The 121,896-nt window shown below is 34.5% G+C and overlaps 12 protein-coding genes, 1 long non-coding RNA gene and 1 pseudogene across 24 annotated transcripts in view; 10 read left to right on the top strand and 4 right to left on the bottom strand.

Annotated features, from left to right (window-relative positions):
• The first annotated feature begins 6,832 nt into the window (after positions 1 to 6,832).
• Positions 6,833 to 11,153, top strand: LOC133690709 (beta-1,3-galactosyltransferase 7-like). 4 transcript variants are annotated; one of them, XM_062110973.1, is made up of 11 exons: positions 6,833 to 7,198; positions 7,321 to 7,429; positions 7,545 to 7,600; positions 7,696 to 7,886; positions 7,988 to 8,051; positions 8,960 to 9,032; positions 9,120 to 9,240; positions 9,334 to 9,421; positions 9,534 to 9,659; positions 10,009 to 10,118; positions 10,382 to 11,153. In XM_062110973.1, the coding sequence occupies exons 1-11, from the start codon at positions 7,101 to 7,103 to the stop codon at positions 10,528 to 10,530; spliced, it is 1,185 nt and encodes a 394-aa protein (XP_061966957.1). In that variant the 5' UTR covers positions 6,833 to 7,100; the 3' UTR covers positions 10,531 to 11,153. The 4 variants fall into 4 exon arrangements, with proteins under 4 accessions (XP_061966957.1, XP_061966959.1, XP_061966958.1 ...); XM_062110975.1 differs by having other exon boundaries at positions 6,834 to 7,198; positions 7,705 to 7,886; XM_062110974.1 differs by having other exon boundaries at positions 6,834 to 7,198; positions 7,542 to 7,600; positions 7,705 to 7,886.
• Positions 11,154 to 13,398: 2,245 nt separating this feature from the next.
• Positions 13,399 to 14,768, top strand: LOC133690530 (vacuolar protein sorting-associated protein 9A-like; annotated as a pseudogene).
• A 4,773-nt stretch (positions 14,769 to 19,541) lies between these two features.
• On the top strand, positions 19,542 to 20,649 carry LOC133691576 (uncharacterized). Its single transcript, XM_062112144.1, has one exon. The coding sequence runs from the start codon at positions 19,847 to 19,849 to the stop codon at positions 20,444 to 20,446; it is 600 nt and encodes a 199-aa protein (XP_061968128.1). The 5' UTR covers positions 19,542 to 19,846; the 3' UTR covers positions 20,447 to 20,649.
• Positions 20,650 to 21,638: 989 nt separating this feature from the next.
• On the bottom strand, positions 21,639 to 27,537 carry LOC133692720 (histone acetyltransferase of the MYST family 2-like). Its single transcript, XM_062113843.1, has 9 exons — positions 27,189 to 27,537; positions 26,128 to 26,216; positions 25,899 to 25,958; positions 25,260 to 25,469; positions 24,699 to 24,767; positions 24,258 to 24,419; positions 23,822 to 23,915; positions 23,155 to 23,297; positions 21,639 to 22,089 (listed from the first exon to the last, which is right to left on the bottom strand). Exons 1-9 carry the CDS (start codon positions 27,493 to 27,495, stop codon positions 21,886 to 21,888), a joined length of 1,338 nt encoding a protein of 445 aa, XP_061969827.1. The 5' UTR covers positions 27,496 to 27,537; the 3' UTR covers positions 21,639 to 21,885.
• A 2,565-nt stretch (positions 27,538 to 30,102) lies between these two features.
• Positions 30,103 to 45,902, bottom strand: LOC133692480 (uncharacterized). 2 transcript variants are annotated; one of them, XM_062113463.1, is made up of 19 exons: positions 44,116 to 45,902; positions 41,321 to 41,406; positions 40,749 to 41,141; positions 40,519 to 40,602; positions 40,029 to 40,415; positions 37,490 to 37,541; positions 35,855 to 35,978; positions 35,601 to 35,707; positions 35,234 to 35,482; positions 34,803 to 35,050; positions 34,449 to 34,670; positions 34,146 to 34,361; positions 33,993 to 34,046; positions 33,733 to 33,798; positions 33,488 to 33,628; positions 33,355 to 33,408; positions 32,588 to 32,647; positions 31,007 to 31,405; positions 30,103 to 30,906 (listed from the first exon to the last, which is right to left on the bottom strand). In XM_062113463.1, the coding sequence occupies exons 1-19, from the start codon at positions 45,506 to 45,508 to the stop codon at positions 30,739 to 30,741; spliced, it is 4,503 nt and encodes a 1,500-aa protein (XP_061969447.1). In that variant the 5' UTR covers positions 45,509 to 45,902; the 3' UTR covers positions 30,103 to 30,738. The 2 variants fall into 2 exon arrangements, with proteins under 2 accessions (XP_061969447.1, XP_061969448.1); XM_062113464.1 differs by having other exon boundaries at positions 34,449 to 34,628.
• Positions 45,903 to 52,358: 6,456 nt separating this feature from the next.
• On the top strand, positions 52,359 to 54,837 carry LOC133691082 (uncharacterized). Its single transcript, XM_062111415.1, has 4 exons — positions 52,359 to 52,701; positions 52,813 to 52,900; positions 53,908 to 54,060; positions 54,568 to 54,837. The coding sequence occupies exons 1-4, from the start codon at positions 52,569 to 52,571 to the stop codon at positions 54,599 to 54,601; spliced, it is 408 nt and encodes a 135-aa protein (XP_061967399.1). The 5' UTR covers positions 52,359 to 52,568; the 3' UTR covers positions 54,602 to 54,837.
• A 3,407-nt stretch (positions 54,838 to 58,244) lies between these two features.
• LOC133691083 (glucan endo-1,3-beta-glucosidase-like) lies at positions 58,245 to 59,619 on the top strand. The gene has a single exon (XM_062111417.1). The coding sequence runs from the start codon at positions 58,657 to 58,659 to the stop codon at positions 59,617 to 59,619; it is 963 nt and encodes a 320-aa protein (XP_061967401.1). The 5' UTR covers positions 58,245 to 58,656.
• A 4,089-nt stretch (positions 59,620 to 63,708) lies between these two features.
• On the bottom strand, positions 63,709 to 69,242 carry LOC133692073 (uncharacterized). Its single transcript, XM_062112755.1, has 5 exons — positions 68,114 to 69,242; positions 67,216 to 67,964; positions 67,030 to 67,119; positions 64,724 to 65,422; positions 63,709 to 64,360 (listed from the first exon to the last, which is right to left on the bottom strand). Exons 1-5 carry the CDS (start codon positions 68,220 to 68,222, stop codon positions 64,232 to 64,234), a joined length of 1,776 nt encoding a protein of 591 aa, XP_061968739.1. The 5' UTR covers positions 68,223 to 69,242; the 3' UTR covers positions 63,709 to 64,231.
• Positions 69,243 to 69,679: 437 nt separating this feature from the next.
• On the top strand, positions 69,680 to 74,200 carry LOC133691478 (uncharacterized). Of its 5 annotated transcripts, none has more exons than XR_009841690.1 (6): positions 69,680 to 69,833; positions 70,019 to 70,173; positions 70,277 to 70,363; positions 70,488 to 70,535; positions 70,628 to 73,348; positions 73,752 to 74,049. It is a non-coding gene; the product is annotated as an uncharacterized LOC133691478 (long non-coding RNA). The 5 variants fall into 5 exon arrangements; XR_009841692.1 differs by having other exon boundaries at positions 69,683 to 69,751; positions 73,752 to 74,050; XR_009841693.1 differs by lacking the exon at positions 69,680 to 69,833 and having other exon boundaries at positions 69,840 to 70,182; positions 73,752 to 74,200.
• Positions 74,201 to 76,219: 2,019 nt separating this feature from the next.
• LOC133692313 (mitogen-activated protein kinase kinase kinase 1-like) lies at positions 76,220 to 82,529 on the top strand. 2 transcript variants are annotated; one of them, XM_062113167.1, is made up of 10 exons: positions 76,220 to 76,340; positions 76,454 to 77,434; positions 77,726 to 77,810; positions 77,970 to 78,032; positions 78,407 to 78,564; positions 79,743 to 79,815; positions 79,921 to 79,980; positions 80,951 to 81,061; positions 81,276 to 81,518; positions 82,056 to 82,529. In XM_062113167.1, the coding sequence occupies exons 2-9, from the start codon at positions 76,470 to 76,472 to the stop codon at positions 81,483 to 81,485; spliced, it is 1,725 nt and encodes a 574-aa protein (XP_061969151.1). In that variant the 5' UTR covers positions 76,220 to 76,340; positions 76,454 to 76,469; the 3' UTR covers positions 81,486 to 81,518; positions 82,056 to 82,529. The 2 variants fall into 2 exon arrangements, with proteins under 2 accessions (XP_061969151.1, XP_061969150.1); XM_062113166.1 differs by having other exon boundaries at positions 76,225 to 77,434.
• A 2,204-nt stretch (positions 82,530 to 84,733) lies between these two features.
• Positions 84,734 to 88,541, top strand: LOC133692281 (uncharacterized). Of its 3 annotated transcripts, none has more exons than XM_062113117.1 (3): positions 84,734 to 84,944; positions 85,921 to 85,987; positions 87,122 to 88,541. In XM_062113117.1, exon 3 carries the CDS (start codon positions 87,135 to 87,137, stop codon positions 88,116 to 88,118), a length of 984 nt encoding a protein of 327 aa, XP_061969101.1. In that variant the 5' UTR covers positions 84,734 to 84,944; positions 85,921 to 85,987; positions 87,122 to 87,134; the 3' UTR covers positions 88,119 to 88,541. The 3 variants fall into 3 exon arrangements, with proteins under 3 accessions (XP_061969101.1, XP_061969100.1, XP_061969099.1); XM_062113116.1 differs by having other exon boundaries at positions 85,921 to 86,086; XM_062113115.1 differs by lacking the exon at positions 85,921 to 85,987 and having other exon boundaries at positions 84,735 to 84,944.
• Positions 88,542 to 93,303: 4,762 nt separating this feature from the next.
• LOC133692617 (nitrate reductase [NADH]-like) lies at positions 93,304 to 97,689 on the bottom strand. Its single transcript, XM_062113692.1, has 4 exons — positions 96,547 to 97,689; positions 96,264 to 96,404; positions 95,496 to 95,728; positions 93,304 to 94,843 (listed from the first exon to the last, which is right to left on the bottom strand). The coding sequence occupies exons 1-4, from the start codon at positions 97,556 to 97,558 to the stop codon at positions 93,503 to 93,505; spliced, it is 2,727 nt and encodes a 908-aa protein (XP_061969676.1). The 5' UTR covers positions 97,559 to 97,689; the 3' UTR covers positions 93,304 to 93,502.
• A 21,025-nt stretch (positions 97,690 to 118,714) lies between these two features.
• LOC133691320 (probable calcium-binding protein CML29) lies at positions 118,715 to 119,419 on the top strand. The gene has a single exon (XM_062111777.1). The coding sequence runs from the start codon at positions 118,759 to 118,761 to the stop codon at positions 119,254 to 119,256; it is 498 nt and encodes a 165-aa protein (XP_061967761.1). The 5' UTR covers positions 118,715 to 118,758; the 3' UTR covers positions 119,257 to 119,419.
• A 1,284-nt stretch (positions 119,420 to 120,703) lies between these two features.
• Positions 120,704 to 121,896, top strand: part of LOC133692463 (small ribosomal subunit protein uS13m) — a 4,284-nt gene continuing 3,091 nt past the window's right edge. Inside the window, exon 1 of the mRNA XM_062113428.1 lies at positions 120,704 to 120,864. Coding sequence (XP_061969412.1) covers positions 120,796 to 120,864 — 69 coding nt within the window. The 5' untranslated portion in view covers positions 120,704 to 120,795. The remainder of the gene's footprint in view (positions 120,865 to 121,896) is intronic.

Below are 121,896 nucleotides of genomic sequence, written 5' to 3'. Positions count from 1 at the left end.
ATGATTTAGAGAGTGTTAGAGATAATGATATAAATTATTTTTTATAGTACTTTTCATTTAAAATATATTTAAATAATATAGATTTTTAAATTTATTTTTATCACTAACATTCCAACATGATTCAAAAATATAAAAAAATATTTTTTAAAAATATTTAAAAATTAACAAAACAACAATTCAATCGCTATGCCAAATATATCTTTAGATATTTTTATTGGAGAGAAAGAAAGTCATTGAATTATGACAATAAAAGAAAATGTCACTGGTTGTCATTGATTCCAGGCATAAAAGATATTGATTTTGGTATCAATTCATTCCTTTCGTCAAGAGAAATTTGATGGTGGTTTTAAAAAACTTCAATATTACCTTAAATACAAATAGAAGCCAAGAAAGGAAATTCTTATCCGGTTTGATTTTGTGTTCTTAAGTTGTTTTCTTGAGTTTTTTAGTTTGATAAATTGATTATTTTTTAATGTTATAAGGGTGTTATTCATGTGATTTTAGATTAAAAAAATTAGATTATTGACCCAAAAAAATCAACCCATGATTTTTCATCCACTAATTGTAGCTGAAATCGAGGCAACAACAAATGAAACGTCTATTTTTTTTTTTAAAAGGACGACAAGTCATTTACCCTTTACAGGAAAAAAAAGGGGGGGTCTAAACGCACGGGCATGGACTTGAGGTTTTGTTTTTAAGGCTTAAGCATCCTTGGCCGCCCAGGCCAGACTTGCGTGCCTGACCTCCTATTATTATTGTTGTTGTTGTTGTTATTTGTCCTTTTCTTCTTCTTCTTTCAATTACATTCTTTAGCTTTTTTTAAAAAAAAATCCATCTTGATTTTTGTTATCATATAATTAGCTATTTTTAATTTTTTTTTATTAAACCCAATGAAGTCCATGATTCAAATTGTGAATTAGACATATTAAGCCACGAAACCAGAGTTAATCCAATATATTTTAGTCTTTTTTATATTTAATTTTTTTCTTTCAATTTCATATATATATATATATATATATATATATATATTTAAAAAATCTCTATTTCTGCTATCACATATTTAGATAAAAAATAATTTTAAAAAATAAAATAATTTAACTAAATGGATCTCTAATCTAGGTCACGAGTTTGACGAATTAAACTAAGAAATGAGGTTCGTTTCAATATAATGTAGCCTCAATATTTTTTTTTAATTAGTCTTCATTGTATGTTTTGTTTTGGTTTTCGAAAGATTAAATGGTTATGATTTATTTTTTATAAAGTTATTATGATCTCAGGATACATGTTATGAGTTTAATAAATTAACCAAAGTTGATTAGAATTAATTCAACAAGTGTGTCAATTTTATGTTTTTTTGAATCCTTGTTTTTGGATCTTTCTTGGTCACCTAGGAAATTTTTTTCCATTAAAAAAATCATCTCCAGTATAACATAAATTAGTATTTTAGTTTAAGCCCATTTGTTTTTGTGTTTTAAAAATATTTTAATTTTTTTTTGTTTTTTTTTATTGCTTTAAATTAATTTTTTTAGATTGTTTTATTGATATTAAAATAATTTTTTTAAAATAAAAAAATATTATTTGAATATATTTAAAAAAAAACTTTAAAAAGCCACTGCACACTAACATTATAATGCTTACTATTCATCTGCAATCCATTCGGTCGGCCATGTCTAGTCATTATCCACCAATATCGAAATGAAATTGAAAAGACTCCTAAAGTAAAAAGATTATACATTCTTCTGTTCGACTCATCTCCAATTTTCCATCCAGCCGGCCACCATGTTCAATCACCGGCTAATCCTTATAAATTTTTAATAATTATTTTTGAAGGTATTTTTTATTTAAAAATATATTAATTTTTATTTTTTAAAATTAATTTTTTATACTAACATATCAAAACAATTTAAAAATATTAAAAAATTAATTTAAACTAAAAAAATTAAAATTTTAAAAAATTGCTACCAGCCCCAAAAACAAACTGAAAGGGCTATTTCGTTCATCTCCTGTATCTCCTTCTCTTATTCAAGGCAAAAATTGAAATTGAAATGTCCATCAAAACTATATTGGATTTGATTTGAATTGTTAATTCAAATAAAAACTTATATAGATCGATGTTACAACCACCAATCCCGTATAAAATAAATAAATTATTTAAAATTAAGAATAAACCATCCACTATACGATTTTAAGTTTTATGAATACAATTTAAATTCAACCAAGTCTGAAGACCCTGTTTCTTGCTATCGCTTCCATAAACCATCCCAAAGCAACTCCTTTGCTACCGCTTTTCTTCTTGCCCGATATTCCTCTTGCTATCGAGCTTCCTTAACCTAACTGGTTTTATTGATGGCAGCATTCCACCTCCCCCGCCAGAAATTCCGAATCACTCTACATCCATTCCTGAACCAAATCCTCCATGTGCAACTTGGCTTTACACTTGGACTCGATAACTTTTGAGGTACGTAGTACTTTCGAGAAAGCTTTTGATCTTGCATCAGAATATAGGCAGTTGCAGCTTCATGTCCGGCTTCAGGAGTTAACCACTGACGACAAATCTCTTTCTCAGTTTCTCCAGCTAGTCAAATGCTTGGCTGATGAACTTTCTGCCCCTGGAAATCCTCTTTAACCCTCTGGATTCAATGCTATTATTTATAAAAGTCTTGAATCATATTATCATAGCATCATTGCAGGTGCAGCCTTATTTGTTCGATGATAGCAAGCAAATTTATATGATCTACATGGTCAGCTTCTGGCGAATGAGGTGTTTCTGAATCATGTCAGGAGCAAATCTCCTACAGCCAATGTGGGCGTATAAACCATCTAGTACCCACTTTAGCAAACTGGTGGTCTTTTTTCTTCAGCTTCCCCTCAGATCATACGGAAAATCCTCCGGAGGAAATTTCATGTCAGGAGGGAGGTTAAATCCTCTTCGAAATGGGTAGGCTTAACAATTAAGAAGAAGGGGTCCTGCCAGGTATGTGGCTGGAATCACCATACCACTGATTGCCGTCGTAAACATTATAAACCTGCTCTATCTGCGTGATTCAGAAGCTGCAATCTTGTCTATGTGGGCATTTTGTCATCCTCAGCAATTCTCGAGCCCTGAGATTTCTCAGCATCGAGTTCTTTTGTCCACTTGATGCTGTATCCCCTTTGCAAATGTACTAAGCTGTCAGTATCCAACAGTTGATTGGTATTTCCAAACTAGCACATGCTTGAATGATTCAGATAACACTTGAAAGTTCAAGTGGGCTTTAGAAAACCAGTCGTTTCTCTTCAAGCACTTACTGCTATGATGTGTATAGCCTCTGGGCCCTAAGCCCAAATCCAGTATACCAGGAAGCCTGCTATTAATGAATAACGAAAGATATAAAAAAGGGAACCACCGGCTGTTTGAGAGAGGAGACTGTAGTTGTTTTTTAAAATATTTTTTTTGTTATTGTGAATTAATTAGATTAATTAGGAGGGAAAAAAAACTTTATGCAGATTAATCAGGAGTAGGAGAAAACTATGGAAGGAATAGAGGATTAGTGATGGATAGAGCAGAAGGTTGATTAGAAATACTTCATTCATTCATTCATTGTTTGTTATAATTTCTTAGTTGTTTTTCTCTCGGTGCATTCTGCTGCTTACAGAGCAGCAGTACAAGGGATTTCCTACAAAATAGGAATTCCTGACATCCATTAACCAAGCCACGCGTTGCCTCTAAAACAAAGAAAGACAAAGTACAAACATAACATAAAACGCTGCGTTGGACATAAACATTAGTAAATGAAACGCTGCGTTGAAACTATTTGAACGTGCAACGGTCATCTCTTCCTCTCAATACAGAGCATTGACCACCACTTCTGGATTCTGAGCAGAAGCAAGCAAAGAGTAAGGAATCCTCAACCCTCAATTTTCGGCCAATATAATGGTGGTCAGATATTAGACTAAAAAAATCAACATGTTACATGCTTTTTAAAAAATATATAAGAGATGAAGGACATATCATTCACCATTTTTTTTAAAATATAAGCCCCAAGCATGAGTTGGAAGGTCTATGGGCTTAACTTTTTGTTTTTAAAGATCAGGATGCGCTGGCAACCTTCCCATGAATCACTTGATTATTTTTTTTATTGAATTTTTTTTAAGTTTTTTTATATTAAATTATTTTTTATTTTTTTGGATCTTCCTAGAAGAACCCATCAAGATGCTTCTAAAAACACTAAAGACAACTATTTTTGGAGGCTGGAAGACACTGCACACATCGCTTACATCAGGTGGGTCTTATCACGCCCTTGCATGTGCCCTTTACACTTCATATTCTTACTACCTACTTCATTTAATTTGACACATTCATTTATACTCAATCTTTAATTGAGTCACATATTCGATCTGATCTATATCCAAGTATTTTTCTTTTAACCCGGCATCTAATTATCTTACGACCCTTTAATTTATATTTGCATTACATTCAACTCAGATCTAGTAAAGGCCTGTTTAGGGGGGTAGAGGAAAGAGAAAGAAATAGATAGTTCATTGACCGAGTTAGTATGTTATGATCGTGCCCATAAAACTGGTCGTGAGTTTGGTGTTTAACTTGTGTTGAATGAAGTGATACAATATGTATTTGTCTAAATATCAAAACAAGAAAAAATGTCATTTTAAAAAACTTAAAAGAAGTTAAAAGCCTTTAAATAAATTAAAAGAAATACAAGGATGCTAGTCATTTTCTAGGGTTTAGTGAGAAAAAAGGTCAAGGATACCTCCAAACTTAAAATTCCATTGCTTTATTTTAAAAAAGAAGTCTATCAATGTTTCTAAGATTCCTTATTTCCCAGGATTGAAATTTACGGTCCTTGTGGACTTTTATGTCCAGCCATATGTTCATATATCAAAAGGAAAACAAGTCAAGCAAGAAATTTGAAATAAAATAAAATAAAATAACAAAGCATCAAAATTTGGATTGACCAAGCAATATTGATTTACCTTATTTTTAGGCTATAGCAAAATATCTTCAGAAAAAAAAAAAAACTACATCAAAAGAATTGGAGATAAAAATCAATGAAGTTTGGTGTCACCTAACACCGTTTATGCCTCACCCAAATAGTGTGGAGAAGGTTTAAACACGTTTGTTAATAAAAATATAAAAAAATGTTTGTGTGAATTGGTGCTGTGACTTCTTAGGCACCGTTTGGGAACGCGGCTGCGACCGCGTTCTCAAAAAATTTGAAAATTTTTTGTTTTTTTTTTTGCTAAAATTTAATATGGTTTGTACGTTTTGGATCGTTTTGATGTGCTAATGTCAAAAATGATTTTTAAAAAATGAAAAAACATCGTTGGCATGTATTTTGGCACGAAAAGTTATTTAAAAAGCACCCGTAACCACACTGCCAAACACGCTATTAGCACTCCAAAACATAGTGAGGCGTGTGTTAATTATTGAAAATTCTTCTAGTACCAGCCTACCAGGCGGAGATCCAAATACATGTTTTCAGGTCAAAAAAACGAAAGAAAAAAAAGGACGTGCCCTTGTTTGGACGAGGACCACGTGGTTTGGGCCTGCCCAAGTGAAGAATTTTCTTTGAGAATTTGTGTACCATAAAAAATAATAAGAACATGTAACTCGTTTTTTATAATCAGAAAATAATTGATGAAAGACATATTTGCATGGATTTTATATTTTATCTATGAAAATAAATAAAGTGGATGATTAAAATACACAAACATAAAAACTGAGATGAAAATTAGTCTTAACATCAACGTATGCATATAATAAAAATTAAGGATGTGTTTGTTTTCTGAAAAGTGGTTTCTAGAAAACTACTTTCCAATCTTTCTTGTGTTTAATTGCCATTAAAATTGATCAAAGGAAAACACTTTCTAGTCAAAGAAAAATTTGACTTGATTTTTATGAAAGTGTTTTTCTATTATTTTGGATGGAAAACACTTTCTAAAAATTGTAAAAAATTTAGAAATATCATATTATTTGTAGATTATATCAAATTTGGTCCTCAAATTTTTTATTGCTATATATATTTTGTTATGAATATTTATTTTTCAATTTCATCCCTTATAATTTAATTTTTATACTAACTTTGGTCCTCATTTTTATAATTATTATTTGCTTTTCTCTTATTATTTTTTATTGAAATTTTTTATGTATCAAATTTGGTCCTCATTCTTTTAATTGTTACTTATTTTATTTGAAATAATTTATGAAATAGTAATTATTATTATTTTCATTTCTTCATCTTTTAATTATTTTATTTTTTAGATTTGATCTCTATTATTTTGATTATTATTTATTTTATTTGAGATAATTTATGAAATTATATTTTTTTAAAATTTCATTCTCATTCAACTTTTTAATTTGTAAGATTTGTTCCTTATTATTTTAATAAATTTTAAAAAAATAAAATATTAATAAGTTATTTTCTAGCTTATTTTCCATGACATAACTAAACACTAGAAAATATTTTTCAACTTATTTTTCATTACACTATCAAATATCGAAAAATAATTTACTTTTTTAAAATTTATTTTTTTTTTAAAAAATTATCTTCCAGAAAAAAAAAGACCTAAGCTGAAAATTGAGTTTCAAACGTATACACAATTTGGCTACATGAACAAAAATGTAATATTTTCCCACTTTATATCAAATTATAATTAAATCAAAAATTTCAAATTCGATCATCGCTGTCAAAAAAAAAAACAAAAATAGTGTTCAAGGGGCACTTTCATTATACTGCCGCGTGTCGGGCCAACCCGTTTAACATTTGCAACCCATGGGCACTAGGGGTGGTGCATGCATATACAGCAACCACCATAAATCGTGGCGTGACTGACTGGGCGAGGAAGAGGTGTCGTCGACGTGAGATCCACGCCCTGACATGCACGACAAAAGGTCGCATATTTGAGGCCTAACGTTTGACAGTCAAGGCGCGTAATTTCATCGAACCATGTAAAAAGAAAAAGGAAAAAGAAAAATCAAACACACTCATAGTTCTCCGCGTACTTCATTATATACGATAGTATACACAATACAATAGAAGAACAAAAGGAAGACATTAGAAATTTATCTTCTCTTCTGCGAATTATTCAATTATCTCACGGCAATGAAGGGCCGAGTCACTACCAAAGCCTCTGCCCCTGCGAAATGGATTCCATTTCTCTGTGTATTTTGCTTCGCTCTTGGAATTCTCTTCTCTAACAGGTCCACCCCCTCTCTTCACGCATCTTTTTCTTCCCTTCCATGTTCGACCTTTTATTTTTGTTTTAGTTTTTACTTACCGTCAAATCTTGTTCACGAACTGCATCGTGCGTGCGTGTGTGCAGATTATGGGATTCCTCAGCTGAACCCAACGGTCAACAGCTCCTATCCCAGCGTCGACATGAACAAGAATTGCAAGTCATCAATGGCGATTCCGATTCCACAACTAACAAGGTTTTATTTTATTATTCTCTTTTATCACAAACCATCAAAATTAGTTTGCCCATCCTTTTGATTTGACTCTTGCCTTTCTTTTTGGTTCTAAAGTCATCGTTTTTCTTTTTAGAAGCTCTCGCAGAATAAAGATGTAATGGACGAAGTTTTGAAAACCCATGAAGTAATTCAGTGAGTGTTTCTTGCACTGACCCTAATTTATCTTTTCTATTTTCATTTTCTCCATCTTTGTTAACATTGGTTTCACCTTTGTGGACTTTTTGGAGGCCCACCAGATCATTAGATAAGTCAATTGCAGTGCTTCAAACGCAATTAGCATCTAAGAGTTCTCAAGAGATGAGTTTGAAAAGCTCTGCTCCCGTACTAAGGCAGAAAGTGTTCATGGTTATTGGGATTAACACTGCTTTTAGTAGTAGAAAGAGACGTGATTCTGTCAGAGAGACTTGGATGCCTCAAGGTTTTAGTTGTCTTCTGTGCATTTCTTGTTTGTTTCTGAAAAACCGGGTGTTTTACATTGATGGTTTTAGTCATTTTTCAATTGTTTTGTTTATTGATTAGGGGAGAAGCTTGTCCAATTGGAGCGCGAGAAGGGTATTATTGTCCGGTTCATGATTGGCCATAGGTGAATTGATTTGTCTTTGCCCCTTTTAATCATTTATTGTGCAAGTCTGAGAAGTTTCTTTATTACCTTGACACCATCTGTAGGAAACATTTTTATTTGCAGTGGTTTAGAAGACTTGATCTTGTAAGCACGTCAAACTCATTGGATTAAGATGGTTCCTGTGGAATCGTCTAATTGTTTGCTAGATATATTTAATGAATGTATCACTGTCTTTTCCAAGAGGCAAATGTGAATGTATCATCACTTTTTTGCTGCATCTTTATATAGCATATATGGTGGCTATTCGTTGCAGCTAGACTTGATGATGATGCTCAGTCATCATTCTATCCACGATCTTTTCATGTGGAAAGAAGTGGGGGATACATAACAATAAAATACACAGACTATGTGTCCTTACTCTTTTAACTGCATAATTTCTCTGAAATCAAGGCTTCATGTGGTCCTTGCAAGTAATTAATCAGTCTTTGAGATGTTTGATCTTATATGCATGCTGTCAGGTGGTATTTTTTTCTTAAGAGATTTGTCCTCGTGGAATGTTAGTTATTTACTAATACACACTTCCCTAGATGAATAATCAAGAAAATTGGTCAGTGTTTGAGAGCTTGGTTTGAGTTAAAGGTTAGACTCTGAAGATGAGGGAAGTAGGGATTGTCCTTTGCTACTTTCCTCTCTTCCTCCTCATTGCTTTCTGTTCCTGTCTCTGAGGTTTCTGTAGTGTTGTTGAATGGCAATATCCAGTGATATAACTTGCAAAATTGCAAGTAGTTGATCTGAAAGATCATCTTTAGAACACCCTGACTATAAGTTGACTTGATATGAGGCTGTATCTTACTATGGATATCTGCAAAAAATTCTCCATTGAATTGAATTGAAATTGACCTTAATGGTATTTGTATTTATTGTTTCAGTGCAACATCCAACAGCATTTTAGACAGAGCCATTGATTCAGAAGATGCTCAACATAAGGATTTCCTTAGGCTGGTAAGAAAACTATGATGCTTTTTCTGTATCTTGAAAGATAGGATATACTATGCCAGGAGTCCGATCTAATTATATTAAAATTTGTAGGAGCATGTTGAAGGATACCATGAATTGTCTGCAAAAACAAAAATTTTCTTTTCCACAGCAGTTGCAAAGTGGGATGCAGAATTTTATGTCAAGGTGGATGATGATGTTCATGTTAATCTGGGTATGCACTGGTTCTTAGCATCTTCGAAAACATAAGCTCCTTGAAATATTCCCCGTTACCAAAGATGATCTCACACACTTCTTTCTTCTGTAGGTATGCTAGCTTCTACACTTGCTCGCCATCGATCAAAGCCCAGGGTATACATTGGATGTATGAAATCTGGACCTGTTCTCTCCCAAAAGTAATTCTTCTAGACCCTTAGTTCTATACTGATGAGAATATTAATGTTCTTTATCTTTTTGTCTCTATGAATTGGTGTTAAATATATCTTAAAATTCCTTTCTATTCTATAGGAATGTCAAGTATCATGAACCAGAGTATTGGAAATTTGGAGAGGAAGGGAACAAATACTTCCGTCATGCAACTGGGCAGATATATGCTATCTCAAAAGAACTTGCCACTTATATCTCCCTTAACCAGTAAGGGTAGCAATTTCCAATAGGAATTTGGTTGGCGTGATTCGCCTTATGGCCTGCCATGTATAGATTGTTGAGCTCTATTTTTGTTAATACTTGACCTGGCATCAAATTGTTCGAAAATCAATTTCAGGTTCTGATAAAAAAAATTATGTTCAATTCCAAATGGTAGTTACAAAAATCTAATCTCTTGTGTAATTGTGGAACATATTATAGGTCTATTTAGTACAAAAGCATGAAAGATCATTGGATCAAGTAGCATCACAATTTTGATGTTTTGCATCTCACTTGTTGTTCTTTTTTTTTTATTTTTTCAAGACAGTTTATGTTCTGGTTCTTTTTGTTACTGCAGGCCCATATTGCATAAGTATGCCAATGAAGATGTGTCTCTTGGTGCATGGTTTATCGGTCTTGAGGTTGAGCACATTGATGACCACAGCATGTGCTGTGGGACACCACCAGGTATTGCTCTCAAATTATCGGTGCAAACAGCTTTTTTAGCTTTAAATCGAATTGTAGCTAGGAACATAAAAAAAATGTTAAAAGGAGAACGGATTGTGGTTCATGCTTAAGATTGTTACAAGTCTGAATATTGGGTTTTAATCTAATCTTGCAAATGACATGTCTGGAACAACTATGCATTTATATGGTTCTACCCTTCTCCTTCTTCATTCCGCACATGATACTCTTTATTTTTAACTGGTGTTTATACTCTGCCACTTCAGACTGTGCGTGGAAGGCACAAGCAGGTGATGTGTGCGTTGCATCCTTTGACTGGAGCTGCAGTGGAATCTGCAAATCAGTGGAGAGGATCAAATTCGTTCATGAAAAATGTGGTGAAGGAGACGGAACTGTATGGAGTGCTCTCTTTTAAATTAGATGGGATTGTATTTGGTGGCAATCAGATTATGAAGTTATTCAATTGTGATTAGTACGTAGGCGGGATGCAGAGGGGAGATAAGGCAGTCCACACAGATATGGTACATGTCTCCAAATTTTGAACATATTGCTTCTTCAACTTCTGAATGATGCCTGTTTGAAGAATGCTGGAGCAAGACCTTTGGAATGGCTATTTATGTAGAAACTTTTGATCGGAACCTGCATTGAAATATGGGTTTTAGAAGATAGTGATCCACAGATCTTCCAGCTTTTTTCTTGGCGTGGGAGGGTGCACGGTGTATGTACTCCCCAACGCTATACTTTCAGATACGGACTTAGGAGTTGAGTCACTTAGTTGGGGAAAACAGGAAAACAGATAGTTAAATGTAATTTATGATATAGATACACACACTAGCTGGCGTGCTGCATTCCAGCAGAAGTTTTCTTTAGTAGCATTAGCTTCTTTGAACAGGCAACACTTTTTTTATTTGGAAAAATGGGGGCAAAAAGAAAAGGATGGCATTGCTTCTGCTTCTGAATTCTGATGCAACTCTTATCATCATCAATGTAAATTTTAACATTCAAGTTTTTAATGATTGATTTCGATTCTCCGGTTTTGATGGCTTTGTATTTCCAGGTTTCGGCAAATTCCGAGCTTGGCTTTGACCAGAATGGCAAGTCAGCTACATTTTGTTTGCTCACCTTACTTGAGATCACTTTTATAAAACAAAAATTGAAATAAATTATAAAATATAATTTTTAATTAATTTAATAAAAAATTTAAAAAATAATTTTTTTAAAAAACTAAATACAGTTATTTATGTTAATCTGTTAAATTTATTATTTAAGTTATTAGATCAGAATAATCTCATAAAAAAATAAATTATGAAGCTTAATACAAATAAATAAAATGTTGAAGAATTAAATTATAAAAAACTCAAGTCAATCAGGTTAATCCACTAAACTTATAACCTGGATCATAAAACTAAATAATTTTATATAAAGTAAATTAAAATAAAATATTAAGCTCAATACTAGGCAAATTAAATATTAAAAAATAAAAATAAAAATATTATTAAAATAAATTATTAAGCTCAATACCGACAAACTAAATATTAAAAAATAAAATTAAAATTTTTTAAAATAGAAAATACTATTAAAATAAATTCATAGTAAAACACCTTTATCTGTTAATTTAAATGTTAAATAAATTAAATTTGCTAATAATATAGTAACGTTTTTGTTTACGAATTATGACGTTTGTTCCTGCACCTCTCTCTCTCTCTCGACGAAGTCTCGAAGTCAATGAACTAAAGTCTCTCTCAGTGGACTTTTCTTGTTCATCCTAAATTGAAATCTCTTCCTTCCCTTCTCCTCTCTCTCTCTCTCTCTCTCTCTCTCTCTCTCTCTGTAAATTGAATACACATAGAATAGGATAGGATAGAATAGAAAAAAAATCAACCTATACCCTGTTTGTTTGCTGGAAAATATTTTTTTTAAAAAAATAAATTTTGAAAAAAATAAATTTTAAGAAAGTAAATTCCGAAAAAATATTTTCTGATATTTGATAGTGTATTGAAAAATAAGTTGGAAAACACTTTTCAGTATTTGGTTATGGTATGGAAAAGGAGCTGGAAAATAACTTATTAATGTTTTATTTTTTTCAAGTTTATTAAAATAATGAGGAACAAATCTTACAAATTAAAAAGTTGAATAAGAATGAAATTAAAAAAAAATATAATTTCATAAATTATCTCAGATAAAATAAATAATAATCAAAATAATAGAGATCAAATAAAAAATAAAAAATTGAAAGATGAAGAAATTAAAATAATAATAATTAATATTTTATAAATTATTTCAAATAAAATAAGTAACAATTAAAAGAATGGGGACCAAATTTGATAGATAAAAAATTTCAATAAAAAAATGATAAGGAAAAAGCAAATAACAATTATAAAAATAAGGACCAAAGTTAATATAAAAATTAAATTTTAAGAGATGAAATTAAAAAATAAATATTCAAAACAATATATATATAGCAATCAAAAGTTTGAGGATCAAATTTGATATAATCAGCAAATAATGATATTTCTTAATTTTTCACAACTTTCAGAAAGTGTTTTCCGCTCAAATTTTCCAGGAAAACACTTTCTTGAAATAAAGCCAAATTTTCATTTGACTGGAAAGTGTTTTTCGTTGATCAACTTTTCTAATGGCAAATAAACACATGAAAGTTTGAAAAGTGATTTTCCGGAAACCACTTTCCAGAAAACAAATACAGCAAAAAAGAAAAACACTTTTCTAGAAACCAAGTCAAATTTTTCTTTAACTGAAAAGTATTTTTTTCACTGAAAAGTATTTTTTATTGACCATTTTTTTTAATAATAAATAAATATAAAAAATTTTAAAAATAATTTTTTAAAAATTACAAACACGAGAAAACTGAATATGTGCCATCTGGACATGACAGAGGCAAACGGAATTGAGCCCCCAATAGAAAATTCAAAATTCGAGGATCCAGAAAAGCATTCTACATAAACCGTATCTAAATATTAAGATGTATAATTATTACCACCAAAATTCAATTCAATTCTTGTCAAAAGGGAATTGCTTTCTATGCTTACTGAGAAAGAACCCAGTCGTTCCTAGTGGTCTAATTATCCTCTCTACAGTGCTTTTAAATAACTTCCAGAGTTATGTGGCAAAATTGCATTTCTTTTTCAAGTATAAAAAAAAGCTGGGTAAAGTAATTGCATCTCATTTCGCGGAAAGAAAAACATCGACAAATCCGTTCTTGAATTTTTTTTCTTGAAATTTCTGTTATTAGCAGCACTCTGTTATCTAGCTTATTAGCTATTAAAAAAAATTACTGCACTCAAATTTGTTGTACATTCAGCGGAACAGGCATCAATCCCAATTAGTTGGGGAAGCAGCCTATTTTCTTACAGAAGTGCTCTCTGCAGAATCTTTCATCTCAAACATTGATGCAAAATCCATTTCAATGGAGGACTCTGAATTTTAAAGAAACATGGAACTTGCTCGAGACCTTGCTGGCCTTTCAGCTGATTTGAATGGTCTGTCTAATCAAAATGCAGGAAACAATTCCAAAGCAGAACTTATGGAATCCAAACATCGAGCTTTGAGCTCTAAGAAGGAAAGGGACTCTTCAGTCAGAGACCCAGATCTTCTGAAGCGACATCTACAAGTAACGATGTGCAACATGCCAAAGATGAGTCGCCAATGGAAAAAATCTCGTCACTCTCAGATATAGAGAATAAAGGAGCAACTTTGCTTTTGAAGGAGGATCTGGCAAGTCAAGTATTTCGAGAATACCCATACTTGTTTTTTCCCACGTTGTCGATTTAACAATCAATGATGTAGAAGACCTGCTAAATAATTACAAACAACTCGTCTTCAAGTATGTTTGTCTTTCAAAAGGCCTGGGTGGTGCTAACCCATCTCCTCCTTTGTCTAGTTCTCAAACTCAAGTTCACGGGGATGCTGAAACTCTGAACTACCACCAAGATACCTTATCAGTAGCCTCAAATAACGAGCCACATAAACTTTCCGGTATGACAGGTGATTCAAATACGGTTTCCCTCGTTGATGAGTAGAATGTTGAATTGAAGCCCAATAACCATGAAGATATCAAACCAGGAGAGCCAGATGACGAGTCACAGAAACCCACTGATCTGACAGATGGTTCTAATATGCTTTCTCTTGTTTGTGAAGAGAATGCTGTACTAAAGCCCGAGCAGAACGAGGCAATGGTGACTCAACATGAGGAAAAGGATGAGAATTCTCAATGATAGCTACCAAGACAGCCTCAAGATGAGGAAAAAGGATGAGAATTGTCAACGATAGCCCATTGCGGCATGTCTGCTGTGGGAGTAAAATGACTCGGTACAACAATACCCATCAAAGCCACATGCTTTCCCTTCCTTTGTCTGAATGGATAACCATCTCAATGTGATGTTGCAATGAGTAAGTTATAACAGTCAGTCAGTGTATATTGAGAGCTATCAGCAAAGAAGTGGAATTGATCTTTCCTTTAATCTTTTTCACTTTAATCAAATAGCATTTCCCTGGAGATATGGAGTTTATAGCAGCTCTGCTCAGAGCCTGAACCCTGAACAACGTTTGAAATTTGTTATATACTTGTAGCAGAACAATTTGATTAGCCATGATAAGATTGCATTTGAAAATTGGATGATTATCCTCTTGGCTTCATTGCCTGTCTGTTTAGCTCAATCAAAGGGCATGTCTTTGTAGCTCAATTTCGCACTTTCTTTTAATCATGGCATGGTCGAAGAGCAAAATTACTTGTATTCAAACCACAAAGCAACCATAGTAAGAAGCAGAGGGAGAGTCCATGGTATTGATACGCACAAGAGAGCTTGTCTACTCCATATATTAATGCCCCTGGTTCGTAACGTGTATTTTAACTCTTCGTAGCCAACGGGTCAAGAGTCAATAGCCGATTGCTATTTTGTTTTTCAATGAGCCGGAATTAAAGATACAGTAGAATGCCATAATTTGTTACATCGCTATTTTGGATAGGGCATTGGCTCGTCTTCTTCCTCTTAATGCTTTTCGATGAACTATGCTCTTAACTTCAATAATGTCAAGAGGCAGTCGCCTCCATCTGTGGAAATAACATACAGGTAGTAGTATTGCATGTGGGACAAGCTGCAAAAACCAGAAAACCAAGTGTATTCAATTTTATGGTGTCTTGGATATAATCTTCTCTGGATCTGGCCATCTGGGTCTGCTTTGTTTTGCCTGTACATGTCAGGCTTCTTCATAGCAAGGCAGGTTAATCAGCTGATTCTTTCTTGTGCTTTGCACCTACCATATATTTTTCTAGTAGATATAGGAGGTAGGAAGGGATGGAGGGGACAGTCCTTTAATTATTTTTGAACCTTCAATAATTTAAGGCACACGTAGATCAGGACATGGAGGGTCAAAAAGGCATGTGCTTGTTGTCTTCTAGGGCAATCTCTGTCTTACGCACAGAGCTTCTGAGCACTTCTCCAGTTCAGTCCGCACAAGTCCTGCCATGCATTTTCAAATTTTTTTTGGCAGGGTTAGGTATCTTTCTCCCACTTTACATGGCACGGCAAGCAAACAGGTGTGCCTCTGCCAGTTCAAACTAGAGGTAGAGCTACAAGATAGATGCCAAACAAAAAATGGCATAATGCAATACAATAGTGGAAAATATTTTCAATAAAACAGCAGGTTAGGGCTTATAAGAGATGTGGAAATTCAGGTTGATGGAAATGGAGCAGATATTCGGTGGAAATCAAGGTTGATTCTGCAGGTGAAACAAATAAAATGATGAACAGAGCGTCCTCCTTCGGCTTTTGGATTATAATCCATTTTAATAAAATTAAGATATAATAATAATAATAATAATAATAATAATAATAATAATACTCTCACAGCACCAGCTAACCAACATGTCACGTGAGGATAATAAAAAGTAGAGTACCAAATGCACCTTTCACGTGCCTCACATATGCTTACATAGATGACCTGTCGGCTGAGTTGTGTTCATCTACCTTCTTGGACGGTTTATGTACACGTGATCTGCATGTGATCGGTCCCCTCATTTTGGTTTTAGTCACCAAACAAGATAATTTTCCCGGACTACATTGCTAAATTTTTTTTTGAAGAAAAATATATAGGTGCTCGAAAACATACTTGATAATGTTATTAAATTTAACCCATAAATTAATTTTAAAACCTTCCAACCTAACTCGACTTTTTACCTAGCCTAACATTTAAATTAAACTATTTAAAAATTATTTTGATATGACTCAAATAACTTGATGGGTCCAAAAACACTTGAACGACCAATAAAAATATGGTTTGACTTTACAAAAAAAATAAATCTAAAATGACATCTTATATATTGAGAAGACGAAACATTGAACCAATTCAGGTTTCACGGTTTAACCTACTAAATTCACGACTCGGGTCATGGATTTTAATGAGTTTAATAACTATTTTTTACTTTATTATATGATAATAAAATAAACACTTGAAAAAATGGACATCAACATTGGACACATTGTCCTCTTCTGGGTCTTTTTTATTAAATGAGTGACAACTCAAAATTTGATAAATTCAGGTGGCTGGAAAATCAAGGAAAAGCCTAAAAATTCATTTTTCAAGTCATATTTATCTAAAAACACCATAAAAATCTCCATAGACCACATACCAACCTTAAAACACTCTAAAACTACTCAAAAAGTAAAATCAATCGAATACAAAAAATATAACTCGATTCCAGTCTACGTTTTCGAGTATATTTAGAGAAAAACCACCATTATTGAACCTTTCTCGTCGAATGAAACTTGTTAACATAAAAAATAATGAGTTTCATCTCAGAAAATTAATCATTCGCCAACTTTACCTCTCATTCGTTGTTATCAAATAACTTTTTTATTCAAGCCCAGAGATTGAAATGTTAAGAAAAATAAATTTTTGAATCAAAATTACAATTGTAAAAATTAAAGGGACTGTAAATTAAGAAAAAAGAAACTAGGTGGACTAAAGAAAATCTTTTCAATCGAATTTGAGATTGACCATGAAATTTCTCCTTGTTTTACACTTTGGTTTTCTATTGTTAATTTTTTTCTTTAATAATTTTTTTATAAATTAATCATGAAATTAGGCATAAAAGATTGAGATTAGAAAACAAATAAATTAGAGGATGAAAATTAAAAGTGAATATTATGAATTACCACAATGATTTACCAAACCCTTTTAATGTATTTTGTAATACTTTCACCGCTTAAGGAGACTCGTAATCCTATATCAATAATGGGTTTTATATCCTTACATTTTTCTGTTTTTTTTTTTCATGTTGCTTTTAAGAGTTATTATAAATTTACTTGTTCAAAATACGATGACATGCATTGATGCAATATAATATATGTAGATGAACGATTCTTTACAATATCAATATGGATTTGAATTTCGGATTCAAGGTTACTAAAGCATTCGAAAAGTTCATGTACAAATGAGACAATCTTATCATAGACAACAACAACAACAAAAAATCATAAAATGATGAACATTTTTTAATGGAAATTTGAACCGATAGAGTGTGTGTCTATATATATATATATATATATATATATATATGTTATTGACTTGGTAAGAAGGTGTAGCAAAGAATTAATTATATTAGGAATATGATGATAACGGCAATATCCTTATTGGCACCGAATAGCATCTTAGCCTAATTTTAATTCAACAAGGACACATAAATTTTTAAGAATAATAATAATAAACCTGTCTACCCTTATGACCGATGGATACAATTATCTGAATTGACTTGAAAGTTTTGCGGAGTAATGCAACACCTTTAGTGAGGGACCAACTATTTTTTATCCCTGATTAATAAACGGCACATTGACTAAGGCAATTCTGCAGTTATTTGCAAGAACAATGAGAAGGAAAGAGAGGTTCAAATGCTGTTTAATTATTTATATTCCAGATGCGAGGTGTTAGGGAAGGACAGACATTACTCTCTGTGTGTAAACAAAAAAAAGGGATAAAATAGTTCATGTAATTTAAATATTCACTAATTTTTTTTTATTATAAATATGAAGTTATGTTCATAAGAGCATCCTCACATAGATCATCCTGTAGTTAGAGCAATCAAATGCTCAATATAGTTATGAGAAGATGATATTTAATTGGAGCTCGGTAATAATAATTATCAACACATTATTAAATTTATTGTTTAACTCAATTATTTTGAACATGTTAGTTGGGTTAGGAGGGGTTTAGACGTTTTACACAAAATCCCACCTATATTCACGAGTTTTATTAGGATGAGTTGGATTCACGTGAGCTTTACTAGGTATGAGTGAACTTAATTATTTATCTTCTTATTTAATTTTGTTTCTTGATGTGAAATATTTTAATATATATGTTTTATGATTTCATATGTGATATGGACATCGTACATCGACGATTTGATTGAAAGAGTATCTCCGTTATTCATGAAGGGAAGTGATTTATAGTTATTAATGGTTCATATGCATTGTTTTGTCATGGTTGAGGTGCATTGCCTTAATCGAGTAATGCACCAGTTTGGATTGCATTGACAATTACCTAATGATGTTGACACACTTAATCACATGCGTGTTGATAATCATCAAGGTAAAAAAAAAGATGATTGGTAAGTGATTCATCCATAATATGTCAATTTATAGCATGCTAAGAGAGATCATATATTTACAGAGCTGTATTTTTTTAACATGTGATAATTTTTTTATTTATATCTTAAAAATTATAATATAATCTTTTCTGATATATCAAGTGAATTTTTTAACACGATAGTGTTGGAGAGCTGCGGTCACATTTTATGATGCTACTGATGATGTTGTATATTGCGTTTTTAATAAGTAATGTATGTAGTCTATACGTGAGTTATAGGTTATAGGTTTGAGCATTTTCTATATACATGACTATGACTAGTGGTGACGCATGTATTACATGCATTATTACTGTTTAAATGCTAAAATAAAAATAATTTTTTTTAATTGTGAAGAGTTTGGAAAATAAGTTTTGCAGTAGTGTGGTACCGTGGGAAAACACTCATTTCCTTTTGGAAACAAAAGAACACTCCTGGTCTGTTTAGGCTGTAACCTCAACTACATGCTAATCTAGACAGCAAGGGGGACAGAGAGGGGGTCAGCATATGATTTTACCAGCAGTAGCATTTTAACTTGGCATAATTCGGCTGGATGTGGTATTGTACAAGGGACCATTGAATTATTACCACCCTCATTTTAGCTTTCTTTGAAGTTTGAATTACGCATACTGCAATGTTCCAAAATAATGGCCCCTGTCTTTTCTTCTCTTCTCTTTTCTTGGGTGTCTGGGGGTGTAATTTTGAATAATGTTCAAGAGATTTGAGTTCTGACATCTGTCTATATCTATATCCAGTTTCGTAATTAGGAAATAAAAAGACTTCGTAAAACAGAAGGAACAAGGCAAAGTACAATCCGCTTTATTCAAACTAGACAGTGTTGACAAAATCAAGATAAGTACCCACTTATTGACACTAACATTAGCCTCTTAACTTTGAAAAACTCAAGTATCTCTCTCTTCCCCCCCCTCTCTCTCCACGCCTCTGAAGAAAAGTAGAAACATGAGGAGCTCAATGCTCTCTTTTTAACAACGCAACCCTTTCCGCAGTCTCCAAATCTTTCTAGTCCTAGTGGCCTCGTTTTGGTCTCTGCAAAGGCTTAAGAGAAAGGTCTCTGTAAGGGCTTAAGAGAAAGGTCATGGGTAACGGATACAACCACCATCTCCATCACCAAAACATTCACCCCCAACACAAGAGCACATTCTTGCCTATGTTATGTTCAAGACCAACCATCAAAGATGTGACTCTTCCAAAATGGGAAGACCGATCCATGTCCATCTCTAGTTCTGACCCTTTATCTCCAAAGATCGGTTGCATGGGGCAGGTCAAGAGAAACAACAAGATAGTTGGCTTCCCCACTTCTAACAAGTTCACAGTCACCACCAAGATTTACAACGGTGCTAATGTCAAGTACTCCAGGCTCAAGAGGATCTTCTCTGGCAAGAATCTTACTAGCGCCACCGTCTCAATAGCAACTAGTACTGCTCATAGAAGAAGAGAGGTGATGATGAATGGTGCTAGTGGGGCCAAGATTGATGATACTAAAGAGAATTCTGTTTCAGTTAGCATAGAGAATATGGATCCTCCTTTGCCTGTAGTTAAGAGAGTTCAACAACCAACAGAAGATGGAGAAGCGAACAGTCTTTGGAAGAGGAGATCTGGTGGGCTAGCATTGAAGAATTTGCAGCTGCAAGAGATTCAACTTAATAGAAGTAGTCTTGCACCAACCACTGTTTGATGAGCAACTCCAAGCAGCAGGGGGAGGTAATATAAAGCAAACGTAGAAAATGTATATGGTTACTGTATTCTAAGTCCAATTTTGGTGTTATTAATTTCTTTATTGATCCGTGTTGTAAAAGCAAACACAGTAAGGTGGTGATGTTAAGGATGTATATGGATTTTCTATCTATCAATGGTTAGATCTATACCCTTCTCGCTGCATTCCTTTTTTTTTTTTTTTTTCTATGAAAAAAATATCATGGTTCAGATCATGTCAGTTGATTTCCATGCCGGTGGTTAGGGCAACTGGGTGTGAATTGTGGGTCATACACACAGACATGAGATTATTCTATTAAAGCTTAGTTTGTAAAGTTAATCGAATCACAACCCTAAAAAAATCACATAAAAGTCCTTTTAAAACATACGATGATTGTCATGGTGGGTAGAGGAAATGGAAACGTATATCAGTGTGGACGGAGGGAGCACGGAGCACGCGTAGCTATTAGGTAAGTCAACATTCAAATAGGGGAGGGGCGACTTGAAACAAATAGGACAAACACGTAGCTATATATTTGAACACCATTGCAGAAAAGTAGAAAGCAAGAATAATGGGAAAGGTGAGGACAAACATCTTCGACAAATATGTTACAAGGACATGTTAAATTGTAGAAAATTACTAGCAAGACTTCAAATATCAGTTCAGGCGTAGACAGGTCTAGACGGCAATCTTGATAGCTCAGCAACCGTATCCAAGGTAATGGAGGAATTATTTCTCGCTACATGTTCGAGTTCCTTGGAAGACAACAAACATCTCATCTCCTCCATTACCCCTGAAAGTGATAAAGGCTGGTTTTGCTGTTGTCTTGTACTCCCTCGCCAGTTACTCTCCGGACAGGTGAACACAAATCACTACTTCTTGCACCAAATTTGGCGCGACCCTTGTTGGGTTGCTGTTATATTCTCCAATCGCATTGGCTTCTTGATTTTTTTTTTTTTTTAACAGAAGTTCCATCTCACAAAACCAAAACCTTTTTTTCAATAAGGCTTTTCTGTTGTTCATGGTCAAACGAAACGACAGAGTTTAGCACTTCAAGAAAAGGTACGGGATCCAGACCAAATTCTCTCATCCAGGTGATTCTCAAAACAAAATTTGTCGGGATAAACGCTTCTGGATTTCTAAACCTGCCTTAAATTCAGGCAACTTCTTGGGAGACACAAAGCTCAGAAGCTTGGGCATCGAGCATCTATTTTAAGCATAAAATCTAGAGATTATTTTCATTACAACTCGTATACCAGATACCTAACTGGGTAGTGTAAAAGAAAAGGATTAATTCACTAGAAAGCTTACGGCTCAGTGATCAACACATTCTCCTAAATTAATTTTTCCTAACATCTACTTTTATACAGCTGAAGGTATGCGTCAAAACACATAGCAATCAATTGATAAGTTTCCAAACATCAACCTTGTTCTTTGTAAGGAGTCCAGATCAATTTGCTAACATCAACCTCAAGACCACCCCTTCCAGCAGCTTTTAGATGGCGATCCAAGACCTTCGGATCTGCACATATCACATGCTGCCCTTTCCTGTACTGAATTAATTCTAGGCTCTGAAGGGTAGTCAAAATATCCTCTGCCTTTATTGCTGTCATGTCACTAAGCTCCTGTAGAGAGTAAAGAAATCAGTGAATATGACATGGCAACAGCTACATGACCCAAATTGCTGGGAAACTATGTAAACCAAAGAAGAAACTATTGGGTAAGACAGTCAATATAGAATTAACATGGCACCAGCTACGTGTGACCCAAATTGGTGGGAAAATATGTAAAACAAAGAAACTATTGGAGATGATTTACCATGACTCAGCATCAGGATTACATTTGAGGAATATTTCCTTTCCCGTTCCAATAAAACTTGCAAGTCAAATATATCACGTAAGTGCATTTTATGGTGCCTTTGCCAAAGCACAAAGGCCTTGCCCTAACATATAATCAAACTCAATCAGATTTAACTTGGTTTCAAGGGCTGTCCGTGAACCAAATGCTGATAAACAGACAGAAAATTTTCACCTGAATTCAACCAAATTAGCAATAGCTGAGGGCATGTTTGGAAGTGTAGTAATTGTTGTTTTTCAAAATGTTTTTCATTTAGAAATGCATCAAAATAATATTTTTTTTATTTTTAAAAAATTATTTTTGAAATAAGCATATCAAAATGATATGAAATCACTAAAAAATAAAAGAATTTCAAATTTTTTCAAAAACACTTTGAAATGCAAAAAACAAACAGGCTCTAAAGGTTGTCCAACACCCTGGCTAGTGTGGTTGAATGTGGCCACTTTTGGCCAATATTTTGCATTATTGAAGACATCGGAACATGCCCCGTGGAAGCAACCAACTGCTGAAATTCTAGTATTTTAATTTTAATTTTTTTGTTCAAGGTGTGATACTGGCAACCAATCCTTACAATGCACCACCTTTTTCCACCATACTCGAGCCTCAACCATGCGCGCGCGCACCTGTGCAATAACTGAGAAAGTCCAAGTCTATAGTACTATTGTCGATTATTGAACTCAACTATGAAAGGTAAGAATTGTCCCACAGCTATGGAAATAAACAAAATAGACAGTAACAAGCATGAATTTCTCAACACAACGCAAATACATAGATGATGGAAGCAGTTAGACTGCATAAAGAAAATTGTCTTGATCTCTCGAGAAATTGCTTACCTTAATAGAAATATTTCCCTTGTGCCTTTTCAAGATATCTAAAAGAACTCGGGTCCAATATCCTCTATAGCTCAACAACCCCAGGTCTGAAAGGGGTCTTTCAGGTGTGCCTACTTTACCTTCTTTCTTGGAAAGTTCATATGCTGTACCATAAAAACACATCAATTAACTACATAAACAAATAACATTTAAAATAAATGGAACTGTTGTATCTGTGCATGATAAAATGCAAACTGTTAAATGCAAACAAGGATCTTAGAATTTGGAGCTAGCAACCGAGGTGGATGTTTGCTGGATCATTCCATTATAGCTATTATGATCCAATTCAACCACTACTGGGTTTAACAATACAAACAGTCAGTAGTATAGGTGATAGCTACTCTCCTAAGAAGCTGTTTTTCACATTACAGTGCCTTCCAAAGCAATTGTCCTTCATCAATGATTCTTGATAAAAAAAAATTCTGACTGAAGTTGGTTTACAGGATTTAAGTAATCTATATTGATTTCTGTATGCAATGCTAATTTCTGCCTACATCTTATCTCCCAAGAATAATAATCCCTTCACTTCACCCCAAACCCAATACACAAGGACAAAGAATGAAAATAGACACACAGTCACAGTTCTATTTCTATGGTAACACATGATATTGGAAGGCAGAGAGCTTACAGAAGGCAATTAAAAACTTCCCATAGCCTTTCCTTTGATAAGGAGGAAGAGTGAGGATGCATGCCAAATTATACGACTCCTCAGAATGCTTTTCCTGCATGATCATAAAATACAGTAAGCTACCTTACCAATTAAATTTCAGAAAATATCAGAACCAAGATTTCCAGGAATTCTATCTTTGAAAAATTACTTCACTGAATGATCAAATGTGATGAATAACAAGTGGATTTGTGAAAATGAATGATCATATGAATATCTTGTCCTTAAAGCAAAAGAAGCCCACACAGAAACGAAAACTGATGGTCCACCAAGATAAGTATTACTGATTTGTTCTGTCACTTTTGGTGTGCCCTAAAAGTTTTTGTGAAAGCATTTAGATGTAATTTTTTGGTGCCGCATGCGTTATAGCATAAGCAATTGAAGGCAGAAGCATTACCTTGGAAAAATATCCAACCATGTGGCATCCTCGATCATCACATTCACACAAAATGTAAAATAGAAACAGGTCAACATCATAATAAAGGGTCTTGTGATCAAGAAACAACTTCGCCAAATAACAAAGATTCTGCCCATAAACCTTGTTCTTTTTGCCATCTATCTGGAAAAAAAAAACAGTTGGAAAAACAGTTGGAGAAAGGCCAAATCAACTACAGACTACAGATCTGCAAAACTACAAAACAATAAAAGTGTGTGATAGCAAAGATTGTGCAAAAAACAGGAGTGGGGGGAGAAGCTAGAACAAAAAACTGGGTTACTACACTTTCATAACCAAAGTCGTTAACAGAATGCTTGAAGGTCAATCGGCCAGGAAAATATAGAAGAAAGAAACCAGTTAAGAAAAATACTAGCAGTCCAGTCATGTGCTATTATGACATACCTCAAACATTGACAATGTGCCACTTCGATAAATTTCATCACCAGGAGGGTGCTTGAGATCACACTTCTTCTACATAAACCAAATTAAAAAATTAAAAAAGATGAATAAAAGTCTCAGAGCATCTTCCATAAGGACGCTGATTGGAGAAAGAAAATGACCACCGAGTCTTTAAATAACTGAGTCAAACCATTTAAATAAAAATACTCTATTTCACATACCAATTCAAAATTTTGACATAAGCATGACTAGGCCATTCACACGAGAAAGGCATAGTGAAGCTTTTTGTGAACTGATAACTAGTCATAACAAATTGATTATAAAAAAGCAACAGCATGAAAATTGGCTTAATGAAAACCAATTTGGTTTGCCATCATGTCATAGAGATCAGTTGCAATAGGCTGATTAAAGGAATAGCAGGGGAAGAATCAGGAAAATAACATCTACGAGCAGACATATCAAAGAAAGCTCAGTACTAGCAATAAGAAACTATATTTGCAGCAGATATACCAAATTTCAGTACAATAAATCAACGCAGGTAGATGAATTTGAGGCACAGCTCACCATATGCCTTTGAAGCTGTTCTTTACGCTTCATGAAGTTGAGGCAAAATTCACAAAAGTAAAGCTTCAAACAATCATTGTATTCCGGTGGGAAAGGCGAGAAGTACCATGTCTCAATCTCATATCTTCCAAGCTCAATGGTGGCTATATTTTTTACTTTTGTGAATTCCTCATGCTCGCGTAAGCTGGCAGCATCAAGCTCCTCATGGCCCTATAAATTTGAGAATGATATCTTCAGATTATAAAATGCAAAGTTTCAATGTTGTTTGATGGACCTATATACTACAGAAGTTAATAAGAACTATGATACCATTTAACAGCCAGCAGTTTGCTCTGTGGCTTACTCCATCAATTAAATCGTGACATTTCACACAGAAAAAGCTACCATGACCACCAGTTGAAGTGTGCGACACTCGGACATGTATTTATGTTAGAAATCATAAAATATATATACGAGGCCATATTTTAAAAGGTAAATTTCGGTAGCATCATATATGCTTAAGCTTCTTTCAAGAGTGACGCATCTCATTAGTTGTCATGTAAATAAATTAAAGGCATGCTTCCGATGGTAAGTAACATTAAAAATAATACAAACAACCATAAGGCAAACAGTTCAGAAAGATTTAAACTGGTAAGATACCTCCACATGCGTCTCATCAATCTTCCGTTTCTGGTGGCGTGTCATTTTCAAGCTTGTTACCTAAAATCAATTGAAAACATTTCTCCAATCATTTCAACAGAAAAGAAAGAAAGAAAATACTGCAAGGCAGGTTCTCCAGCAAAAGGGTCCAAGAGATGGACAACTTTCAAAGTCAATAGAAAAGAGAACATCAGCGATTAATAAAACCGTATAACAACAAAAGAATTACCTTGTCCTCCACTTTTTCATCGACAACTGTCTCTACTGAATCAAGATCTAGTTGTTCAAGCTTCACCCATTCATCGAGCCTCCTATTGACTGACAATATTTTTTTTAAAAAAAGAAAACTAGAATAAATACAACTTTCAAATTCACTGAAGTATCCGGTTAATAATATGTAGAAAGTGATAAACAAGGCACTACAAATAACTAATCTCCATGACAATATTTGCATAGATGGAATGCTGATCACATCTATTTACTGGTTGAACAGAGAAGAAAATGAAAATATATATTGCTGCTACAGGAAATTGCATGCAAGTGCATATGCCAGTCCCAGTGCTTAGGTTCATGTGTATACATGCCCCAATCTGTCACACATCTTAATTTTTACAGCATTGTTCTCTAATCCTGACCATCAATGTTATATAGTTCCAGTCTAAAGATGGAATCGTGTGACACTAGGTGAGAGCAATAGGACCTTGAACATGCACCTTGAAGAACTCTAGGTGTAAAAGCTAGAATCTTCCACCTTGCATAGAATTTTGCAAGCAAAATCACACAACTCAGATCTGAATAGCATGGCATTTTCAGTCCAATTGGTGACAAAATAAGATGAATGATAGCTATCTTTTCACACACACACACACCCATTCTTAACAGGGGTAATTCAGAAGTAAACTCCAAAGAATCAGTTACTCTTTCAGAAACAACATTTTCCCTCAAATGCATGATCTGGCCACCAATAAAATGAAAGGGTCCATGCAATCATATAGCTTTACTAGTCATATCCCTCACCTGACCAGTCTCTTACCCAATCATTTTCTTTCGTACCAGGATTTTCTCCAAAACATATTCTTCATAGCATTATAATAAGGCATCACAAGTTGATAAACCAAATTAATTGACATTCTAAATTTCATTTGCATAAATCACAATCATTATTAAAAAGCAGGATAAGCAATCAAAGGCCAGAAATGACTCCCACATCAATTAAACAAATACGTACATGCCTAACTTCAAAACCCTAACCCTAACCACTGAAAATCCGCGGTTAAAACTGACACTTACACTCTGTATAATGCACGTAGTACTCGTAATCAATGGACCCAACAGACTGCATCTTACGGCGCTCGATGACCTTAACCGGATGGTACTTGCTGTCTCTCCAACGGCACATAACGCGAGTACCTACCTCGAGCGGTAACATGCTCGCTTTCCTCTTCTTAATGGCTTCGGATTCGACCGGAAGCGTCATTTCGGTGGCGCGTGGAGGTATTCCGTTTTTATCGCCTTCGTACGTAGCGTAGGCGTCGGTTGCGGGAGGCAGAGTTCTGGAGCCGTTCTCGGGATTTTTTGGGGTGTCGATCGAACCCATTGCCGGTTTGTGATGAGATTTTGAGTGGGCTTGTGAACACTTTCCAAATATTAAAAAGTTCGAGAGACCTTACGTCGCCACCTGGGCCCATGGTTGTCTCCCTCTCTCTATTTTTTCAGATTACAAATATGCCCCTGAAACTTTTTGTCTTTTCTTCCTTTTCAACACCGTAGATTGAGTGAAACCACTGTGGACTCACACAGTGTTTATCGTTGTTGCCATCTAATTCTCGCCTTTCTTTTTCGCACGAACGGTTGTTGTTTCTAGGCTTTCTTATCGGTCTACAGGGCTTTCTAGCATATTTTGGTCAGCTTGGTCTGATGCATGTTCAGGTTGAGGCGAGCCAAGGACTGAGCGCCGAGGTGCGATTGTCTGAGGTTGATGCATCTGTTTCGTTTGATTTTTTTTCTGGCGGGGCTGGGATGGCTTGATTACGGCTGCCCTCTTGATGATTGGTGGACCTTCTCTTCGTGAGTGAGTGGGGTGTGTAATCCATTGTTTTAAAACTATTCAACAATGACCTAGGATTTCCCTTGTTCACTGGGGGTGTGGTGGTTGGTCTGTATGGACTAGATGTTTGGTTGCTTGAGGATGACTTGCTTGGTTTTTTTATGTTCTCTCTGGCTCCTTTACCAATTTCATCTGATGTTTCCGAGATAAGTATCTCATTAGATTCTGGTTACGTTTGGTTTCTAATTCATGTTGGAATTGCTTTTTTCTATGCTTTTCATGTCATATCTTTGCTTAGTTTTCATGTCATATCTTTGCTTAGCCTGTTTGGGATGCTAGTGTTTAGCTAAAATTGAGTGATGTTCATATCTTATTATTTTTATCTCTACCTTGGAATTGGTTCGGCATTTTTTTTATTTGAGAGGGTTATGTAGGAGGCCTTTTCTCATGGGTTTTGCTCTTATTAGACATTTTTAAGGCTTCAGACCTCTCTATTTCCTTGAGGTGTTTTTGGACTGCAATTTTCTATACTTTGCCTGCAATTGCTTTTGTTGTTTGCATGCTATGAATTTATTCTTATTTTTATAGTCTTCTCCTGTTTATTTTAGCCTTATTTTAGGCTGTTTGCTTTTGTATTTGTTTGGGAGCTTTTTTACACCTTGTTGTTTATGTTTTTTTTTTTTTTTTTGGCTTTAGAGAGGATGCTTGCATGGGCTGATTGTTCCTGAGGTTTTCTTCTCCGTGCAGGCTTATTGTTTTTACATGTATGTTTAGCTGCTGTTTTTACTCCTTTTCTTCTCCCTTGCTTATTTTTTGTGATGGTGCTGGTTATGGAACTGGACGGTGTAAGTCACTGTATTGTTGTTAATGTTAGTGTTAGTATTGCCTTGATGTTAATGAAATATTTAAATATAAATTTATTTCATGCATTAATATTTGACATCAACATTATAATAGTTACAAACATCAACATTGTATATATGAAATTAACCATCACCATCAGCTTCATACTTGCATTGTTAGCCTCCATGGGATGATTGTATAAGCTCAATATCATTAACACATATAGGTCATCAGATCTGTTGTCACAAGACTTGTCATCTCGCAGTTAATTCAATTTCAGCTCCAATTAATATCTTGTCACAAGACTTGTCATCAGATCTGTAGAACAACTTGTTCTTGTTAGTTCTAAAACCCTGACAACGATATTTTCCTCACATTTCATATAGTTTCAATTCTTAAACTCCAATCCACCTTTTATGTTATTATTGTTTTATATAAATGAATTTATGTTTTGAATTTGTGAATTTATGGAGATTTTTTAATAACAAGAATAAATGGTTGATAAGAAAAAAGGGTGTTTTGATTAGAAGATGATCTTTTTTATGAGAAGATTTGTGTTTTAATGAGAAAAAAAGATGTTTTGATGAGAATACTTGTGTTTTCATGAGCTTAAATGTGTGTTTTGATATGAAAACATTTGCATTTGCAGGTTTTGATGAAAAAAATAGTGTTTTAAAATTTTGCATTGGAGTATATACAAGATTGGACATCAACTATTACTTTTTTTATAAAAAAAAACTCCAGCGATAACTAGCGGCAAGCCTGTAAATAATAAGATCTTGCACGAGATTTTTTGTTGTTTTTTTTTACACCATTTAACATATAAAATTCAAGATGTTTTCTGTAAATTAAGAAACAATTAAGACTATAAAACAGAATAACTCAAGATAATTAATAAACAAAAAATTAATTAACCCAGTTAACTATTTCAATCCAGAATCAACAACTACAAATCCTACGGCCAATTTACCTTTAAATATTTTTTATGGAAATCTTGCAAACATCTTAGGCAAAAAATTACCAGCACGCATCCCTTCCATTTCTATTACGAACTTAAATTTCACTTCAGAAGCATATCAGGCGATCTGTATATTTAGTTTTCCATTTTAAAAACATTACTAAAAAAATTCAATTTTTTTTTATTTTTTATTTTAAATTAATATTTTTTTAGTATTTTTATATTTTTTTAATATAATAATTTTAAAAATAATTTTAAAAAATTAAAAAATATTATTTCAATACTTTTCCAAATAAAAAACACACGCGAACACTCTCAAATATCCCCTGACAAGAAATACAAGGAAAAAGAAGGAAGGATGAAAAGGGCATTTCCTTAATTAAATAATACATTGCTGGATTAACAAGACCTGGCACCAATCAGATGCCACGTTACCAATGGAACGAAGCTTCCAGCTAAAGAACCGAACAAAACCTGACTGTAACGCGCTAAAAATAAAAACAGATAGTGAGGTCATAATGGGAAGATAACTTGGACGCTCCATCAAACTACTAGTGAAATTTCTTGTGAGAAATGACGCAGAGAATATTTACATTGACTTGACGGCGCAAACTCTGTAGGCAACTCCTCATTCCTTGGACAAAGATACAAGAAGCGTTGCTTCCCAGCCAAGAGGGACAGGCATCAACATAATGAAATCCGAGCCGCTTGGGATTACATCTAACGGAATACAGCCTCCCCTACTGTACAGTTACTCTCATGATGAATATACAACGATGATGCCAAAACATCCCCCAACCCCCCACTTTGTCCAGAACATTACACATCCAGACAAGCTTATACACGGTCTAGAACCCAATCTCGGCATCATTCTGCCAGTCTCCCCTTCATAAATCAGGTAAATTTGGTCGCTCCGGGAAGAAAGTACTTGTCCACAGTAGACAGCTGTTGATTTCCAGTGGGCAAATCACAAATCCAGAAATTGCTTTCATCTAACCATTATGTTCCAAGGGCTCACCAGAACATGCATTCTGATTGTTCTGCTTCTCCTTTGGAAGGCAATCCACAGGAATATAAAAATATCCTTTAGGTAACTTCTGGTTCTTCATCGATGCTTCATCCGAAGTCATTACCAGCTCTTTCTCAAAAGTCTCATAATGCTGTTAGTTGACATGGCAATCAAAATCTGTCAGAATTTTTATCCCTAACACAGGAATTCTAGCAAAACAAAAAAGTCATTGATGCAGAACGATTACATACCTTTGATTTTGAGCTCCATTCTCCTTCATCCAAAAGATTATGTGATGCGGAGGAAGGTCTTTGAGGTATTTGCTTCCCAGCAAAAGGCATCCTCTCTGAAGGTTTTGGAGTAAAAAGGTTTTGAGATGTGGAGCTGTCATCGGTCTTTTGGTCAGTGTCCATGGTCAAAGCAACCTTAACTCGGTGCTTGACAGAAATGGTGCTGTCTACTGTAACATCATCTGATCTTTGGACAGCATCGCTGCATGACCTGTACCCATCTGTGTTCCCAATGAGGGATGTTGTAGCTGATTCTGAACTGACATCTGTAGGGAAAGGGGGACTCCGAACAAGTACTGAACGAGCAACTTGGTCTCGCTTGCAAGCAAGTATGCTGTGTGAGCATAAAACCAACTCCCGCTGCAAAAAAAAAATATCCATGTAAAAAGCACTGCAACAAAAATAGATCTTCAGAGAATGGTCCGCTTAAAATGAAGTTCTAAGTTCGAAAACAGCAAAGAACTTAAACTAATTGAATGTATCAGGGAGTGTTGCTCCAAACCAAGGTTGTCAAAATCACGAGTTGCCATGATTTTACAAGTCAACATGTATCTAACATGCAAAATTGGACTAAAAACTTGAGAACCAGCAAAATCAAACAGGGCTCAAGTATAATTGACAAACTCGGTCAAAATCATGCAAAATCACAAGTTCACTGCCGATTTTACGAGTTTAATGGAATTATAAATACTCCCCCAATTAATAGTACACTTGACACAAGTTTTCATATGATAATATCTGTGATTATGGGTCATTGTGCATGCTGCTAAAGTATTATTGATTAAAGTTTTGAGGAAGCTAGTTTTATTGAATGTAAAGCTTAGGAATTTCAAACGTCCCCCACCTGATTTTATTTTTTTTACAAAGTCATTCTCTGCAAAAATGAGTGGATTCTCACCTATTGATCATTACTCTTTCTTTACAAGAATTTTTCATTTGTATTAGGAATGATTTTGATGAATGTCTTAAACATAACGAGGAAGATGAAGGCAATAATGTTAGTTTTAATTTACACGACATACCAGCATGTTGATTGTTTTAGGTTTGTTGATTGTTAGTTAATGAAATTCTATGGACATAATTGTATTATTGATGGTTTTTTTAAGTTAAACTATGTATGAATTTTTATTTGAACTATATATTTTAAGGTGCTTGAACTTTTGTATTGTTTATTTCACTTTTGCCTTAATTGTGTTATGTTGTTATTTACTACTTGGCTGAAATTATGTATATAATTAGTTAATAAAACTTACTTATGATTTTATGATTTTACGATCTAATTTTACTATCCGAGTTTACATTGCTCCAAACAATAAAAACAATAGAGTTCAGCATATTTTACTTGGTCCAACGTGTAAATATCAAGAATGGGGAAAAATCCACCTGAAGGAAGAAATACTGCCCTCAAGGAGAAAGTTCAAGTGAAAAACTTAGAAAATAAAAAAGTGAAGTAAGCACAGGGAATTAAAAGGAACATTTTTCTTGGCTGCATAATACTGCATAAAAAAGTTAAGAGCACTTTTCTGGTTCCGAGAAAGTTACCTTTATTTTTTCACGTCTAACAATTCTCTCACAAAGAAGACGTAATCTCTCCAATTGACCCTACAGGAGAATTTAGAAAGTTAATTAGATCACTGTAATTCTCCTACCCCCAAAAATATGATTAAATCTTGACCATTATACAGTTGCAAACATAAGAAACAAAGAAGCATTAGCAATAAACTTCCAGTAAACATAAGATAATTCCATCAATGCAGAAAACATCAGAAGAAATTGCTTAATGTTACACCAGATTGCAAAGAAGCAAATGCAGGCCAATATTTAAATCAACCTCATGAACCAGTTGCAACAGATTTACAATAGCAAGAAAAATAATTAAGCTACCAGAGCTTTCACAGAAAATAAGACCTTGACCACAAAAATAAATTTATCATAATAATGTCATGACCAGAGTAAAATGTTATAATAACAAGTGAGAGTTGTCATATGCCTTGGGATTACTTCAGAAGAAAAGTTATGATTTTAGCTTACATTAGGACACTTGTTCAGTATATGCCTGGAGGATAGACATGTACACAATGTCTGAGGCACTCGAAGTTCACAGAAAAAAACATTTTTCTATTAAACTTTTCAGTTCAAAATAGTAGATGAATTCCAAAGAAGTAGACCAGCATAGTAAACATGTAATCACTGTAACATACAAAAGTCATTAATATAAACAGTTGAACCAATCTTAGAACAAGAAACAATAGACCCAAGTAAGCATTATTATCCAGAAAATAACATGATTAATCCGAGAGCATTCTTACCCTGACTTGCCTCATGCTCTTTATCTCTTCTTCTCCATGTTTTTGAGTTTCAGCCTACATAAATCAAATGCTGCAAAATTATAAAATGACAAGAAGTCAAAAGACATTTTATGTACAGACAACAAGAACAGACCTTTGCCTTCTGCTCCAAGCTATGCTTTTCACAGTAAGCCTTGTGCTGCATCTTGCCATTAAGAGTCTTAACATTCATGTAAAAACCTGCACTCCTAGCACAGGTGGGATGAAATGTGGCCTGACAGTGACCAGCACTACACTGCACATTTTATATTGCAGTTGATTAAACCATCAATATTCATTACATATGAATTGATGCTATAGAAAAACAAAAGTTCTGAAACAATCAAAGCTGGAACTCACTTTTACGCAGACACCATGTCTATGGCAGCAGACACAACAAATGTTAATCTCCTTGGCGATCTTTTCCTGGAATTTCAATGCAGATAGAGTAAATGTGAAATAAGAAAAATTACAATGGTCATAAACATGCAAGGTAAGAAATAACAGGTTAAATTCTGCATATTATATTCCAACCAAAGAGATCTTCACATATACTTGAGTTTTAGTGAGTCAATGGACAATTTTTTTTGACAATATGGGCACCTAAAATATGCACATACCATTCCTTCAACAGGATTTACTTGTCCCCTTCTGAATGTTGGTTCAAAGACCCACTACAAGAAAAAATAGGAAATAATTATAATATGTGCTTCAAAGAAGATAAGAAAGAAAATCCTGAATCAAGCCATTGAAGGGGAAAGCAAAAAATCAACCTCTGCACAAAAGGCATGAACCCATCTACCATCAGTAGATTTCCTGAAAGCACCTTTAATACCACCACATAAACCACATTCAACACCATTTGCCCTGTCCCAAAAATTGACAGGAGCTCCAGAGCATCTAGATGACAATGATTCTTCACATAATTCACAATGCCATGGACCAGTAGATTCCTTCACACAACGATAGCAATCCAAGTGAACTGCAACCTGTTGGCAGAAGAGCTTTTGTCAACAACAAGAAGCAAGCAGATAGCGCGCTGCTAAGAGGAAATACCAAGGTCCATTCGAGAAAACCTTGCAGCCAGAGCAGACTAAAATAGGGTTCAGTATTGTCTCAAATCGTCTGCATATATCACATGGTCCAGGGTGATCTTTAGAAAAATCTGAAATTGACTGAACAAAATCAGAGTACTTCTCTGATGAAATCCTTGGAACAGCCACCCTTGAAAGCATTTCTTTTGGACGTGGCATCAACTGAGAAGAAATGCCAGCCCTCCCATTAGAAGTATTATATTTCTGGAACCAGGTAAGAGTGACAAGGTGGATAACTGCATTAAATAACTGCAAGTTTTCTCTAGAAGGCAAGGAAAAAAAACCTGAAGTGAAAAGGAGAAAAAATACAGAAGGGAAATGGAAAAAATAAACCACCTCCTGGTGAGCAGATTCATCCAAGGCATCTTTCCTAAATGATGAAGTCCGAGAAGAAGCTGCTGCAGCAGCAGTTGCTGCAGCCAGAACAGCCTGGGCTTCCTTATGCCTTCTTTCTTTCCTGCCCTGCTTCTTTGCTTCTCTAACGTCACAAAGATACCGGTTAACAAGTACTTCATCCCACCTTTGCCCCCTAGATGCATCTATCTCCTGGGGTAGATGCCTAGCAACCTTAGATATTAAATTATCTGCAAGCACAATTCACCACAAAAAAAAGTCATGCAAATGTATATTGATTTAAAGCTACTTTTTTCAATAAAAAACTAAATTTGGATGGAGTATTAGAATAATGCAAGACTTGGGAGGGGGGGTAAATAAAAGAGAACCAGCATATCCAAAAAAACAAACGATGAAAGGAAAAAGGAAAGGACCAGTAAAGTGCTTCCTTGCAACTGCATTGCCAAGTAACCTATTCTGAAAATAGATAATTTCTCCTTCCACTTCGTCCACCGGAGATAGTTTGAGAATTCCCAGTTTCTTAGCCTTAGCCAGCTGCTCTAGATTTACTTCACTGGAACTACAGATCAAGTCATTGCACTTGGAGTGTTTATTCTGATGATTACAACAGACACTGGCATTGGAAGAGGCCTCCAAACGAGAGATTTCTCCGTCTTTTGAACCTGTCCAGCGTGGTTCACACATAATACAATGTATAAAAAAGAAAAAAGCTTGCAATTATAAGCAATAAAAAGAAGAAAATCCTGGACAACCAAATTTTCATGTCAGTGCAATTTCTACCTTCAAGTTCAGAAATTCCTTTCTGCAAAAGCATTCCACTTTGTATCTGTGACAGCTTCTCATGTATACATGGATGGACATAAGAATTAGAATACGCTTCTGGCTCTCTGTAGCAAATAATATATAATTTTGCATAAGATCTCATCAGATACTGTTAAATCAGTGTCCAGTACTGAAAATAGAAGCTTTTTGGAGCATCCAAAAAGTATCAAGCAACACAAAATTCTACATTAAAGAGCTTTCGCAAATCTTACATGAGATTAGGGATGACAATGTTAACATCTGAAAAAACAGAAACTGCCCCATCTGTGTTAATTGAATTACTCTTGTCTGGAATAGCAGCGTGCACTTGTTCGATTTTTACAGAAAGGCTTCCATCTGAGACATTATCTGAACTTTCTTAGCAACAGACATATCAGAGCATATAGAAGGTTAAAGGATTATAAACCTTGAGATGATCATTATTACTTTCAGAAAGAAGGGACAATCTGAAAATACACACATTTACAGCCTTCTATTTTCTTTTCTTTTGCTTTTTTTTGTGGAACATCACCGGACATCACAAGGTTAAGCTATGGCTTTTAATATCATGCAATGATATCAAGTAACATTTAAGATCATACGATACTTGAGTACTGTACTAAAATGAAAATTTCTAGATATGCCAGCAGGCAAGCAAACTCAATCATAAAATATGAGATGCATATTGTCAGCCATGAACGAGGGAAAATGGTTGAGGAGAATGAATTCCACTTCCACAATATGAGATGCATACTTGTCATCCTTCTAGAATAAAAAGAAAGACTAGAGATTTCCAAACCCTCCAGATAAAGGACAGCAAGACTCGTTATTCCCTCACTATCATACTCCCTAGAGGATGAAAAAACAGAAATTTAATCCCCGCATGATTGTTCCTTAAAGACTCTAAAAATACAACCCCACCCCTTCTCCAACCCACCAAAAAAAAGTGTATCACACATTTTCCATTAAATTACACAACCTTCCCCAACCAAACCTTAAAGTATGTGCATACATAAGGTTTCCTTCTTGAATTGGTACCCACCCAAAACTCAGTAAGAAAGGATAAGGTCTTGCATGAGAAATTTCCATGTGAAAGTGGGTCCATAACTAAGATGGTGTTAACTATCACTCCAAAGTCACCATCTTTTTACATAATATTCTCGCCTGATCTACATGCTTGATGCTTTTCCTCGAACGAAGATTTCTGATTTTTTCGAAGATGTACCATGGCTCTTATGTTCACCAGCTTCATGAGTGGGGAAAACACACAATCATATCATAAAATTTAATTACATCCTAGACTGTCCACACACTCATCCTATCTGTAACATTCAAGCTTAATTATATCCTCCTATTCTTTTTCCAGTTCCTCTCCAAGCTTCTTGTGAAAGGTGGAGGTTTTGGAGGCAATAGTTGCAAATTAGTTAGACCACTCCCCTCTTCACCCGGGATATTCTTCTATTCTCACTCAAGATGATTTAACATCCCCATGAAATAAATCCACTAACACAGTTGGGGCATACAGAGAACAACAATCTGCATATTAAACATCCAACAGCCAAGACCAAGAGGATGCTTTCCTAATTCATCAGCAGCAGGTTTGCTCTAATGTTAAGACTATACCTTTTCATTGTCAAGAAAGGTAAAGAGAAGGTTTGGAAAGTTGAACTCTCTACAAATCAACTGATTTCCAGGAAATTATCCAGGAAAAAAAATTAACTGGCTTCTCAAGTAAAGAAAAGTAGAAAACGACACATGAAAAAAATTAGTCCAAACAAGACTAATTACCAAGATATGGCAACCTTATCCAATAGAAAGGGCGTTCATTGGAAACACCAAATACAGAAGGATTATTCTGAAAAGCATACCTTCACTTTTAGGCAAATGCAAAACCGAAGAGTCTTGTAACACATCAGGGATCTGCATAAATAAAACAAAACATATAAATTAAAGAAAAAAGGCAAGCAGAAAGGATATATCTCTATATATACAATCAAAACTACCAAATGGTGAGTAGAACCTAAAAGCAAAAGGACAGAACAGAACACATTGGCAGGCACATTGAATCTCGGTACAGATTGCAAATGGTGGTAACTTCCACTACAGTAAGAGACAACCACAAGCTACTTCTTTTCACTCCTACCAAGATAGGTGATTCAGAAAAGAAAAATAACAAAATATATCATAATCAGTCTCTCCCAGTCCAACATAAAATAAACCTCACTGCTACCTCTTATCAATATCAATATGAAACCTTCTGAAAAATGCATCAACTCTATGTCCTATGAACCTCAAATGAGAAACCAGGAAATGTCTAAAAAACAACATAATGGTTCTTGGTAAGGATTCCGCTACCCAAACTTCTCTCAAGATGATACAGCGTTGAACACTTTGATTGCTGCATGCTTCTTCTTTTTTTATGGAAAAAACAAGCTTTTTCATGCATGTTATGATGCTAAAATAATTCATCATTTAAATTAGCAATTCTTATTCTCTCCTTTTCCATTTGCATATCATGCATAGGTTGGCATAACTTCCTTTTAGCTGGACCACTTGTAGTGTCATGACAAAGCATTCATCAGTCCTACGCTGTTCAGAAGTGTGAATATCATCTATTACTAGCAAATAAAGTTATATGCATGCTTCAGGAAATCCAGACAACACATGCACAGGTTACAACTTCCTTTGGCTCACAAATGATAGTTGAACAATTTGGGCTAAGTCAATAAATAGACAAGAATATGTGCAGTCTAGGAAAACAAGTGTAACAAATTGCTTAGCAATCAACAACTAGGACATGAAAAAAGAAGCATAGACTATCAGCAGTAAAGGAATAGCTTCAGTACCTAAAACACGTGTCTTAAACTGACAAATGACGGACAGAAAACCTAACATTTACAGAAATGAACCACATAAATAGCAGGTGTCTCTGTCATCAGTTTTCCAATGGTACACAAGCATGCCTATTGATAGGAGAAAAAATATAACTAGACACTGATGGAAACTATAATCAGTCAATTCATACATTCAACAATTTCAAGCAATGAAAATATAATTACAAATACTATACATTTAGGCATATTAAATTTGGAAGGAGGGCTAGTGCTGATATGTGATAGCTTATGCATTCTGCCTCCCACACAAGGAAAAAGTTTGAGTTCACAGGTTGCAGCAAGGGCCATATGGAAAGTTAATTCTGTTCCCAATCACTTTGCCTCAGATATTTTGGATGTGTTTCCTAAGGATACTGCAGAGAGACTGGAGAGCTTTAGTATTTTATCTTAGAATTTTTATATTTCAGATTTTCTCTTTCTGCTTTGGGGAAATTCTCATCCACCATCTCTGTAAATCTTCCCTACTTTTTCAACAAAAAAAATCATTTTCTATATAAAAGTATTCTAGATCAACTTCCGTTTTGAATAAACAAAAAAAAAAGTCACTTAGAAAGAACATAAGAAAGTGTGAGATGAAAGGCAAACACACTGCAAAGCTCTTCTCAAGAGTATTAGAGTAGTGCAGGTAGACAAGAAGATTTCAGAAGGATGGAGGACAGGTTTCTTAAGAAAGAAAATAACAGGCGAAAAAGAATTTGAAGAAACCAACTTTTCAGAGCATAATAAATTCTATAGTTTATACCTATAAATACAATGTTTATAACACATGACGTTTAAATAAGATCTATTCTGTCGACTAGGAAAAAAATTAAAAGAAACAAATGCTGCCATAATATTCTTTTTCCTACAAAATCAATTTCGTAATCACAAGGAGAATTTTCATTTAAGCAAAGGAAAAAACACATGAGCAGTCATATCATCTTTTTTTTGTAAATTATCATTAGTACTATATCCACTAACAAAAAATATAGTCAGCATACAAGTTACCATAAAAAGAAAAACTGGTGGAGAATCAAAACACAAAGAAAAAACAGCTCCTTGACATCTTCACCTCATTTGCATACACAACTGCCGGATCAAAGATTTTTGCCATGCTTTTATCATTTGATACAAAGGTAAATTAGGTGAACAGGAGAACAATAGCACTACAGATATGGAATATTTATGGGGAAACATAGGGACCAAAGAATGGAACATATCAAAAGGTTGAACTAGATGATATGCAGAAAATGAAAAGGCTTCCAAATATAGGAACACTTGTAACAGGCACCCACAGCTCAGCTTATGGAAATTGTAAACTACAACACTTAGACAAGTTGCAAATACTAATAAAAATCACTCATTCATCTTCTAATGGCAATATAAACAAGCATAAAAAAGAAATTCAAAATTCAAAATTAGCTCCTCATCACAAAGAAATTAACATCTTCATATGGTAACACAAAATTGGCAAACCATTTAACTTCCTCCTAAACAGTTTTTGTGGCAAATAATTACAGTGTGATAGGACTACCTTTTCAGCCACATTAGGGATGGATACTTCCCTAGAATTTTCTGGTTCTTCACTTCCCAGTTGATCAACGGCTTTAATCCCATTCATTATGATACCGTTGGCGCTCAAAATTTCCTCAGGTGAGCAAATTACACTGTTGTCCCTCAAAATCCTAATGTTACTTTTGGTTCTTCTCCGTGGGGGAACTGACTTAACAGCAACAGCATCTGTAATATCACTCTCTGATACAGTTATACCATCAGAATGATCTGCTGTTCCAATCTCAGCCTTTGGAACAATTGTGGATTTTAGTTGAACTTTGAAATTTTTATGTCGACTAGCCAAGTGAACATGATTTTGAAACCACCTGACTAATTTGGCCTGAAAATCAGGGACCAAATTAACTTCCTGAGGAGAAAAGGTCAAGAAGCGAACAAACAGCAACAGTCAGTGGATAAAAACATCTTTCTAAAAATGAACAAAAAGTAAAACTCGTGATCAGAAGCATTACAGCCAGTGTTGGAATTAAAGAATCAGGTGAGATGCCAATTTCTGTTGTCAATTCTTCTGCATTGACTTTTCCTTGATCGATTAACTGCATAATTCAAATTTCCCCGGAGGACAAATAAAAATGTGAGGGAAAAAACAAAGAGAAACAATATAGCCATGCATGTAGCAATACTTGTACTCATCAAAAGTCAAACCCAAGCAAGTGCATGAGCACATATGTTTTTTCAGTACCTTCTTCAAAATCAGCAAAAGATTTTGGAAGTCAGAAGGACTAGCATCCTCATAGCCACCTCTCTCAAATATCCCTGTATCAATGAGTTGGTCCACATCCCCAGATTCTGACAAAGGTACAGCATCTGATTTCAAATCATTCAATTCTATTTCCCATGATTCACCATCACCAGGTTTACCAGAATTAGTATCAGAAGTTTCTATGTGGACTGCAAGTTTATCTCCATTTCGGCCACTATTTAACTTGTGTTGTTTGTCCATTTGCAATTCTGATGGATCATGGCTGGCAACAGAGCAGTTGTGGCTGGCAGCCACAAAAGCCTCTCCTAATTGATGGGTATCCTTATCATCAGGGAGTTCACTGTGCTTTGAGCAAAAAGCTCGTAATTCAACCTGTTGATACATACAATAAGGAATTTTAGAGAACATGCCTGGCAAGAAGTCACAGCATTAAGTCGACAACGTCCCTCTAGCACTGGTGGTTATGGTGGAGGCAGCCGTAGTAGTACTAACATTAGTAAAAATAGTGAGCAATTATAACTTCTGCATGATGAAGAAAGAAAGAGGCTTACATTATCAGAACCATATTTTCCCCAGACCTCCATCCTATGTCTTGCTTCCCTAGCACATATAGGATGGAAAGAAGTTCTGCAAGTTCCTGAATAAACCACATGAACAACAGAAAGGCATTACTATGTGGAGCTGCTCACATTTTTAAACCAAAGGATACAGGAGGTAAGAGTGCCAAGGTAACATTATATGTTAATCAAAGCATTTCAAGAATGGCTAAGGAAACCAGAAAAGCTGTGCTGCAGCTATTGGTACAAGAATTGACAAATTAGAGACTTAAAAATTGAGGATATAATATTGGCTCATTAAAGAGAGTAGCAAAATAATCACAAGTGAAAATTGGAGGAAATGACTGCGCAAGTATATTTTAAGTGACCTCAAAAAATCAAGAGCAAGTATATATGTAAGTGATCTCAAAAATCCCACAGCAAGCAAGCCTCAGCAATCAAAAATGCCTAGCTGGATGCAATTACTAAAGCAAATCGTCACAACATTGATTCCCTTCAGCTTTCTACTTCACACCATAATAAAGACTTCTCATCCTTCTCAAAGGAAAAGGCAAACTCATCCTTCCAAGATGAAGACATGACACTGGCAAATGTACCGACGAACAAAAACACAACAACATTAAGTATATTACCAATACAGGTCAGTGAACTGCTGCAGTAAACAATTTGTTGTCTCCATTGTGAACCAGGTGCTCATGCAAGACTTGCCTCATTTCTAGTAGCGAAGTACCCATAATCACAGATCCAATCACTCAGATATTAAGAATAATGTAGCACGGACAAAAACACACATCCATTTACATGTCCACTCACACATAGCGGGGAGAGATGAGGAGCAGTGCTAAAAGGGCTGTTGGAAACTAACAGAGTGGAAGAACAGAAAGTGGCAGAGACCTTTCTGATTCACAAAAGAGCCAAATCTAGCTAACGCTTTAACTAATGCCCAAAGGCTAAAAAAAAACAAGATTTGAGAATAAAATATCGCAAGGAATAAACAGGAATGAGGCTGTTAAAATGCGTTAAGGAAGATGATACAATGAGATGCCCAGCATATCTTAACAATGCAGCATTGGCCATCATAACCAATAATTTTTTAGGTAAACTCTCAAGCTAAAAACTGCCAAAGCAAGAGTGAGCAGCACCCAAGACTAGCACAATTAGAGCACAACAATATTAGTAGTTATCATCTTGACAGGAAAAAATGAAAACGGTGAAAGGACACTGGACAGTTAACTTGAGTAGAAACAGAACAAAGAACAGCCCTAAAATGTTTTTGCTGGATAGAGCCAACACAGAATCTAAATCGGGGCGTAAAATAGCAATAACACCAGCCAGAAATGTCAAGATCCAACCAGGCATTCTTCTGTGAAGGCTCATGAAACACATGGTTCCATGATTTGTACAAAAAAGACAAGATTCAGCGCTTGAGAGCAAATGCTAACAGACATCCATCCAAACAGCGAGGGCAAGAAAGTAAAACAGCAAACCAAAATATGCCCAATCACAACTAGTGCTGCTACATACATCATCAAACATCAACTAGTGCTCAATACATCACCAAACACTTTAAATAGCAATGCCTTGCTACACTCAATCACCATATTCTCTGTTGAAAAGATGCAGTGACAGGACTATCAAATGTATTAGACATTAGACCAAGCCCTCAACCTTGTTTTTGCAAAAGTTTCAGAAAGAATTGTATTAGTTTTTGCAAAAGTTTCATTAGATACAAACATGGAATTCATCACATATGAACACAACTAATACATCCTACACTTATTTAGATTAATTGACTTCACTCACAATTAAACAAAATTCATGCAATCTTCCAGAAGCGTGAGTTACTTTCCTGGGAATCTTACAGTCCTGAGAATGTAGAGATTTCATATACCAAACTGCAAATGGTATGTTTTACATCCTTCTACAAAAAAACAGTTTCCACCCCAATCCATCTCCAGTCTCCTCCCATCCCCCATGAATATGCAACAACAACAGCCAGGCCTCATCCCAAACTAGTTTGGATTGGCTATATGGATCATTTTGCACCATTCCGCGTGATCATACATCAAATCCTCCCAGCCCCCCATGAATCAGTTTGAAAACTAAAATATCAGATACAATCGCCAGAAATAAAAGGTAAGGAAGTTAAACAGTGTATGAAGTTACGCATCAACAACCTGATTGCAGAATGTCCAAGGAGAAAGACGCAAAAGATTCAGAAATTTACATTCATGACAGCAGATGATTCAATTCAGGAGCAAATCATAATATCCATAAGCTTATCAAACATGAACATTATCAGCAGTGGACATAAAATTAACTGCCCAACCATGGTTAAATTTCACAGTTCATTACAAGAATATCTTCGGCAAAAAAATTCCAAAGGAATTCATTCAATGTTCTACAGACATTATCTCGTGCTGATTACTATGATTATGTCCATCCTTTTAAGAAATAAATATGATGCACCATGCTAAGACTTAGTTGAAAGGAAAAAATTAGGAGAAAATGGGATGCAAATGAATCATAGGCAGCTAGTCATTGAGAAAAAAACAATCAATTATGAAATGAAAAAAAAAAGAACAATCTTTCTCATTCTTCAATTCAATAAAAGATAGATACAATTTAGCTTGAGCGACAAAAAGCATTCGCACAATATGACTTGTAAGCTGCATTAGACACTGGCTCTACAGCCAAACAGGCTCCAGTTGTGATAGACACCAACACGGGGTACCAGAGAAAAATGATAAATGCATGATGGCACAAAATAAGGAAGCAACACAACATACCATGACTGCACCGAACACAGGTACCAGACTTCACCTTGCATACATTACAGACTAATTTTCTTCGGGTCTCCTTAATTCCCCCCACATTCATAACTGGCTCCATCTTCGTTAAGTCCTCTATATAGACCTCAGGCGTCCACTGGGAACAAAACAAGTGCACAAACTCAAGAACAGACCCACCATTTTCCACATTAACAGGTTTCAAAGCTCCACCCTCCTTTGGACAAAGCACACAAGACTGCTTGACTAAATCGTTGTCATCACTCTTCTGCTTGCACCATGAACACAACCAAAACTTGTTTACATCCCCTTGCACACCATAACACTTAAGATGAACGGCAACCTTGCAAGAAGAGCAAACAATCAACCTATTTGAAACATTACCCGTCTCGCCCTTGCAGCAAAAATCACATAATGACAAGTTTCCTTCACAAGGACGACCAATCAAAACCTTCTCCAACCCTGCATCACTGCCTAAAAGCTTCCGCTTCATGGAAGGCCTTTCAGAAGTCAATATATTCCTATTCCTACAACCTAAAAGCCATTCTACACTGCTAGAAAAATCAGAAACAGAGCAACCATTTGCTTCCTCCTGGGTCAAACACTCAGCTCCATCGCTTTGAGTAGCCACGCTGTCGATTTCCATAAACTGTCCATCCTCTTGATTGTCCTCATCTTTCACTATGAGTCTTTTTCCATTTCCATCCACACAATCCATTTCCACATTATCATTTGCATTCTCCACATTGGCACTTGTGTCAGATTGTTCATTAGTGTTGTTTCCTTCAGCCTTCCCATTCAGATTTTCCTCAGTTTTCACATTTGTGGCAGTAGTCTCAATTCTCTCTATTTTCTCATTTCCAATATAAGGAATATAGAAACACTTAGTATAACCTAAAGAATTAAATAAAGAAGATAGTTCAAACAAAGCATCAATATCAGGCAATGTCAATCCCCTAAAGTACTCTTCAGTCTCGACCCATATATTCCCTCCTTTAGACCTGTCACTCACCCGTGATGAAGACTTCTTGTCCACGCCAGAATGAGACCTTTTATGTTTCTTTCTACTGCCATCTGATTGCCTCAACAAACTAGCCAGCCGGCTAGGCAAAGTAGACAAGATTGGAAAACTTGGAACACCAGAACCAGACGCGTTATCTGCGACATCGAATGGCGAGTGCACGCTTAAGACCTTATTAGCTTGGGAGAAGAAATCGACTTCGAGTGAAGTCGGTTTCTTTACTGTTGGTTGAGGTATTTCAGTTTCGTTTGCGAGGGAATTGGCTGTCGGAAACCTCGAAACTGGACGGCAAGGCCTCTCGTCAGCGCCGCAACCTCCGTCAGGACCCCTACCCATCATCTTCTTTAGCCGGTGGCATCGGCCTCCGGTCATTCCCGACGATAGCAACAACAACAACCTTCTCTATCACCCTCACAACCGTCGCATTCCATCACAAAACCAACCCTGATCCTAATTCCAGTCTAGGTCTAATTCAAATCTCTCGGACCAAAAAAAACCTAATTTTCTAAGCTGAAACTTAACCCTAACCCTAACCCTAACCCTAACCCTAGTTTCGTTCCTTCACGTGCGTAGAGACTTTTAGAGATAGAGATGATAAAGAGTTTCGCAGCTATTAGGGTTTCAGTTACTCAGGTTCGTGATGTTGGAGATCCGTTTTGTTGTTTAATTTCCGAGTGGTTTTTTGTTTTTTTCGATTTCGCTTTCGATGAGAGGATGGAGAGAGAGATTCGGGTTTTTTGCAGGCGAGAGGACAGGTCGTTTTGGGGTAGATATTTTTATATTGGGTGAGGATACCATGTAGTGACGCGATAAAGAGGTACTCGTGTGGCTGCAGGAATTTTACACGTGACATCTTTCTATATGTCGGTGTTGATAGCCTCGGTGACAATTTACTTATGCGTGGTTTATAGTTGTTTTCGTCCCTTTTTTTTTTTTAATGTTTCCCTCCATTTACCTCTTGAAATTTGGTAAATTGGATTAAGGTTGTTTTAGGATTATGGTTTTAATTGTTTTTAAAGTATTTTTATTTTAAAATATATTAAAAAAAATTATTTTTGAAAATAATTCATAATAATTAAATAATAATAATTTTAAACACAAAAACAATAAAAAACACTCAAAGTAAGTTGAGGTTAGTTCATGCATGATGCATCTGCTTGCTTGCTCTCATAAAAATGAAAATATTAATTATTAATATAAATATCAATTTGACATCCATGGTTAAATGATTACTTTTGAGATTCTATGCTTTTATAAATTTATTTTGTGCATTTATATTTAATTATATTAACTCGCAAATCATAACTAGGGTTAATGTTTCAATTTAAAACTTGATTTAACTAAACTTGAAATAATCTAGAAATTTAATGGGTTGGATTGATTTATGGGTAATCGGTAATTCTTAAATTAAATAATGTATGAGATTTTAAATTTATAAAACCCTGGGTATGTTGGTAAAGAAAATAAGCGTTTTGGTTTCCAAGATTTCTTAAAAAAAAATTGTTATTGAATAAGTTGATAAAGAATCCTCGCGCGCGTGTATTCTTCATTTTTTCTACTCTACTTAGGCAAGAATCATCACAGTATCCCACAGCAAAGGTATATACTATATACATTTACAGTTCGTTAAGGCCTGGCTTTTCACTGTAGAAATAAACAGTGAAAAGTTTTTATTTTTCACATTGATTTTTTTTAATCATTTAATATTAAATTTAATAAATATTTTATTTTAATTTGCTCTCATTTTATAACACGGGTTATAAATTTTCCGGGTTACTCATGTTGACTCGGATTAATTGTTTTTATTTATTTTCTAATCATTTTTTTCAAATTCATCACTCGGTATGGATTGATTGAGGATCAAACTCTATATTTTTGTTTGAATTATTTTTTATGAAGTTATCCCAGTTTTCTAACCCGGGTTTGACAAGTTAACTCGAGTTTACTCGAGTTATTTTTTGTTATTTTTTTATATTTTTTTAATTTAATCATTCAAGATGAGGTTGATTGGGAATTTGATTTTTTTATATACTTTCTATGTGGTTATCACGGTCTTATAACCTGGTTTGCAGGTTATGCTGGTTGATTCGAGATTTTTTGTTGTTTTTGGTTGATTTTTTTTTAATTTCATTCCTCGGCAACAAGAAGATTGAGAATTAGACTTCGTATTTTTTTTTGTTTATATTTTATGAGATTATCATGGTCTTATAACCTGGATCACGAGTTTTGTCAGTTGACTCGGGTGGTTTATTATGTTTTTTTTAATTAAACTTTTTTTTTAATTTCATCATTCAACATTAGAAATTAAATTTCATAATTATTTTTTTAATATACTTTCTATGGGTTATCTCAGTTTTATGCCTTGTGTTTAGTAAGTTAACCCAAATTGACTTAACTTATTTTTATAGTTAAACTTTGTTTTAAATCTCATCAATTAACATTTGATTGACTGATTGATAATTTTTTTTAATTTATTTTTGTAAGATTATCATGGTATTCTAGTCTGAGTAGCAGATTTGACAAGCTAACTCAGATCAATCTAATATATTGTTATTTTAAATTTTTTTTAAAAGTACATCGTCCTGATTTTTCTTAAATCAAATTATATTTTTATTGATAGTCTGAATTGTCTTTTAATTTGTCAACGGGATAATATAAAATCAATTTCAATATAATTTAATTAAAAACACATAAATATTTTTTTTATATTAAAAAAAAACATAACCGACAACAGAGCAAAAACAATGATGTAATATAATCTAACTGACAAGGCTAATGATTATTAGCGATTCTTGCCATGTTTCACCATGTATACTACTTACTTATTCACCTACAAATCATTGCCAAAAAAATATTAAAAATATTGATAGAATATTCCATCAACAAATATAAAAAATTATGCCATAAAGATATTTTTGTAATGAAAACAATGACAGAATACTATGTGATTATAGAACTGTGTCCCATCACGTGTGTGTGTGTCCGAATTATTTTTTTTTAAAAAAAAAGCAGGAGAAATTGTTATTAAATGCATGCATGTTATTTCATCTAATAATTAATCTGAAAGTTCAACTCTACTAAGAGCGTGTTTGGCAGTGTGGTTGCGGGTGCTTTTCAAATAACTTTTCGTGCCAAAATGTATGCCAACGATGTTTTTTCATTTTTTAAAAATCATTTTTGATATCAGCACATCAAAACGATCCAAAACGTACAAACCATATTAAATTTTAGCAAAAAAAAAAAAAATTTCAAATTTTTTGGGAACGCGGCTGCGGCAGCGTTCCCAAACGGTGCCTAAATCAGGTGATGATGAAATGCAAACGAGACAATAAAACTCAAAGAGCTATGAGATTAGAGGTCTACTTTCCCCGGCAAAACCATTGCTGCATGATTATTGCTGGAAAAACCAAAGGATTAGGCATCGCTTATTGTTTTGTTTTTCGTTTTCATATAAACATTTTCATTTATTTTTATAATAAGATAATTTGATTTCTCTCCATGGAATAAACTAGTTTATGATGCCAATACCCAGATGTTTTCTTCAATTATTTTAATATTTTGTTACATATTTTTAATTTATTAAATTTAATTGTTTATCATATATAAATTTATAAAGTATGAATTTTAAATTTATAAATTTAATTTTTTTTTATTTTATCAAATTTAATTGTTTATCATTTTACGATCTTTGTTCTATAATAACCGAACTGAAACCGGTCGGTTTGAACTGATTTTGATTTTTTAAAAAATATTCAGTTTGGTTATTTTTTAGATAAAAAATAAATCAAATAAAAAATAATCACCTCTATTATTAATAACCGACTTACAATACAATAAAGTTAAAAAAAAAATTGTAAAGCAAAAACCTACAAAAACAATTAAAAGAAAAACATGTTCTGTTTGCAATTAAGGCAGATCGTGCTTAAAAGTGAGGAGTGAAATGATGCAAATACAAAAAGTTTGGTTGAAACAAATAAAGTGATAATAAAAAAAACCAAATATAGTTTTATTATTACATAGAAATTAAGAATAAAGATAAAGAACGAGAAAGATTTTTTTTTCCTTAAGCATGCTATATTGTTTTTATATTTTAAAAGAATATAAATTCATTTAAAAACTTGTAATTTTTTAATATTTTTATTTTTATTTTTTCAATTAAATATATTTTATCATTGTTTATATTTATATTTTTTATTTTAAAGCACTAACCACATGTAACTTGAAAATTTTAACTGAGAAAGTTGATTTCACGATTTAAAAAGACCATGGTCACCCCACCATGCCCTTGACGAGGTTACCATTGTTCTAGCTCAAGGGAATTTGTCACTTCGATGTAATTAACATTCTGATTTATGAGTTGATGAGGGGGTCTTTTGTAATCAAACCCTAACTAAGGTAATTTAAGGACTAGAGAAATCCCAGTCTCTTAGGTCATTGGAGCCTAGACAGGCAAGAACGGGATGTTAGGGTTCGATGCCCATTTGTCAATTGTAAGTTCATGTCCAAAAATCAGTTGGCTGTTCTCCACCTGGTCCTTGGCTTTTTATTTCCTAGTTGATTTGTGTTTTTACACGTGCAAAACTATAAAAAATTAATATAGCTTTTTATTGACCTTATGGTTAGCTTGAAGCTAGCTTCATCGTCGATCAAATGATTGCTCATGATTTTTTATACAAAAATAAAAATTATAATAGGACAGTAAAATTAATAAATTATTAAATATTAAAAATAAAAAAATATAAATACTCTCGTATCAATAAAATCATGCAACTAAGCCTTTATTCTTTCAAGTCTAATAAAATTTATTCAATCAAACTTGTAATTCAATTAAACTTGTAAAATTAATAAATTTATTAATTTTTATCTATCTAAAAGTATAGTAATAGTTGCTTTATAAAATAATTTTTATTTTAAAATATATTAAAATAATAATTTTTATTTTTTAAATATTATTTTTAAAATAAACACACCAAAATCACATTTCATTTGTTAACCTTCCTTGCTACACAAAAACTAATCAAACCCAATTCTTCCAAATTTTAATCCTAGGCCGGCCTCTTGACAAGGAATGAACCCATGTTTTTGTTTCAATTATCTTCCATTTACATCAAATTCATATATTATCAACACAATTTAATCATAATTTCTTTTTGTTTGATTAACACTCTCACATCAAGGTTCAGAAATTCTATTCCTACATTTTCCAAAACATACTCTCCATCATGCATATCATGCCCCCAGCTGGAACTCTACCCCAATTACAATTTATCAGGCCTCACATCAATTCATTGACATCAATATCACAGGATTAGAGCAAGTTTTCGTTCCCCCTAGCTGCCTCTCATGGGCGGGCACAATGCAAGCCAGATGCCCATTGTTTTATTTCAATTTTCACTTGAAATTATTCTTATCTCCCATTCCATGCCAATTTAATCAAACTCCTATCAAACCATAGAGTTTAAAGACTCGGGCCTTTTTAGCTCTAGATGTTAACTAGCCCAGTTAAAACATTCCTATGTAATTTTCAAAACCCAGCATCAAAAAAATCAACCAAATTAACATCATGAAATTGAAATTATTTGGTTGGATGCCTCTTACCACAACCAAAACATCAAATTGAACGTGTCACTTGCAATGATTTCATAGTTTTCCCTTTCCTCTTCAACCCTGCATGCCTTCTCTCACTAACTTCCCAAACTTCCAACCCCTCCCTCCCTCTAACTTGATTTATTATAATGGATAGAAATCACATACTCCTTCTCCCGTGTCCATGATCCAAGTAGATTTAGAGAAGAATGGATGAGAAGAACCAAATTTTCCAAAGCTCTCTCCGTGACAATGGTCACGCGTTATTTAAGGGGAAGAGGAAGGATTTTTTCTCTATAATTACAACAATTCCACTCATTTATGTCTTGCAAGTAGAATCCTTGTTTGTTCGTGTTATTTCCTTATAAATTTTTATTATTATTTCTTTCAAGTCAACCCACTTGAAAATTTTCGCTGTCAATAATAAAATCTTTTTAAATTTTATTATTTTTTCATTAAAAATTATATAGTTAAGTGCGAGCTTACCTTGACCAATGATATTTTTATTTACAAATTCATACTTTAATTTATTTATGGTTCTACACTAATTTACTGAGATTTTTCACCACTCATCGTAAAAAATTTCTTTTAATTCTATTATTTTTTAATTGAGATTTAAACAATTTATTACGGGGTTTACATGGGCCAATAATAAGAAAACTCAATGCGTGTGGGCCTACAAGGTTATTTTCATTTGCCTGACATTTGTTTTTGCAACAAAAATAAAGCAAAGAACGTGTGATTTTTTAGCCTAGGTTCTTGCCACAAAAAATGTGATAGGAAAATTGGGTTGTTTTTTTTTTAAAAAAATACAGATTTCTAATCTATTTTCACATAAAAAAACACCCAATAAACATCTTTATAATCTCAATAAAATAATTTTTTAATTTAAAACATCTATAAATTAGTTAAAAAACGCAAAATCAAACTAAAAACCCTCTCTTAATCATGATATGTTTTTTTAAATAATATAAAAGCTAAAAAACATCTCGATAACAGTTATATTGTTAAGGAAAACACATTAACTCTAAATTTGATTATCTTTATCAATGAAATCAAATTAACTAGTTGTTTTCTCTTTCATCACAAATTTTCCAACGACTCTCTCTCTTTTATGAAACACAGGGACTATAATGTGAAGAAATTAATGTCTTGGGTTAAAATATAAAAATTTAAAACTAAGGGGATAAAAAATAAAGTGAAAGAATTCTAAAGAAAAAAAATCTTAAAAAGGTGCGTGATGAATATTAAGTAAAAAAGTCCTTCGTTTTCGCTTTAATGTCGAATTGTATCCTGTATTTTTTATTTTTTCAAGCTATAAAACTAGATTTTTTTATAAAATTGAGTATCAATTATATGCCAATTCTTTTATTTTTCTTGAGATAATAATAATTTTATATAAAATCAATTATTAAAATCAATTCTTAATTAATACAACATAAAATATGAAATTAAAAAAACATGATAATAATAAAAAAATCACAAAATACTTTAGATTCACACAATATTATAAAAGATGATGAACAAGGAAATCACCACTCTCTTTTTTTTTTGACGTAGCGTAATTGTGATGCAATGTACTTTTATAAAATTTCCAAAAATATCATTGAGCTACGCGAGAATAGATTTCTTACCAAATATTACCCTAAAGGCAAATAAATTCCTTCGTTTCACTGTGACGAGTGTAGCTTTCGGGGGTTAAGTCCGATAACGAAGACTCACCCTCTTGTAGAATGCAAATTTCACGCAATTCATAAGAGCCTGGAACTTTTGAGCAGTAGCAACAGTCAAAGCACTAACCACCGTATCAAGTAACCAAAAAAGCAATCTCGAGAGAGAGATACGAATGGATTTACCGGAGCTGTGGGCAATCCTCGGTCCTGCAGTCGCTGGTGCGGTATTTGGGACTGGATGGTGGTTTTGGATCGACGCCGTCGTTTGTAGCTCCGTTACAGTCTCTTTCGTTCATTACCTCCCTGGTCATCTCTCCTTCTCTTTAATTTTCTCTTTCTATCTCTCAATTTCACGATATAATTATGTGTGTGGTTGTTTTCGGATTGATTGATTTTTCTAGGGTTTTGCAACTGTAGGCATATTTGCGTCTATTGCAGCTCTGATGTTTAATTGTGTTAGAAAAGAGGATATTGATTACTCTCCTTACGAGGAAGGCGAGTGGAGGTCTGCAATTCCCATCTCTCCCTCCTTTTTTTCTCTCCATTGCTTTCGATGTTATTTTAATTCTTCAATTTTCTGTTAGAAACCCCTTTAAGAAACAATATAAAAAAGTAAAAAATCTGGGTTGCATTATTATCTGCTTAGCAACTATATTTTCCGGAAATTTATTTTGAAGGGACATTGTTGTACTATCAATTTATTATGTAGCACACAATGCCTCGGAGCACCACGAGTATTTATTTCTGATTTTGACAATGATCTTGTTATCTCGTGTTCATTCCTGCAACGCTGAGACGTTAGAAGCTATGGTTTTGATATAAAAAAGTGTCACCATCTTAGAGTGGAGTTCAGTGTGCGACTGTGCAAATGTTTTCTCCAGTGTATTTTTTGTCAAATCTGCTGCTATGCTTAGTGATTTTCAGCCAATTGTATGCCAATAGATGGGCATTACAATCTTTATGATGATTGTATTGTTTTCTCTTCTTGTTTCTGCATTTACTTCACCCTTTTGATCTTGGCTTTGTTTGGTGCTGTTGCAATCTTGGTACATGATTGCTAAATTGGATCTTTACCATGCAATCGAATACTTAAAATTGTTATGAGATGTTCTACATTGATGTTATACACACGAATGAACCTGAGAAGCAGCTGTTCTCATGTACAGGAGATGCAGCAATTTATGATTAATTTTGATGTTATTTTCTCTGGAGCATAACTGTTAAAAACTCTTGTTTTTCCTTCCTTTCCGAGTGCTGGGTTCTCGATGGAATTGACAGTGATTATGTTAGAATGATCCAAAACCTTTGATGATATAGCACTATTAATTTATTATGTCTATTCTTTTATGCTAAAAGATTTGAATTGAAAATTTAGACTCTCTCCCTCCATCTCTGTTTGGAATAATTTAGAAATCCTCCTAGCAGTTGCCACATTTGCTTCTAGATGAAATTGTTTAAATTTTCCACTTGGCTTTTGGGCTCAGTGTTTGCTAATGCTTCTCTTAATTGCAGATTGAAGCTTTGGCTTTTCTTTGCATATGTTGTCTCCTTCGTCTCTTTAGCAGCATCAGTGGGTTTGTTGATTCAAGATTCAATTGTCAAAACAGGGCCTTCAGTGTGGACAGGAACTGCTGGCGTTTTGCAGTGTGTGTTCGTGCTGATAAGGTAAATGGTTTGTTCTGCGAGTCTCTCATCTGTCGCATACTGTTAGGTCATGATGTTAGTGCTTTTGCTTTGCCATGAACTGCTTATCCTTTGCCTTTGTTTCGTAGAGGCGACTGAAGAATTTCCTGAGTTATTCAGGTTTCTGGTCTGGTCATCTTTGGATGATCTAGTTAAAGTGGCCGTTCATTTTTTTCTTTATTCCTACAATCACTTCACCTAGCCTCTGATGAACATGCAATTTTAGAATTTAGATGATAGTTCCATGCATGTCATTTGAGCTATGAAAAAGTTGTTGTCACTTGGATCTGCTGGTCTACCTCTCTCTGTCACAATCACAATTTCATGCTGGAGATTCAAATAGGCATAACAATGCATGGATTCACGTGCGCAGTCATGTCCATTTTAGAGATGTTATTTCACATTGCCTGAACCAATTTGGATGTACCATTTGCTCCTTCTCTTTCTTATTGTTTAAATGATGTCCCCATTCTTTCTTGTTTCCTGCAGTGGGCTAATTTATTGGACCTCACATTCTGAATGAGTTGTGGTGATACGTACATTTACATGTTTGGAGCTTGGAATCATGACGGAGGGAATTGGCAGTGCATGTATCCTTACTTACTTAACCCACGGGACAGAACATACTTCTACATTGTGTAAATGTTAATCATGTGCTAACAATATTGAGCATAAAAACTGACCCGCGGAACTTTTCTGGAATTTGAGATGTTTGGTACGTAATAAATTGAAATCTCATAAACTCTGGTGTTTCTTCAATGGCCTTGTGCAGAAGCCAAATTCTATTGTTTTCAGGTTGTTCACACTATTAGTCTCAGTTTCGTCACAGAATGCTCAAAATACTATTACCTCTTTCAATTTGCCTCGGATCCCATGCTGTTGTTCTTGTCTGGCTCCCCCCCTTTTTCTTTATTACGATGCTTTTCTAGTTTCTTTTCTCTATAAATATAATATTTTTTCCTAGTTTATTTTTTGGATTCAATATAATTAAGGTTTTCTAGTTTTTTTTCTACATGAAGGTTGTAATAACTTTTTAACAAGTGGAGGTCGTGGATAAATAAAATTAATTATTTTAAAAATCTTCCAGTATTTATAGTGTTTTTGGTCTTTGAGAGTTTTGACTTGTAACAAATTCTTTTATCCCTTGCTCTTGACTACGTCAAACTTAGGGTCGGTAATTTGTTTATATTTATTTTTTATATGCTTATCACAATCTTAAAAAAATTATAATATCAGGTTAGTAATTGATTTAACAAGAAAAGATTTTGATTTTATTGTTTTCAAGAAATTAAAAATGAGTATCAAAATTGAAAAAAAAAAATTGACATGCATTTTATTTTTAAAAATAGTGGTGTTAACTTTTTTTTTAATTTTATCTTTGGTCATCAATTTTTTTATTTTTAATTTGATTCTTCAATAACATGTTTATTGAAATTTGAGGTTAGTAATTTGTTTTAATATATTTTATATATAGCTATCTCGATTTTAAAAATAAAATTTTTTTCTTTGGATTGATTTCATGAATTCATGAAAAAGAAATTCATGAAAAAGAATTTGATTTTATTATTCAAGAAAGATTAAAAATCAAAATTAAATCAGAGAAAGAATTGAGAGGCTTTTTAACACATACAGGGACATGTGCGCGCGCGCGAGAGCACGTGTGTGGCAATGCCTTATAATTATGCTAAATTTCCTCTGTAGCCATGCCTTAGAATTATGCTAAATTTCCTCTTTGGTCCTTTTAGTCGGGACATAAAATGACTAATACACCGTTTGACATTGCGTTTATAACTGTATTTCATTAAAATTTGAATTTTTTTTTGTGCTAAAATTGAGTGTGGTTTTTATTTTTTGGATCGTTTTGATGTGCTGATGTCAAAAATAATTTTTAAAAAATGAAAAAACATCATTGGCATGCATTTCGACACGAAAAGCTATTTGAAAAGCACCCACAACCACACTGTAAGTCTAAAACTCTATTTTACTTGTATTTTTATCTACGAGTATGAGAGAGAGAGAGAGAGAGAGAGAGAGAGAGAGAGAGAGAGAGAGAGAGAGAGAGAGAGAGATTTAATTACGAAGAAGAAAAGAAAATGTTGATGGAAGAGAAGGTTGATGGATTGTCATTTTTGAAAATAAAACTGGTTATTCCTTGTGTCAAATAGTTTTATTTAACACGGAAAGTTTTATTTAGATTTTTTTTTCTTGTTAAAAAAAGTAGATTAAGCCTGGTGATTTTTTTCTGCCATGTTGATTTTTCATATTTGATTGATTAAATGCTAATCTAAGATCATAAATAGGTTTATTAAGGATTCTATATTGTTTTTGGTTGAAAGTAGGTGAAAATAGATTTTTTCAAACTTAGGAGATGACAACTCAATTTTCAATCATCAAAATAGCAAGCGACGACTTGCCTGCCAAAATAAGTGATGTATAGCTTGTCGCAACAAGTAACATGTCATTTGTTGTAATTGTTTTTCAAAACAAGAAGGGGTTGACGACATATAGTCTGCCCCTTAAAAAATAAGACCTGGACACTCATGCTTTGACCTTTTTTTATAAAGGGTTAGACATGTTGGGCCATTTAGGTTCCCACACATGTCTTCTTTTTATCTTTGAATTTTTTTTTATTGATTTTTTTTAATTTTATTATTTAATATTGTTTTTTTTACTATTTTTTTTGTCAATTACATTCTTCAGCATTTAGTTGGTTTTTAATTAAGTTTCATAATTTATTTTGTTTGTTTTTTTATAGGTTTAATTTTGTCTCAAAAAAATTCTTATGGTTGGTGCTTAATTTTACATGCGTCATTATTTTTTGTATGACTAAATAAAAAAATTGTTTTAGAAAAAAAACATTGTTATTAAAATAAGTGGAGTCTATGACCTAGATCACGAGTTTGACGGGTTGATTTGAGTTAATTGAGAATTAAGTTTTATAATATATTTAATTTTTCTTTCTATTGGGTTATCGTGATTTCAAACAAAAGTTTGATATTAGGTTGATACTTGATTTTGCGATTACTCTTTTTAATTTTCAAATAATTAATAAAAAATATTTTAGAAAAAAAGTTATTAAACTCAATGGAGTTCATGACCTGAGTTGCCCGTTTGGCGGGTTAGTTTGGGTTGATTAGAAATTAAATTTTCTATGTTGTTTCAATTTGCTTTTTATACAGATATTGCAGTCTCAAGCAAATATCTCAATATTAGGTTGATGATAGGTTTTGCGTGCAATTATTTTTGTTAGCATATAACTATATATTTTAAAAAATTATTAAATTCAGTGGAGTCCATGAACTAGGTCATGTTTTGCTGATCAATAACACGAGCAAAAAATTCCCTGTGACCTGTATATTTTTTTTAATGTTTAAAAATATTTTTTTCCAACTCATACAGGAGCATATGCTATTTACTAACATACTTAGATAGTATTTTTTTTATTATAATTTTTTAAAAATGAAACTTGATTTAGAGATAAAGATTATGATTTTTGTTGTTGCTGGAAATGTGCAGGCCATAACGGAAATGTCCATGAGAATTTTAGTATGGCCCTGCGTTGCGCACGGCACATCCAGTGAATATGCTAAAAGCTCTACTTCTTAGAAAATCTTTTTTTAATTTAACAAGGCAACATGCCTTCAGAAATCATGTCAACTAGTCATTTAATTAATTGATATCATAGATTGCTACTCACAGCGATTGCTTAAAACTTGGCCTGGTTTTAAAGATTCGTTTTAATTTCTTTTGGGATTTGATTAAGAAAGCAACGAAGATTACCTGTACATTAACCGAGCACAATTTTGGTCATTAAAAATTCGAGATCAGAAAGATTTTCTTGAATTTGAAGGAATCAATGGCTAACCAACCACGTTATAAATCTTGCCATGCGCATATAAACACACGATAGAGGAATCGAAAAGTCTCAAAACAAAGTAGCAGACAAGCAAAGAGGAAAATCTCTGCTTAGACGACATAAAGAAACAAGAATCTTTACCACAGCAGAAATATTTATCTGTTTAGGTCCTTCAATTCCCTGTTTGACCTCTAGACAAAATATTTGCTCTAAAAATCTTGGTCCCGTCGATATAGACGCACACATACATTCTTAGCTCTGTGTCTCTCAGTTTTCAGAATAAGAGCTAGGTCTTGATGGAGTCCCCACCGTGTAAAGCAATCTTTCTAGTGGCAACAACATTGCTGGTCCTTCTGCAGATTCCGTTTATCAGTGAGCTTCATCTTTCTTGTTTTCTTTTTATTTGTTCTTCAATAGCATGTGTAAGACTCGAGCCCCGAGTCCGATTTTCACGTTCTGAAAGACTAAGGACACACATTTCCTGAGCAAATGAGACTAGACTAGACCGAGAACCATGTCCCATAGAAGAGGTGGCCCAGAAATTTAGAAATAGGACCGGAAAAAACACGCTTCTTTTCCTCTCTCATGTACACACCAAGAACAACTTGAGTAAAACTATCATTCTTAAGCCCTGTTCAGTCCCACGAACTAAACACTGCCTGAAGGTTTCATCTTAGGCATTCCTCTGTATTTGAGCCCTAGAATTAAAATGCTAATTTTTAATGATCATTGCAGGTGCAATTGGTATTAATTATGGACTGAATGGAGACAATCTTCCAGCCCCACCGGCAGTTGTAGGCCTTTATGAACGATGCCACATTCCATCTGTTCGGCTCTTTGAACCAAGACCAGAAGTGCTTCAAGCATTGAGAGGGAAGCCTTTACAAGTTATTCTGGGTACAAGAAACGAGGACATACAAAGCCTTGCAACAACCCTTGATGCAGCTAATTCATGGGTGGCCGCTAATATTGTCCCCTACAGATCTGATGTTAACTTCACTTATATTACAGTAGGCAACGAGGCGATTCCAGGGGCTATGTCACAATATATCGCACAGGCCATTGCCAACATGTATACTGCACTTGCTGATGCAGCCATTACTTATATTAAAGTGTCGACTGTTGTTCCGGGAAGTTCACTTTCAATCTCTTACCCTCCATCAGCTGGTGCTTTCACTCATGAAGCAGCTGCTGTTATAAGTAGCATTGTACCTATGTTGTTGAACCACGGAGCATCCCTCATGCTCAACGTGTACCCTTATTTTGCCTATGCCTCGGACACAAATAGTATGTCATTGGACTATGCCTTACTCAGGCCGGGGGCTCCGTTAGTCGGCGATCAAAACCTTGTGTATGAAAATATCTTTGATGCCATGGTTGATGCATTTTATGCAGCTTTGGAGAAGATTAGCGAGCCTGGTCTTACGGTTGTTATATCTGAGAGTGGCTGGCCTACTGCTGGCAATGAACCTATCACAAGTCCAGAAAATGCACGGACATATAACAGAAACTTATTGAATCATGTACAGGAAGGAAGAGGCACTCCACGGCGGCCAGGCCAACCTCTTGATGTCTACTTTTTTGCAATGTTCAACGAGGATCTGAAGCAGGCTGGGATTGAGCAGCATTGGGGTTTCTTCTATCCAAATATGCAGCCTGTTTATCCATTTTGGCAATGCTCGTGAACGAAACCATTGCATAAGCAATAGTACCATTACGTTCTCGATTTATTTTTATCTTCAAAATATTTTTCATGATTAATTATGTACCGTGGAAAGTTTTTTTCCGTCAGCCAATAAGGATTAAAAAAGTATAATTTTTTTACTGTTAGCAACTTATGACCACCAAATGGGTTAAGTCCAACCTAAGGCAAGCCGCTTTTCTATTATTTGAATTTTTAGCTATCTTGGTATAACATAGAGACAATTATTAGTGATATATTAAAATAATTTTTTTTAACTTTTAAAAAATTATTTTTAATATCAACACGTTAAAATAATCTGAAAACATCAAATTTTTTTTAATTTAAAGTAAAGAAAAAAATAAAAAAACTTTTTTTTTTCTTTTTAATAGAACTCAATTGTGATTGTTTATTTTTTTTAATTGTATATTTTAAGACAATTTGAAAAAAAAAATTATGTTATTAAGCTCTATAAAGTCCACTTTGCTAGTTTGACGAGTTGACTCGGTTAACTGATTTGGCTGGTTTAACTCTTTTTTTTAATTAATAATTTTTAAAAAATTTATCATTCAATATTAGATTGATTGAGATTGAGTTATATAATTTGTTTCATTTGGCTTTTTATGATACAATCATGACATACAAAAAAGTCTTGTTATTGTGTTGGTGTTTGATGTTGCAATCATCTATTTTTGTTATCATATAATATATAAAAAATATTCTTAGGAGAAAAATAATTAATCCCGATGGAGTTCATGACCTGGTTTTTGAGTTCGATATGTTTACCTAGGCTACTCAATTCACAGGATTGAATGGTTTACTCATCAAATCTGATCTGTTTTTATTTTTGTCTTTTAATTCTTTTTAATTGATTATTTTTTCAATTTCATCAATCAATATTGGATTGATTATGAAATAGACTTCATGACTTATTTTTATCTACTTTCTATAAGCTTATTATGGTTTCAAATAAACATTTATTTCAGGGTTAATGCTAGATATTATTTATTTTTATCATATAATTAAATAAAAATATTTTTAAAAATACAGTTATTAAACCTGTTAGAGTCCATGACCCTGTTTGTGAGGTCATTGAGGTTTATCTAATTTATCATTATCTTAGTACCTTTTTAAAAAATTATCTTCGTGAAACTAAGCCATATTTTTATTAGTTAATTCGGGTTGTTTTTGGACCCATGAAATCAATTGATTTTTATTGGATCAACTCTGATACGATTTAATTTAAAACTTAAGTTAAATAAGAAGTCAAATTAGGAGGTTTGAAGATTGACTCACTTGCCCGAGTTTAATGATATTGCCAAGGAATTTCTAGTGCCCTGGACATTCTTTTTAAATTTTTTTAAAAACTTGGTTCTACTCAAGATGGATGGTGGACCAACATATTAGTTAAAGATTAAAATTGAAAGTTAATCTTCCTAGTAAACATAAAATATAGATGCACATGTAAATATTTAATAAGTAAAGGTTACAAGTGTTATGCTAATTAACAATAACATATATACAATAAACTAGTAAATTTTTATTTAATTACGTAGAAATAAAAAAGGTTTCAAAAAAGTTTGAAGGATTAGAATTTTAGGTCCTGTTTGTTTGCCCGAAAGTAGTTTTTTTTTGGAAAGTGAATTCTGAAAAAGTAAATTCCGGGAAAGTAAATTTCAGGAAAGTGAATTATTTTCTGATGTTTGGTAGTGTAATGAAAAATAAATTGGAAAATAATTTCCAGTATTTGGTTATGTCATGGAAAATAACTTATTAATGTTTTATTTTCTCAAGTTTATTAAAATAATGAGGAATAAATCTTACAAATTAAAAAGTTGAATGAGGATGAAATTGAAAAAAAATATAATTTCATAAATTATCTCAAATAAAATAAATAATAATCAAAATAATAGAAATCAAATCTAAAAAATAAAATAAAAATGAAAGATGAAGAAATTAAAATAATAATAATCAACATTTCATAAATTATTTCAAATAAAATAAGTAACAATCAAAAGAATGAGGATCAGATTTGATAGATAAAAAATTTCAATAAGAAAATGATAAGAGAAAAGCAAATAACAATTATAAAAATGAAGACAAAAGTTAATATAAAAATTAAATTTTAAGAGATGAAATTAAAAAATAAATATTCAAAGCAAAATATATATAGGAATCAAAAGTTTGAGGACCAAATTTGATATAATCAACAAATAATATGACATTTCTAAATTTTTCATAACTTCCGGAAAGTGTTTTCCGCCCAAATTTTTCAGCAAAACACTTTCCTGAAAACCAAGCCAAATTTTTCTTTGACTGGAAAGTGCTTTTCGTTAACTAACTTTTCTAATGGCAAACAAACACAGGAAAGTTTGAAAAGTGATTTTCCAGAAACTACTTTGTAGAAAACAAACATGGCCTTGAAAAAAAATATTTTTTATATATTGACAACATGACTTTTGGACCGTTAACACTTAAATTCTAACTTGCACATAAAAAGATATATTAAAAATCATAATAACCTCATTCTCAACCTAAAAACAAGCTTTAATCGATATAAAAATAAACAAAAAAAATACTTAACAAACCTGATAAAAAGGGAAAAACCTCATTCAATGAACTCTCGTAACAAAGATAAACCTATTGACGTTTTTTGTTCGTTGATTCAATGTGGTTAACCAAAATCCTTTTATCTCATATTTCCCTTCCTTAGTGACTCACTATCTCCTCTCGAAATTAAAGACTGTAACGCGAGGAATTAAAATAAAGTTTTTAAAACCAAAATGTACTATAATTATAAGGATTAAAAAAGTAAAAACAGAAAACATTAGGGATGAAATTCAACCTTTACAAAAGCTTAAAGGACGAAGTTGAATTGTTCTCAACATGCAAAGACATCGCACGAGGAAATGAAGTTTTGGGATGGAGTATAATCACTAAAGCTACAAGGACCAAAATGTAAAAATAAAAACTTGAGAGATGAAATTAGTTTTTGGGAAAATTACACTATACATCTTGTAGTTTTTTTTTTTCACTTTGCCTCCATTTTTTAGGGAAATTAAAGTTTACATCTTAGGCAACACAATTTTTAAATTGAACAAAAAGATCAAATTGCCCTCACATATAAGAAATTATCTCTCTTGAAATACCATTTGTCTATTTTGTTGCGATTTGAAAACCCAAGACAACAAATTAAAATTAGTTAAAAAACTCACCTAAATTTAAAAACCCTAGGCATAAACTTACAAACATCTTTGATTTTGGAGACGTGGAGCCTTAACAAACATCATTGATTTTGAAGATTTGAAACCCTAAACATAAAAAAAGTGGAATTATGGTCGAGTTCTCGAGAACCAATTTTATTTTTTTTAATAAGATGAAGCATAAAAAAATACCTAAATAAATCTCCTTTAATCAAATAAAACTCACTAACATCAAGAGGAAGATAAATTTATTTAGTTGTTAGAATATAAACAATCAACAATTTTCTTTCTCTTCCCATATACCCCCACCACCTCTCTCTCCTCTTATAAAATCTAGGAACTGAAATACAAAAAAAGAAGAAGTGTAGAATTGAAACATCAAAACCAAAATAAATAAGGATAAAAAGAACTAAAACTTAAAAAAATGACCAATAGAAAGATAAAAAAAAAACTTGTTTATTTGTTTCAATATCAAATTTAATCCCCGTAATAAAACTAAATTCTATCTTGAAAAAAAAAACTAAATATTTTTTCAACACTGCAAGAATTCTATATCAAGCTAATTAAAACAAATTACGTGTAAAGATAAAACTGGAAAAAAATTGGTGATCAAAATAAACAAATGCCTTATACAATTTTAATTTAATTGCAAGGCTTAATAATAATATGGAATCAAGTGTTGATTTTGCCGACACCACACACACACACACACACACACACATATATATATATATATATATATATATATATATATATATATATATAATTTTGAGAGTGCGAACTGACCATACCTAAACACGGGTTAGAAAAGAGAGGGTGTCCGCACCATTTTTTTTTAATTTTTTTTGAGTGCACAAACGTCTAAAAACGAAAGGATAACACGCTTCGGATGGAAATTAAACTCCATACTAAATTTCTTCTTATTCATGTGGAATTTGTGCCTAAAATATTGACATGAATTGCTCAAAATGAGATGAGAACACAAAAAATACTTGTATTAACTAAACTGAAAATGATGCCATCAGATTTTCTCTCTTTCCGTAAAATTGGCAAAAACACCATAAGCTTTCTTTGTAGAATCAAACCCTTTAGCGAAGAACATTGAAAAAGACGAAATACCCCCAAACGATGTAGCGATTTCTCCCCGACAAAACAGCCTCTAACCTACCCTTCTCCCAAAACCAACCAACCTTAACATCTTGAAAATTACCCTATACTGGGAAGGCAGGATTTGGGGCATCTGTAACTTAGTGCACTATTTGCAAAATGCAGAGTTCCAACCAAAAATTCATCCCCTTCTTCCATTCGCAACTTACCAGCCTTCTTAAAAAAAAGAAAAAAAAGAAAGAAAGAAACTAGCAACCTGTCATCAAAAATCGGAATCTCTTGGGTCTACTGTTTCAGAGATCAGCATTAAGCATCTGATCCAGAGTCAGATGAGCTGGATGCAAAGGAAGCTCCACCCAAAGTCACAGCATGACATTCACTCGGCTTTTGCAGCATACCTCGACACACTTTCAGGGACGGCTTCTTTGTAATATACTGCGAAGTGAAATCATGAAAATCAATACAACGGCATTTACATATTTGTAACAAGAGACTTCTAAATACAAGGATTTTGACCAGGATAATTCAAAAATTGCAAGATTACTGTTCCAACATTCAGCTGGTGAATCAGATGACAATAACCTTGTTGCATGAAAAATTGGGGCGACAGCTTGAAGCAGTTGCAACCAAAGTTTCACAATTTTTTGCCCAAAAAAGTAAAAGTGCAAAAGAACAAACAATCCACATAAAAAGATCAAACGGACATTTTTAAACTTCATAGAACCCAAGTAAAATGGGCCCCACCTCGGTAGCATGACTTCTCAATGAATAAACAAGAAAAGAGCTAATGGTATTTACCTCTTGCAAGAAGGCATTAATCTCTTCCTCTGTGAGTCCTTCTTCCTCTCCTGAATTTTCCTCCCACCCTAGAGAACGAAGGAAAGAAACCTCTTCCTCAGAAAATCTTTGAACCTCTTCTAAGGTCCCACCATTGCTAGTCAGTTCAGCACCATTCTGAACAGCTTGAGGACTTGCAGGAGCACTGACAACTTCCTTAATTACTTCACAAGATTTCTCACTGGTCGGAGACAAAACAACAGATGCTGAATCTGCAACTAAAGAAGTGTTCATAGCAGTTTTCCTTTTCAGGTCATTAAAGAAATTATTCCTGCTCTGGGTTCTCTTTTCCCCACCAAATCCTGCATTTAAATTCAAGCTAGTCGGCTTGCGCTCCACTGAAGAAAGCTTTGGGTTGTTTGGACTCCTCAGAGGCGGAGATGGAACTGAAGGAGCAGCAAGTTGACTATTTGCAGTTCTGCTGGAAGTATTTGGACTAGCAGCATCCTTTGGAGAAGGAGAGACACCATTTTCCCATACCGGTTTGAGAACAAATAGCTTCCCCGATGTCTTTGTTGCATCAGATTTGACATGTACCCCTACAGAAGATTGATTAGCAGGGTGCAATGAAGACTGCTGTTGTGAGCTCTTTGCAGCCATATTCATCTCACCAGGTCTGATTCCTGTTTTAGGCTTTGATTTATCAGATGAACTGAGAACCTGAAAAAAAGAAAATTAGCTAGTGGTTACACAATTTTTGGTTAAAAAAAGTAAGGAAGAAGAATCGAGGGCTGCAGTAATCACACGTGTCAAAAAATCAGTGTGTGCACGTGTCCTAAATTATTGACATCCGGGACAGCTAGCTAACTCCATGCAAATTCATTCATTGACATTCTGGACATAGTAAGAGATAACTCAGTCACAACCTGAATCACAAAAGTCAAACACAAAGCACATAAGGAACCTGTAGCATTCAGGAGCTGGAATAACCAAACAAAGAAAGAGGCTAGCTGTAGTAAACAAGAAATTATAGTCTCTAGATAATGGTTCAACACTGACAAAATGTTCACACTTTCACATGATCTGTTTGTGAATAAAAACTTCCGCTATCCTCGAAACATCATCTGCAGTCCATGTATCGATATATAAACAAATTTTGATATTTGAAAATTAAAATAACCTAAGCATCAATGCAGAAAGGTAACAGAGTTGAAGGTTTGCAAAAGACACAAAAGTGAGAATGTGCTTCAAGCTTTACCAGTCAAAAACACATACAAAAGGAAAAAAGTTGAATTAGAAAAGAAGAAACTGATAAGGGTTTCCTATCCAATACTTGATCCTTTACTTCTAGCGGTATATTAATGTGTCTTGAAAAAAAAAAAACCCCTTCAACAATGTAGATCAAGACAAGCTAACCATAAGAAATGCAAGCTAATGAAACTTTTCCCAGTTGTTTTTCACCTTATCAATTAAAATAAAAAATCAGATGCACACTAGAAGGAACATTTCCACAATAATCTAAGCAAATCATACCACCCACATAACTGAGAGACCAAACTTTCAACATTCTCCACTACAAAAGAAAAACATAATTCAAAATCCCCCATGACAGTAAGATCATAAAACAGAAAAAACCAATATTCAGATCTATAACAGAACATCAAGCTAGCAAACTTCATTTACTCATAAAATCCTGCAGGACCTTTGAACATGGATGTATGCGGTGCAGAATGGAGTGTGCATGCACGCACGCATACACAAACGCACGCACGCATGCACAAACACACGCACGCATGCACAAACGCACACACGCATTGCCTGCATAGATGAGATAGATTATCAATGGAGAAGAAAGCAACACAAAATAGTCTCAGAATCAAAAGGATAATCTGGTAACCAATGTCACATTCCATTAAGAACATTATCATCATTTCCTAATCAGAATCAGGAAATGTAGCAATAAATCAACTAATCCAACTAATATGCTGTCAAAAGCAATAGCATTAGTGGGTTTGATCAAAAGTAGGTTCATAAGCAGGTAATATTTTCAAATTAATTACAGAGGAAAATTGGACTATATTCCTGGGAAAAGGACAAACATCAAAAGCTCCAGATGAAGAATGAAGCCTTTGTTATTCAAATGCTGATCAGCTTCTATTATTCAATGCTGACCAGCTTGCAACATACAAGATGTTAGCAAAAGGATACATCAGCAGATAAAAGGTAAAGCACAAGGTTTGATGATTTATCAGTGGCCAGCACATTAAAACTACCGAATTGTACAGCTATAAAACAAGCTCTCATAAATTCAGATGTGGTTCTCTTACCAAATTCTTAGGCATAGAGGGAGTCACAGGTATTAACTGCCTTGATTGCTTAATAGCCAATTCCTCAAGCCTTTGTGTCTGGACAGACAGCTGCAAGATTGAAATAAATACCTCATTAGACAAACTATGGTCTATAGCTATGAGTGATAAAATAGAAGGCAGGGCATAGGAACCTTGCTCAATTACCTGTGGAGCAGTGCGAGTTCTTAATGGAGCTTGAGTCAATGCTTCAGCCATATTGAGACCAGCCATTCCACTTGAAGTCCCAGATGAAGAAGCAGCAACAGTCTGTGCAGTAGATGAAGAACTCGTACTGCTGTTTCCAATAATAGTGGGCACCTCTGCCAGAGCTGATGTCCATCCCTCTCCACCAATCAAAGCAGAACTACCAACAGGCAAGTTCTGAACACTTGAGCTTAAACCAGGAGACGAAACTCTTGCTATATCAGGCACTCCTTCCCTATCCTCATTTCCAAGTGAAGGAAAATCCTTTTCAAATACTGCCTTCTGACTGCTACTACCAAAACTACCCCCAGAAACCAAACCATTGCTGTTCGTGTGATTGCTGCTACTCCCATTTTTTAATTCCGATGCAGCTCTGCGCAGCATCACCTCACTGTGTTTCCTTGATACCATTGAATGGGAATGGCGCAAGGTGTCCTTCTCGAGCCTACTGGTTAATATGCCTCCCAAGGGATCAGAAGAGTCTCTGTCCCAATGGTCTCCAAAACCTGATCTCTCTTTGTCTCTTTCTCGATCTTTATCCCGGTGACTTCTACTAAAACTACTGTAAGGATGCTTTGCAGACCCATTGATAGAACTTCTCCGTGAATTAGATGAAGATTGCCGATCCAGAAAAGCAGAGCGAGGGGAATCAAAATCATTGATGCTCTTAAAACTCCTATTTCTGGTGTGATTTCCCAATGAAGAGACATCTATCCAACAAATTAACCAATTAACACCCATAACAAAATCTAACAATTAATGCAAGCCACTTAACATGACCAAACACAAAAAGAACGGAAACAATACCACATGCAATCTATAAAAACACAATTTAAAAACTTGGAAAATAGAAAAGTACCTGAGTGGGAAGAAGATGATGCGAAGTGGTGGGCTGAATTGCCAGCCCCAGAAACACTGCCTGGACTTCTCAACCATTCTGGTACTAATGAGGGCTCACTTCTTTCCATAAGTACGAGCACTTAACATCATCAGATCCAACAAGAAAAAAAAGAAAACACTTCTCAATCTTCTTCACCCCCTCTTAAGAGAGCTATTATCCTATACAAAACCACTATACCGTGTAGCTCCTAACCCTACTTTTCTCTCCTAAAATAAACACCATTCTTCCAATGATTAAACAATCACCAACTAACCAACTCTCGAATTATCTATCCTGTACATCTTTTCCACCACATATTAATCAAAAGCAAAAAGATTTTGAAATAACACCAAGCTTTCCCTCTCTTTTCTACACTTCCATCTTTTATTAAAAGATGGATTTGCAGATAAATATCTCTAATATCACCACAAACTCAACAGGCCCTCATCTTTAACAAGAATCCCAGTTCAACAAAAAGTCCAAGGCAACATCCAAAGCAAACCCACAATTCTAAACCAAGAGTTCACTCCCATAAACCAGTTGAAATTGAATGACAACCCCCGGAAAAAAAAGGCAGAAAAAATTGAAAACCCTAGTTCATACACTTGTGTGTCTCTAATAGCGTAACTGCAATGCCCTAGGGTTTGTTACATGAACAAATTGAACAAGAATAATAGAGAGCGAAATAAACACACAAGGTCAGAGAGATAACAGAGAGAAGTACTAACCCTAGCAAAAGGAAAGGCTATATCTCTACAGCCTAAAACGTAACCGTTTCAGTAACCGCTCCGCGAAAATTAAATTGTGTTTATCTTGTATTTTTAATATTCTCTCCCAGAATCTTAAAAAAAGAGAGAGAGTTTGAGTGCTATGGATAGAAATAACAGAGACAGAAGGCAATTCTTGTTATTGAAGAGAAGGAGATTTCAGTGTTAATGCGAGAGAGATGGTGGGTTTCTTCTATTTCTGTTGTTGCTGAGAGAGGAAATTAGGGTTTTGTTTGGAGGAGGGGGAATGGGGAGAGGCGTGATTTCTGTTAGTTTTGGATACTGAGAGAATGAAACGTATGAAGAACAGCTTCTTCTCTCCTTTCTTCTTTCTAAAATATTTTTACTATTGTTATTATTATTTCAATTAATAAAATAAAAAATAAAAAATAATTTTATTTCAATTTGTTTCTTTATGGGCCTAGTCCGAATATCACAATGTATGTTCGATTTACTTGGACTTTCTGGGACTGGACCAATGTATGTCTCTATTGTGATCTGTTGTTATTCGTGGAGGTTTATCTTGATTTTTTTATTATAAAAGATTCTTATTTTCTTCTCAGGGCAGAATAAATTGTTATTTCATTTATTATAATATAATTCTTATCTACACAAAAATAAATAAACTCCAATTACAATAATTTAGGCAGTCTTGATAACTAAAATCTTGACTTAGCATGGCGTTAGGTCTAATAAGTGTTTGGCTAAAATATAGATAATTCGATTAATTAATATTGTGAGTAAACTTCACGTGTCATGCTATGTTTGTGTGATTTTGTTTTGCGGTGTTAAATTGGAAGATCATACAGCGACTACGTTCCTGAGGATAATAATGCTCAGTGACTAAAAAGTATGATCTGATCATTGCATGTTTATGATTTGATGTTTTCGATTGGCAGAATAGAATTCATCTACGGATGATCCAAGAGGGCGTGAGTCAAATAAAAGTTAAAACTATAGTGAAGTTTATTATTTATTTATTACTTTTGTTAAAAAAAAAACCCTAAAAAAGCTCAGGGTGCGTGTAATTCTGGCCCTGGAGTCGTTGAGTGGACGAGGGGTTTAAGAAGGGTGTTTCATGGATGCATGTTATGACACCTCTTTTGTTTTATGTCAGTGCTTGAGGACGTGGCTGAATAGCCACCTCTAAGGAACCCTGTCAAACTTGAAAGGGAATGGAGAGGAGATGTGAGAGAGGGGATCAATGATTTTCGCTCCCTTTAGTAGGACTGGAGGCAAAAAACAGATGGTTGGGAGTAGCGAACAACCTTGGTCAATAGAGTTTTTTTTTTTTTTTTTTTTGGCTTAGGTTTTGATTGTAGATTTTGGTTTAGTGGCTACCATTCTTGACTGCACTTTCTTTGTTTGATATCAGGTTTGGTGTTGATTGGTGAGAAAAAAGGCATGTTACCCCTGTAAGAGATCTTTTCCCCTGTAAGAGATCAAGACTAGCATGGCTAAGGTACAAATTAACCTTTTATTCTTATCTTTTCTTTAGTTTGGTTTGGTTTTTATGCCTATTTGTAATCATACTCAATCCCATGCCCATTTTTCCTTCTCATTCTCATATCGTTTTTCCCTTTTAGGGCTTCAAAAAGCTAGAAGTCTCCACCGCCATTACCATGAGAACCAAGGTAACCCCAAAATATCTCCAACCTCATTTAAAATGGTGTACACTTGATTGCTTTGATTGGTCTCATTCGATTTTGGGTTTTTTATTTTTCAGTGGAAAAAGAAGTGCATGGGGAGATTAAAGGGAGCGTAGAAAGATATGGCAGAGGTTTAAGTGCATTTTCGATTGTGGTCTTATTTTTTTAGCCTGTTTTAAATCAAACGGTGGATTATATAGTTTTCTCTTATGTTTTGATTAATCAAATGGTGGGTTTTATCTAGGCATTTGCAATCTAAATCTGATTTATAATATGTTCTACCTTTTCCTATGATCCGTGAGAGAAAAGCTTCAGTTATTGTAACAACTTCTGTGAATGGGCACCTTGCAGCAGTTGTTGTAACGACTTCTGTAAATGGGCACTTTGCAGCAGTTGATGATGCTGTTTTTTAACAAAGCTTGATGTTGAAAGAGGTTTTGGGGATAAACATGGCATGCTGTCATCTCAAGAATCAAGAACTTTTGTAAATCTTGGTGTTGTGCTTAATATTTCCATGACTGGTCATGAATCTGATAAGGTTTCTTTTGATTTCTTTGTTTGGAGTGGAAAATATGTGGAATGCTTGCTTCTCGTGAGTTAGAAAAATGGGCAGAGAGGGTGCAGTCACTTGTGGAATTTATTTCTTTATTTCTTTTATATTTTTTTTTCATTGTCTTATGTTGGTTTTAGATTATTTCTCTTCTCACCTTTTGCTTTCTTTTTTCCCTTTGTCATGCATGTTTCTTTTCGGATGCTTGGGAGGGGGTTGTGATTTGGTTTATTATTTTTTTAGGAAGGTCTCCTTCCTTCATTGATTGAAGGCTTTGTTAGAAAATTCCTTTTTATCACTTCTTTATGGTTTTTTTTCCTAGTTAAAATCTATTATCTTAACTGATTGGTTCATGGGCTTAGAAAGGGGCGGGTAGAAGTTGGCTTTGATTTTGGGTTCTGGGATTCTATTTTTTGGGATATTATTTTTTTATCTGATGTGCTTATCTCAGGGAAAAAAAAAGGTTAGAGGTTGAGTTTTAGCAGGATTAGTTCTAGCTTTGGCTAGTTGTCTCCTTTTTCATATATGTGTTTTGCTTGTGAAAAAAAAACTATGGCTTTTTTGTAGGAGTCTACATCCTTTATTGATTGAGGGTTTTGTAAGAGATATGCTCTGATCATGTCTCTTCTGTTCTTTCTTTGTTTGACTGGTTAGAGTCTATTATCTTAATTGGCTGGTTAATGAAACTAGGAAGGGATGGGTAGAGGTTAGCTTGGGTTGGGATTTTAGGATTACATTTATGGGTTAGGCGGCCTTTGTCAGTTGTTGTTTGATGCGCTTATCTCATAAAAAAAGTTATAGTTTGTATCTTAGCAGGGGGTGGCTTCCAGCCTTGGAAGGCTATCTCCATTCCATGCATGTGTGTTGTTTAAGTTCAAAAAAAAAAAAATCTCACTATCCTCCTACCAGCTGTTACTTAGTTAACGTAAGAGTTAATGAATATAAAATCTGAATTCTCTGTGGATGATGAAGTTTGTATAGGATCTCATGGCATTTTGATCGATGAGTTAGATTGCTAATATATTGTTGTCTGTGTTGATTTTTTTAGGCTTCAATTTGCACTGTAGTTTTGGTTTTTTTAATATAAGGGGCCTGTTTATGGCGATTTACTGTTCACTTATGATCTGTCTTTTTTATCCCGGAGTAGGATACGTTGCTTTGGTTTATTTCTGGTCTCTCCATAAGTGTTTTGGTTATTGCGGTTGATCTGTTTAGGTGAAGCATTTTCCTGGCAATTTGCTTTTGCTTATCCCACTTTACACAGATCATTCTTTTTTTCCCTTACCTGTACTTCCTTTTCGATTTCATTGGCATTTCTTTTATGCTTTTTGTTGTTGTGGTGGTTCTTAGCTCATTTTATTTTATTTTTTCTCTTTGCCAAGGAAAACTATGCTTGGATGGTTGTTGCTGTTTATTCTTGCACTGTTTTTTTTTTCTGGGTTCAGCTTTATTGTTTATGAGTCAACTTGGGGTTTTCCGCTATTGTTTTTATAAACGGTGTGACATGAACGCTTTTGTATCTTTTGCTTAATAGATCAACTAACATGCAATCATTGTCTTTATTGCCTTGTATTCGAAACCTTGGCATCTTGTGCAACATTTTTTCTTTAGCAACTTATAAAGCCTATTGTTCATCAATTGAAATTTTGAACGCTGCTGTCTCATTTGCATTTTCTTTTGATTTTTTTGTTGCCTTCTATCATTTTTCCGTTGCAAGTGCCATTTGGTTCTTCGCATGGTTTCTTGCTTTATTTTCCCCTACTCTTTGGATATTTTTTTCCAGTTTAGTCTTTATGTTTACTGATTTACATCAGTTTTGGGATTGTTCAACGAACTCCCTGCTCCTCCTTAAGCTTTGAATTGAAATCACCCAGCGACATATCGTTCTTTGCTGTTTTACAACTCCGATTGATCTTTTTCTCCTATAGATTGGAATCCTCTTTTCTAGTCAGGTCTTTTTGCATCTTCATTTATGTTTGTTGCCATTCTTATTTCTTCAGGTTGGCTGTGCCATTTCCCTTGACTTTGTTGTTCTTTTTTTCCTGTTTCTTAGTTTAGTCTTGCGCTTCGTCACCCTTTCCTAATCCTCTAAAGGTTGAATCTCTTCATTATTGCCTCTTTCTTTGGATAGTTTTACGAGGATTCCAAGGCTTGAAAAGAGCGTGAACAATGACAAGCTTTTCTAGCGGTTGCTTGAAAAGAGTTGCTGCCTTTTTCTTCACTGTTTCCTCGGTAGTTGTAGGTCAAGGTTGGTTTGGGTTCTTTCCTTGTGCTCTGCAACTTATTTTTTTCATTATTTTTTTAATCTAAGCGATGGTTTTTCACCTTTTATTTTCTCCAAGCAGGTTTGTTTTCATGTTTGCAGCCAAACCAGACTGTTTTTTCCTTCCATTTCTTTTTTTGGACCACCCTTATACCTTTGGCTTCGTTAGGTTAATGATTGCCCTCATTTCATCATTATTTCGGCACTAGACTTGTTAATTGTTGGCTTGTATTTCACAAAGTTTCTTTTCTATCTTCTTATGATAAGTTTTCAAACTTTTTTTAACACTCCTCATTCCAATCCTTAATGGCCCTTATGCTTAAGATCCATTCTCTCTCTCGTGCATTTCGGATTTTTGCAGAGCCATCACTATTTTTTCCTTCTGTAGGTACACTGACCACACAGCCTTTCCAGTGCTGAAATGGTGTTATCTAGAAGTTTGACTTGCGTACAACTTGTGAACCCGCCCTTCCTTGCTCTGCTTCCATCTTGACATCCCCATTAAATGTTGCTCCATTTTGTGCACTGCATGTTCTTTATTTTTTTTGTGCACCTCTTGCTGAAGTAGAATAAACATTGTTTATGTTGCTCAAAAAAATTTACGCTGTCTTTTTGTTTTCATTTTAATGCTTGATTATCCTTGCGTTCTTTTAATTCAACATTATTGGTTCACTATCTTAAATGGAGGGTGGCTATTCCTTTTTTTTCCAATGCATTGCGACCCATTTTGCCATTAACGAGCCCGTGTATGATTTTCTGCATTTCTTTCCCACTTGTAATTCTGTGCAGTCTTTGAGAATTTTGACTGACTTGAAATTTTAATTTAAGATGAAATGACATATAATAAGATTACTTGAAAATTCTATTCTATCCGACAATTAGATTGAAAGTAATATTTGATAGCATAAACTGGATAGTAAAAAATATTTTTATACCAAAATCTGGATCTGTGTACTAATTATATTTATTTATTTTTTAATATTTTTCAAACTAATTCAACTCCATCTATAATCATAATAATAGTTTTCTTAAGTTTCCACCAGAGTTTTAAAACCCGGACCGGCCCGGCGGGTCGACCCAGGCATGAGACTGGTCCGGGTGGAGGCAAAAACCCGTTTGAAAGTTGGCCCGGTGAAACCCGGTCGACCCGGCGGGTTGACCCGGAACCCGGGCGACCCGGGTAAACCCAGCCCTGACCCGGCCTCTCTCTCTCTCTCTTTTGTTTTATACAGACACATTAAACTACATCGTTTTAAACGATGAAGACGAATAAATGCCTTCCAACCGGGGGGCTCTGTCATTAGTTGGAAAAGCGGATCTCCAGGTGAGAAGCAAGATACCTTTCTTTGATCCACCTTCACGGACAGGAAAGAGAACGAAAAGAGACGCGCTAAGATCATGTGATTGAGGCTCACAGTTGATAGATATGGCTGAGGCTGAGCTGCTGCTAATCTTGACCAAAATCAAGTTGTTGATGCTTGGGGATGAACTCATGCTATTATTGGCGTGATTGAAGCTCACGATTGATAGAGGCTGTTTGTTGTTGAAGAAGGAAACTGTTCACGTTTGAGATCACAATGGCTGAGCTGGTATGTGACCAAGGTGCTGTTGTTGGAGAAGAAGGAGTCACCAGCGGCTAGGGCCTAGGAGAGAAAAGTTAATTAATTTCTCTCTTGCTCTCTGGGTTTTCTATATATATTTTTTCTTTCTTCTGTGTGTGCGTGCTGGGGAATGAGAGAATAAAAAAGAGTGTTTCAGTGTGGGGTCTTTTTGAGGGATAGATAGATAGGATGGTCATGAATCCTATCAAAATGATTCCAAATTTAATGAAACGATCATGTTCCCAAATTCATATCAATACCCAGTCATTGAGCACTGACTTGAATTCAATACCCCTTCTCCTGATCTCACTCCTGAGGATAGTGATTCCACTGACCCGTTTCTCAAGTACATAAGCCAAATACTTATGGAAGAGAACATGAAAGATCAGTCACACATGTTTCATGATCACTGTGCCGGGTTTTTTTGGGTTGACCCGAGTCAACCCGGGTCAACCCATCTAACCCGTGACCCGGTCATTAGACCGGGTCAACCACCGGGCCGGGTTTCAAAACTATGGTTTCCACTACTTTTAATTAAAATAAAATAATTATATGTAGGGCTTGTACCGATGATTAATATCTTTCACGTGTAAAAAAAATGGACAAAATCATACTAAAAATGTATTTTTGATATTTTCTTTTTCTTAAAGTATGATGAAAAAAGAAGAGTTAAAAATGAGTTAGTACAACACCCACTTTTGAAAGATGTAATGGCTAATGCATAATAATTTTGGCTTCGAGACTCGCTGTATTTGAGGCATGAAACACTAACCTTCTCGTCATAAAATTTGGTGAAGGGGTTTTAGGCGTGGGTAGACTGAGAAAACCTTTTTTGCAATGAGAAAGACGTGTTAATCCCAAGTCTGGTAGTGGTTGTTAAGGTTACTGGTTGATTTTTTTTTCTTAATCTCCACCATTAGTGTAAAATAATTGGTCACCCGCACCAGATATATTTTCTAAATTTAATTTTAATTATTGATATTAAAAATAATTTTTTAATATATTTTTAAATAAAAAATAATCTATATTATTATTTCAAACACCCCTAAAAACTCCCGTATACATTGTTACGTGTGCAGCGGGGGCTCACAGTAGGCAACATTAACCAGCATGTACGGAATGTGCAGGTTTAGGAATCTACTCCCACCCTTACGTGAACAAATACAACCTTCCAAATCATCAGTCCCCACATACCCTCTCCCCGTACGCCACGTGGCACCGCGTTTTCCCTCTGTATCTAGATGGCGTTTACCATTCTCTCTCTTCAATGGCTTCTTCAATTTTTCTCGCTTCAACTATTACGACTCCTCCTCCTTCCTTGTCAGCCATAAAACATAGCCAAACTCACCTCCCCTCTTTTCTCCAAAACTTTCCCGGTAAAGTGACAGAAAATAAAGACAGTTTCAGATAAGTTGCATAAAAGTGACAAGAAAAATCTTTAGCGTGACTTTTTCTTCTTTTAATTTTTTTATTCTTCTTCTAATTTTAGATGGATTTAGCTCTCAATGCATCACTTATCGCAATTTCTCACTCGTAACAAGAAAACCAGCTCGATGGATCCGAAAAATCGAAGGAGGCCCAGGCTAGAGAGACGTAATGCGTTGAGGCACGTTGAGTACGATGCTACTTCGTCATCTTCATCTCTAGACGATTTGTCGTCGTCTTTACTTAGTCAATCACTTGATTTACCGGATCGGACCAGCTTTCGAATCGAAGGAACCGAAGGTGAGTTCGATCGCATTTTTCGCAGCTTAGGCCTCTCTGGTCCCGAGGATTTCTCGATTCCGGAGGCGGCTTGGGAAGCTATGAAGGTCCGCTCCGCTTCCGATATTTTGCCCCGGTCCAGATTGTTCGGGTCGGACAGTCCGAAAGCAGCTGAAGAAGCTAAAGTGGTAGTTGAAGGGACCAAGAGTGAACTGCATGCTAGGGTTTTGAATAGTGTTAGAGTTAGGGATTCTTCTACCCAGTCGACTCAAAACGAGCCAGCTGAGTTGAACAAGTTTCGTGATGTTGATAATCGTTGTCTGCCAGGTGGAATTAAAGGGCTTAGGCCGCCGCTACTGAAGCCGCCACCGTCGATGACATTACCTGTGATTGATAAAGAGTGTTCAACTTGGGATTTATTTAGGGATTTTGCACCTGAAAATGATAGAGTGGTTAATAATAACATAGAATCAACTTATGATGATGGTGAAGAAGAAAAGGAAGAAAGAAGAGAGCAAGTGATTAATGCAGATGTTGATAACAAGAGAGAAGAAGAAGAGAATTTGTTGAGGATAGGTGAAACTGTGGTTTTATCAGAGTCGTGTTCGTTTTCCACGTCTAATGATGATGATTCATCTAGCAGTACAACAGAACCCATGTCGAATATTTCCCCCAATGGGAGGTTTAGAAGGGCTATTACCTATTGGGAAAAGGGTGAGCTACTCGGACGTGGCTCATTTGGATCGGTTTATGAAGGAATCTCTGAGTAAGTCTTGAATCGTTTCTCTTATTATTTTCTTATGATGTCTTCGTATTGTTATTTATGGTATTTAGAATCACCCGTTTCCAAATTTCTCATTGAGTTATCAAAAAATTGTAGCTTATTTTTACGTTAGTGGCATTTGAAGAGAAAAGCTGTTCTTGTTTTCCGTTGCAATTCATGATTTTTAATGGTTGAATATCAAGTTTGTGGTTAGGAAGGGCGAACATGGTATGCTTTGTCTTTGCATATCAAAAGAAATGTTTCATGTTTCTAATGGTTGTATATCTCCTCCAGCGATGGATTCTTTTTTGCTGTTAAGGAGGTTTCACTGCTTGATCAAGGAAGTAAGGGGAAACAAAGTATTTATCAACTTGAGCAGGTGAGATAAGCTTGATCTTATTTTATGGTGTTGCTATATTCTCTGCCCTTTGTTTACGAAAAATAAATTATCTTGGGGTCTATAATTAAATTTTCCTCTTACCAAATGCTCTGTTTTTTTCTTCCTTACCTGATCATGCACTTTCCCTGTTTTTTTCAGGAGATTGCTCTTTTAAGTAGGTTTGAACATGAAAACATTGTTCAATATTACGGCACAGATAAGGTATTCTTGCTTTTATCTTAATCTGTTTCTATTTTTCACTAAGTGTACACTCTTCTGAAAAGTTTTTTCTTTCTTTGTCTCTCTCAAACAATTGAACTGTAGTTAGCTCTAGATTCAACTGAACAGCGAAAAAGGGTACATAATTACACACTGCCAACTCCAACTGGTTAAAACTGAGCTGGGTTGAGAATAATAGATTATAGATATTCTGTAGCATGGCAAGTTTGCTAAATATTGTGAATTCACATTCTTAGAGACACCCTGTATATATATTTCATGACTTTTTCTCACTGCTTATCTTGACAAAGGTATTCTTATTTCCTTTTCTTTAGAAATTTGATGATCAATGTTGTTCCTTGTATCTGTTTTCACAGGATGAATCAAAACTGTATATCTTTCTCGAACTTGTCACTAAAGGCTCCCTTCAAAAACTCTATCAGAGATATAATCTTCGAGATTCCCAAGTTTCTTCGTACACAAGACAGATTTTGCATGGTTTGAAGTATCTTCATGATCAGAATGTGGTCCACAGGTGATATGAGTGAATTGTTATGCCATGCATTATGAATTTAAATGTGATGTTATTAGTTGTTATGGCATCTCTATTTTTTTTATTTTATCATGTTCATGTCAATGTTCTTTCATGAAAATTGTTATATATATATATATGAATAATGTGCAAACTCCAAGAATCATTAGGTTTACTTGCCCAAGGAGGTGCAGTTTACCTTGCCCCAAAAAAGTGTTGTTTTTCACTCTACTGTACCAAATTCTTTCTAACAACTTCTCCAATATAATACGCTGAATGCTGCTTTTCAAATCTAGTCCATTACTTTTTAGCACCTCAACCCTTAAACTGTGAACGGATTTTGCTTCCTCTGGGTACGTCAAGAAAGGGGAAGGGATCATCATGCAAGAACTAGAAGAGGCTCCTCTACGAGGCGGTCCTTCCTTCTATTGATCGGTTGAGTCGACGAGAGCTTTCTGAGAGATTCTCATAGATCGGATGATCCCACGACCTATTCTAAGTTGGGGAATCTTCCTGTGACTAAGCTATTTGTCTGGCCAGTCGCTTCTCTATGGGCTCTTGGGAAAGAGAAATTTCGTCGATATATCGATCGGCATTCCAGGAGTGCTGAATTAACTTTCAAGAGCATTAATGGTGCTGGAACTTTGTCTCAATTGCAACACTTAGGGGTGGTCAGCTTCTTGCATGATGCTGCAGCTCCCTAAAATAATCCATTTAGATAATGTTTTTCAGCACTTTTCCCTATTTAAACCTACACTCGAGGAAGATGTGTGAATTTAGGAGAAACAAGGAATGAGGTTAAATTTCTCATCAAAGACAAATTATGCTGGTGCAATATCAGATCCAAGGTGAGAAGTTAATGTCAATGCTAGATCTGCAGAATCTGGATCTTTACATGAAAGATCTGTATGATCATTGGGCTTGGGAATTTTTTCTAATTATTTCTTCTCATCTCTTGCTTTCATGCATAGGCTTGCCACATCAAGTGACAGCTTGTTTACTGATGCACTTTCTGGATCTTCCTTTTATTTTCTCGATTGATGTTCATTCAAGTTAACTTGAATTTAATATAAAATTGGCAATTGCTTTACATGTGAGCGCAGGCAAGTACAGATCACAATGCACTTCACATTTGATTTATTTCTTGCTGTCTCAATTATATTTTGTTTTTTGTATTTTAGGGATATAAAATGTGCAAATTTATTGGTGGATGCAAATGGCTCTGTAAAACTTGCAGATTTTGGTTTGGCCAAGGTTTTATTTTCGTCCTTATATTTCAATCTTTTATCTTGTTTTCTATAGGCTTCTTAAATGGCTGCAAACTTCTTTTCTAATATTCTTTGCCATTTCCTTTTCCAGGCAACAAAACTGAATGATGTTAAATCTTGCAAGGGGACTGCATTCTGGATGGCTCCCGAGGTGTGCACTTATAGCTTTAGCTTCTGTGATGAATCTATCAGTGGCAGCATCGGACTTTGTAGATAATATATGATTTCTGTATGCTGTCATGAGTTGATGATTTAAAACACTGCTGTCTGATGCTTGTCGATAGATTTAGGGGCTTGCATGATTATCTAGCCTACTTCGGGGTTGAAATATTGGAGAAAATTTTGACTTTTCATAACCCCCTAGAAGGGGAGCATCTTGGTCATCAACATTCTTTAGTGAAAGTGCAAGTCAATCAATTCACCACTTGCTTTTGCACCGCATCTAGACTAGAAATTGCAGGGAACATATGTTTTAGTGATGGGGCTTTGGAGCCTGGTACTGGGTTGGTTAAGGGAGAGTGTGGATTTGAAAGGGCACGTGCTCATGTACATATAGGATGAAAAATCATAATTTAAACCCTGTAGGTATTTCTTGGCTTGTGTGGTGTTGTGCAGTAGGAGCTAGATGAGATGATTTTTTCACTTCCTGGCCTCTTATGAATCTATACATGCATGGCTTAATCCTGTATTGCACTAAATGTGGATTATGATTTTTACCATTTGTCATTTCTCAGTCCATTGCACTTAAACAGAGTTATGCCATGTGCTTGTCCTTGTGTCTCCTTATGTGCTGTCTTAAATTAAATTCCCTTTGTAGAAATTAGAGGAAGATCATCTGTGGATTCTTTGTATCTTATTGGGTGGGTTGTCTGAGTTCTAGCTCAAAGTTATTGTTCAGGTATAAATTTTAGGGAGAAGTAAAATTGAACTGTCCTTAAGATTTGCAATATTTAGGTTGACCATTCCTCTTGTTTGTGAATAACGTTGCCTGATTGCTGCCATTATCTCTATCTGACTTCTAGTTGCTTGGAATTTCAAAACAATTGCAACTGGATTCTGGACAAATGTTAGCATGCCAGACCTGTGCAAAAAAATTTCTTATACTGATCGCTGTCCTGCAGGTTGTCAATAACAAAAACCAAGGATATGGGCTTCCAGCTGATATATGGAGTCTGGGATGCACTGTGTTGGAGATGTTAACCCGTCAGATTCCATATTCTGAATTGGAATCCGTGAGTGCTATTTTTGACACATCTTTGTATCCTATCATAATTATGTTGTCACATGAGAGATTTTGATAACATGAGACTTCTACTTCTTGGTAGATGTGTTCTTGCATTAGCTGTTTTATGCATTAACTGTCCAATTTTTTTATTCATTCCATTGCAACATGACATGCTGTTTGATTTTTGAATTTTAACAACTTATCTTTCTGCAACTCAACAGATGCAGGCATTATTTAGGATTGGCAGAGGTGTTCCACCACTTGTTCCTGATTCTCTCTCAAATGATGCACGGGATTTTATCCTTCAATGCATACAAGTTAATCCAAATGACCGGCCTACTGCTGCTGTGCTCTTAGATCATCCATTTGTGAAGAAACTTCTTCCAACATCTTCGGGCTCAGCATCTCCCTATATTGGCCGCCGATCATAGCAGTTTTTGGTTCATTTTGATTCTGAGAGATGCGTAAGTTAAACTTTATTTTAAAATAGCTGCTCTCTCAACTCTGCATGGTTATGTTGATTGAAAAGCCAGACACTAATGTGTTATGACTCCCCATTTGAGAGACAATACTGTCACTCCCTTTTTAAAGGAGGGTTTCATTCCTGTCTCCGAGTGACAAATGCGAGATCCTTAAGGTGCTTGTGGTTGGGATGTTTGAAATCCTTGTGCTTTTCTTTTTCCTGTAAAAATCAATAATAGGAGTTTGACCCAAGATCTTACACTTTCTAATTGGTGCTATGATCATTGTTGCATGACCTGACTGGACTGGCAACAGATTTTAGGATAGTTATTTGTCATGAAACTTGTATTATAGAAAGTTTTCCAAAATAATTTTGGCTGACCAGTAATCAGCATTCTCAATAGTAATTTTAATTTCTCTATGCCCCGTCGGACTTAAATCTGCGTGTGAGATTATTCTTGTTAGCTTGACTCTATTCTTTTTCTTAACCATTCCGTCAATTTCGCCTACTCATTTGGTAAGTTTGCTCGTGGAAACAGTTATATCCAGGATGAAGCAAATGGGATCTTTATTTCACATTGCGTACTCAAAAGTTGGATGACATATTCAGGGACACTGTTTGACCTGCAGCAACCATCAATTCAGAACTTGTAGACCAAAAGCCTGCATGCTTGTTGTCACAGAATTGAATTTGAAGCATTGGGCGGGATCTGGGCATGGATTTTTACGGTCATGGTATGAACACAGCAATCCTCAGATTCCCTGCCCTGAAGATTCAGCATCACAGAGCGAACAGCTTGGATTGCTATTTTGTTATTGTCTGTTGTGGAGAAAATAAATTCCTGATGTCAACTTGTTCAACATTGTAAGTATTTGCCTCCGTTTATATTTTCTCAGGGAGGGTTGTAACTTGTTATTTTGTGAGAGCAATTGCTGTGAGAATAGGGAAGGGTGCAGTCTTTGTACATATCCATCATTATTGTAGCAAATGTGAGTATCATTTTATTCTTGCCTTTGTTGGTTTTTCTGTGCATATTATATCCAAAAAACAATGATTTGCTTGAATATCCTCTTAAGCTAAGGTTTTTTCCACAATAATTTTCATTTCTTAGTGGCGCACCAAGACTGGATGGTGGGCGGTTCCAATCTGTCCTGCTTTCTTTGAATGTGCTTTGGAGTAATGATCAAATTTTCTAAAAAAAATGAATTAAAAAAAGGGAAAACTTGAGTTTTTTTGTTTAGATATAATAGTTTAAAACTATTTTCTTAGTTTTTCAAATTTGTAATGAGGTTGAAACACGCATTTTTGAGATTTTTCATTGTTTTTTATTGCAAGTTTTTCACTGTTCAAATAAAAAAATGAATAACGTGTATATATATATATATATATATATATATATATACAAGCTTCTTTTTACAATGTAAAATATTAAAAAAAATTACATTTTTATACTTACTTAGTGTTATAAATTTAATTTTTATTCTAAATTTTATATGGAGATTTTTTAGTTAATATAATTTTTAATCTGAATGTAATCTTCATTTTCTTAATGAAATTCTTTCCCGTTTCTAAGTGAACATGTTTTCTTTTTTTCTTTTTAGTTTCTCGCTAAAAAAAGAAAACTACAAAAATGAAAGCTTGAAATAAAAAACGAAAATAATTTTTTTTTTTAATTAACAAACAAACCTTAGGTTTTGGTCAATCCACAAAACAGGGTTAGGGCCGGGAATGCTACCGCACTTATAATGATGGTTTAAGACTTGCGATTTAGTGCGTGTTTGGATTGGTTCTAGCTAATTAAAAGAAAGTGCTTGGTAATATGATAAAAGTTAATTTTTAAATAATTTTTTATGTTAAGGTGTTTATTAATGATTTTTTTATTTTTAAATTTTTATTTTAATATTATCCTATCAAAACGATTTAAAATATATAAATTATATTAAATTTTAATATATTTTTTTTTAAAAAAATTATTGCTTCTTCAGTGGCGAGGTATGAACTTAAATCCCATTATCCATTAACAAAACGATTAGTTTTCCTTGCTGACCACCACTAATTGCTATTGGATAGTCCGCATCAATTGAAACTATACGGGCATTCATGGTATTTTGGGATCTAGTGCTTCAACATCTAGTATTTGGGCATTCATGGTTTGATCATATTCAATTTCCGGCCGGCCGGCCGGTTGGGTTTTGCTATTCTCCCCACCCTTAGTTTATTTTGGTTATTTAGATACAAGTTAACTCGGGTTCAACAATTAATTCACCAAGAGTTGTGTTGGTTTACATTATTATCAACAAAACCTAACCTATGCTTTATTCTATGAGAATTGAGATTTTTTTTTATTTTTTTATTTTTATCTTTCAATGTTAAATTTATTTGAAATTAAATTTTATAAATTGTTTTAATTTACTTTTTATAGGGTTATTCCGGTCTCATAAACTATGTTACAGTTTTAATGACTCGAGTTGTTTTTTAAGTTATTTTTTCATTTCATCTTTTAATATTAAGCTTATTGAAAATTGAGTTTTGTGATCTATTTTGATTTATTTTTGTAAGGTTATCACAATTTTATTATCCAAGTCGTTAATTTGACCAATTAACCTGGGTTAATTTGAGACAATCCAATATGTTTCTGTCTCGATATTAAAATAAAAATGTAATCTAAAATATTTCTCGAGTCAAATTATATTTTTACTAATTGTTCAAATTATTTTTGTACCTATCAAATATATTATGTAATATCATCTCATAATTTAAATTCTTTTTATGCTAACAATACCTTGAAAAAATAAATTATGTTTAAAAAATAATCCTATCCGACCCAATAGTAGCCATAATCCAGTGCATTGCTAAATAAATTTAAACTTTTCCAGCGGACAAACTAATATAGGCTTGCCTGCGAAACTATCATTTCCACACTTTTAATCTTTCTATCCTGGGGAGCGCCCAGCCCTTTAAGTACCCAAATTCAAATTTAAATATAAAAGGGCCAGATATTTAGACACCAAAACAGCCCAGCCCAGCCCAGCCCAGGTCAAACCCGTAGGCACGCATTCTCACGTGGAAAAAGCGTAGATACGAAGATCGATAAAGGGCCATATCATGGTAGCGTTTAAAATGTCGACAGTGGCCCCACAACCAATCACATGGGGCGGGAGAGAGAGAGAGAGAGAGAGACAAGCAGGGAGAAATAAATTAATTACGAGAACTAATTATGGCATTACATTAAATAAATTAATAAATAAATAGGTGGAGAAACCCAACACAGCAGAGCAGGGACGGCGTACGTAACCGCGAAGAACGGGTGTCTCTCTCCTACTCCACACCCGTAATTCTCCTCCTCCTTCGACCCTAAAAATACTAACTTTATATATCCGATCCACCCCCTCTAATCGTTATTTAATTGATCTAACCTCTCCTTCAGGTATGTCTGATTCCGATTTTAATTTTAATTTTTAGGGTTTCGGATTCCGATTTCATTTTAACTGCGATCGTTTGAATCTTGTGGAATTGACAGAACCCGAATTTATTTTATTGGAACCATGCTTGTAGCTTCGATTTGTCGTGTATAATTTGATCACCTGTTTCATTTGGACTGCTATATTATTTTTATTATGAACCCAAAGTTAGATTTAAGCTTAGATACCGTGTCTTATTCTGATGCACCGATCATTGGTTTGACATTGAAGATTCATGATTCAATGATTTAGGCATCTTTTTAAAATTAAATAAACGCTTAAGCGTTGATTTCAAATGATAAACTTGCATTTGATGTCGACTTAATTTACCAAGCAAGTCGAGCAGGTTCTTGCTGGTTGACCTATACATTTTGTTTAAGTGCTGTTATGATTTGCAAGTGTCTGGATGTGTAAAACTTGAAATTCATTTGCTCTCACTTTTTTTTTTTTTTGCTTTGTCAAAACCTTTTGATGTGTTTTCTCCTCTTTTACCCAGATTTGTGAGCCAAGCTTGACCTCAGACATTTTCCAAATAGTCACTTAAGTCTTGGTTAAATAGTCTGTAATTAATCGGAATGTTGATGATGGAAATGGAGTTTAACAATGGTTATGTTGTTACTTGTTTTGCAAAGGCGAACCAGTTATTATTGCTCTTGAACTTTACAAAGCATGCTCCTGTGTCCTTGTTCCTCTTGTTTTTAATCAGAAAAAGAATAGAAATCCCACCACTTCAGGCTATTATTGTGCAGTTTGACTGTATTTGTGTTTTTTCTTAAAAAAATCCATATCTAAATGGTACTTGTCCTATTGATCCACAATTGCTTGTCATAAGTGATTTAATTTCTCTTCAATTAATTAAAAATTTATCACATGATTTATAACAGTTTTGAATTTTACTTAACATATGTTTTCCAAGTGTATTTCAAAATAGTTTCTTTGCAGGTAAACATGCATTTGAAGCCAACAGCTACTTGTTTCAGTGACAACTTTGGGAGCACCTCGATAAGAGGTCAGGGCTTTAAGGTCTCGTGGGTAGTTTATATGGCTAGCTGGTTGGCACCCAATATATTGCATGGGAAGGGTTAGTATAGGTCCGATCTAGGTTAAGGTAAGGGTGCTAGCCTATATAATACAATTAATAATTTAAAAAAGGCAAAAAATGGTGGATTTTGACCTTAAAACTTCTGTTACTTTTCAACTCTGTCTGCATGAGATCAAGCAATCTGTCAGTGTTCTTAGGGGAAAAATAATTTTCCGTTGTTTTTTTATGGATTAGAGATGCCATATGTATCCTTTATTGGTGATAATAGGCTATGAAGGTGTGTGTAAGTTTTTTGCACGAGCTATTTTGAGATTATGCTTTTGTTTTATATTGTTGTTCCAGTTGTTATAATAAAGTCCAGCTGTTTTCTGAATCAACTTCTTCATGTCTTTGGAAATGTTACTTTCTTGCTTTCTGTTTCCAATATGTTGTTAGAAATTCTTTTGGTTAGGCCCTTGTAGAGTATTAGCTTCTTGAAGTGTTTTATGATTCTTGTAATTTTTATGGGGCCAAACAGCAGCACCACAATAACAAACTGCTGCAATGAATGTCAACTTTTATATTGTAAAGTCATTTTCATTTCATTGTGTTTCCTTTCCTTGTAAAACTCTTAATCAGATGCCAAGAGTGAACGTGGATGGATATGCTAGGTATCCTATGTTTACAGCGGGGATCTTTTTGAAAATATAAATAATTGAAGGTGTCCATTGTTTTTTGGGGCTGGTCATTCACAAAATACTAATAACTGAGGACACATCCAAATACTTTGAGATCTGAGTTTTCAATGAAGTACCAATCTATTTTGATATATTTCTGCATTCAGTGGACGATGTGCCTGTAGCATTCTTCATTGAAATATATGTGCAAAAGGCATCATGTTCTGCTTCCTTTTACCTATGTTGATGTGTTGCTCCAATGATCGGTTTTTGTTGAATGGTGGTTACCTTGTGCATTCCGAGGCCCACATAGAACAAAACTGAATTATTAAACACAAATACTAAAACACATGCCATATGGTAAATGTATTTGGATGAAAGTGCAGTAACATGAATCACATGAATGGTTTTTATCTGATCTCTCTATCTCTCTCTCTCAATTTAGGTATACTTTGAAAATGGTGAAAGTTAATAAGGTGCGATGCAAGGCTGATTCCCGGCAGCACAGAGTGACACCACATGCATTGTCACCTTGTTCACGGAAGGCTGTTAAAAGTTGCCACTTGAAGAAAAAACATTCAAAAGCTTCAGAGAAGAAAGATTGGGAAGGTGCTACCTGCTCTATTTGTCTGGAGCATCCTCACAACGCGGTGCTTCTCCTTTGCTTCTCTTATAAAAAGGGCTGCCGTCCATATATGTGTGCCACCAGTCGTCGTTTTTCCAACTGTCTTGAACAATACAAGAAAGCTTATGCAAAAATAACTCCTACAGAAGGGGTGCAGCAAGAAAGCAATTCAATGGATCATTCAAGACCCGCTTTGCATGTGGAGCCAGCCAATGAGAGGGCGGAGGTTCCAGAGCTTTTATGTCCACTTTGTCGAGGGCAGGTTAAAGGTTGGACAGTGGTGGAACCAGCTCGTAAGCATCTCAATGCCAAGAAAAGAACCTGCATGCAGGATAAGTGCTCATTTGCTGGAACTTATAAGCAGCTGAGGAAGCATGTTAAGGCAAAGCACCCATCGGCACAACCTCGAGCTGTGGATCCTATACACAAAGAAAAATGGAAGAGGTTTGAATGTGAAAGGGAGAGAAATGATGTAATCAGCACAATTATGTCATCAACGCCCGGGGCAATGGTGCTTGGTGATTATGTGATTGAGCCGGGGTACCGTGGCATTCATAATGACTATGATTCTGATTCTGATTCATCATTGGATGATGGTTTCTTATCTCTGGGGTCATTTGATAGAGGGCAGAGTAGTGGCTTCCGCTTTCGTAATGGATATCACCTAGACTATGATTCATTGGATGAGGACGACTATGGGACACGCCGTCCTGGCCCTCCTGGTTCTGTGGCAATAACTGGGCGAGGTTTTCACAGGATACTGCTGGAGAGACCAAGGAGGCGGTGGTATAGAGGTAGTAGAGGTCGAAGCTACTGAACACGATTGGGGTTACAAAGGCGGTAATCAACTATCTCAAATTGGTTTCTCTACATTTTTTCTGCTGCGATCACGTGCCATGTGTGATGGTTGCCCATGTACCCTGATGTGGTGCTATGCCATTGGTGTCAAATAAGTGTGGTTTCCAACAAATATTAGGAATGATAGTCTGAGGGCCTTGCCTATGGTTAGGTCATTAGTTCCGATAAGGATTAAAGCATTTAATTGGTCTGTTTAGGTGCACGATTGACTATCATATTCGTGCATAGTAATTTGAACTGGGATCGTGTTGGTTCGTTGTTGATATATTTTTCGTGATTGATGCTTTCTTTTTCCTCGTTTATATTCAAGGAGTCTCTCACCATTATGTACCCTGTACATCTTGGACTGAAGATTCAAGCACTATCTGGTCTCCTTTTGGTTTGTCTTTTCCTCCCTGCTGCTAATGTATTTGCTAGAATGGTTCTTCTGATGCATGCATCCTGATCTGGTGAAACATGATTCAAAACTTCAAACTGACGAAAATTATTAGCACTTTCATTCAAAAAGAATTTCTAGCCTTTCAAAGAAAACAGAATTTGCTGCACTGACCACGTCGACTTCCAGCCCGTTCTTTCTTGCTTGTTGCTTAGGTAGTTGTGAACTAGAAAGCAAAAAATGATGGTACCATCACTTTTTTAGTTTCAGTTTTGTCATAATTACTAGCCATCTGCAATACTAACTCGTCCTCAGTTTTTGAAGACTAGCAGTATCTGTAAGGCGCGCTCTTGCTTGGCATGGAAACTTGAAAATACCCAGTCTATACTGGGACATTCGGGCTGTTAAGCCCGATGAGTATGATTGGCTTCGAATTTCAACTGCCCCTTTTAGAAATGTCTTGCGTCTGAATCCTATAATAACATGTAATCCAGCTGGTTTTCATGTCTCTGGGATATCCCTATCTTGATCTCGGCACGAGCGTCCAAGAAATGTTGCATTTTCCCCGGAGCGAGTACTGCGGCTCACGTGAAACATGAGGCGATGCCAACTGAAGCCTGGGAGAATGAGATCAATGGCCCACTGGATTTCGTGGCGATGATGAGCGAATCAGCTTATGTAAAGGCTTCCTGAAACCACGCCAGCTGTAAGATATCGTTTTTTATATTTTTTTATTCATAAAAAAAACTATTTATTTGATTAATTAAATAGTTTTATATTGAACTCTACATATAGCATTTAAAAATTTTGATTTATAAAACTAAAATTATCTATTTTATTTATTTATAAAGACTTGTTTTTAATTCATTTTATAAATATAAGACTATCTTATAACAATTTTAACTAAATATATATTTTTAATTTACTTTTAAAACCATAACTAATTCTTTTTTAAAACTATTATTTTAAATTATAAATGCAAAAGCTACCCCAGTGGTGTTGGCTTGAGCTGCGTTGACAAAGCAGATTGTAGGAGTGCACTACCTGCAGTGTTTTTATATAGTTTTAGCTATAGTTATTAAACCCGGTCTGAAGTTGACCCGGTCAAGAGGTCGGGTTCTAGGTTTCATGGGTCAACTCGGGTTAACACGGATTAACCTGGGAAAATTTAAAAAAAATTAAAATTTTAATATTTCATATGAAAAATCCATGTAAATATAGATTATACATATTATGAAGTTTAAAAGAATATTTTAAAAAGTTTTTTATCCCGTATTGAAAAAACATAACTTTTTCTTTGGAAATATAAAGTATATATACTAATAGGTTTCAAATCCCACATTGAAAAAACATAACTTTTTTCATGGGAACATAGAGTATATATATGAAAGTGCTTCAAATTCCACATTGAAAAGATACTATGTTATCCTTTTAAGTTGAAGTATTTAAACCAAAAGGTTTTTTATCCCACATCGAAAAAACATGATTTTTTTCTTGGGAACATAGAGTATATTTACTAATGAGTTTCAAATCCCATATTAAAAAAACATAACTTTTTTTCATGAGAACATAGAGTGTATATATGAAAGGGTTTCAAATCCTATATTGAAAAGATATTATGTTATCCTTTTAAATTGAAGTATTTAAAGCAAAATATTTTTTATCCCACATTGAAAAAATATGATTTTTTTCTTGGAAACATAGAGTATATATATATACTAATGGGTTTCAAATCCCACATAAAAAAAACATAACTTTTTTCATGGGAACATGGAGTATATATATGAAAGGGTTTCAAATCCCACATTGAAAAGATATTATGTTATCCTTTTAAATTGAAGTATTTAAATCAAAATGTTTTTTTATCCCACATTGAAAAAACATGAATTTTTTTCTGGGAACATAGAGTATATATACCAATGGGTTTCAAATTCCACATTTGAAAAAAAAAACCGGGTCTCGTCCGGGTTCGCCCCGGTCTCCCGGGTCCCGAGTCGACCAGCCGGGTCACTCGGGTTTGGCCGAGCTGTTGCCACAGCCGGTCTTTTACTAAACCCGGACCGGTCCAGCTACCAGGTCGACCCGCCGGGTCGGACCGGTTTTAATAACAGTGGTTTTAACAGTTAGGGATGATTTTCATGCATCGCAATTAATCCCTCTACAACGTAGTTGTTAAACCCGACTCGGGAGTTGATCCGGCTAGGGTTTTGCTGGATTGTTGTACTGGCTGGTCTTTTGACAAACCCAGACCAGTCTAGCCACCGGGTCTCGGGTCGACTCGCCGGGCCGGTCCGAGTTTAATAACTATACCCTACAATCTTACTATTTTATCTAATTGCATGGATTTCAATACTTACTCTTCCCACCTAAAATCACTGAATTGGCTAATGGGGATATTAAAGTCTTTTCACATGGTGTATTAGTAATTGTCAAGTTGATCATGGATAAAATTGTCTAAAATAAAATAAATAATAAAGATTAAATTTAAAAAATAAAAAAAATTGAAGGGGGATGAAATTGAAATTGAATTTTAATTTTATAAATTATTTCAAATAAAATATATAGTAATTAAAATAAGAGGAACCAAATCCAAAAGAATAACAAATTGAAAGGTTGCTTTGAATTTTTGAAAAGGTAACATAAAAATCAAGTAGAGAAGAGAAATGAAAAATAGAAAAAAGAGGTTGCTAACGCCAAACTAGAAGACCATTAGCAACATGTGTCGGTGCATTATAGAGGGGATATTGAAACGATTCAAATGTCATCGTAGAAGAAGATATTTGGTCACCATACGGCTTTATATATGTTTATATGTGATGCACATATCAACTGTTTTTTTAATAATATTTATATTTGTTAAATTATAAAATTGCTCTAAACCAACCTAAAAATAACAAAAAAAAAACTATATAAAATAACAAAAATGTCCCTTAACCTAAGCTAAAAACAATTCCATTTTTAAAGACATTTAAGTTATTTTAATCTTTTAAAAAAATTAAAAATATAAAAACATCCTTGTTACGAATCTAAATATAAGAACATCCTTGTACATCAGCTTTAAAAAATTACGAATCTACAAGTAGAATAATTATTTTACTGGCAATGATTAAAGAATTCTTATGAAATAACAAAATTACCCCCAAGCTTTTTAAATTTTGTTAATAATAACATGGTATCAAGCAAGTTGGGACTGATAGAAAAAAATATATAAGCAAGTTGATGCGTAAAGGCGCACCCAGATGGACATGTTAAGTTTTTTTTTTTTTTTTTTTTTGGAGAGAGGCAAATAAATTTCTAAATCTTTCATTATTTGTTTAATTTGGTCTTCCTCTAAGTTGCAGGTGCGCAAATCTTTTAATAACACGTTATATCAGGTATAAAGCAGAAACATATAGGGCTTTTCATTTAGCTATTTTTGCTGTGTGTTTTTTTATAAATCATTATAGATTAAAATAGTTGATTTTTATATAAAAATTTTAATTTAGTTTTTAAACTTTATTTTTTAAATAATTAAGCTTTTTTAACTTAAATTTGCATTCAGTTGCATATATTTTTAGAAGAAAAGGCTGGATTAAAAGTTAAATAATCCAAATGAAAATGACAAGTAGCATGTGTGATGACTTTGAGTGTCATGCAAAAAGTTTACTTTAACTTTAATCTCTTATCTTTTTTTTGTTTATAAGTAAATGATCTTTTTAGTTTTTAAAAATTAAATTTTAATATCAAAGTTTATTTTTTTTATTCTTCCATTTTTTTTTTATGTTAGAGAAGAGAAAAAAACTTATTAGATTTTAGCTTAAATAGAGAGTTGTTATTTTTACTTATTTCAACCATTAAAATAGTTGAAATTAGTGTTAATTAATGGTTTATAAAAGAGTTTTATAATAGTTGTTTTAAGCCTTGATTTTTTTTAAAAAGCAAATTTAAATAGAAGAAGAAAAAAATTATATGTTATGATTTTGTGATTTGAGTTATTTTTAGGGTTGTTAAATTAGTTTCTAGAATTGATTTTTAAATGTTTTTGGCTTTAAATGAGTCAAAATAGTTTTGATGGGTTAAAATTATTTTATATATATATATATATATATATATATATATATATATATATATATATATATGATAATGAGATGCGCATCTCCTTTACCATCAAAGCAACATTTCCTTTCATTTGCTAATGAGGGAAGCTTTATTGGTATTGATTCTCCTACAAAGCCACCGTAAATCCCATCCTTGACAAATTAACATGTCAAGCTGTCATTGGTTGCCTTTTATTTTCACTGTGCTGTTTAGGATAGCCAGGAAAACACATCGGTACGTACTTGTATGATTTAGTGTGTTTGTGATTGTGTGTTGAAAGAGTATTTAAAAAAAGTTAAACTTTTTTTTATTTTATTTTTGATTTTAAATTAATATATTTCTAATGTTTTTAGATATTTTGATGTGTTGTTGTTAAAAATAATTTTTAAAAAATAAAAAATATATTATTTTAAAATAAAAAATAACATTCTCAAACATGCTCCAGTTGACACGGTAGAAAGAACGAACGGGAAGAAGCAGACAGAGCAAAGGCCTCCCCGTCGCCTTCCGTCCGCTCTTCCTGAAGTGAGCGGATTGCAATCAGAGCATGTCCCTGCATCTGAAAATGAGGTGTGAAGAAGTACCATTACAAGGTATGTTCAAGAACTCGGAATATTTAGACAAATATAATTATAATGATATCCAACAAATTAAAACTACATGCATGGAGAAATTTTGTGCAGTAAGGTCATTACAATAATGAATTATAACCTTTGATTTATGCCACGGAGAAGTACTCTATACACAGAGCAATTAAGCTTCAACTTGATAATAATACATGGAAAATAGCCCTCATTTCATTTACAAGTGAAAGGATTAACCAAGTAACAAACCATGCTAATATGGACGTACAGTTTCATATTATTTTGAAGACACCCCTTCTCTCTTTCCTAGAAAACTAGTAAGGAATTCTTGATATCGTAGTTCATTTTCTCTAAATTTGGCTGCACAGCAAATTGAATCATCGGCGGAGGACCACAAGCCAGAGCCAGAGCATCACTTGATCCTTCCGGAACATGCTCGCGCAGGATGCTCTCTGTAACGAACCCAGTACTGTACAGCCAGCCTTCCTTGATAGACTCTTGAACCACGTACCACACCTTTAATCTCTCGTGTTCCTTCACCCAAGAATCAAGCTCGTCCCTCAGCAGAATATCGTCCTCGGTGCGGTTCGCATACACCACATACATCTCAGTATCGTCTTCTGGGTCTTTCAAAATAGCTTGAATCACTTGATAAATCGGTGTGATACCTGTACCACCTGCTAACATAGCCAGTTTCTTTGCAAACTTGGGTTTGCCATGAACCATGAAGTTGCCGCGACCAGCATATTCAATGTGACCCAATGGACCCTTCACGTCTACCACAGACCCCAGCGATAACGAGTCAAGGTACTGTGACATCTGCCCTCCATTAGGGAACTTTGGATGCACGCCTTTAAAATAAACTTTAATCACAAGATCAAAAAACCCCACCGCATCAATGGTGCTGGCTGGCGTATAAGCTCGCATGCACAGCTTATCATCGATGGTAGCGGATAAAAAAATGTGCTTCCCTACTGGCAACCCCAGTACTTGATCCTCTGATGGCAATGCAAATCGAAAAAGACGCACATCATGAGAGAGAATTTCCTTCTTCACTAGCTTGCATTGGATTTTTTCACGCGGGACAAGTGCAACATTTCTTGCTGGGGCAATTTCTTTGATAGGAGCCAAATTCATCTGTGCTATATTGGACGCACCATGCATTGAGCTACTAGGCGAAGACGCGTTCGAGTCAGATGTGTAAGCGGTTGAATTGACCAATTCTCCAATCCGATAACCCTCAAGCATCTTCTTGGCTTTATCAGAGTGTATGGCATCGAATTCTTCAGTGCAATCAGTACCGGCATTGATTAAAATGCTATCGGTGCCACCGGGATGGTCTTTAAGGAAGCGAGTGCAATCATAGACATGACCATGAACAATTATCCACGCCGATTCAGCTGAATTATGTTTTTTTACGTCAGCCAAGGAAAAAGCTTTTGATGAAGTGTTCATGAAGGGTGTTGAAACACTTTTCTTCAGAGTTCGGATATTCTCCGATGAATTCTCTAGGTGCCTTTCCTTAGCCATCCACCCACCAGACTGGTTGCCCGGAACGGTGGGGTGCTCGAACACGATTCCAATCTCACCCTTGTGACGTTTGCAGACATTTGTTTTAACCCGGAACCAGCAGTTGTTCATCATTCCCTGTTCATCATAATGGTACCATGTTTAAATACACGTTAGGGCTAAACTTATGTTTGCAATACACTTCAAGCCAATGAATATCTGTGACAATATAAATCGATTTTTAACCTCGGTAAAAGTATTTGTCATTAATATTCAATTTCATACAAGCCCTTGTCCGGAGGACTTCTTGCACCAGCTCTTAAAGAGAAAAGAGCTAGCATTTAAGACAGTAACTGAGTATAAATAATTAAATCTTATATTCTTTAGTTTAGCTAATATTCAAGACAGCAAATATTTTTTTATAAGAAGAGTTCCAAAGAGCAAAAACAATAACATAAAATCACGTTGACAATTCAGCCTAGATAAAGATGTTTGTATAAAGGGAGATATCCTATTCTCGCATGAAAATAACCGGTGAGCTCAAGAACACGCCACCCCACAAATTTAATTTCTGGAGCTGTCGGCTTTGAACGCTGTACGTCAGAAATTCAAGCTAAAGGCACCAACTTGAGAATTATGTCGCTTTCGGAGGAAATTCAAGTTTTCAATTGACACATTATTTAACTAAAAGTTGACAATTTTGATTTTGACCAGATTCACATAATTACAGGTGGATGTGTTTGAAAGTCAAGAACACAAGTTGATAGGACATGCATGCATGCATACATACCATGACATTCCAATTGAGCTTCTCCGGCTGTGTGTTGAGGGTTTCATCCCAGGCCCGGACTGCAATCTCCTTGGCTCCAAGTAGCTCCAGTATCTCCACCTCCAGGGACCAGAAGCACCAACACCAGTATTTGCCATACTTGTTGGGCTTCTCTGGGTGGTCCAAGTTACAGACCCGCCACGTTTCTCCACCGTCCAAAGTCACCTCAGCACGCGTCACTTTCTTACCGCCGCCTTAATTTACAAAAAATTGCAAGTGAGACAAGAAGATTACTTTCAGTACAAGAACTCTTCTTAAGTTCTAAAAGAGGAGAGGCATACAGAGTATCCCATTTCAATAATTTGAGATAATAGATAAAATTTAAAAATATAATTTATATTATTTTTTAATATATATTTTTAAATAAAAATTATTTGGATTTGAAATTTGTATAAACTCGCATTATCTTGTATTTAATTTTTATTAAATAAATAAAAATAGTGAAATTCAAATCCGTGACCATTTAGTTATCAAAACTATATCATTTTGAAAAATCAATTTAATTTAATAACTTAAATTATTAAATAAATTTTTAAAATATAATTTATATTATTTGAGAGATTTTCTTATAAAAGAAGAAGTCTAAAATCGTAATGGAATTATCTTTCAATTCACTGGATGCGTACCAAAAGAAAAGTCTAAAATCGACAGATATATTTATTTATATCCCCCCACTTAAATTAAAAACAAAGAATTATCTTTCAAGAAGAAAGTAAAGTAAAAACTCACCGGAATATGCGTATCCCTTCAGCGTGAACGGGCTCTGAGTTGTCCATGAGTTAATCGGCAATATCTCTTCGTGAGAAGGCGTTGTGATCGCGGAATTTATATTGAGCTCATTGATGATATACTCTGTCTTATACCACCAGGCTACACATTGCAAAACAACAAAGGTAGCATATATAATCGTTGTCACTACTATTCACATGCCCCTTAAATTTCATGACGTACCATATATTCATATTGACATATGCTATTATTATATCATATCATATCATATCATGTTACGTACCTTCGGCATTAGCTAGCTCTGTATCAACATGCGAGGGCAGTACTCTGTTGTCCATGTAGTGATAGTAACTATCTGACTCTTTAGCGGTAACAATTATTCTCTTTAACCATTTTACCATGCGCCCACCAATGAAACCTGGTATGATCATCCTCACCGGAAACCCATGGTCCGGCGCCAAGAGCTCACCGTTTTGCATATAGGCTAAAATAATATCACGAGATGGATCCAAAGCAACCTCTTTCTTGATACTAGTCCCGTACTTTGATCCACCGCCACCTGGCAGGTCCTCAGCACCTTCGAAACAAACATTGAGGGCTCCATTTTTACGGCTGTAGATCCCACACTTCTTGAGCAGCAAATGCAATGGCACGCCACGCCACACTGAAGTAGACAACCCCGCAGCACCCCAGTTGAACCCAACTGTCTGTTTCACCATGTTTTGCTCTTTGCGTCTGTTACCTGCGCAAACTAGAGTGACAGGGAGTTCACGAGCTGGGAATTCGTTGACTAGCTGCTCCATGGTGAAACGGGCTGGCCTTTTAACCAGACCGCAAACCTCGACAGTCCAGTCTTGCCACGTGGCCATTGGAACAGGACCATGGTTGCGAACATAGTGAAGTGGGACCGGTGTAATGAACCCGTGGTGCATGAGACGAACCAATGGCGGTTCAGAGTTGAAGGGATGTTTCCCTGTAAGACGGACCATGGAAGGGTTGCGTTCGATCCACTTATCAGCCGTTCCTTCATCTCGTGGATCAAAAATCGACGGCTCTAATTCACTGTTACCTTTGCGGATCAGATCGTTATAATCAGCTTCATCTTCACTTGAAGAGTCTTCTTCCTCCAATGTTGGAACTGGTTTCTGGTTGTACCGATTAAAGTCTTGGTTCGAGAAGTTCAACGTCCGAACCGGAGAGTTGGGCCGGTGGTTTGAAACGGATTTGAAGGGACGAGCCACCCCGTTTAAAGTGGGTTCGAGGTGGAATTGACGGTTGTCGACCGAGGCTCCCATTAGTATCGCCTAATAAATAAGGAAAGATATGTGAAAGAAAATGAAAAGAAAGAAAGGTTTTGTTAAAACTTTTCTTTCTTTTCTTCTTCCTGTGATTTCTCTGTTTGGTTTCAAGGTGAGAATGAAGTTGCATTTGGTCAGGACTTTATAGGCCTCGTTGTGGTTTGAAGTTTGAAGTAGAAAAGTGTCAGAAAAAACGGGGCCATGATTACGTTTGTAGACAGTGACTTTATAGTTGTTATTTTACTATCTTTTATTATCATGTTTATTTTTTAAAAAACAATTATTTAAAAATATTTTAAAATAATATTTTTTTAATTTTTAAAAATTATTTTTAATATCAATCTTTCAAAACAATACAAAATAAGAAAAAAAAATTTAAAAAAAAATTGAAAAACCTTGAAAACATTGTTTTTACCTAAAAACAACATGAAAGATGATATAAATTGAGTTATACAAAAACATTTTTAGTGAGAAAATGGAAAAATAAATTTGATGGTGACGGCTACATGGACTAGAGCTAGCTGTGGCTCGAGAGGTTGGCATGGACGTAGAGACCAGGGTTTTGGCTAGAGCCACACATATAACAGGTGACAACAGCTGTTAAAAAATATCTTTCGCTTCTAATTTTGTTCTGCATCCAGCTAGTATTTATAGTTATAGTTTAAAAAATTATTTTTAGTTACAATTTTAAAAAATATATATTTAGTTACAATTATTATTATGAGATAACTCTTTGTATATAAAATAAATAAAATAATATATTTAAACTTCTATAAAATTAAGGTTTGGAACACAATTATATATAAAATCAGTTAAAAAAAAACTATTTAGTTAACATCTATGTAATTAAATAAAAAAATTATCACAATATCAAATACTTTTTTAATTCTGAAAAGGGGCATTCACTTTCTTTAAGATAGTTTAATTTTTGCGCTTATAATTGTATTTGGGTATATTTTAAAAGTGTATTCGACTAAAAATATTAAATTAATTTTTCTATAATATTTTTCAATAGTTTTGATATAATAATATAAAAAATAAATTTTTTAAATAAATTTTCAATTAAAAATTACTTTTAAAAAGTAATCCATAACATATTCCATATACAAATCCTAATATCAAATCTTGGCTAAATACTCCGGTTGCAAACGCTTCCATCTATATTCTTTAGATATTTTTACTTTTGTACTGTTAAAGACAACTTTATGCGAATGATATCATTGTTAACTTCAAATCCATTTTTGTATAAGTAAATTATTTAATTTAATGACTTCAACCCACCCGAATGTTGTAACTGCATTTACAAAAATTTACCAAAGTAAAACAAAACAAGGATTTCAATTTTACTTTATTTATGATTGAAAATGATGAGATCCTAAAATTCAAGTAAATTGAGAATAAGGTTTATGTGTTCGATTATTGGTTAATCTCTTAATTCAGCATATTATTGAACCCAATAATACTAGACATATTACCTTCTCATACTCGGATGTACATGAGCTCAACCCATAGTTGAACCTAAATATATTATATTTGGCAAATGGTCAGACCCGCACACTGAGCTCAAGGATGTTAAGTCTGGTGAACTGTCAGACTCATATTTATACGAGCTTGGTGTATAGTTAAGCCTAGGGATATTGAGTGTGGTGAATTGTCAAACTCACATGTATAATTAATTATAGATTTGTTTGGATATTTGCTACAATAGTAAAGTGGCATTTAAAGCCTTCAAAAAAAAAAGGTTTGCCTCGTAATTATAGGTGTTTTTGTATTTTCACAGGGCATATTAATAATTATAGATTTGTTTTGAGGTATTTTAGTTTATTTATATTTTTATGAACAATAAAACACACAAAAATATCCTTGAGGATAAAAAAAATCAACACATGCAGGGCAAGTGTGTTTTGGTATTTTTATTTTTCTATAAACGGTAAAATTACAAATGCATCTCATTATTTTTCCTTGCTCTTTTGTAAAAAATTTTATAACTTTTAATTTTATCGTTTATATCAAGTTTGTGTTTTTTTTTCAATGATAATAATAATGATTTTAATTTGGTCCCTCTTCCTCTATTACCTTACTGTTTTCATTGGTTCTTTTGTCAAAGATTTTATAGTTTTCAATTTTATCCTTCAAATCAAATTCATGGTTTTTATTTTTTCAATAATGATTATAATTGTCATCGTAATAGTATTAGTAATAGTAATAATAGTGATAGTAATAATAATGATGATGGTAATAAAAAAAAATAGTAGTGATGATAATGATGATGATAAAAATAATGATGATAATAATAATGTTGATGCTATCAAAAAATTATAATAGTAATGTTAGTTATAATAACAATAATGACAATAACAACAACAATAATGATAGTAATAATTGTGGCAATAATAACAAAAACAATAATAGCAATAGTAATAATAACACTAATAATGCTACTAATATTGATAATAATAGTAGTAATAATAGTTTATTATTATGGTAATAACAATGATAATGATAATAATTTTGACAATAATAGTAATGATAGTAATGATGATACTAATAATAATACTAATAGCAATGATAGTGATGGTAACAGTAATAGTAGTAATAGTAGCAGTGATAATAATAATTTTAATGACAATGACAATAATAATAAAAATAATAGCTATACAACAAAAACAACAACAATAACAATAACTGGAAGAAGAAAAAGAAGAAGAATAAATATGATAATAAAAATACCAATAATAATAGCAATGACAACAATAATAATAAGAACAACAACAACAATAATAACATGAATGCCATTATTATTATTATTAATGATATGCTAACAATAATTGGATAATAGCAGTAATGATAATGACGATGAACAACAATAATAATAATAATAATAGCAGCAGTAACAACAATAATAATAGTGATGATATCACTTATTAATAATAGTAGTAATAATAATCTTGATCCTTATTATTTGATTTGTTATTTTTTAAAAATCCTCTTATATAATTTTTTTTTTCAATTTCATTAATTGATATTAATTGATTGAGAGTTAAACTTCATGGTATTTCTAAATTAGATGTTTTAGGTCTAATAACTCAAGTCACATGTTTAAAAAGTTAGCATATTTTTTTTATATATATAAAAAAGCTTTATAACTTTTTTTATTTTTTTATCGGGTTATTTTAGTCACATAACATGAGTCGTAAATTTGAAGAGATATCACATATTGGTTTACCCTTAATTAATATTGTTACAAGTCTATGATTGATTTCTTATATTTTTTTATTTCATTTTAATATCTAAAAATTATTTTTTATGTAAAAAATAATCTGGGCATGGAAACCAAAGCTACTTTTAATCTATGCTAGGGGTATGGTAATGGTTTTTTATTGATTTGTTCGTATTGAATTCAGCGAGGAATATTCTGTCTTAAAATATAATATATGATATCATTAAAGAAGGAACTCATTGAAATACGATGTAAAAATATTATAAAAAATATATTTATGCAACTTTGAGGACGTGATGAAGCTATTTCCCTATTATAGAAAACAATCTACTGAATTAAATTCATTTGATGTGGTACAAGTACAAATACACCAATCAATAATTAGAGTGAATATATAAAATGTATAGGCTATTACTAGATTTCTCTGGGGAAAAAAACTCTTAAATAGACATGTCCGCCTGCTCGGTCTTGCTCATATCTCGAGGACAAACGTCACAACATATGACATTGACTCGTACATTGTACTAATCATATACTTAATTGCACGGTTGTAGAATGGTCGTAGCTCCAACGTATGATTTTTGCTCTCACAAGCAATATTTTCTATAATTGAAGATGCGTGTTTGCGAATCGCAACCTCTCTACACTTGAAAAGATTATCAAAATCTAGCTGTAATTTCTTCATGAGCAATGGAGAAAATATTTATATAATATTAGCATGCAAAACAAAACTACGGTGAAGGTCGAACCTAATTAATTTCTCAACTCAGATTATTTACTCCATTAACCAACTTGTCTGAAGGGTTAGATAAGTCGTTCGATAAAATATCCGGAGGATTCTTAGGATTGGCACTAGAGCAATGACGTGCTACTGTTGTGACAGTGATAGATCACTAATGGTTAAAAAGGATCCGAACAGCGAAGCCAATAAATCTGGGGGGCGGTTAATTTCATGTCCGTGAAGTGGCGCATGGGAACTCCAACAGCCATTGAATAGAACCACGGGGCGGGTTTTCAGGCACCAAATCAGAGAGAGACAGAGAACAAGAGGGAAGGTTGAGAGAGGGTCACGTAACTGTAATAAAACGGAAAGGGTCAGAACTCACTAGTCACAGCTTCACATAGGGCACAACTGGGGGCGGCTTATACGGAGCTGAGGGGGCTAACGAGACACTGGCTTTTGGTGAGCCTTTGAGTCATCTTGGCATTTGCTGGCTGGCTCATTTTTTCTCCTCTCTTCTCTTTCCCGTAGCTGTGAGACAAAAGGTTCTGTTGACTAAGGGCCCATAGATTGATCATGGCCACCTTTCACAGGGTTTCTTTCTGTTTTATTTTCCGGCTGTGATTAAAACACAAATATCGGAACGCAGCCCTGCTCCTCAGTCCTCCTCACAATGTGGCGATGTGATAACGGTAAAAAAGGACCATTACAATAAGTTAAAAGATAATAATGTGCCGCTAGTTCTGATACATTTCTGTTTGCTCTGCTTGCAGCAAGAATTCCCACAAAAATCACTTTTTTATTTCTCGTCCTGGAGGAGAAGGAGGTTTAGGTCCTGTTGCAATAGCACCCATGCGCCGTATTGAAAGAGGGTAAAAAAACCGATGGTTCCTCCATCCTGTTCCCTAGTACGTACTCATGCCCACGTGGTTTCTCGGCTGCTTCTCGTCCTTGTGTTTTCTTGTAAACTCTTTTCTTTTTTAATTCTTTATGAACTTTTTTTTTTTATTGTTGTTGTTTTGTTGGTAAGAATATTGTTTTAGGTTAATTTTAATTTACCCCATAGGATTTGAACGGAATCCAAGTTGTCGCTTTATGGTTTAAATTATTGCAATGTCATCCTTCGAGTTCATTAATGCATCAATTGTAGCAATTGTCAACATTTTTGTCAACCTTTCTCCAACCACCATGACTTTTGTCATTGTAGTAGTTGGTTCTGCACATGGGTTGCTGCCAATGCTTCTCCATTCACCTATAAAGAGAGTGCAAGAGAGTGCAGTGTGTGTAGTGAAGTGCAGAGAGAAGAAGACAGTGCAACTTTGAGAGAGAGTGCAAGTGTAGATTTGAGAGAAACACTGAGTGAAGAGTGAAACACTGGGTTTTGTGGGATTGTACTGGGTTGAGTTGAGTGTTTGTATCATTCCTCCATTAATATACAATCTGCTGCCTCCGTGGACGTACCCGGTTTTGGGGAACCACGTAAATTTGCTTGTTTTGTGTTATTTTTGTGTTTGCTTTCGATCCAGTATGCACAACAAATTGGTATCAGAGCATTAGGGAAGCTTAAACACTGAAAAAACACGTTTTTCAGCTCTCTGTTCAAAGTTGCAGAATTTTCAAAGTTCTCGGATCTTGCTTTTGACCAGCTGCGGAGATTCCTCTCGTCGACACGAGTCCGGCGATATAAAGATCGTCGAAATCGGAGTTGAAACGAGCCCTGTAGAGCTCGCCGAAGTTTCGCCGGAAAACTGCCGGAAAAACCAGTCAGTGCCGGAATTCTCGCCTGAGAAGACAGCCACGTCATCCGACACGTAGGCGCTGAGTCATCATCCACGTCATCAACAGAGGGTCCACATCACCCTGTCATCAGCCACGTCATCCAACAGTGGCAGAATATTCTCTTGACAGAATAAGAATATTCCGTTAACAGTAAGAGAATATTCCTGTGACAGAATATTCTTTATCAGAGACAGAATATTCCTTTCTTGAGTCAACTCGGTCAGATTGTTTTTTTTGGCCAACTCAGTGATTTTTTGACCCGTTTTTGGCCGAGTCAAGTTGGTTCCTAGCATTTTCAACCATTCCGGACGCAACCGTGGTGTCCGTTTTGTTAAACAGCATACCGAAGTTACTGTTTTGGCACTTTTGAGCATAAAAGTGTGTGTTTTAACAAGTTCGGGATTCCATTTGTAATCCAAAGACGTCATAATGGCTGATATTTCAGAAGAAAAATCAGTGGGGAATGCTAGTATACCTCCACAATACATCCCGGTATCAAATACCAAATTTGAGGTGGAGAAGTTTGATGGGAAAGGTAATTTTGGCATGTGGAAATGTGAAGTCATGGATATGCTTGTCCAAATGAATTTAGATTTCACTCTAGAAGATAAACCAGAGGATCTGGATGATAAAAGCTGGGAAAGGATAAATCGGTTGGCTTGCAGTTCCATCCGACTTTGTCTTGTAAAGGATCAGAAGTACGCCTTTTCAGAACAAAACTCTGCAAAGGAATTATGGCAAGCACTGGAGGATAAGTTTATGAAAAAGAGTATAGAGAATCGTCTCTACTTGAAGAAAAGGATCTTCCGGTTTCAGCATAAGAAAGGTACTTCTATGAATGAGCATCTGAATGATTTCAATAAAATGATAGCTGATTTGAAGAATTTAGATGTGGAAATTGATGATGAAGATAAAGCTCTACTGTTATTAAATTCACTGCCTGACACATATGAACATCTTGTCACCACTTTACTGTATGGTAAAGAAAAGATTAAATTCATTGATGTGTCCAATGCTTTGGTGAACAATGAGTACCGGAAGAAGGACCAGATTGTTCACAAGGAGTCAACGTCAGAAGCATTGACAGTTAGAGGCAGAACAAACCCCAGAAGATTTCGAGGGCGAGGGAGATCTCGCTCAAAATCCAGAGGAGAATCATCAAACAGACGATATCTTGCAAAAGATGAGTGTGCCTTTTGTCACAAAAAAGGGCACTGGAAGAAAGATTGTCCAATTAAGGGCAACAAGGAAAAAGATGAACCAACTGTGAACGTTGCACGAGATGAGGATGAACGAGACTCTGCATTCATGGTCTCATCACCAGAAAACCATTGTGGTGAATGGATTCTTGATTCTGCATGTTCCTATCACATGTGCCCTAACAAGCACTTATTCTCGAGACTCGAGGAGTTCGATGGAGGAGTTGTGTTGATGGGTAATGATGATGTTAGTGAGATCAAAGGGATTGGGACTATCCATCTGAAGATGCATAATGGGGTAGTCAAGACACTAACAGATGTACGGTATGTACCTGATTTGAAGAAAAATCTCTTCTCACTTGGAGTCCTAGAATCCAGTGGTTATAAGATTATCATGCATGGTGGAGTCTTAAGAGCAATCCGTGGTGCATTAGTTGTCTTAAGAGGCACGAGGAAAGGAAACTTATATTTCCTGGATGGATCTACAGTTACTGGTACAGCAGCTGTCTCCAAAAGCATAGAAGATGATGAAGCAGATAATTCCAGACTTTGGCACATGCGTTTAGGGCATGCTGGTGAAAAGGCTTTGCAAGGATTAGTCAAGCAAGGTCTGTTAAAAGGCGCCAAGACTGGGAAGCATGGGTTCTGCGAGCATTGTGTTCTTGGAAAACAAACAAGGGTCAAGTTTGGCACTGCAGTACACAACACAAAAGGGATCCTAGATTATGTTCACACAGACGTATGGGGACCTTCAAAGAATGAATCTATTGGAGGTAATCGTTGGTTTGTTACTTTTATTGATGATTTCTCAAGACGAGTATGGGTGTACATGATGAAACACAAGGATGAGGTCCTTGATATCTTTCTGAAATGGAAGAAAATGGTGGAGACTCAAACTGGAAGGAGAGTTAAGACTCTTCGGTCAGATAATGGTGGCGAGTACACTTCAGATCCTTTCTTTGAAGTTTGTCAGAATGAAGGGATCAAGCGACATTTTACTGTTCGCAAAACACCACAGCAGAATGGAGTAGCAGAACGCATGAACCGCACATTGGTGGAGAAAGTCCGATGTATGCTATCACATTCGGGACTAAGCAAAGTGTTCTGGGGCGAGGCATTAAACTATGCTCGTCATATTGTTAACCGGCTACCTTCAGCAGCATTAAATGGAAGAACCCCCTTAGAGGTATGGTCAGGCTCTCCTGCAAATGATTATGACTCTATGCGTATATTTGGTTGCTCAGCATATTATCATGTTACTGAGTCTAAGCTAGATCCTAGAGCCAAGAAAGCTATATTTTTGGGCTTTAGTGGAGGAGTGAAAGGCTACAGACTCTGGTGTTCTGAATCAAAGAAAGTGATTTTGAGTAGAGATGTCACTTTTGATGAGTCTGGCATGTTACAGCAAGGGAAATCACAGGAGAAGGAAAAACAGTCTGGTGATGCACAACAGGTGGAGTTGGAGACTTCAGTCATTCCTGTAAAGACTGTTCAGACAATCCCTATTGAAGGAGATCCAGATGAAAGTTCAGATGAAGAGGATGCAACAACTCCAGCAACCACACAACAAGAATCCATTGCAACGAGTAAACCGAAAAGAGTTATTAAGAAACCTGCTCGGTATTGTAACATGGTGGCTTATGCACTTCCGGTGATTGATGATGGAATCCCCTACACCTACAAAGAAGCAGTACAGAGTGTAGAAAGTGCAAAATGGAAAGAGGCAATGGATGAAGAGATGAAATCTCTCCACAAGAATCAGACTTGGGATTTGGTACAACTCCCTAAAGGAAAGAAGACAATTGGTTGCAAGTGGGTATATGCTAAGAAGGAAGGTAATCCTGGAAAAGACAACATTCGATTCAAAGCAAGATTGGTAGCAAAAGGCTATGCTCAGAAGGAGGGGATAGATTATAATGAGGTATTCTCTCCAGTTGTTAAGCATTCATCAATCCGTATTCTGTTAGCCTTGGTTGCACAGTTTGATTTGGAGTTAGCCCAACTTGATGTGAAAACTGCCTTCCTACATGGAGATTTGGAAGAGGAAATTTACATGTCTCAGCCAGATGGTTTCAAAGTCACTGGGAAAGAGAATTGGGCTTGTAAACTGAAGAAGTCATTGTATGGATTGAAACAATCTCCTCGCCAGTGGTATAAGCGATTTGATAAGTTCATGGCAGAACATGGATACACACGGAGTCAGTTTGATCACTGTGTATATTTTCGCAAACTTCTTGATGGTTCTTTCATCTATTTGCTCTTATATGTGGATGATATGTTGATCGCATCGAAGAGCAAGGTGGAGATTGATAGACTGAAAGCTCAACTGAGAACTGAGTTTGAAATGAAGGACCTTGGAGAAGCTAAGAAGATTCTTGGCATGGAGATTCAGAGAGACAGAAGAAAAGGCACAGTCTGTTTGACACAGACCCAATACTTGAAGAAAATTCTACAGAGATTTGGGGTAGACGGTAAGACCAAGCCTGTAAGCACACCTTTAGCTCCTCATTTTAAGCTAAGTGCTTCAATGTCTCCACACACAGAGGAAGAGCGCAAACAGATGGCTCAAATTCCTTATGCAAATGCAGTTGGTGCATTAATGTATGCAATGGTTTGTACGAGACCAGATATTTCACATGCTGTCAGTATGGTGAGCAGATATATGCATGATCCGGGAAAGGGTCACTGGCAGGCAGTTAAGTGGATTCTACGGTACATTCATGGCACAACTGATATTGGTTTGAAGTTTGAGAAGGATGATAGACTCGGACAAAATTTAGTTGGTTATGTGGACTCAGACTATGCTGGTGACTTAGACAAGCGTCGTTCCACAACAGGCTATGTGTTTACACTTGCTAAAGGGCCTGTAAGTTGGAGGTCAACGTTACAATCAACAGTAGCTTTGTCAACAACTGAGGCAGAGTACATGGCAGTAACGGAAGCTTTCAAGGAAGCTATTTGGTTACATGGGTTGATTGAAGATTTGGGAATTGTTCAAGAGCACGTGGATGTCCATTGTGATAGTCAAAGTGCTATTTGTCTTGCAAAGAATCAGGTTCATCATTCCCGCACCAAGCACATCGATGTTCGATTTCATTTTGTTCGAGAAATTGTGGATGAAGGGGATATTCTGCTACAGAAGATTGGTACCGCAGATAATCCAGCTGACATGCTCACAAAATGTGTCTCAGGGATCAAGTTCCAACATTGTTTGGACTTGGTCAACATCTCTCGGTGTTGAGCACCTTCAGGGTGCAGCGCCATATGGCGCGTTAGAGGCAGCATTGATTGATCACGAGGATTGCATGGAAAAATCTTGCCAAGGTGGAGATTTGTAGCAATTGTCAACATTTTTGTCAACCTTTCTCCAACCACCATGACTTTTGTCATTGTAGTAGTTGGTTCTGCACATGGGTTGCTGCCAATGCTTCTCCATTCACCTATAAAGAGAGTGCAAGAGAGTGCAGTGTGTGTAGTGAAGTGCAGAGAGAAGAAGACAGTGCAACTTTGAGAGAGAGTGCAAGTGTAGATTTGAGAGAAACACCGAGTGAAGAGTGAAACACTGGGTTTTGTGGGATTGTACTGGGTTGAGTTGAGTGTTTGTATCATTCCTCCATTAATATACAATCTGCTGCCTCCGTGGACGTACCCGGTTTTGGGGAACCACGTAAATTTGCTTGTTTTGTGTTATTTTTGTGTTTGCTTTCGATCCAGTATGCACAACATCAATGTGTCCCCTTCCGCTAGGAAACATCACAAAATATAACGGTGGTTAAGTTTGGCGCCAGATTTTCTGCCAAGCCTTTTTTCAATTGATAAAAACATGTATAAGTGGTATTTAACTCTGTACAAAGGGACTTGGCTCATCTTCGGACTCCAACGTCAAAGCTTGTAATAATATATGATTTGTATTTTAAAATTTATTTAGAATTTGAAGAAAATAAATTTAATTTGTCACTTAATAAAATTAAGTGTGATTTTATAACCTAAATGTGTTAGAATTGAAGAAATTATAATTATTAATTTAATAGGTATCAATTAATTTTTTTTTTATCAATTTTATGATTAAATTGGAATTTTTTAAAAAAATAATTCCATGTGGAATTGATAATAATTAAAAGGTATCAATTTAAGTTACTTGGTTTGAATTGAAAAAATATTAGATAATTAGTTGGACCCAATTAATTTTAGTCAATTATGAATTTTATTGAGAATTTAAAGAAGATTAAATTAATGTGTAATTGATAACAATTAAGATATTAATTAATGTTATTATTTATTGATGATAGTATGATAAAAAAATTTATGATGTTTGTGACAGAGATAGTAATGATGATTATAGTAGTAAATTTATGATGATAATATTTATAATGATAGTCATGGTGTAAGTGATAGGGATGATAATTATTATGATAATGATGATAATGATAGTGGGTATGATATGGTATGATGGGCTACCTTTCTATGTAATTTGTTTTGTCTCATCATATTATTTGTTTTTATTGAGTTATTTTAATATATTATTCATTTTTATTTTTTAAAAAAAGTTTATATAAGAATTTTCTGTGTATCTCATTATTATGTACTATTTATATAAATTTGTAACTTAAATCTTTCAACTATAAGAACTCATAGGTTAGCATAATGTATGTAACATTAGTTGGTTGAAAAGTTTCTCGTTAGTCTTGAATCTTTGTTAATATTATTTCCAATGCCGATGGAATTGTAGTTACGAGTGCGAGCAATTAGTAGTTTGGAATTCATAATAAACAAAACAAAAATAAAAACATCACGGAAATTTTGACATAATATTATTTCCAATGCCGATGGAATTATAAAAAGTACCGATGGGTAAGTTTTTGATGATAGTATATATTGTCGCTGTGTTCTATCAGTATTTTCCAGCTTTTTGATAGTATATTGTCGCTGTGTTCTATCGGTATTTTCCAGCCTTTTGATAGTGATAGAGCCAAAAGTCTCATACGAGAGCTATATATTAGACTTAAAGGTTGATTATGGAAGCAAATCTGATTAGAGAGAGAAAGAGAGGCTAAAAAAGCAATAACCACGATGACTTAAAGAGAGGCTCATGGATGATCACTGTCTATATGGCAGTGAAGTTGTTTCTTGTTAATTTTCAAAATTAGAAGATCGAATGCTATAACGTGCACTGATCCCTTAGATGTATTAGGGCTTAAAAATGGTCTGTTTTTGTTAATAAACAAGACAACGGATCCTAACATGTTATGCTAATTAATGAAGTTTGGTATATATTATGACATGAGTACTTGTGAATGCATGTTTCAACCTTTCATGGAAAGCAATTTTTTATTTTTTTTGTTATCAAAATAAAAATAGACAATATACCCAAAATTCTTTGCATCCATATATAATTACATTATAATCGAAGGCAAGTAAATCTTTCCAAAATCAAAGTAATGATCAAGGGTACTGTTATATAAAACTGATCAAATCATCATCAATGGTGTTATATATATATATAAATGGAAATCTCACCTGAGGCATACACCTTCTTCCATTCCAAATGAGCTCATGTTTCTTTGAAGAGGCAATAAGAGATGAAGTCGCTATCAAGATTGCTGCTGCTGAAGTTGCTGCTATAGATTGTGTCTGACCTTCGAAGGATATTAATGCACTTGGTGTGTGAGGCCCAACATGTAATAATTAAAGAAATGAGTTATCACAATCATATATGATCACAATATAATTATTCAATCTTAGAAAACTATATCCAAACTTACACTCGCATCTGAGGAGGAGGAGGACTTGGTTTTTGAATTCACTGTGCTAGTTGTAGCTTGTCTTATCCATATGATCTATATCAATTAAAATACTTTCAACGCATTATTATAAAATCATTAAAAAATTATACTATTAATATATAAATAAATATAACTAACCTTTTGATCCGAGCTTTTTAACCTTTTCTCCTTCGGTGACACCTTTGCAGCTTCTACTACTATTGTGGCCAACTTATGAACACCTCCCGCACCTAACAGAACCATAAGTTCTTCGCATCTTGTAAGGATTATTAGGCCATCGATCAACTCCTCTTCTCTATTTCTTTGACCTTCCAAAAGACTGCAAATGGACTTAAAAAGTATTTGTGCTAAAGGCCTTGGTGTGAAAGTTTTCACTCTTCGACCTTATGATAGTAAGAGGGTTTATTAGTAATTGTTATTTTTTAAAGTATTTTTTATTTAAAAAAATATTAAAATAATATTTTTTTTATTTTTAAAAATTTATTTTTAATATCAGGATATCAAAACAATCTAAAAACACTAAAAAAAACTAACTTGAAGAAAAAAAAATAAATTTTAATAAAAAAAGTTGAAATTTACTCTAAAATACCCAGCAAAAACAGTATACCTATCCCACATGAATATGGAACTTGATACTTGTCATCATTACGCATATGAATAATTTCAAAATTTGGTGTGTACAACATTTTATTCATTAGGATTGCACTAGACTTGGAAATTCTCATCTCCACTATAGATGACATGTAAACCTCGACAGTGAAGTGTAGTTTTCTCCAAACTTTCTTGAGTCTTGGGATAGATAAGACCTTCATATATAATCAATTAGCACCTGACTCCTATTAATTATACAGTTTTTTACCAGGATATCCCATTTAGAAAAAAAGTTATGAATTAAAAGCTGGCCATAGACTAATTAATGAATAGGAGACTTATCAGCAGCCTATGCAACGAAGTTAGGATACGTATCTGCCAATTATTTCACGAGTTGGTGAAAAACAACTTCATCAGTAGCGTTTGCACAATCTCACAACAAGTTCTTTAGCTTTCCCCCCTTGTTAGATGCTTGAAGTTATTATACATATGCCTCAAAAAAACATTATGTTATGCATATGGCATCAACTTACAAGACAAGGTATTAATTACACTATAAATTTAAAAAATGCAGATGGAATATTAATTTTATCAGCATATAAAGAAGATTAATTCTATCGATACTAAAAATTGTCAATGGAATTAATGATGAAATTTTCACGTCTAAAAACAAGCTTTTATCACCCATTTTCCATTGAAAATTCTAAGAGAAGCACCGCGCGGCATAATAAAAAACTTTTGAGAAAAAGGAAACCAGAAATAGAAAGCATTGCTCGTTATTTGTCTGTCTCGAATTAAACTATGGGGTGTCGCATTCATGTTTTCTTTCTGGGAAAAGAGTAATATATTTTCATTTCCAGTAACTAGTTGCAGGAGGCTTACCAGTAGTTTTGACTTTTCTTCCAATACCGTAAACGCGTTGGAACCCAAAAAACGGAGTGTGAATTGAAGGGGCTGGAATTTCAGCTAAATTTTGATCTCTCCCAAATTAATATAAAAAAGTCAATGAAACCCTGTGGATCCCAAGCTTGTCATTCTTGTTGGCTGTTTTTTAATTGTCATGAGTAATGGTTTTTTTTAAAATGTTTTTTTTGTATATAAATATATTAAAATAATAATATTATTTTTTTTGTCTTTTTCTAATGGCAGAATAGGTATTTCACCCTAATTCTAGAAATACTATCTATTCCCTCTGATTTTCTTTACTTTGATCCCTCATTATTTAATCTCGACCTCTCCTGACAAATTAGTTTAAATTGACGTATAATTTGTTCTAATAAAAGCTAAATATGAAAAAGAGATGAGAAAAACACACTGAACAATGCATTGACCACAGTGTTTTGTAAGTGGAGGTATAGTACATTGTGCAAACTAAATTCCTTAAACCTTTTAGATTTATAACTTATAATTACAGAAAATAATGTATAAAGTGAAGAATAGACTACACACCATAAAACTTAAGTCTTTTGAAAGGAACTGAAATTCATCTTCAATTTGAACCTAGTTCACCAAACAAATTTTAAAAAAATATAATCAATTTTTTGAATGGAATTAGTCTAAATTATAAAAAAAACTTAATTATAAAATTTACCTGATAAATTTTCTTCTCTTCTTTTAATTTTTCAGTATTGCAACTAGTAAATCTTCAAAGTTTATTTTGCTGACAAAAAAAAGAGAGGTTCAAGTCAGTTTCAGCTATCCTTACCATCTACTTCCACTACACATCCCCTTGTTAAAAAATTGGAACGGGTGAATAAAGCGAGAACAATACCATTTTAATTGGGTTGGATGAACATATTTTGAAATTTGTTATGGAAAATAATTAAAAAAATAGAGACAAAGAATGCAATCTTTCCAAGGATAGAGGAATATTAAAAAGCTAGGGCTCGTTGATTTCAACAATTAATCTCAGTCCATCGAAACCATTTCAACAAGTCTTCGTTCTCGATCCCACCACCTCAAAACCATTCCAGCTAGCCCCACCTTTGAAATTCCTTTTCCACTGTCGACTGGGTGTGCTGATTATAGAGTCGAATCTTTGATGTTCGATCATCCCCAAAATCAAAGAAAGATACTTCCCGTCAAATAATTCTCGTCTGTATCTTTTAATTGGCTTAGACTTCAACAAATAAAAAGGTTAGCGACAAGGTATCTCCCTCTCCGACTAAAACAATTATCTACACTTCATTATTCGACTCGGATTCTAACTCGGAGCACTACTTTCTTTCTTTTTTGACCAGTCATAAAGCAGTAGAATCACGTTCCTGGGGCAGCACACGACCATTGGATGTCAGAGCTTTCTTTTCTTTTTTTTAAACCTCGAAAAAAATAAAAATAAAAAACTTTGAAGAATTAGCACAGTTTTAAAAATATTAAAAAATAATACAACTCCTTACATTCCGGTGTTAACGATTAAACAGCCGTTTCAATGTTAAAAATATAAAATAATCATTTTACCATCAAAGCATAAACATTTAAAACTTTCACATTGTTATTTCACCAAACACTTTATTTGCAATATGAATTCCCAAATTCGTTTCAAGCATCTGCATGAAAACATACAGTATAATTAGAATTCTTTTATTTGTTTTCCATCAAGTCCTGGGGTTGCCTAGGATAGAAGGTTGTGGAACGCATGTTCCAGATGGAAACACACTTACCATTTGGGGAATGAGAAGTCCTCGCATCAGAGCTAGGAGCCATTGGAATGGCCATTGATAGGCGCTGAACATCAGACGAGCTCTTAACATATCTTTGATCAATGAAATAGGAATTCATATCCTTGCATTAGGCCACTCATCAAAGAGAGGCTGAAGAAATCATTTAGGTAGTAGCCCAGTGATAAGAGTTTAGGATCAAGAGGTTTGTTTTCTCTGTGGTTTCAGGTTCGAGCCTTGTGGTTGCTCATATGATGGTCACTGGAGACTTACATGGTTGTTAACTTCAGGGCCCGTAAAATTAGTCGAGGTGCGTGTAAACTGACCTAAATATTTTTGTTAAACTAAAAAAAAAAGAGAGGCTGAAGAGACTGGTTTTCCTGCCTCATAGATTCTGATGAACTCAGCTCCCTTCCAAAAAAAATATTGTCGTTAATGTTGTTTTGACGGTGCATCATTAACTGTTAGGGGCTCAAAATCGTGCAGTGTCCGTAGTTATGGTTAGTTTTGCCAAAAAAGCATCATTTCTTGATTATGGCATAGGGTTTGCATGGACGTGGGATGTGATGTGTTGACAATTCATGAATTAAAGATTCAAAAAATAGAAAGAAAAATAAATGTCAGTTTTAAATCTTTAATTCATGAATTGTCAGCACCCAAGCAACGTGAACTCAAGCTCAATTTCAATATTTAATTCATGAATTGTCATTCCTTGTTCTTCTTGGTCTGTCTGACTGGGAATGCAGAGGAAGTAACATGAGCCTTTCCTGGTCTGAGAATTCATAAAGACAACCTACACAATCAAATGGCACCTTTAAACCCATGATGTCTTGAACCACGATGAACACCACAAGAAAAACTCGAATCTAAAACTATGATGGACACCACAAGAAAAGCAGCCCGCAACAAACCCTCTCTCACCAACCAGGAAACCACCACACAACAACCCCAAATAAAAAAAAATCCAGCACCAAAACGGGCCAGAACACACATGTTTTTTCGTTCTATACGACTGCACACTAATTGTAAAAGGACATGTTGGGTTTTGAAATGAGGGGTGGAAGAAAAAACAAGTCTGGTGCTAAATTTAATTTACTTTGTGTCATAATTATGTGATTATGAGGAGAGTTGGTTCTTGCTCTTGCAATTTTGTTCGATTTAGAGTTTTAATTGAAACAAAGAAGAGATGAACAGAGAGAAGGGAAGGGAGAAAAGGATTGAAAAAGAGAGAACTTTATATATATATATATATATATATATATATATATATATATATATATATATATATATATATATATATGAGATACTTTCATCATTTTATCCAATTTGAAAATTTTGATCGATTGAGAACATATAATTTTTCTATCTTTTTACGTTACATCTTATAAAAAACGTAACTTGAAAGAAATTTTGTAAAATGTTCAAATTTTATCAATTACCAAGTTCATTACTTGTCGTGCTTCCTTTACTGACCTGACCCTGCTTGCCTATCAAACCAGAGGCATTTCCAAGCTAGAATACGCTAGATCTTGGGCATCTACTCTCCCTCTTAATCTCTCTCTCTCTCACTCACACCCCACGCCCTCTAAGCCAAACCAAATCAGACCAAAAGTATGTCCTCTACCCTTCTGCCTGAAACCCATGACCATCAGTCATAAAAAATATAATTTTCACGCTACCAAAGGATATAAATCATTGCTACATTGCAAATTACGAACAAAAACTAAAAGAACTCAGTAATGCATTGTGGATTCAGTAATTGATTTTGAAATTCATTGGGTTTGGGGTGTGGTATTTAAGCTTTCTTTTTAGTTTTTTTTCCTTTACAGAAGAGCCTAGGGTCATGCTGCTGTTTTCTTTCCTTGCTTTTCTTTTCTTTCAGCTTCTGAATCTGCCCATTTTCTCCTTCCTTTATCTTATAGAATTTGTTCTGCTTTTTTTAAATCTGTCCCGCCCGCGATGCATATTAAAATATTAACATGTTTAACAGTGTTTGTTTTTTTAAGGTATTTTTTATTTAGAAAAATATTAAAATAATATTTTTTTATTTTAAAAATTTATTTTTGATATTAACATATTAAAATAATTTAAAAATTAAAAATTAAAAAAAAAACAAACAAACACTATATTAAACGTGAAGACGAGGGTTTGTAATAATATCATTAAATGGTCCGTATACTAAAACAGTATTGGGCTTAGGCTGAGTTCGGATATTTTAATTGAGCTGTACCCGTTGTGAAGAGATAGAAGAACATTTTCATGGATATACCCCCCAGTATAGACGTGAGAAAAAACAGGGGTAGAGAAAAATCTAAGGAATAAGATTCTGAAAGCTAGGGCCAACACCAAAGGAGTAATTATCAGCATGTATACTGAATCCCCAAGAAAACGTTTACAGCAAAAACACGATCCTACGTACCACCAAGAAAACCACAAGAACTCGTGGTTTTGATCGCCGGGCTCAGCTTCTAGTCTATGCCAGCGACCTAAGGTGCGCTGGTTCTATGGAGTGGTTCAAACGGAACTCTAGGCCCAAGTCAAAGGTAACTCCAATCTTTCATTTTTGAAACAAGCGAAGTACATTGTAGAATATGCCTGGTGGCATTACCAAACTCTTAAGAAAAATGCTTGCATGACCAGAATCCAGAAATGGAAATGGTCAGGTGCATCAACAAGGATTCGGGGATCATTTCTTAGAATGTTTCAGCAAAGAGAAAGGCAATGGGGGTACGAGCGAATTGAAAATGACGGAGATGGTGAAGCAAACCAGTAGCCGGGTCCAGTCTCCAGAACGAATCAATAGCAGGAACCAAACGGGAGTCCCCGAAAGCAGAATCTTCAATTTTTGCGTAAATCTCGTTAATTATTCAAGTTATAAACTTTTCTACCTGCACCTTGTAGTTAATAGCACAAATTTTAAAATAACTTCAATTTATGTTTTTTTGCAGAAGAAATTGATGTGTATGCTTAAGGAATTGACATGTGGATGGCAGTGCAACAAGGGGTGAGGAGCAGGAGGTGAAGGGGAGATATCTACTGCTTGATCCTGGATGAAATATTTATTTTGGCATGTAATCAGATGCACCGAAATTGTACTGGAGAAGGTTGTCCTTTTATTTTCATGAAAAGTGCAGATTGAATTAAATACCTAGTATCATGCTGATCCGCTAATTCTGTTCGATTGGTTGCTGAAAAGTTAAAAACAATTAAAGATACACCATTTTCTCCGAATTTGATCGCATGAGATCAAAGGGATTCTAGCGAACGCACTTGTACCGGTCTTGTCAAACGTTGGACTAATGTTTCGGTCCAAGATATGACTGTATTAGAAGAAATCAGTACGTTACAAGGCCATGAGGCCATGGATGAGCGACAACATGGCAGGACGCTTATTATGTGGAAGTAGCTTTTCTGTCTTCGGGAGCAGGTGACCTTTTGAGGCGGATCTTAAAATTATCTAAAAAATACACTACCCAGGAGCATCTACTGACATTAGAACCAAGGGCGGAGACAATACAAAGGCTTGGGTGGTCTTTAGTACAATCCAAGATTTTATCAATAATTTTTTATTAATTTTATATATAAAAAAATTATAATTCTTGATTAAATTATCAAAAAGTTCTAAAAATTAATGTGGAACCTTCTAATATAATGTTTTAGTTTGGTTTAAAATTTCAGAATTTTTGGAGAAATTAAGAAATTTGTTAAAAAATTACAATTTGACTAGTTTTATGTTATTGAATGTAATTTTTAATCCGACCATCAGATTGAGCTGAAAATTTACAAGAAATCTTAAAATATATTGAATAAAATCTGGCTAAAATTTTAGGATGAACAGACTTTGATAATCATTAAGGGTAAAATGGTTATTTGCCATTAAAAAATAAAACAAATCAATTTTTCCTTCCTTTTATATGTGCCGACTGGGCAGAAGCATAATAGAAAAAGAAAGAAAAGAAAAGGCGAGAGAGAAAGAGAGAAAAGTAAGGGAAAAACAAAAAAAAAACTCCGAAGACAAAAAATAAGAAAAGTGAGAGAATAACCTTATAAACTTACAAAGTCCAACTTATAAAACACTAACCTAAGAAAGAATCAAGTGAAGAAAGGAGGAATTGAGAGAGGGAAAAAATTTAATTACTTTGTTTTTCAGTTGACATGAAATTGTCATTTTATCTCGGTTAAGGGATTGTTACAATATTGATTCAGATTCGATTATAAATAAATTATATTTTATAAAACAGTGAAGGATGTAACTTTAATAGTGTGTTATTTTTACTTTCATTTCAATTTTATATATTTTTAAATTTATTTTTTAATATTTTGGATAGTGTATTTGAATTAAAACTTTATTGTTAACTTTAAAAATTCATATATATATCAATTAATAATTTATCTAAAAAAAAAGTATATATTTATTTAATAGTCTGGATAGAAAAATTTCCTGGCTCCGGCCTTGAGTAGAACAAAAGAATATTTAATTAACATCAGCTAGAACTAGTTGCTTGAACTATGCCATGGTATACACATTCTGACGCGATATAATGAGTCCTCTCCACACAAATATAGAGCACAGGAAGATGGTCTTTAAACTCTGAAAAGCACGCTTGTCAGCAGATCATCATTTCAGCAATGTCTTCTTTGGGACGTTGATGCAAAGGTGATGATGCAGTCACAGGATATGCAAACCGTCAGTATACAAACATCTGTGTATAAAATGGGTGTAATCAGAAACAATTGAAAGAAGTGCTGCCCTGCTTATCCGTGTCCAGCGTTGTGAATTGTGAAACTAAAGATAGAAGAATAAGTATCGCTTTTTGAAAGAATCCTACCAAAAGCATCAAAATTGGGTAAAGATGGAACCAACTTGAGAGAAAATAAAGCGATTGCGAATACATCTACAATCCGAATATTTTACAAGAAAATCTTCGCATAATTTAAAATGAGTAGGCAACTTGGATGAAATTTCAGCAAGAAGTTAATACCATGTAGCAGGCCAATTGAATTAAGTGAAATCTACGTTCCATTAACAAGGGAATCAAAGCCAACATGAAAAAGTTGCAGATAACAGTTTGGGGATAACAGCATTTTTCAAGCATAAGAACCTACCTTTCCTTGTGCTTTATGATGACATAAAGCAACTGCAAAAGGATAACTATCAGTCTATGATCTCACATTTTTGTCTCTATATATATCGTAAAGTTGAGATGCAAAGCAAACACCAGCTTGCATAGCAGTTCGAAAGCTTCCATGGCTCAGCTTGGATCCCTTTCTGCTGAATTAGAGTCACTGAACCAAGTCCTGAGCCTGATGGAGGCGTTTAGAGCCTTCGATTCAGACAATGATGGCTTTATTACAGCTGCTGAGCTTGGCGGCATCTTGGGGTCACTTGGATACAACGCAAGTGAACAAGATGTGAGTGCAATGATGCAGCAAGGAGACACTAACAAGGATGGTTTGCTAAGCATGCAAGAGTTTTTGGAGATGAACACCAAGGATATGGAGCTCGGTGAACTTGCAACCTTGCTCCAAACTGCCTTTGATGCTCTTGATGTTGATGTTGATGGTATTGTTACTGCAGAGGAATTGTACGAGGCTACAGTTAATGGCGGGTTAGATTTGTCTTTGGAGGATTGCCAAGGCATTATTGCTTCCATAGATGCAGATGGTGATGGAGCTGTTAGCTGCAATGACTTCAAGCTGATTGTTAATTCCCTTCAGATCCTAGAAAATTCATTTCTGATGTAGGATAACTAATACTGTCTGGACCCAAATGGAGCTTTATTGGGAGATCGCACGAGTTTTAAGTCATAAAATTACTAGCGTTAGCATGAAGCATATATATAAAAAATAAGACTCCACTTGTTCTCTACCTTTATTTTCTTGAATATAAGCATCTTTGAGTGTCTAACATGCTCCTTATTCCTTAAATTGCAAAGTTCTACGTACCACAACCTCGTTCTCTAAAGTCTTAAATCAACAGTCCACGGCGAAGCTCCTTACATGTAACAAGAACTTTAGCACCTCAAAGAATCATAATAAAGTATAATCTCGAATTAAACCAAGTCTCTTTATTCTATCTTGCCTTCCTCTTTGCTCAAAACATTTCAGATATTGCAAATATTTATTCTCTTATATTCAGAAACAGACATGGCGTTTACCAAAATTCTCAGAAGATATAATTATGGAGACCGAAATAAACACATGTTCTTCTTAAAATTAGTTCAACTAAACAGATATCGAAGATATTTAACTAAAATGGTTGATTAAACATTCAATAACAACTACTAGCAACACCTAAACACGAGGCTATAGAAACCTAACAAAAAACTCCGCCCCCTTCTCATTCAGCGTGTGTGTGTGTGTACAGCCAGCAAATAAAAAGAGTGACGAGAGCAGAAGCTAAAAAGTCGTCACCATTATCTTAGGTTCCAACCCACAATCGGACTGGTTCAATGAGCAACAAATACACAACCACACATCAGAATCGAGATCCCAATAACACCCAAAATCCCAGCAACAATAAAAGCGCCACTATTATGACTAACAAGAAAAATATTGAAGTCAAATTAAAAAGGAAATTGAAGGAGCAAAGTTTTGAACTGTGTGCTTACGTGGTGGGGAATCAAAACAAGGACAAGAAGGGTTTGCTTTGAGGCGAAAATTATAGAAGAAAGTTTTGATCTTTCTTTTACGTGTATTGTTGCCAAGTGGAAGTTCCAGACTTCCAGGAGATCAAGATTTTTTTCCCCCATTTCCATGGATTGATGTATCAAGAAAGCAAGGATTTTGGTGCACTAAATATTTGGATTTTCTCTGTAAAATTGTGGTGTTTAAAGTGATGATCTCACAATTTTAAAGTATTTTTTTATTTTAAAATGTATTAAAACAATATATATTTTTTCTCTTTTAAAATTAATTTTTGACATAACATATTAAAATAATTTGAAAACACTACAAATAATTTATCTAAAGAAAAAAAATATTTAAATTTTAAAGAAAAATAGACCGGATTAAACTTGAGCGATTATATTGATTTCTTGATTATGATGATAATAACCGAAACTTATCTAATTTATTTATTTATTTATTTATTATGTAATAAATAAGAAAACCCATCCGAAAGGGGGGGGATGAATCTTGTGATATGGGGTTGAAAGAATGCGGTCCCAGGTTGAAGCCCAAGATCCAGTGCATAAAAGCCCATATATCTCCACAGACCCTGTTTCAACATCTTCTCTTCTTCCCTCACTTCGCTCCCAGTGGTGTTCTTCCCCTCTACGAAACATGCTTGGCCTGCGTGGATCAGTTCGATTGCTAACTGAAATCAATCAAAGTCTTCTTCAAAATGCAACAGTGAGTTTAACAAACACTTGCCTATTTATCACACGACTGCTTTAGATTCACTAATTTGTTGATTTGGGGTGTAAGGACGGGGGTCACTAGGGTTTATCGAATGGATTGGGTTCTTAAGATTTTTATTTTTCATTCCATAGCTTATGATTCATCAATATAAGTTAAATTTAAAGTGTTTTCTTTTTCCATCGGCTGCCTACAAGTGATAATAGAGAAATGGTTGGTTTAAAAGAGAAACAATTGACCCTTGTAGAAACAGAAAGGTCTGGCTAAAGAGGGATTTCATGCATAGTTGTTTGAAGCTGTCATTACAGGCTTTGATTTTAATCTAAATAAAAACAAAATTCACTGAACTATATTTATGGGCTTTTTTGCACAACCCAGAAAAAAATTAGGATGCCTATAATACTGCATCGATATTGGCATGCTAACTTGCCCATGTGACGGAGCATTTATGTTCAAACTTCTGCATTTTTTGCAGTATATGATATGCATTTTAGAAGGTGATGTAAGTCATTGTCACTTTCTGCAATCTTTTTAATGTTTAACCACTCCGGTATGGTCTGCTTTGAGGTGTAGCGCAGGTCATCAAGTGTACATTGTTGTGCTATTGAGCTCTGACATTTGTGTTTGCTCTCCTAGAAGTTCTGTTCAATCCAGTATAGATTCTTTTTATTCTTCCTGTTATTCAAATGAGGTGAACCTTTGATTTGGTGTCATTGGTCTTTGTATTCTATTGTGCATTTGCCTCTCCAAGAAACAAGTTTTAAAGAATAGGATCATAATCTGAGATGCTTAATAATCAATGCATCTGTAATGTGAAATGATAAAGCGATCTGTGATATGTTTTCTTATACTTTTGCTTCTAAATGTGGTTAAGACAATTAAATGGTAATGCCAGAAAATCTGTGAATAAAATTATGTCCTAACATTATGACAAATTGAGCAGTGTGCCATTGGGCTTTTCATTAGCTGCGTCAATGTTCATTGTCTTGCAGTATGGTAGAATGCTTAATGGACATTTAAGGCAAT

The sequence above is a fragment of the Populus nigra genome, chromosome 4 (assembly GCF_951802175.1).
Source record: "Populus nigra chromosome 4, ddPopNigr1.1, whole genome shotgun sequence".
Lineage (NCBI taxonomy): Eukaryota > Viridiplantae > Streptophyta > Magnoliopsida > Malpighiales > Salicaceae > Populus > Populus nigra.
The sequence above is the reverse complement of the archived record's forward strand: the minus strand, read 5'-3'. Positions and strand labels throughout refer to the sequence as shown.

Coding starts and splice junctions, on each gene's coding strand:
- LOC133690709 (XM_062110972.1), top strand. CDS start 7,101: ATGAAGGGCCGAGTCACTACCAAAGCCTCTGCCCCTGCGAAATGGATT. Junction 8,052..8,959: donor CGGTTCATGATTGGCCATAG/GTGAATTGATTT, acceptor TTATTGTTTCAG/TGCAACATCCAACAGCATTT. Junction 9,660..10,008: donor ACTTATATCTCCCTTAACCA/GTAAGGGTAGCA, acceptor TTGTTACTGCAG/GCCCATATTGCATAAGTATG.
- LOC133691576 (XM_062112144.1), top strand. CDS start 19,847: ATGGGTAACGGATACAACCACCATCTCCATCACCAAAACATTCACCCC.
- LOC133692720 (XM_062113843.1), bottom strand. CDS start 27,495: ATGGGTTCGATCGACACCCCAAAAAATCCCGAGAACGGCTCCAGAACT. Junction 25,959..26,127: donor ATGAAAAAGTGGAGGACAAG/GTAATTCTTTTG, acceptor AATTGATTTTAG/GTAACAAGCTTGAAAATGAC. Junction 23,916..24,257: donor TGGTTGGATATTTTTCCAAG/GTAATGCTTCTG, acceptor ATGATCATGCAG/GAAAAGCATTCTGAGGAGTC.
- LOC133692480 (XM_062113463.1), bottom strand. CDS start 45,508: ATGACCGGAGGCCGATGCCACCGGCTAAAGAAGATGATGGGTAGGGGT. Junction 35,483..35,600: donor AGGAATTTCTGAACTTGAAG/GTAGAAATTGCA, acceptor CACGCTGGACAG/GTTCAAAAGACGGAGAAATC. Junction 33,409..33,487: donor GCTTGGAGCAGAAGGCAAAG/GTCTGTTCTTGT, acceptor TGATTTATGTAG/GCTGAAACTCAAAAACATGG.
- LOC133691082 (XM_062111415.1), top strand. CDS start 52,569: ATGGATTTACCGGAGCTGTGGGCAATCCTCGGTCCTGCAGTCGCTGGT. Junction 52,702..52,812: donor TTTCGTTCATTACCTCCCTG/GTCATCTCTCCT, acceptor TTGCAACTGTAG/GCATATTTGCGTCTATTGCA. Junction 54,061..54,567: donor TGTGTGTTCGTGCTGATAAG/GTAAATGGTTTG, acceptor TGTTTCCTGCAG/TGGGCTAATTTATTGGACCT.
- LOC133691083 (XM_062111417.1), top strand. CDS start 58,657: ATGATCATTGCAGGTGCAATTGGTATTAATTATGGACTGAATGGAGAC.
- LOC133692073 (XM_062112755.1), bottom strand. CDS start 68,222: ATGGAAAGAAGTGAGCCCTCATTAGTACCAGAATGGTTGAGAAGTCCA. Junction 65,423..67,029: donor CCTCTATGCCTAAGAATTTG/GTAAGAGAACCA, acceptor TCTTTTTTTCAG/GTTCTCAGTTCATCTGATAA. Junction 64,361..64,723: donor TTAATGCCTTCTTGCAAGAG/GTAAATACCATT, acceptor TTCACTTCGCAG/TATATTACAAAGAAGCCGTC.
- LOC133692313 (XM_062113167.1), top strand. CDS start 76,470: ATGCATCACTTATCGCAATTTCTCACTCGTAACAAGAAAACCAGCTCG. Junction 78,565..79,742: donor GATCAGAATGTGGTCCACAG/GTGATATGAGTG, acceptor TTTGTATTTTAG/GGATATAAAATGTGCAAATT. Junction 79,816..79,920: donor CAGATTTTGGTTTGGCCAAG/GTTTTATTTTCG, acceptor TTCCTTTTCCAG/GCAACAAAACTGAATGATGT.
- LOC133692281 (XM_062113117.1), top strand. CDS start 87,135: ATGGTGAAAGTTAATAAGGTGCGATGCAAGGCTGATTCCCGGCAGCAC.
- LOC133692617 (XM_062113692.1), bottom strand. CDS start 97,558: ATGGGAGCCTCGGTCGACAACCGTCAATTCCACCTCGAACCCACTTTA. Junction 95,729..96,263: donor GAAGGGATACGCATATTCCG/GTGAGTTTTTAC, acceptor TTGTAAATTAAG/GCGGCGGTAAGAAAGTGACG. Junction 94,844..95,495: donor AGCTCAATTGGAATGTCATG/GTATGTATGCAT, acceptor TATGATGAACAG/GGAATGATGAACAACTGCTG.
- LOC133691320 (XM_062111777.1), top strand. CDS start 118,759: ATGGCTCAGCTTGGATCCCTTTCTGCTGAATTAGAGTCACTGAACCAA.